The sequence below is a fragment of the Tetrao urogallus genome, assembly GCF_951394365.1.
Source record: "Tetrao urogallus genome assembly, chromosome: 8".
Classification (NCBI taxonomy): Eukaryota; Metazoa; Chordata; class Aves; order Galliformes; family Phasianidae; genus Tetrao; species Tetrao urogallus.
The window spans coordinates 19,399,097-19,520,992 of record NC_136821.1 but is presented as its reverse complement, the minus strand read 5'-3'; the positions used below and the strand labels follow the sequence as shown (position 1 = coordinate 19,520,992).

Genomic DNA, 121,896 nt, shown 5'->3' with positions numbered 1-121,896 from the left:
GTTTTTTAGATGGTCTGGGAAATATGAAGGTTAAAATTAAGATACTTTTTAAGGAGTGCCTGTCAAAGATTATGAGGTTATCTTATAACTCAAAAATACTTTTTTTAAGTGTGCATAAGCATGTATGTCTTCTGGGTAGGCATTTTAACAGAACGATTTCCTAGTCGTGCTATGAAACAACATAGATGTTCTTTATTCTTTTTTAAATGCACGTAACTGTGTGAGCAGGACTTATTTCAAATCAGTCTCATAGCTTTCTTGATTATTATTAAGATAAGAGATTTACAGAAGCACTTTGGGTTTTGTATAAAAACTGCTTGGCCGAACAGAAACTAATGCTTCTGAATAAGAAATTGTGCTGTGAAGTCCGGAATTAAAGATGTCGGTTATCCTTCCACTGTGTGTCTCTTAGTTGACTGACTGCCACTTTTAAAAAGACGCAATTTCAAACTGAGGCTTTTCTTATGACTGATAACATTCATCACGTTTTCCTCCTGTGTGACTTGTGCAGGATTCTCCAATGGCTTGTAAGGAGCAATCTCTTACCTTTCCCTTGGCTGATTTTACCAGGTCTCTCTTCCTCCTCTGCCTGTTTTTACAAAACTCGTTAGAACATAATTATTGCTGGAAAGTCTTAGGCAGTGTCAAATCTGGTTGAACCAGTTGGCCAGTTTTCAAAAGAGTACTCGCAGAGTAGGAGATACTCAGAAACATGCAGGCAGTGTGACAGCGTGTGCTTTGTTGCTTTGGAAATTGGTGAAATAGACAATAATCATGAACTTTATTTGCTGAATTCCTGTAAATTCAATTAAACAATGTCATCAGCACTCCAGTTATCAAGCCAAAAAATGCACTGAGGGATTTTTCTGTTCAAAAAGCATTCAGTGGGATGGCTTTTATTAAGACCCCCTGCTTCCTTGTCACGCTAACATCTGCTTACTATGCTTGAGAAACCTGGTATGTTCTCAAACCAGTGTTCACAGAATTCTACAATGGCATCTTTCTTCACATCCCTGCTGCTTTTTTTTTCTTCTTTTTCATGAGTTTGCCAGTGTGGCAAGTGGCTGTGAGGGTTTGGATGCCTCAGGAATGGAGCTTGTAAGGTGAGGGAAATCACAAAATCACAAGCATTTTCTAGTCAGGCTTTTTATTTTATTTTATATTTTATTTTATTTTATTTTATTTTATTTTATTTTATTTTATTTTATTTTATTTTAGCAGCTTAAGGGAGTAGGAGGCTCTGTAGACTTGGAACTCAAGAGATTCTTCCAGTGAAGAATCTCCAATGTGCTTTGGAGCTGTGATGTAAAGTAATGTTAGCTTGCAGAAATCATTGGTAACATGCTGGCATGCCAGTAGCTCTCAATGCAGGTTTCAGTGCTGTTGCATCAACCTTCACTTACCGTTTGTGGTTCTGTGGCCAGAATATTAGTCAGGGTATTAATTCACAGGATTTCTGAGAAACAACACACTGGGTGGGCTGTAGGAGGAACTGGTTACTAACTGGATTTACCATTCTGCAGACAACCCTGTCCCTAAAGGGCCCAGCTCTTAGTCAGCAAGTGGCAAATGAAGTACTGATTTATGAAAATTAATACATTAGATAGGCATGATGTATATTATCAAACAGAATTGCCCCTCCCTGGAGCTTTGCACAACAGACATGTTTGGGAATTAGAGAGGTCAGCCCTGCTGTGAGGCAGAAGTGACAACCGTGAAAGCTGAGGACTTGAGTGTTGAGTACTGGCACTTAGTTCCTAGTGTCAGTACTCAGAAATCATAATAGCTTTCTAACTAAAGTTTGCTTGCAACAAAGTATTTTTTTAATGCACTTGCAAATTTTAAAAATAAAACTCTTATTAGGGCCTGTACTAATGGCCCGCTTTTTTCTTTCTTTCAGACCTATAAAATATGCCATTCTACAGTATGCTTACTGAAGAAAGGCTTTTTCTTTATAATTTGGCTCAAGTGACAGCTGAAAACAAAGGAATGGGAGAATGGGGAAGGCTCAGTGGTGACAATAGCAGGAGAAACCAAGAGTAAACCATCCAGTTTACAGCATTGCTGTTCACCATTTCAGCTCCATTTCAACTTGAAGAAGAAGAAGCAAAACACAGAACAGCCAGTAACTTACCCAACCACTGGGGCTGCAGTTTTAGAAATGAAATGCTGAACATATATGTCATCATACACAATAGCAAAGACAAACGCAGTGATGTTTCAGGCTTTCTCTGTGGTGCTGTTGGCACGCAGCAGAGTAATTACCAAGTTATCCAGCATGATTTGAATGGAACTGAGTGAAACTTAATTAGCTCCTGTCTTTCAAGCATTTCTTCATCCACAACACTTGTAATCTTTGGGGTCCTGCTGTGCAACTGTAATGTTCTACAGAAAAAGCAAGCTGCTAGGGGAATCCCATTCCAAAATCTGGTCTAGTTTACCATCACATATTGTAATTCTTGTACTAGTGGTGGTCTGTGAGTGAATGCTGAAACAAACCTTACCTCAGTGCAGTTTGGGCAACCGAGTTTACGGAATCTTCTTTTTCGTGGAAACCATTTCCTTTTTGTCTGTTTTCGTGGGTTTCATGAGTTCATATACCACAATACATTCCTTTTCCCCAAGATTTTGAGCAGCCGAGGTCCTTCCAGAATACACTCCACTGCCAAAATGCTCAGTGCAAACCACTTGCTTATTCACCGTTGTTTTACCTCCACAGTCTGAATCTCTGGGATGCTCTTCCTGGATTTCACTGCAGTTTTAGCTATGGTGAAATCCCAAGCTACTTCACCTTCCCAGATTTCTTGCTCAAATTCCAGATGTACTTATCTTGAATTCCTCTAATCTTGTTAGTCATTGTTTCTGTAAATAGTTCTGTTATTTCCTTCATATCAATTCACCTAGAGTACAGTTCAGTCTTTCCTCACTAGAAACCAGTCCATCCTGATAATGTTGTCCCTTCTAGTCAGCATAGTTAGCCTAAATAACTTGCATATCTTATCCTAGGTAGAATAAGACTTTTTTTTTTTTTTTTTTTTTTTTCCTTATAAAGATATCTTTGGTGCACTTACATTTATGTTTATGCTCTGTAATCCCACCTTCCTGAAGCACAGGGGAATCCAAAACAGGAGAGTATGTTCCTGCTGCAGCCTCATTTAGGCACCTTGTGCAAAGGCCTTTTACTTTCCTCGGCACAGGTTGGAGCTGAGCTCTATTATTATGTTGTTCCTGAGCTCTGCCTTTGTTTTCCTTTGAACTGCCTCCTACGTGCTGGCAGGCTCCTGAAACAGTGCACAGAATGGTCTTTGCCCAGTGTTCAAACTGCAGAACAACCCTGTATTTACTTTGTTTTGTACAAGGAGGTTTTCTTTGTGTTCTCTTACAGCACTGTGCATTGGAAATGGTGCAGAAGCCTTGCAGCTTCAGCCCAGCCTGGGAGCCCCAGGAAGAACAGTCTCAGGAGATGTGGGAGGAAGGTCACTGCTACTTTGTTCTAGGTAAGAACTACATATTCTCAACATGTGAAACATTTGTCACTCTTGGATTGAAACTACTTATTGTAAAACGTTACTTAAAGCAGTGCTTCAGGGTGTACCTTAGGCTGCTAGAGGCAGGTCTTGGTGAACACTGCTGTCCCAACTTGAAAACACGGAAGAAAGTCTCAAGAATTTCATAGCCCCTTTGTTTCAGAAAAATGAAGTGCTAGAAAAAGCCAGTGTGGATGTCTGTAAGAATGTCTGAATTTCACCGCTGGTCTGGTAACTGCAAGATGAAATGCACTTTGGCTCTTCTCAAGTTTTTGTTCCTCTGGAAACTCAGTTATTTGAATTTGGAATGAAAAACCATCACATTTTGGACGTTCCCACAGGGCAAAAATACAGAATCTGCCTGCAGTTCTTTTTAATACTTTTTAATACAGGCATTCTGTTGGTTTCTTTGGGCGCTCTCTTGATCTTTGTGCGATTTGTACATACTACGTGGAAGCAGCTTCTGGCCAGTAACCCGATCCGCGCACCTCGCGGGATGGCTCACAGCCCGTGCCGCAATTTGGACCAACGCAGTTGTGCACGCGCAGTCCCGCTGGCAAGGCGCTCCACGGCTCCCGGCGGCCCCGCAGAGCCGTGCCCGACACGCCGCTGCCCGCCGGGCTCTCGCTTGGTACCGGCGGGGAGAATTTCCGCCCGGCGCCACGTGCTCGTCAGGGGGTTTTCTGCTAAAACGGCGTGGATTTGAAAAAAGAGGGAGAAAAGTCTGCGGATGCGGCGTTCCCTTTACTTCCGGCTATCCGCGCCGGGACGCCCTCAGCCGGGAGCGGCATCAACACCGCGGCCGCCGCGCCGGGCTTCGAAAATCCCGCGCGGCCCTTCCCCGGGGGCGGCCCGGACGGCGCCTCGGCCGCGTTCTTCGGTGAGGGTGCGGCGGGCCAGGCCCGGGCCGCTCCCCGCCGCCACTCGCCTCGACGCCTTCGCGGGCCCCGGGCCGCCCCGCCCCGCGCTAACGGCCGCCGGTCCCGCCGACATGGTATCACCCGCAACTCGCGCGGCGTGGTAGATCCCGGGCTGCCCTCGGCCCCCCCAGCCCCTCTCTTCCCTCGCGCCGAGAGGAACGAGGGCGCGCCCGCCGCTCCCTCTCTTTGTGTGCGAGCGGAGCGAGGCGGCGCGCGGGCGGGCCCGAGCCGAGCCGAGGAGGGCGTTGAGCGGCGTGAGAGGCGGCGCGGGGCGGGCGGGCGGTTTGGAGCGGGGCCGCGGGGGCGGGAGGAAGGCGGCGTGGGGAGCGCGGGGCGGCGGGTAACGATGGCGCGGTGCGCGCGGCCGCCGGGCGGCCGGGAGCGCTGAGGGGAAGGAGCCGGCTGGACCCCCGCCCCCAGGTAGGCCGGCTCGGAAAGTTTGGGGCGAGGTGCCGGGGCGGCCCCCGAGGTGCGGAGGCGCTGGGGAGCCCCGACTCGCCGCCGAAACTCGCGGCTCCCTCGCTTCCGGGCGGCCCGCGGGCACCCGGGTCCCTCCGCCTCGCCTCGGCCCGGCCTCCTCGGGCGGCAGGAAGGGCCGGCGGCCTCACCCCTCCTCCCCGCGCTGCGGCCCCGCTGCCCTGGCAGCCGGCGCCGGGCGGAGGGATGCCGGGCGGGGGACGGCCGCTGCCCCGCGGAGCCCTCGGGGCTAATGCCCGGGCGGCCGCCGCCAGCCGTAGCCGCGCGTCCCGGCGGACACAATGGGCTTTATCTGGGCTCGCGCCGCTCTCCCTCCCGGGAACGCGAGTTCGGGATTCGTGTCGCACGCTAGCGAGGTCCCGAGTTAATTAAAACTCTACGTCCCCTTGCAGATGGCCTTCTGGATACTGTGATCCGCAGCGGAGATAACATCCGATGTGGCCGTACAGGCGCTGTGATTTCTTTCTCTCCGTGTATGCATCGGCGCAGCCCGTCTGAATGTGAGCGTGGAGGCCGGCTGAGGGGAAAAAGGCAGCTCTTCTGCAGGATCCGCTCTGCGTGGCGTCAGAGGGTGGCAGCTTGGTGCCTGTGAATTTTCCTTTCCGCTCCTCAGGAGCTGAGGTAGCTGCTCTCTGACGATGATGAAAACTGAGGGCAAAGGGGAAAGGACTTTAAGAAGTGCTTCTCCACACCGAAATGCCTACAAATCTGACTTCCACGCTATCAAATGCTCTTTTGATGGAGTGAACAGTCCCGAAAACGTTTCCAACAAAACGGGCTTGCAGCAGAAGCTGAGCACCTCTTCTAATGGAGGGGGAAATGACCCGCACAGTCGAGGTAGAGCTGCCACTTATGGCAATAGAGTTCACAAGATCAAAAGTATGTTTCTGCAAATGGGAGGCTCCGCTTCCACACCCTCTTGTGAAAGTAGTCCACCTGCTGAGACCAAATTAATCAGTCGGGCCACAGCAGCAGAACATGGGCCTTCTCCAGGTAGCACATCTTTCCTCATTATCCAAAAGAACAATCTTCTTAATACAAATACTGGCCCCAGCAGCAGTCCTGTGGATTCGTCGTCTGTGACTTCTACTGCTGATAAGATCATACGTAGCAACGATGAGGCAGACTTGGACAAAGTTGCCCTGGCAGAAAAGTTTTCGGAGACCAGGAAGCTGTTCGAGAGAAATATAAAACAACGAAGTTCTGTGGACAGATATTCTCCCAGCAAATGTGAAAGAAGTGAAGATAAGAGGAGACATGGTTCAGCTTCTGATTGTAGCAGTGTGGTAGACCACTTCAATTTTAATACAGATGTGAGTCCTTCAGTCGCACTGGATAAGGTTGAAAATCATGGTAGTGAGCTGAAGCAGCAGCATCCCAATAATGGTTCCAAAACCTCCATCTTGAATGCTGGGCCCATTTCTAGGAGGCTGGAAAGCTTTCTAGGTGACAGTGATACTGAAGATTCCAAAGAAATTTCCAAAAGTGATGACCTGAATCAGGGCCCTTTGAAAAGCCACTGCAGTTCGGATTCATCTACTACTGCTGAAAGTCCAGAGAAGATTGCCTCCACCAAAGTGCCTGTGATAGACAGAGGTGGGCAGAGTGAAGTATTTGAAAAAGACAAGAGAGAGAAAGCCGTGCTGGAGAGAAGCCTACAGGATATGAGCAGTATATCCTGTCAGGAGGCAAAGTGGAGAACAGAGACTATTCTTTCCCAGGTTTCCCCTGTTGAGGAGACTTGTGTGGAGCTGTCTGTGCAAGATGAAACCTCAGGGCATGGAAAAGAGGGTTTGGATAAAGGTCATGTTGTTAATGAGGATCAACCACTCAAATATCAAATGCAAGAAGGGAAAAGGAGCATCTATTCCTTGGATTTAGTGGAAGAGTTTACAGAAAGAAACGGAACCAATCAGGAAGAAGTGAGAGATGGGATGTCTGTTAAAGATGGTCCAGTTCAGGACGTTCTACAGCAAGAGGGGGATAGTGGAGAAGAGGAGCAAGTAGAAAAGCAGAGAGATGGCTTCTGTGCTTTTGGAATAGAAAATGCAGCTTTTGATGATTATAGGGATACAGAGAGCCAGGACCTTGAAGGCAACGAAATTTTGGAGGAAGAGGAGGAATATATGTATGACAGTGAGTACGAGGAGTTTCCTGGACTTTCTGAAGAGGAAGATCCTGTGCCAGACCGAAAAGTCAAGTTCTCTACAGCTCCTATTAAGGTATGTACATTTGAATTTTCTTTGTAGGTTTGTTTCGTTTTTCTGTTTCGCAATTCAAAATACCCAGGAAATGTATTTTGGAAGTGTTTTGTGTTTCATTTTGTTTTCAAACCTGTAAAAGCCCTTTCAGTAGTGTTAACTACATGGCTTTAACTCTGAACTGCTTGGTTTTCTGAAAAAGAGAGAAGTGGAAGTTGTCACAAGTGATTTCTAAATCACAGCAGCTTCATGAGGTAGCATAGCAAAGCACATGAGATTTCACTTGCTTAATACCTTTAGGAACACTAACTTTTAGAAAGAAGTTCAGACACATGGCCCTTAGTGCTTGATTTCATTTGTTTAAAATTGTGGTGTTGCACTGGAAAGGACTGTTTCAGTTTTACTTTTTGTACAGATTTTTTTAAAATAATCTTCAGATACAATTTCAAATATTGTTTGACTTTGGTGTGGGAAAATATCAAATTACTTGTTCCCATTATTTAAGATTATAGACTTTTTTGCAGTATTACCCGTTATAGAATATTTATTAAAATACAGGTAATGTCTATAATATTTATATTGGCAGGGTGAATGTTCTCTAGGAGTATTAGTGTGATGAACATGTTTGAGTCACTAAGCTGTGGAAGACAGAGTTAATAATATAATGACTTAATAATGAGAAGCACTACGAGTTAGAGTGCTAACAAATTGAGAAGATAGTAGGTTTTTTTTGAGAAGAAGTAGGTTTCTGTTCTTCAGTCACCAAAAACACCCACAGAATGAATGAAGTCATTCTGTAGTGCAAATCCTGTGTACCTGTAGTCCTGTTGCTGACTGTGGTTATTCTCATCCCACCTGAAATTTGAGAGGACTGGCAGATGAGGAACAAGATGGAGTGGGAAACTGTCCAGGCTTTCTCAACTGTATTTTTTCATTCATGTAATAGTAGAAGAAAAAACATCATCTTCAATAAAGCAGTTTTTATGCTTTCTCTGTGCTGTTGAGAATGATGTAAAAACTCCAACTCCTGTACTTCTTGCAGCATGAAGCTCCCAGTTTGATAAAGATAGACCAGTGCTGTCCCGGAAGATGTTTGTGTATGGCAAAATCCACATTTTGTTACTTGTGGTTTCTTATAGTCCTTCTATAGGCAGGATGGCTTTATATGGCTTTCTTGTGGCTGATGCTGTCTCAGCAGAGACCTGGAGCTCTGAAGGGAGGGGGCAGTGCTGCTTCTGGAAGCTGCATAAGGAATGGGGTGAAGGCTGCTGGAAAGCCAGAGGGCACCAATCCATTCTCTGTGTGTTTCTGTGCATCAGTGTCTGAGAGGAGTGCAGCAAGTCATCTGCTAGAAGTGCTCTTTGGTTTGCTGGTGCATGCTGTCCTGCTGTAGGCTGGGTCTGTTGTTGCTGAAGTCCTAGAAGCAGTGATTGCAACAGGCTTTTCCTGCATTCTCTGTTACGTCAGTGTCAGGTTTAGTTCAAAGCATTAATAGGAATCTCTGCCAGCTGTGATGGGAGCTCTCTTGTAGACAAATCTCAAGTTTTGGTAACCAGTGCCCTTTGACTGTAGCTGCTTCTCTGAAAGCCTCCAGAGCCAGCCTCTGCCAGGTTATCAATTGCACAGACAAAAGATGGATTTAGTAGCAACTGTTAGTGTTTTTGTGTTAAGATAACATGGTTATTGACATGATGCCCGACTTCAGGATTGACAGAATAAATGGTACTTAATAGCAGTATGAGCAGTGACATTTCTCTTCAGATCTCTTTTCATACAATAGGTTTCTTGTTTGGCTTTATGGATAGATTTTAGTGCATCTCAAGTCGAAAGAGAAAAATCCCAAGTGGTAAAAAAAAAAAAAAAAAAAAAAAAGATGATTTCTGGCCCCCAGCCACAGCTCCGAGCAGTGCCATAGTGAGAACTGTATCCAGCTAACTTCCTTCGGCTTTATTTAGACAAGTAAGCATGACTGAAATGTGAGTGCTGTTCCAGCCATCCGCGGCTCTAGAAGAGAAGGCTGTGTTTCTCCCCTTCCTAGACCCTCCTGCATGGGGCCAGGCTGGAGTTGGCTTTTTGGCTGTTTTCCTTCTGTGCTGTGGTCTGGCCCATCCTGCTGCTCTTCCCAGTGTAGCTATGTAGCAGCTATAAAGCAGCCAGCTCTGTGTTTTACAGCTGCTGTGCAGCAGGCGTTTGAGGAGGAAAATTCAAAACATTCAGAAGATGTTTGGGGAAGAAAAAGTGTTTTAAAATGTTTGAGTCTCTGCAATGATGGATTTGTGACCATTGCATGTGATAGTCTCAACACAAACGTGGGATATGGTGTAGGTAATGGAGAGAGCTCGAGTAATATCTGTGTTGAGAAGTTTCTTCTCAGCTGTGAAGGGCTTTTGAGTATAAGAAAGAGACGGGGGCTCCCAAGGGATGTGGATTGAAGCTAATACTGTTAGCCCTGTGTCTGACCCGTGTTGGAGCTCTGCAATTGTTGACAGCTGTAGTGGGGCTTAAGAACACGTAATTTTGAACTGATAATTTCAGGAACGATGAAACACTTATATAAATACTATGTTATTTGAAGTCGCTCTGTGCCTGTGAAAATGAGTGGAGAAGAGACTTTTAAAATAAAAGCTTCAGTTCTGTAGAAGCTGATGATAAATGTGGGGGAAGGTTTCTTACTTGCCATAGGTGACATGAGTGCTGCTGTGTGATCTCTGCAGCCCTTAAGGAGCACTGTGGCTCGGTGGTTTGTTTTTCCTGCAGTTGTGATGAGAGTGATGCTGTGCAGTTACTAGCAGAACTACACTGCCAGATTGGGTTCATGTTGTGGGACATGCGCTATTTTTAGCCCCTTGTTGCCACATCTGAAGCCAATAAGGAATGTAAAGTACACTCAGCTGTCCAAGATATCCACAAGCATATTGTATTTGTCCTAAAGTTTTCTGAATAAACCGCACAAGTGATCAGCAATACGAACAGTGCAAATAACGTCAGGTAACTGTGCTGTTATCCCTTTATACTTCAGTATGCTTTTGTAATGTAGAGATTAAACTCGCTCTCAATTACATGATCACCTTGAAAGGCTTTAATTAACACAGATGTAATGACAGAGTGCAGTTTGACGTTTGTAATCCTGAAACTTTCCGTTGGTAAAACAAACATTCGTTTCCAAATTGGCTTCTTCAGCTGTCTTTAGCTCTGACTGTATCAAACTTTGTCCTCAAAACCTTGAATAGCACTGTGACTAAGTTCTGTAATGATTTATGATCCTTAGAAGTTCTGTAGCTCTGATAACCCAAAAAGATTATCCAGATACTATTCACTTCTGTAGGTCTGTTTGATTTGCAGCGTTAACCAGTTTAAGTTGCATGGTGGTGTTTGTCCCCAGCTCTGTGAATAATACTTTACTTCAAGATTAAGTGAAGAACATGGCTTAAAGTAAATTAAAAACAAAACCGACCTTCATAAAGGCTTTTATATTTTGCTACGGTTGAGCAAAACATTATTTTTTTTTTCTTGCATGAAGAAATTAAAAGCAGTCTCGTACTTTGTGTGTGGGTCTAACCAGCCAAGTATCAGCTGCTCTTGAGGGAATCTGCAAATCCTTCATAATATTGCCATTTGTCTCACACATCAAAATAGAGCTGTTCTGTGTTTAGCTGGGATACAAACAGCAGTCTTGTTCAGCCTGGCACACTGTCTGATCTCTTTACTACAGAACTGCTTATTGTGGAAGTTAATGAAGCAGTAAATGAAGATAGGCTTCAGCTAGATTTAATGTGTAACAGCCCATCTATAAATGCTACCATTTTTAGGAGATGTACAATTTTTCTACATCAGTTTGTGCTCTCCCAATCATTGTTTTAACAAAATGTTGTGTAGTGCTTCAATGTCATACATCCCTTGATTTTTGAACTGCACCTTCTATGCTTCTGGATTTTATACGTAGAAAAGAATGCAAAATCCATTAACTGGTGGAAAATGCCCAGACCCTGGATAGTCTTCAGTTGTCGTTGTAATTAGAGAATAATTGATGATTGCATGAATGGTCGACTGTTTGTCAGCCACTGAAGCACTTCAGTAAGATGCTTGTGTGGCATTAAGAGATTGGTATATTACATGGAAGTAGATTGATTTAGGAAAATAGAAATTGAACTTGAGAGTAGACGAACAGAATTGTCTGGCATGTGGGAAGTCAGCTACTTTTTCTTGGCAGTGGCAGTGTATTCCCATCAGGGATTTGTTAAATATCTTTTTAATGATGAAACAATGTAAAGATTTTAAGCGTTTTGAAGCTCTGTTTATTGCTTGCATCAATGTTCCAGACTTATATCTGAACGGTCTTGTCTTACAACTTTACTTTGTATTTTTATCTCAAACCTACTGTACTCTCCACAGTAACGTTCAGTCAATTTCCACAAAAAATACTCCTGGCTTTGAGCATGGTTTGGTTGTGTTTTACTTGCATCTGGAAGTGCCGCATTTTCTTCTGACAGACTTAGCAGTATAAGAGGTTAAAAAACCAAAAGCATGGATGTGAACTGGGGGAAGAAATTACCTGTGAAAATGTGGTGGTTTTTTTTCATTCTTTGTTTTGTTTTTGTTGGGTTTTGGGGGGTGGGTTTTGTTTATTTTTTGAAAGGTAAGTTTTAAACTTTTATTGAAATTTCAGTCATCTTGGAAGTCAGAAAATATTTCTGAAGCATAAATCCATTCAATTCTGCATATAGATTCATCTGGTTTAAAAAAATTCTACATCCAGTATTATGCATTTGTGGTCCTTATTGAGACCTTTTGTTTCTATGACATTTCAGCTTTCTGTAAAGAAGTATGCCTTTCTTTGGCACTTTTTTTTTTTTTTTTTTTTTTTTTTTTTAATATCAGAAGTGTTCTTCTATTTAGATTTCAGGAAATACTTGATATGGGTGTTTTACAATGGTGGATTTGGCATTTCAGGAGTCTTTGGGAAAGAGGCTGGTGCCGAGGTATGGGACTGTACGTAAAAATCCAAATCTGAGCAGAAAAAGGAAACAAATTCTTTTTCTATCGTGCCTCATTGCTGAAGCAGCCTGTCTCTTTCTATTTATATCTCAGTGTATTTTTGACCAAATTATTCTCTGAATGCAGTTAAATGGCATGCTAGCTCTCCAGTTGGATATAGCAGACAAATAAGAGGATGTGAGGTTATGAGTGTCATCACCAGTCCGTCCTCACTGTTTTTTTTCAATCCTTTCACCTTTTAACTTTCTAGCAGTTTCACCTGGATTTGACGGAAGAGAGAGAGAGAGATCTTTAAAAGTATTTTTTAATTATTGCCTGATCTTGAGAAAATTGGCACCTCCAAAGATCGTTGCAGATGTCCTCAATGGTGGCAGGGCTGCAGCTTTATTTGCCGTTCTTTGTGGGTTTGGTAGCTAGCAGTGCAGTGCATGCTGTGTCTTGCTGGGAGAGCAGCGATGTGGAAGAGAAGGGAGGGACAGCTAAGGTGGAGTCACTTGTGGGTTTCACTGGAGATGTAGTCCGGCCAAACATGAGGCGGTGACACAGGAGGATGCAGGAATCGCAGGGGAGGTAAGGTGATTATGCAGAGTGTGGGCAGATAGGCAGACTTGTAGGAGACAAGTTCATTAGCTCAACAGTTAAGCTGCTGAAAGATTCAGCATCTTTGTGATGAGTGCTGCTATTAGCAGCTGAGACTACTTAACCTAGACTGATGTGAAGGCACAAGCAGGCAATAGCTGAAACTTGTTCATAATTTACTTTTTGAGAAATGGAAAAAAATAAACCTGTACCTTTTGTATCATTCTAAATAGAACAGAAATTTATTTGATGTTTCAAGTATCTTTGGAAGAGAGACCAGTGCTAGGTGTGGAATGGGACAGTGGGAACATAAGATTGGAGGAAGAGAGGGAGACGAAACAGTTTGGTAGATGTATGTCAATCGAGTCATGAGGGAACTCATTAAGCTTGTCACAGTTCAGAAATTCTCAGTGTTTGTGGGTCTTAATCATCTGAGCAGGAACTGAATACTATGTGACCAATGGCAGAACAATAATTATTAGGTTAGTTTTTGTACTTAGGCTTGATAGCAGAGGGCAAAGTAGTTGTGGTTAAATTTTTGCTTAGTAGACTTGCTTTCAGATACATTTTAATTGATGTTCTGCTTTCAGCATCATTAGAATTCATTTTAAGAGTAGGAAAATTACATTACTGTAGTTTTGGTTATCTCAGATAAGTTGATTCAGGTGTTTCTTCTGCTGTAAGGTTTCATAAATAAGAGTTCTTTTACTGTGAGTATCTTGGGTTTATTTGTGAATTTGAGACACTTGCAGAATTGAATTTCAAGTTGGAATGACAAAATGTTTTGTCACTTCAGTGAATATTTTTTGTGTGTTTGATATGGGCTGGGATGTCTACTCTCTAGCCAACAATAGATGAAACAGCTTACTTCAGGTTTGGTGGTTGATTCTCCTTCTCCTTCATTAAAAGATTGGGAATTGCTGGAAAGATTGGCTGGGAAATACAATCTGTAATGGCCATATTCTTCTTTAAGCAGAGAATTTCTGGATTTACTTCTCCAAAATGTGGTTGGAAAAGCATTCCTTGGCTTTGAGGAACATCAGCTGAAGGGCTAAGTTACTTAATTTGATAAACTGGAAGTATGTTCCATGCTTGTATTTTGTTCCATGTGTTTTATTTAGGAACAGGCTGAATTGAGTAGTTGACCATTTTCTAACATGCAACTGTGAAGCATACGACCTCGGGAGAACTGAGGTGGAGGTGCTGTGGGGCAGACGTGCCAGCCTGGGCATTCAGTGGGGCTGAGGGGACAGCACAGGCAGGGGATGTAAATGCTAACCAGGTTGGATGATGCTGGCTGAATATGCTGGCTGGGAAATGATGTTTGGATCTGGAGCAAGGCTGCCCTTACACCTTTATGCAAACTAACTTGGTGGTGGTGATGGCTTGGTGTGTTTGCTTTGTTAAATTAGCTTAGCAGAGCTACGGGATCAAGCAGGTAAGCGCACAACCCTCCTGTTTGGCAACAGGAAATGCTACATTGAACGGAATGATTTGCAGTGTCAGCCCATATAACAGTTACCAACTGTTCTGAATCAAACCTGAATTTGGTGTGTTATTTGTTTATCAATAAAACCAGAAAACAGACCAAGTGTCTCTGTTTTCTGATTCATAGCATCCGATAGCATGAAGTGATTTGAAACAGATAGTCACTCATCACTGAAATAACGGCCAAAAAGAGGTAACCTTCTAGCATTTAGAAACAGAGGGAATAACGTAGTGGTAATGTGATGTCTACTCCAAACGGAGAGGGAGATTGTAAGAGTAAACTGCTAAGTGTAGGTATACTTCGGCCTGCTTCAGTGCTACTGTTTCAAATGATTATTCATGCTTGCCTGGGTACTTCAGGTCTTGCCAGGCGTCTTGCAAAGGCCATCCATTGAAAAAGCTGAAACTGTTCATCATTAGGCAATTTTCCTGAAAACATAACTTGAATTTTGATTGTGTGGCTTTATTGAGTGTCAATAAACTTGAATGGTCAATGTAAGAATCGTATTTCAGAGGACATATGAACCAACTGCTTGGCAAGGTTTCAAGGTGCAGGTGTCAGTAACACTGCAGTGCCTCTCTCCCAACTCATTAAGTGTTACTTTAACTGCTTTTGTAGGTTGTGCTTCCCCACAAATATTACTGCATTAGAATTTAAAAGTGATGTTGAAATTGCTTCCATTCTGATGAGTTGGGAACCCTTTGAGGCAGTTGTTGATTTTTACTGTTTAATTGTGTTTGTAACATTGTGCTTTTGATTGTGCAGAAACAAATCTTTCTACTAGAAATGAATATAGGTGTGGAGCTCTGTTCTGTGACTTGACAGCAGAGATCTGTGCAAGCAAATCTTCCTCATGAGTTTTCCTTCTTAAAGAAATACCATCCTGCTAAAATGTGTGTAGTTTATGAGGAGGACTTCATAAGCACTTCTAAGACTTTGAATTGTGAGATTATTGTTGTTTTTCTGTGATAATACTGTTTCCTGTGACAGCGTTATGATGGAGATTTTCAGTTTTGTATAGTAGCAGTAACTGAATGTAGCATCTTTTAGCCAGAGATTAACTGAGTTTTGCATTCCAGAAGTGATTCATTTTCCTGGTGTAATAAATGCAATTTGTTCTGTAAAAAAAAAAAAAAAAAAAAAAATTATTTGTTCTTCAAGGACTAAGTATATATTTGAAAATTTCCAGGTATGTGTCTTTGCAGTTTAATTAAAATAGTCCTTAAAAATTCAGCATTTTCTGAGAACTTATTTGGATTCAAATTATTTTTATTCATTCTGAAGAAAAGAGGACTTGAGTGTAAAAGAAATTATTTCTTTCAGATCAGCTTTCTTTCCGCTGTTCATTAGCTTTACTGGGTCCAGAAGGTACCAATGGTAGATTAACTAGTTAATCTTCTGGAGATGTAACAAGATAAAAGACTTTCAAATTCACTTGGTTTTCTATGCTGTTGAGACAATAACTTGTGTTTGCTTAAGCACCTCTGTTAGAAATGAGTTGAGCACACGATCAGTTGGCCATGCTAGAGCTGGGAGGTTGGCCAGTATAACCTCCAGAGGTCCCTTCCAACCCTTTCTGTCAACCTCAAGAAATAGAAGTTCATGCAGTCTGCAGGTAGCTGTCAGTAAGTACGTGCTGGTGTGGCTGCCAGCCAGAACTGGGTAACATCATCAAAGCAGCCTGGGGCAGTGTGTGTTACAAACAACCAGCTTACCAACCTGTGATTATCGTTATAACCTGTAATGTTGTAAAATGTACATCAGAATTGTTTGATTAACTTCTGTTAAAATCTTGATTGAGTTTTACGTAATTCCTGTCTTTTGTTCTTTAGTAATAATGTTTAATACCAGCTTGGGCAGATAGTTTCATGTCAGAGTCCTCAGTGCTGCTCATTCTTTTTGAAGATGAACTTGTTCTTGGGAATTGCCATGCTATTTGAGGGTATGTTGGAAGTTAAATATTTATACAGCCCAGCAGCACTAAGGAAGGTAAACACATGCTATCTACACTTTGTTAGATACTTGTTTTCAGTAGTGTTTTGGAGTGTTTTTTTAATAATGGTTAGCTTATTAATAGCCCAGAGTACATTTGACACGATTATCATCATCCTGGCTTTTAAAAGAAAAAAAATATTTAAAAGAAATACTGTTGTGGGGTTTTTTTTGTCTTGTTATTTTCTTTCTCACTCATAATCTTTTTGTCTCCAGCTTGCAGTGCCTTTAAAATAGTAAGATTAGAATTTCTTTTGTTCCTAATGTGTTTGATTCAGTGACTAAATCCTGCCAGACACAGTGCAGGGGTGAACTGTGTTTAGCTTTCTCATCAATCTTCTACACTCTGTAACTTGTAATTTATGTTACTTATTATCTACATTTTAACTGTGTTTAGTACTGCTTCTGCTGCTTGGCAGAAAACTCACCATACAGTTCTGTGCTTTTTACATTAATGTCAACAACTTAACCATTTGGTCTGCTAAAAGGTAAATCCCATTTATGATTCCTCACGTACACAGTAAGAACGTGTGCCTTTTGCCTTTGGCTATGGGTTTTTTTAGTGTGCTCTTGCTTTTCTTCTTGTTACTGCCACATTTGTCTTCCAGTTGTATGTCACTGGTATTGCTATTCTTCTATTTGTAAATTCATGTTTTCCCTCAAAATGATTTCTCTGAATACAGTTCTCATTACTTTTACAAACAGCTCTGTCTTCTCTTAATTGGGATTATGATTTTTAGAATGTTATTTAAGTGGTCATGCATAGTTCCCATCTGTCATTTTAAGAGACAAGTATGATTTTCTCTCTTAATAGATCAGTCACAATTGATTTCAGATAGGTTTTTCCTCAAGGAGCTGTTGTGGGGAAGTGTTAGTAGTCTTCATCTGCATTTGCATGTTTGTGCCATTATTATACTATGTATAACAATGGCAAATTTAACTGAAACCTACTTTTAAATTCTGTAATCAATTCCCATCAGGTGATGAGTTCTTACAGTGCATCAGCTTTGAATCAACTTGGGCAAATTCCATGAGACACTCAAGTACAAAGCTATTACTTTTGAGTTGGAAAAATATTTCATAATTTTTAAATCTTCCAGATGGGCAGCCCAAAGCATGAACGTATGTCATTCAGTCTTTGGTGGCGGTGTAACTTTATTCCCCCTGAATCTCCAGCACCTGGTGGCTGTTGCTGCAGGCAGTGGTCTTCCCTTTGCTGGTGACTGCATGCACCATCGTGTGCTGTGTGTGTGAGAGAATAATTAATAAAAAAAAAGATGGTCAGTGTCTCCCAAATAATTACTGTCATCTTCCTTTTTGCTTTTACTATTCATTTTTCATTGATTACTGTGGAATCTCTCTTACTACTACTACTTTGGAGACATTGATTTTTATTTATGTATTTGTTGGGGGGGAGAGGGGGGGGGGAGTAGGGGAGAAGGGATTGGTAAAGGAACCAAAGTAGACAGGTCTTGCTCCAAAGGAAAACTGCTCCATTAAATCCAAATGCTTCTACTGTTTACTGATCTGGGCAGCTAGGGGTAAACTAATTCAAAGAAGTCTATCAACTTCTTTCTGTCACTGGTAAAATAAAGCTTCTTGGATGGCTTTCTTTGTCTATATTGCATTTTTTCTGTAAAGATTATAGAATAGGGAGACCCTCAGTGCAACCATTGTCTATCTGTTGCCAGTTGTTGCCCTCTAGTGTCTGGAGGAGTTTGTTGGTTTATTTACCTGTATACAAGATTTAGGAAGACTCATTTCCCTCTTTAAGAGAACTTTCCAAGAAATGAGACTTCTGAGAATGAGTTTCTTCTGCTGTCTACCAAGTGGATCTACTCTTGCTTGCTGAACTGCTCCATTAAATCCATGGTCATGTTTTGTGGCACACAGCAATTTGTGAACACTTCTCCAGCTGTAGTCTGGAGGTGCATCAGAAAGGATGCCTGTGTTATTTCTGAGTTATTATCAGTCACTTTTTGGTAATCTGTTTCTCTGTGTCTGAATATGCTGCCATGCAGAGCTAACACTGTATACTAGTGGATATAAATTCACTGGCAAAATGTTAGTACTATCTAATTACAGTTAATCCTGTCATGTTTACATGATTTCAGGTACCTATCGAGTGTGAAAATGCCGAAGTTGCAAAACATTAGTAGGCCAGTGTAAATGAACTTTGTGTCAGCACTACACGTTCACGATTAGGGAGATTGCAGCTGCAGTCTGTAACTGGTTTTGTCTCGCAGGGATGTTTATCAGTGAATATCGCAGGGATATCAGTGCCTGCAAAAAACTTGAGCGGAAAAACCTTGTTTTTCCCACAGCTGAAGAGGGGGAATATGATTTACCTCTAACTTATGGTTTTGTATATGATTAATGAACATGCTGATAAGTGAAATTGAGCATGTTGCATGTCGCTCCTTCTTTCCTTGATTTGTCTTAATACTCATTATTCATTTTGTTGTTTATTTATCTTTTAACAATTCAGAAATTCAGCTGGAGTGACTACTAAAAATAGTAATGTATGTAACAAGGCATTTCCTTTTCTTGAGAATCTACATGATTCCCTGCAAAATCAGAAGTCTACATCTGGTGGAGGCTCTGTAATTGGCAGATGGTTTGGGGGAAGGGAGAAACAAAGGATTCGGGGGAATGTAGTCCTAAAAAAATTAACTCTGTAGCAAAAAGAGATTATGATTTCCTTGACTTCTTTTATATAGTTGTTGTATTTAGAAAGCAAAAAGTGCTTAAGTGATTGTTTTGAATCTTCTGTAATGTTATTTTTATGTAACTGGAAACAATATTGCAGCAGTATTCATTAAATTGATAATTGTTTAGAAAATGGGATCTCTAGAAATACCACTTTAATTTCCCTACTGATTTTTCTTTCAATTACATCGTGTTTGGAAGGGGCTGAGAAAGTACTAAGCTATTTTTTTTGTCACCTTTCTTAGGTTTTCAGTACTTACTCAAATGAAGATTATGATAGACGTAACGAAGAAGTTGACCCTGTGGCAGCCTCAGCTGAATATGAACTTGAGAAAAGGGTGGAGAAAATGGAAGTATTTCCTGTGGAAATTGAAAAAGGTGTGAATCAGACCTTGAATATTAGAGATACTATGAGAAGAAAAGATAACGCAATTGTAAACTGCATTTTCGCTGCAATTGGTTCTTGAATTTTTGAATGTAGGCTGCAGCTTTTACGCATAGCTATTCTGTTGAATGTAATGACTTTTAATTGAACAGTCCTTCATTAAGGACAAACTGTCATACCTAATTGAAGTTAGGAAGGATACATTAATGAGCAGCTGGTCTGAATGAATATTATGAATATGTGCAATTCACAAACTTTGAACTCAAATTCTCTTTCAGGTTCCATGAAACTTTGAATCTAATAGGAAGTCATAACTACAAAACAGAAAACCTTTCAGAAGTATCTTGGAAAAAAAAAAAAATCTAATGCATTACATATTTATGCATTAAATATTTATGTATAAAACATATTTTTATCTTTTGCATGGAATGACTTGAAACACTTCAAAGCCCCTCAGAACTGCTTAGTGTTGCATCATCTATTATGCAGCTAATATTAAATATTTTAATCCCTTAGGTGACAGCGGTCTGGGCATCAGTATTATTGGAATGGGAGTCGGTGCTGATCAGGGGCTGGAAAAACTGGGCATTTTTGTAAAAACAATAACAGATGGTGGAGCTGCTCAGAGAGATGGACGGTGAGTTTTCCACTGCATTGATTACGGTTTTTTGCACATTTCAGACTGATCCCAGCCATTTTCATCTGATATGCCAAATACTGTGAATAAAGCTACAAAAGCTGACTTCAAGTGAAGAAATATTGTATTGCTGGTTTGTGTTAAATTTTAAAAAAATGCAGTTATTTTGCTTAATATAGGACATTTTTCAAAAGGAGCTTAGGTTTTCTTGCAGGATGTCTGAGAAAATTTTAGAAAATGTCCACGTGTAGAAGTGATACAAAATCAAGCTGGCGATCCTGAATCCATTCAGTGTGTGAATAGTATAAAAATATCAAAGCAAACACTATATATAATTTTTAATTGCTAATCAGCATAGTCACTGAGGATCAGGAGATTAGTTTTAAGCAATGGAATGCTTGGTACTCAAAGTCTAGCTACTAGGGAGTTTTAAGTGATATTTATCATGTCAGTAATCTATCTAGTCAAATGTTTTTGTTGAACTGATATCTAAAGCATTTATTTTTGCAGAATTCAAGTAAATGATCAGATTGTGGAAGTCGATGGCATAAGTCTAGTGGGAGTTACTCAGTTCTTTGCAGCCACTGTACTCAAAAATACCAAAGGCACAGTGAGGTATGTGTTGTTTTCTATCAGGTAATACCTTCTGTTTTTCATTAATGGAGAATACAAAACTATAGCTTGAGAATTTTACAGAAAAGTTGCTGAGGGCAATAATATGGCAAACTAACTACTTAAATATCTCTTAAGTTTTTGCTGCAAAGTAATTTGTTTTTCTTTTGTAGGTTTCTGATTGGCAGAGAGAAGCCAGGGACTCAGAGTGAAGTAGCCCGCCTCATTAGTGAGACTTTAGAGCAGGAGAGATGTCTGTATGAGCAGCACTATGTTCATGATGATACAGAGCAGGTAAAACATCATACACACACACGTTTAAAGCATTCGATTACTTCTGCAAATGGGTTGAATGTTTTTTGAATCAAATGGAAGCAAAAAAGCAAAAAAAAAAAAAAAAAAAAAAAAAAAAAAAAAAAAAAAAAAAAAAAAAAAAACAAACAGACAAGCTGATTAAAAGAGAAAATACAAAATTAATACACAAGCTTTATTAACGTATGCAGTTATGACTACTTGCTATATTCACCAATAATCCAAAAGATATTTTTAAACATGAGCTGTGAATCTTGTTGTCTGTGGCTTACTTAACTCTCTTCTGAGGAATTTTGATGGAAATATTTGCAAATCTCCTTTAAAAGTTATCACAGATAGAAGAAACTAAAAAGGATTAGTAACTAGTTAAGAAGTTTTGCAGTTCTTTGCATTAATCACAGAACTGTAGGAGTTGAAAGGAACCTCTGGAGATCATCAAGTCCAACCTCCTGCTAAAGCTGGTTTGCTACAGCAGGTCACACAGGTAGGGATCCAGATGGATCTTGTATATCTCCAGAGAAGGAGACTCCACAACTTCTCTGGGCAGCCTGCTCCAGTGCTCCATCACTCTAACAGTAAAGAAGTTCTTCCTTGTGTTAGTGTGGAACTTCCTGTGTTCTGGTTTCTGCCCGTCACCCCTTGTTTGGTGGGAAGCCTAGGTGCTGTGTGCTTATTGGACTGAACAGACCCAGGTTTCTCAGCCTTTCCCCATGTGGAAGTTGCTCTCAGGCTCTCTGTCACCCTCCTCTGACTTTTCCTTCTTCCTAGAAAATCCTTGTCTTTGTGTTATAAACTCTGTATGTTATCAGATGTCATGTTTTTCTAAACTTTTTTTTTCCAGGATGATGAGTATGATGATGATGATGATACATATGAATCACATTTACATGAAAAATCTGTGGAAGTTTTTGATCTTCCTGAAAACGAAGATATCAGTTTACCACTGGATATGGATTCAGCACAATCTCTTCTTAAATTTAAAGAGGTATAGTAGTAGCAGTTTGTTGTTTTTTTTTTTTTACTATTCTTTGTGATGTACCAGGGAAAATCTGAATATTCTCTGATTTTTCATGTCCCCATCGTTGTGGTTTTGAGTTTATTTTCCCAGTGGCAGCAGTAAATTTCTCTTACAAATGTCCCTTTAAACATAGACTTCCCACATCCTGAGGGTTGCTGAAGTTGATGAGGTCTGTGTACATAGAAGTAGCTGATTCTGGAGATAGGTCTGATTTTGGTTTAGAGGGTTTTTCCAAGTTGTTTCCTCTGGGGTTTTTTTTTTTTTTTTTTTTTGTTACATTTTGGTGAGAAGGGGAAAGGTTGGAAATAAAGAACTTACTTAGGAACAAGTAGGAGGTTCCGTTATGTGATTCCCTACTTGACATAATTGGAAAATTGGGATCCTTTTTCCCAATGGGTTTATTAAAGAGCTTATTGGCCTTATTCAGGCCTGTGGATTATATTCTGGGATTTAAGTCGTACAGTGTTTGGCACGGAGGGGCCTGTGGGTTTTTTGGTAGCTTTAAGTACTTGTGACTTTCATTCAAGAGAAGAAAAATACACTGCAAAGAAGCTGTCTGGTCCCAGCTTGGCACTCTCAGAAGCTATTTGTACATACTTATTTTTATGAAAGATCAATATTTGCAGAGCTTCTCAAGTTTGTTTTCTGGGTAATCCTGATGTTGAGAAAGTGATCAATAGTTTGAAAATTCAAATAGAGAGCATTTACATCTTCTCTGTGAGAGGCACAGATGCTATGTATGGCATGTTTAAAAGTGTCATATTTATTTGGGGTTCTATTGAATTCCCAGCTAGAATCATTACCACGCTGTTATTAACATAATTTCAGTTATGGATTTTAATTTATGGATACATCTATTTTAATATTCAGTATATTATGCCTTACTAAAAAGTAAAAAGGTCCCCCAGGTTAATAGATGGAGAGTTAAATATAAGAAATAACTGACAATTGTCAGAAAAAACCTTTGCACTCATATGCATGCTGTTTCCTTGTCACGTTAAAAGTAATTTTTACATTTGGTTCAGATGTAGCCTTTATCCATCTCTAACTGTTCTATGAAGATTTCTGTTCTGAAGTACAAAGCTTACTTTCAAATCAAACCTTGTGTGTTTATTTGTCAGTGCTGATAAGTTAAAAAAAAAAATACTGTTACATTTTTACTTGATTCTATGTACAAGTTGTTGTCATAACTGCATTATTGCCTTCTCATTTTCCTAGAACATTGAAATGTTGTCTTAACCTCCTCACTTATCCAAATGTTAAAAACTCAACATTTTTTCTATACCATAGGTGATGATGTAGTTTAACTTCTTTTTTTTAAGTTCACGTTTACTTCTTCTGTAGTTGACAAATAAGCTGACTTAATGTGAGGGAGATTAGACAAACATTAAAACTTGCATTTCGAGTATCATTTCCTGTGTGCTCCTGCAAGTTTGTATTTGTTTGTTTCAGCTGCAGTTAAAACATGCAGTAACAGTAGCTGAAGTGAATCAACTGAAGGAGAAGGTAAGTTTTCAAAGAATTGTGACTGAGTTGTTTTTTTGTTTGTTTTTTAATTACTGTTTCTAACAGCAAATTTTACCAGGAAAAAGCTGAATGCGAGGGACAGCAATCTGTTTTAGGCCTCAGGCTGTGTTACTGTGTTAAGCAAGACAGGTATTTCTGAAGACCTATCCTCAAATAGGGGCTGGGAAAAGTGCCATTTTAAAATGAATGCTTCAGTATTACTGCTTACCATCAAACTGAATTTAGCTGGCACTCTGTGAAGCAAGATTGCAGCCAAGTGAGAGAATATTTTCAATGCAGGCAACCTGTTTTTTGAGTATGGATTTGGCGTTTGTAGATAGTGGTTAGTGCCTGACTTTCTGTTGCCAGAAAGTTGTTTCTGTTACCTTCTTTGCCGTCTTAACCTCTCCCACATTTCTGACCACCTTTGAGGAAAGAGATTTTTCCAGTAGGTTTTTTGTTGTTGTTTTTTTTTTTTCCAGTGAGGATTGGATAACTTCTGAGTTATCTGAGAAAAGGTTTCTTGTTTTTTTTGCCACTTTTTCCATTGATGCAGATCTGTGCATGGTCTTTTTCTAGAAATATTTGCTGTAGGTGAGCAGCTGCTTTTATTCCATTATCCTTCAGTGTTTTCTTGACAAGGAATGTGTGCTTTAGGATGAGTCACACTATGCCATTGGAGGAGGGTGGCAGGAGACATGGCAAAGATAAAGCTTCAGATTACAATAATTTGAATAACAATATCTACTGGAGTTTTTCCTGCACTTTGCAAAATTTTATAGCTCTCGGTGTGGAAAGTCACAGCAGCTGAAACTTTGTGTTCTTACGATAGTTTTGATTTAACTTTCTGATGGTATTCCTTCTTGCAGTATTCCTGATGTTTAGCCCACTGGTTTGCTAAAAAACTGTTAAAAATGTTGGTATTAGTATAACTCTTTTGCCTCATTTTTTTAAAAATTCAGTAAATGTTTCATCCTTCCAACATCTCTGTTCCATCAGGAGGTGATCTTACCTGATTTCACAAGCAGCAGTTTCCCTAGTGCAAATAGTATCTCCAAGATAGGTGGCCAGGCCCAGAGAACTTCACGTTGATTAATATTCATTTCCATAACATGACTGCTGTTAAGCTGAAGGAGGCTTATTTCTTTCCTTTGTTAAGGGATTGCTTAATTTTCTTGTTAGTTATCAATCCAGGGATATATAATACTTTGTTAAGATGACCTTGTCTTATTAAAGTGTCAGGGAAGATCTACTGTTCTCATTAGCTATATTAAACAAGCTGTTGGTAACAAAGTAGTAGCATGGAGAGCTGGTCTTTATACTATTTCAAATACACACAAGAACATTCACTGCCAAAATGCATTTTGGAAGGGAAATTGTAACTCCCACCATTGAGAATGCCATAATGATTGCTACCAAGAGTAAGAAATCGGTGATATTTAGTACTGAATGCTATAAAAAAGTAATTGGATAGCTAATTGTTTAAGGAGTTTGTTAGGTAAGATACCTCCTTCAATACCATTTATAGGTATGTAATCTAAGGCAAATCGAAAATTTAGCAGTAAGTAAATGCTGGATTGCAACTATTTCAAAATAGGTTGTCCAGGGATGGAGATGGCGAGTTATTTAACAACAATAGTAAAGATTTTACTAATTTTAACTCTTTTAAAAGGAAGCAATACTAATGAGAAAGTAGTAAAAGACACCTGAGAGTTGAGTTCTAGAACTTACTTGGATTAGCAAGGTTTGGGAGAGTTGATATGATTTCTTTAAAAGTTCTGTGTCTTGTTTTGATGTTATTGATAAGTCGTTATTAATTGTTCTCTACTAAACACGTACTGTTTGTTTCATCTTTTAGTTTAGATTATTTTATTAATTCTCAATCTTTTCAGTTAGAAGTTGTTGAAGCAGAAAAAAGTGAATGGAAATTAAATAAAGCCCAACTTCAGCAAAACTTAGAGGAAAGCAAGGAGAAAATTAAGAAGTTGGAGACCTACTGGTTAGAAGCACAGAGTTTGTGCAAAACAGTAAATGAGCATCTTAAAGAAACTCAAGAACAATGTGATGCCCTTGAAAAGAAATACAACAAGGCCAAGAAACTGCTCAAGGATTACCAACAAAAGTAAGTAGGTCTCTCTTCCTTTCTCGCATATTTTGTACATATTTTGTACATACTTTGTACTTTACAGAGGAAAAACTAACAAAAATATGTAAAGATGTGATTTGCTTAACACACTTTTTGTCATTTGGCAGAGGGCTATACATGCTCGATTCTTCCATATCTTCAGTCAACTTCTGAAAAGGTTTTTCAAAAGTTTTGCTGCTGCTTTTGAGTCTACCTTGCATGAAAAAGTAGCTTTTATTTATTCTATTTATTCTATTTATTTATTTATTCTATTTCCTTTTGGCAATCATTATTTCTTTTTAGTATAACCTATCATTGCGATTTCTTTAGGAGAAACCAAATAGAAAATTAAAATGTTATTTACTTCTCTGTAAGAAAATCTACCATAGCTTTTGGAAGGAAAATGCTGCATGTGTGTATGTTTGTGGAAGTAAAATCCAATTATTAAAGTTCTGCATATATTTGATGTGCAACTTGATTGCCAGTTTTTAAGGTCAAGTATTTTTCAGCCCAGAGTGAATTAGTGTCGTAAGTGACTTATTCTATGATAAAGTAAATATTATATACGCAAATATATGCACCACTTTGTGACACTATGAAATAAATGAATCTATGACACAGTACAGATTGATTTTTTTCAATGTACTTACTAACAGGAAGATTTTTAATAAATGCAACTGGGCATATTTATTTTCTGTATTTTTCTACATTTCTACATACTATTGTTTCATATGTATGTATGTTCCTTTTCACCAGGGAAATAGAGTTTCTGAAAAAAGAGGAGGATCATTTAAGGGTACTTGAAGAGAGAGACCAGAAATATGCAGAACAGCTGAAAGTGTATCAGGAAAAGGTAACACATTGTTAGATTTAAAAACAAACATCTGCATTCTAGAGGATTTGTCTCACTTCTACACTTCAATTCTTACAGATTTCAGAGCTTGAAAACAAACTAATAGTTTATGAGAAGATGCCATATATGTTTGGAAGTGGGAGTTTATTGGAAGACAGTTGTCAAAATCCAAACCAGCATAATGAGCAGTCAAAGATGAGAGAAGAGAGTGAAAAAGAAACAGAATCAGTACAGGAAAGAGTAAATTCTTCAGAGATGTTGATTTCTGGTAAGTGTTAGATCTTTGATTTGCACTTAACAGAAGTTAGGGAGCATTAATATGTATGGTGATTTCTTTATTAACAGAACCATAATCTTGTTGGATAAAGAGGTCTTCCAACATTTTCAGAATTTCTTAAATGACTATGGAGAGAGGAGGGAAGATGACTATATTTACTTTTTCTCATGTTATCTAGTAGTGAAATCAATAATATTAGCAAGGCTAAAATGTTGACATATTTCAGTTTAAGTCCAGTTCTGCTGGTTGTGGAAAGTTTTTATATAAGCCATAGTTCATGATTTAAGTTTTGTAGTGATTGTATTCCCAGAACTTTATCAAATATCAGACAGTGTTTCAAATGAGACGTATATTTTAACAAGATTTGGTTGGTGCTTATGTACTTTTTAAAGGGTCTTTATCTCAAAGGAAAGTATATTTGGGGCATAAATTCTCATCAGTTTGAGAATAAAATTAAGTATTCGAGATACAAATACAATTATTACAATCCTGACTGATTTTATTTGAAGAAAAAAATTGAAGAAATCTGGTTGAAATTCAAATTAGTCAGTTATTTTTAATCACAATGATAAAATATTACAACATTATAAAAATTGTGTTGTCATATATTAATAAATCAGGATTATTCCATCTGCTGATTAGCTTCTGAATATTTTTCTGAAGTGTGGGTTGGAGAACTTGCATGCTAATACTCTTTTAAAGAAGTACGTATTTGTTACAGATTTTGATGCTTTTGTTGGGGATACTCCCAGATTAGACACCAGTGCCCACAAAGCAAAAGCTCAGCTTGCTTTGAAAGTAAAACGCCAGCCACCTTCTCGATCAAAGCTGAAAGAAACTCTTGGGGCTGGACAACAGACTGCGAATCTACAGGTACCGCTATGAGTAGAAAACTAGGCCTTCAAAAGCGTTCAAAAATTCAGTTTTACTTGTATTCGCAATTTGAAGTGACGTCGAAGCTTCATTCAGACTGTGTCAAAGCATGAGATTTTTATGCTGCGTGTCAAGTGGAAAGGCCTTATTCAGGTTCACATATGTGATCTGTGGCAAGTTTGTTGTAGCACAGTTAATTTGAAGTTAGCAAAGAGGTATTCAAGTTTACTATATGCCATTTTTACTGAAAGATTCTGACATAGTACCAGAGTGGTATGTTGTGGAACATGCTTATCTATGCTGCAATCCCTTCATCTGAAACAAGTTATCAATAATTAGAAATATTCTTCAAAAACTAAACTTTTTCTGAAATATTTTATTCCTTATGTAATCACTTACGTCTGTAACAAAATGTAGCAGTAAAATGTTCTAATGCAATTTGTGGCCCTATCTAACTTCTGTCCTTCTGTCTGGTCTTAAATTCCCAGTGGTGCATCTAACAATACCTAACTCTGTTTCCGTTTCTGCTTGTACAATGGCTACCTATTCTTAGCATGGTTTTTCATTCATAATAATTGTATGAATCTGGGACTTCTCTTAGTAGCTTCCCTTGGTGGTGTGCCCTTTTTGTGTGTCCCCTTCACTTTCAGCCTTCTCTTTTTTCAAACATCTTGGTTGAATTTAAACTTGGGAACTTTGGTTTTGCAATTTCATGAACTCTTTATTTGATTTTATTGACTTTGTGTTTTCACAAAAATATGTAGCAGCATTCTCATTCTATTTGAGAAAGCTGAAAGTTAGAAGTTATAAATTTTGTTCAAGGATGTAATTTGGTGTTATGAAATAGCACTGTAATACTGATAGCTCTTAAGGTCTCTATCTGTATTTTTACTTCTACTCATTCATCTGCTAGCAGTACAGAAAACCAGTAAAGTTTGCCCGTAGTGTGATTCTATTCTAGTTTTCTTTGATGTAAGATAATCATATGGTCTGTATTTATGTTCTCCCTGAAGATGGCCCTTTTCCATGACAAGCCTGTCATCTTGGCTAGTATCATGATTAAGTACTTATCCACATATTGATGTCATTACCAGTGAAATTCTAATTGAAGTAGATTCTGGGCATCAACTGTCTCCTTTAATGGAGCAAATGAAAGAGAAGAGGGGGGAAAAAAACCATAAACAATTTTGTTCATGAACTTACAGAATCTTGCAGAGATTTTAACGTGAGAATAAGCACATGAGTGCAGGATGTAAGGGGGAAAACAGTTGTAGATACAAAGGTACACAGCTGGTATATGAGAGTACCTGTCGCAGAGGGAGAATTACTTGGTTTGAAAGGGTTTTAAAACTGATTTGGAATATGCAATATATAATAGAATCTTTCTAAATTGTCTAGATAAAGATGATTTGAATGTGCAAAAGCTTATGGGAGCCTATAAAACCAGCTTTCTGTCATTTAGATGATATCTGCAACTCATCAAGCTAAAATTGTAACTGGAATTTTCTGAACTGAGCAAGTTTGTGCATAACATAGGATATCCTTAAATCATGGCAAAAAGTTAAATGAAAAAGTGAAAAATCAACTGATTCTATATCACGTTTATAAAGTGACTTTTGAATTTCTTGAAGGATGAGGATTCAGAAGATGTTGTTCTCAGCGGAGAAGTTTCTACTCTATGTCTAACGAAGATCTCAGAAATAAGTGAAAAATTAACTCTGCCTCATTTGGATGACATAGAGCAAAAGAGTGAAAAGCCTGAAAAAACACAAAGTACCGAAAGTCCTTTAGAGTCAAGTCCTTCTGCTTCCACACACTCTTCTCCAGTACACAAACCAAACAGTGAAAACAGCACAACCACCACCCATTCACCTACTCCTGAAGAGATGGCTCCAAATTCTCCTCAAGGGTATACCAAGAATGTTAAGCAAAGAGAAGTAAAAGGGAAAGGAAAAGAGGCCAAGGGTAAGACCTAAGACTTTATTATTATTTTAATACTTTGGAATCGCTATCGTTTTAGATATAAATTATTATTGAGCAATAAACTACTTAGTAAGAAAAGAAACTGACTACTAATTACTTGTTCTAAACCCATTTCTTAACTCTTCAGGAAAGTCTAAAGTTAGCAAGAATGTATGCAAGACCATTTTATTCTGTTTTATTTGAGTTTCCATTAGATGTACTGAAGTGAACATAGTTCTTTAAATGGATCAAAAGAGGAGGAAGTACTAACGACAGTCATTATACTGGAGAGATTGCCATTCTTAGTACTCAGAACCTGATGATTAGTAAGAACAAAACAAATAAAAAACACAGCAATTTGCAAGCTTTTAAGCACTTAAAGGAAGTTAAAACTGAACATTTGTCCACATAAAGTCATGTTTAAGCCCTCCAGTGTGGACATCAAGATAGTAACTTTCTCTTGTCAGCTCTACCTGAGATGAATTTGTTTACTGTTGCTGCATTTAATATATAGCCAGTCAGTTCCTCTTCCTTGAGAAGAGTGTCTGTTGATTACAAACAGCAGCTTTGGAAGCAGAGCCAATTCTTGGCCTTTGCCAAGACACTACTGAAGTAACGTAGTATGTATTTTAAAAGTTGCTTTTGAGAATAGAGCTGCCAAATCACTTGTATATCCATTAAATATGCTGGGATCGGGCTCCCTTAAATGTCTTAAAAATTTAAAACTCATAAGATGTTTTGAGATCTGAATGGATGTCAGCCAGAATTTTCAAGGCATTCTGTTAAGGATTAGAATTTATTTTTTAGTCTGTTTTCATGTACATATTTATCAGAGTAGTATCAAACAGTAATATCAGTGTAGTATTTTTGGTATAAATAGAATGTAAGAAATATTTGAATGTTTAAATTTCCTGCAAATATTAAGCAGATATTAATAAACTCTCCCAGTTTAAATAAATGTCTCTTTTTTCATGGGAGCACTACATTGCTTTTGCTGCTTACGTTCTTTATCTAGGCCTTAATCTTAGAATACTTACTTTAAGCTTCTGTTCTTAAAAGATCTTGTCTAATCAAGGATCTTGACTAATATATGTGGTGTTTTCAGTTTTTTGCTACATGAAATTTTCAAATATTAGGATTGCTCAAACCAAATTCCAAATTTGAACAATCTGTAAACATAAATTTTTATGTATACGGTTACAAGAAAAAGGTCTAATCTTCATCTAGGATGAGCAATAATGATTGCATAGCATATGGCTTTGATATTAAATGAACAAAAGAATGCATTTAACAAAGATTGTAAGCAAAAGTTCCTTTCTAAGCATATTTTGATATGCAAAAAGATGGACAACTTCACATTTTTAAAATCCCATCTAAAAGGCATTTACAGAGTAAATGCTGTTTCAATTAAGTAGTTGATAACAGCTCAAACTACAAACCTAAAAAGTCTAAATACTTGCCTTGACATAAGATAGAGGAGAGCTATGTCACAGACTATGTATAGTCACTAAAGGTCCTAAAATATTTCTGTGGAACACTGGCACCATAAGCAGCATAACGTATGTTTGACTGATTTGCAGTTCTCAGCAAAATTTTAACATCGGCCTTTTTTCCAGATGTGATGCAGATGTTTAAACAACATATAGATCTTGAACATTATGGGGATTGCAGCATTGTTCATCTGTCTTGTTTCTCACTAGGAACAGATTAAAGGGACTATGATCACTATACTCACTGCTAATCATTGTTTGATAGAAATATTTGGCTGTTAACAAAAGCCAAATAACAAATCTAAGCTTCTTGATGCGTCTTTTAGAATCATTGGATTGTAACTGCTGTCTTTACTGTACAGCTCAGACAAAACCTTTCTTTTAATATTCTGAACAAGATACGTCCTGCTTATTTCATATCTCTAGGATATAATTTTTGTTAGAAATTGTCTCTGTCCTAGCTAATGCTTAAAAATCTTAATAATGCTTCTTTCCATGTTTTGGCTAGTGTGCTGGTCAGACATGCTTTCTGTAGCTAGCAGCAGGCATACATTAGCCCAAGTTCCAAATAGCTAGCCTGGACTAACTGCTGACCCAGAATGAGGGAGAAAACTGTAGAAGATAACTGAATGTTGTAAATACTGTTACTCAGGTTTTAGGATCTTATTTATTTAGAAGCGTTTTTCATCATGAATACTTGAAACTTGCAAGTATTTTTAGAACAACGTTTTTATTTTTCACTCCTCTACGGAAAACAGAAGAGAAAAAAAATGAAGACAAAACAGTAGAAACAAATGAAGGAACATCATCAGGGAAGTCCAAAAGGCGATTTCCAGATTTTGGGTAAGATTGATTTGTGTTAGTTTGGAGATCAATGGCTTTCTGTGTTGCTTTTGGGTAGCATCATATTCTCTGAGAAGAAAATGTTGAGAAAATCTTGTAGTACTGGTTCATGCACATTTATATAGCAGTAAAATTATATTCTTTCTCTTTGTTGAGTCACTGAATATTAAGTTTCTTTGGGTATTTTCTGTATTTATCTTGGTTATATGTGATTTTTTGAAAGGAATTTTCAGAATTTGGTCATGGTTCTTAAATATAAATGACAATACTTAATTGCATGCATAATCTACAAAATCATGCTCTGTGTAACAATACAAATGTGGCTTTTTATAACTGTTGAAACTGACTGAAAAAAGTTTTGCACTGTGTAAATGTAAACACTTCATGAAAATTGTGTTTCTCACATCAGTGGATTACGGAAATCTGGGGGCAAGGGCAAGAAACAAGAGAAAGAAAGTGTAAGAGGCTCTCTGGATAGCAGGTATTTGTTCTTTTTGTTTCAGTAATATGTGCTGAATTTTAACTAAGAATTTCTTTGAAATCATTAATGGTTGACCTTAAAGTATATTCAAATGGAGCAGTGGCACAATTCTGTAAAGATTATTATAGGAATATGGAGATGAGCTTCTGATCTCACGACGTAAGAAAAAGTGGAACTAAAAGTTTTAAAATATTTAAAGTAAAAAGGGTAGCATAGAGGAAATAGTAAATCAAGGTTACATTGTTAAAGTGGCTCATAAGACTAGCATGTTACACCGTATCTTAAATACTAAAACTGTATTTTACTTATGAAGGAAAAGAATGTTGTGTGAATTATCAAATATTTGAAACTGTTCAGTTATTTTTGTGAAATATTGAAAAAGATCTTAACCAATAACCCAAATTATTTTGCATGGATATTCAAAGGCAAGTCTCAGTTTTCATTCTTAATAACAACTGTGCTGTGAAACAGGTGCAAGTGAGTGGTGTGTATTTTTGTTCGCTTCTTTCTTGTGGGTTTGCATTTTTGCTTTATTTAAAAACGACTTAACTTATTTCAGAGGTTCTCGAGAACTGTTGGATGATTCTGGCAACAATCTGTCTGCGTCAGACTCGGATTCTCCTGTTCCCACTTGCATGCCTTTCTCGTGGTTTGGAGACAGTCACAAAGAGCCCCAGGTTTCTAGTAGTAGTCTGCACTTTACTCAGAGTGGACAGGACAGTTGTGAACATGGTCAAGACAAGAACAGAAGCAAGGTAAAGATGACTAATTTGTGCTTTGAATATTTAAGTGTTGCATCTTGACAAAGTAAAATGTGTAGTGCTTAGTATGTGGAATCTTGATGGCAGACCTGGATGATATCACCTCTTGTAAACTTGGCTGCAGAAGCTTGAGTCTGTACAAGTATTCCATTTAAGAGAAGTATTTAAAGCTGAGAGAAACATCTATAGAACTCTCTTCCAGAAAATTGCTTCTGAGTATCTGTAATATTCAATAGTTAAAGCAGTTTAACCAAACTTTAACAGTAAGATTACGTGGTTCAGTCTATAACCATAAAAATCCCATCTTTGCTGTTTAAATTATGTGGAAGAAATGGGTGTGAGAAGTAAAAAAGTTTAGTGAAACCTTCAGTAATGTCCCAATTTTGTAGCTTTGTGTACGCATTGGCAGTAGTGGGATTAAAATTACATGAAAGAAATGCCCACAAACAATATGTGTGCTTCTAAATGTTTCATTAAAACTTTTTTCAGTGTAAGACTGTTAGTGATATTCTTAACAAGTTTCCTTTATTCTTATTTCCTTTGGATTTTCAGATTCAAAATTGTAGTATTTTAAGTAACCTCACAAACTAAGTTTGTTTTTAAGTTTCACACTTCTTCCCTCTGTTTTTCTAAAAAATTATTTCACTTTCTTTTCTTCCTAAATGTTATTAGAGAGAAAAACATGCTGGGCTGTACTTTGTGGAGTTTGCTGATGTTTTGCGTAACTGTCAGATAACAAGTTGGCTTTCCATGTCTGCAGATATAAAGTGCACTAAAATCCTATCATGAAGCAGTTTTTAAACTACTGTCTGATTTCTTAGTGTGAATTTACAGTGGCTGTCATATGATTAAGCTGTGCACATACACGGTACATAAGTTTGCAAAAAATGCAAAAAAACAGTGGGTTTAGAACCGCGCATTACTATAAAAACGTAATAAGAGTAGGAACCCTTTAATTCCTTAAGTAGAGCTGTCCTTCACAGAAGACTGTTCAGTGTGTGCATGTGACTTGTGTATTTATACTTTCTTGTGTTATTTGCTTCTATTGAAGCTAAGGCATTTTCATAAATAAGCCAAAGATATCAGAATTGCAAGAACCACGTTGAAGCGAATATCTTAAGAGGCTGAAGCAAAGTTAACAAGATACTTTCTGCGTAGATAAACATTCAGTGGCTTAGCTTTCAAAGAGTCACAGTCTCAGAAGAACCCATTCTTCCCCTCTTAATTCCTCCTTTCTGCTTGATACAAGCAACTATTCAGAGCATAGTAAAAATCCCCCTGCTGCATTTCTACTATAAGCTCTCAAAATGTGCTTAAGCACCCTTTAATGTGTTTCTATATGTACTTTAGTTAACAATCAAAAATGCATAGATCTTACCAAATTAAGTCCTCTCTCTTCCCTTTCACAGTCTTCTGAATTAATACCTTTTCTTTCTCATGTGTTTGCTTTTCCAGACTTTTTATCACTTTAACCTTCCGGCTAGTTTCTTGCCTACTGTTTTATTTTTAGCTTTTGTCTTTTGCTCCAGTATGTAATAGCTGCTCTGCTCTTTTCCTTAGTGCCAGTTGCAAATCAGCAGCTGGAGTCATATAGTAGTCTTTAGCTGTATGTCTGCTTTGTAAAACAGAAAGCTGACCATGTCAAAGAACAGATTATCATGCATTAATTGATCCTAAAATCATGTACAGCCTCTCCAAAGTCAAGCTGTTTTCACTTGGCAACCTTTTGGTTTGTTTGTGTTTTTTTTCCTTAAAGCTTTTAATGTAACAGTAAACGCTGCTTGGAAAGATTTATCTTCGTAGTTTCTAACCTGCCTGTTAAGTTTGTGCTATAAGTAAGAAATCTTTAGTTGGTGGTGAAAGGACTCGAAAACTGAGAAGGAAATGTGTCTGACCACTCAGCAGTGAGTTTTCTTACTAAAACAATGTAGTGGTAGGGACAAAATTACCTTAGTAGAATTTAAGGAAAGAATATTCTTTTTCATGGTGGTAGTATTTTCTGCTCTTATGCCTGTGGTATCACATATAAGCAGATGAAAGCATTTTTAATGAGGAGGTAGAAGTAGAAACTCTTGTCATGTAAGACTCTAAAGCCATTGAGTCTTTGGCATTGTCTCATTTGTGTATTTGTGTTTTAAGATTGATGGTGTAAGGACTGCAGTTATTTAACTGTTTCCTGTTTCTGTGAAATTTACTTCTTGGAATTACTGCTTCTTGGAAAATCTTGTTTTCTTAAAATAATACTAAACTTAGCCTTCAAAGCTTTGAGTCAAATTCTTGTTACCTATGAAAAGTAGGAACACAGGAAACAAAAATCCTGTGATCTGTTTGCAGACAGTTTAGCTTCAGAAAACTTCTAAATTAGAGTTCTTGAAGAAATCCCTTCACGTAATCTGCCCATTGATTTCAGCCTGTTCTCTAAAACACTACAAACATGTATGTAATGTTTGCATTCTTCGCTCTTTCAGATTATCTTCTGTAAACTTGTATGCAGTGTTTTATTTTTGTTGCAATGAAGAATGCTGTGGAGTAAATTATTTATATACCTCTGTACCTTAAACCTTGAGAAGTGTACATATAAAATCTCTTCTATTCAAGTTCTCTTCAGGAATGAAAAGTCTTTGCAACTGGCTCTAAGTCTTTAAGAGGAAATCAAGGCCCAAGCTGGGGCAGGAAAAAGAGAAGAGAGAATGCTTTACAACTGGTGCTGATACACTGAAATACTTTTATTTTGGTTATGTTTTCTTCTTTTTTTTTCTTTTTTTTTTCCCCTCATCTAATTAAATGTTGAGGCTCGATTTTTATCCTGTCCTCTTCAATTTTTATTTTTTTTTTCCATAGTACAACTTTGTTTCTGAATTGTTCACAATTTCTCTGCAAGGAATAAAAAAGAGAGGTTAAAATATGAGCTCCTCAATACACTTCTCTATGAGTTGAAAGTAGCTGAGATTAGATTGATGGACAAAAGATAATCTTGTTTCTGGTAATAATTTTTGCATGTAAAAGACTGAAGAAGCTCCTAACGTTGAGTGAAATTAGATTTTAATTATATAATTAGATTTAAATCACCTTAACTAACTAATATAATTAGTTATTATAATAATCTGTATGGCAGGTTAAACATCTTACTAATCATGTAGAATGTCACACTGTGATGGAGTAGCAGAAAGAGTCAAATTGTGGTTTGTTTTGTTTGTGGTCGTTGTTTGTCTCTGTGAAGAGTGGAAGTGTATATCAATACTTTTGGGAAAATATTGAATTATCACCCCCAAAACTAAGATAGAATAATCTGGAAAATTCAGAGTTCAGGTTAAACTGAAATGGGAACACAAATCTGAAGGTGTTCAATAAAGAAAACTTCGAACAAATTATTTTATAGAAGCATAAATTATGTTTGAAAAATATATTTAAAATCAAATTAATATGGGCTTTCGGATTACTTACACATATATATGGTATGGCATCCTTACAAAGTTTAGATAGTTGAGTAGAGACTTCAGAAATAAAGGTAAACAATTGCTTATGGTTTGTAAGCAGTTTGTAGGCAGATTTTTAAAAGGTAGAAATATGAGACATGCTTCCAACAGATTTATTTTTCACTCGTTAAAGGAAAAATAAGGTAGAAATTAGGATCTGGGTTAGAGATTGCTTTAGTCAAGTTAGAAAATATCCTGCAAAACACGTTTGTTTTCTTTAGAAGGATTTTCTTACCAAGGTAATGTGAAGTGTTCAGGTGTAGCATCTGGCTTTTTCATAGCTTTCAGCCGGAGTCCCAGACTGGCCAGGTGACCTGGGGCCATTTAACAGCTAGTTTGAACCCAGATCCTGCTGCTATTGCCAAGACAGGGAGATCCAGATTTTCAAAGGAGACCAAGAGTAATCACTGAATGTAAACAGTAAATGCTATGAAGATTTTACATTCTTTCAATGCAATACTTCTTAAATTAGTTATATTTAATATAATATATTTAAATTAGTTATATTTAACTTAATTACAACTTAATTACATGCAATGTAATATTCTTTAAATTGGAATTTTATTCCCTTATAAAAATATGATATTTGTTAAAATTTTATTTCAGAAGAATTTGCTCTTTTGAAAGTAATTTTTTCAGATTGCTGAACTGCATAATTATGGTTACAGAGTTGAACCATTTTTTTGTAAACGCATCTTAGTGATTGGAGTTTAGTGATGTTTTTACAACTTCTAGTATTTTAACTACGAAGAAGATTTAACGTAGCTTGTGATACAGTGTATTACTTAAGAAAAAAAAGCTTCTAAAGATATTTCATACCTCTATAGTATGTTTGCATATCAAGGTGATTTTCAAATGACATGATTCTGTGTCTCAAATGTAGCCACCCCAAAACTGAAGCTGTTATAAACAGCAACACAGAACAGGGGAGTCCTATAGATTCTGTCCTTAGGCAAGCTTTGCATTCTGTATCCATGAACTAATTTAAACCTTGATCTGTAAACTGCTGAAAGCTCATTGCTACTCCTCTTCTCATTGCCCATTGGGCCAACACAGCCAGTTTGTTCCATTGCCTATGACAGTAGTTTGGATGTGGGCAAATACAAAATGTAAGTAAGTCTTCATGACCATAAACAATTAGAACTTCAATTTTTATCTCATTGATAGAATAACATCTTCTTAAGCACATCTGTAGTGCTTTCACGTGAATACAAACCCACCACGAGCAGTTCCACTACCTGAATCTTAGATTGCCTCTCCCCAAGAGTGTTGTGCCCACTGACAGGGTAATTGTGTGTATTTGCTTATATACTTCTACATAACTTCAGGTTATGACTGATTCTCCACACAAGGTTCTCTTATCAGAGATATTGCTTGTATTTTGTTGTGGTGGTTTTGAATTCAGAAGTTAAACAAAAAATGATCTGAAGCATGTTCCAGTGAATACTTTTCACGTGTGATCTAAAAATAAGTCACAGTATTTTTTTATTTTTATTTTTTTTTACAAAAATCAAAATTATTAGAATATCATCTGCTATTTCAAGGAGTGAGTTAATAAAACATTATTTCCACTTGTTTGCAGAGTAGAATTGTCATAGATGATACATACCATAGCAAGCCAAGTTGTGAACTTTCAGGGTTAGTGACAGAACCAAATCTGTCAGGTCGTTCACACACTTTAACCTTCTCTTCAAATGAGGTGAGTTTCAAAGTGTGTATCTGTGTCTTGTTGATGTTGTTCATACTACAGCATGTTTAATGGAATCCCCCTTTTTTTTTTTTTTTCTTTTTTTTTTTTTTTTACATGAAACTGGATGACTCTTTCCATATTTTGATGTTGAAGAATGCTGTAAAAAAATCCTAAGCCATTATTGAACATGTACTTGAAGGCCCCATATTGGCTTTTGTGTTTTGATCCCCATTGTATCGCAAAAACTGGAATGAGCCCTGTATGATCAAGTTACAGTTTTTAATTTATAACATAAGACATTTCTGTTCCACTAATTTGAAGTAACTTTCTGGATGAATGAAAACTACAACATTTTTAACTGTACCCTCACCTCAGTGCAGGTTTGTGGAGACCTCTTTTGTGCTGATGAAACCTGAAATCTACTCTTTGATAACAATTTTCATTTATTGTCTCATTCGGTGTTTGACTGATGGACATCTTCATCAATTAAATGCTTTATAGACTAGGAGTTGTTAAATCTGAATGCAGCCAGAAATGAGCTAGAGGTCTAGCCAAACCGATAGTGACTATGTCTGAAAGAAAAAAAATAGCGATTAATAAATGAGTTTGCTACTAGCTATATTAAAGTAGGCTTTGGTGAAAATAATCTGGTAATGTATAGAAGTAAAAACCGTCTTAAAACAATGCTATAAATATGCAGCACTACATTCTGCTCTACAAATCCTGAAATTGTTAAAGGACTAGAGATGGAAACACCTCTTTGAAGTGGAGAAGAGAACAGCACTGAAGAATCAGCCTTTTCTGGGCAGACTCTCTCATACAGTTCGGGAAAGTGACCTGGTGGTGACAGGTCAGCAGTCAGCTAGGCAGAGCAGTGGCACCTCAATTTTGTTGTCCAGTGAACTAGTGGTAACCTCTCTTATTCTTTCACAGATTTTAACTTCTTAAATTGTGTGATGGCATTCATTTTTCCTCAGGTTGTATTTTTTGTCTTGAACGCCTTCAGGGTGTCCATCCATACTTGCCTACTGAATCACTAACGTTTTTATGCAGGAGAGCACGTTGTTCTTTCATGCTTCCACTCTTCATAAGTAGGTCTAGTTCTGCTTTCTGAATTTGAAGTTATTCATGTGTGGTGGCAGCTGCAGCAGTGACTGTTTTGGAAACTCACTGATGTACAAGTAGCTTGGGACAGTACTACCTTTGGAAGGTAAACAGTTTTAGGGGGGAGAGTGTTAGTTAACGACCGATAAGCATTACTCAAAAATCAATATTCTGACTCTTGTTCTGCCACACTTCTCTTATTCCTATTTATACACCTAGAAAAGTTACAATTGTGCTTTTGTGCAGTAGGGAAAAATTTTATTTATACTGTATAAGTTTTCCTTTTCTCCCTCACTTATCTGAGGAGATGATTACGTGTTTTAATGAAGAATGTCTTTTTGCTACGATTTTTTAAATGATGTTAGCTTGTGTCCTTACTAATATGAAATACAGGGTTTGCTAGTATGTTGGAAGTATGGTTGGAATTATTAGCACCGTCTGGAGGACTTCTGTGGTGCAGGCTGCTAGCTGATGCAATCCATGCTGCATGGAGGAGCTGGTGCCGAGAGCTGTTTGGCATTCTGTAGGGGACTGCATTCAGCTGGAGAAAAGAATGAATATGCAGTACTCTGAAAGTACATAACTGAAGCTGAATGGCTAGCATAGCTCTAGTGAAATTAATGAGTTCCAACTGGAATAAAATAGTAAATATAACATGTATAATTTTTAGCCTTTGTAGAAAAAAGCTTTGGCAGTATATTTTTTTGGTTCTTTCTTACTGCTGATAGACCACACAATACTAAGGTAAAGGTCAAGCATGAAGTGTAAAAAATTTTCTATTTGTTGTATGTTATTCATAAATACTCACTAGTATAAGACAAAAGAAGTTACCAATATATATTTTGTACTACAGCTATAGGTTGAGGAGTACTATTATCTAAAATGATTTAAAAAATAAATGGGCATTTTCAAATTCCTGTTGTAATTTCTATCTTCATTTTCTGTGCTAAGCACCCCAATCTTGGTAGCCTGCACAGAAAATACTGTTCTCCAGTTCTCTTGATAGAAGTGCTGCACAGAGCACTTCAAGCAAAGCCTTCTCCAAAGCCTTTTTATTTTGTGAAAATTACTGTTCTTCTGAACATCAGGAGGGCCAATATATCCATATTTGTTATGTCTGTATTAGCATTTTAATTAGGAGTTCCACTTTGAAGCAAATTTCTGGATTGTCCTATTTGTCTTCACCTTGGAAATCGGCACACACTTTGAGTGTTCCCAGTGTGCTCCACCTTCTAGTGGCCACTGAGTCTGTGTGACCAGACTCGAGCTATTCTGAGGTTAAAAAAGAAAAAAATCCTTTGAAATGCTTGTACTATAGAAATTAGGACCTCTGCTAAACTGTTGTGCTCAATAAGTGTATTCCCGTGCATCTGCACTAGCTCCTAATGTAACCCCTCTCCTTTGTTTCATAGGCCAGACAAAGCGAAAGCATTTCTAATTGCATGAAGTCCTCTGAAGTTTTCAGTTGTGCTTGTACATCCATTATGCCATTTTGATCTCTCAGGTCCAGTTTTGACTGTATGTCAGACCATGTGATGGGCCTAAGGCTCACCATCTTTCATGTGATTGCTGGAATTGTTTAGGTTCATGCAGTTAGCTCTGCAAGGGCACTTCCAATTTTGAAGCTGTAGTTAGCCGCTCACCTGAAATGTACAGGGTCACATCTCAAATTCATTCATAGAAAGATGCTTATTTCCATGTTTCACATTTCCAAATGTTGTGTGATGTGTGTTAACCTTCATGTCCAAAGTAGGTTGCTTTGAGATGCTTTTACAAACATCCTTGGTAAGTTATGGAAGCTACCTAATAGAGCAATCTTCACTTCTAAATGCAGCCCATACTCAATAAAAAGCTAGTGAGAGATCTCATTCAAGTGTCACGCTAGAATTCCTGCTGAAGAGATATTAAGCTCTGTTTTATGTGGCTTTTCTTTTGTGATGAAGTGAAAGAGTGCTTCAGGACTAACAGCAGTACCTTTTTCCCCCCTCAGAAGCCAATTTGAAATGGAGGTTGCGAGCTGTTCTGTGAGTTCTGTGTGCTGGAGGCACGTAGTATCAGTGGAATTCTATAGGTTCTTGACAGATGGCCTTCTACTAGGCAGACCCTTTACACTGATGACATGATGGGATCAGATGAAAGAACAAACTGTTTTTGCTCCATAGAAGTGCTCCACATTTAGTAAAACTGTACTTAGAATTGTTGTCAGATTTCTTGACTGCTAGAATTGTATTCTGGATTTCCTCAAAAACAATCAATAATACAGCTGAGTGCTACTTGAGTGATTCTTCTTGATAGGCCAGTATCTAGTATTGGGACTGAGCCACTTTGACTGATAGAACGTGTTGGTTGTTTGCATACACTGAATTTAGCAAATGCTTTGCTATTTGTTGAGAATGGTTTTCATGAAAATGTGATATCTTAGAGAAAACCATTTGTGTTCTCTGTTTCTCACTTACTTTGTGTTGAATGTTGTTGTATTGTCGTTTTGTTTATAACAAACTCCTAGGCAAGCTGACTATAAGCTGTGATCTCAACAGTTTATGTCCCTTTGAAGCTACAGTATGTTTAAAAATATACTTTGTTACCCAGATTCAACTGACAACTAGAATCCAGCATAAGTAAAATACTGCTTACAGTGGCTTTTTTCAATTGACTAGGTGTTAGATGATGAATTCACAACAACAGGGAAGCAGAATCAGTGGCACAGTAGACCTATCTCTGAATGGACCACACAGCAAGTCTGCCACTGGCTAATGGGAATGAACATGGAGCAGTACATTACAGAGTTCACAGCTATGAACATAGATGGACAGCAGTTAATGCAACTCGACAGTGATAAGTTAAAGGTATGTGAATATCTCAGGATAGATTTGTAACTGTAGAATTTTCATTGCTTATTCAGCCGTTCTTGTGACTACAAAATCTGTTTTCCTGTTTTCATGAGTTTTGTTCTAAGGGACAGAGTTTTGGTTTTTAAATACTTTGAGACTATACTTAGATGAGAAATTAATAGTTGATAGTATTTTTTTGATAAATAAGAGCTTGCCTTTTTACAAGGTATGTATTCCTGGTTTGATCTTAAGGAAATAAAAATCAGAAAATATCCCCAAGGAAGAGCTTGATACATGTACAGTCAATCTCAGTATAAGGTCATCAAAACAAGATCCAGCCAAACAAAATGCACAGAATTGCAGGATGCAATTTTAGAAATCTAAATTTCTTTCATATCTGTTCTTCAAATGGGAAAACAAAAACTGCATGTGATGACCTTTAATTGCTTTTAATTTTTTACTTCTGCTGGGGAAAAAAAAAAAAAAAAAAAAAAAAAAGTAAAAATTAAAGCATTGAATTGTTACTTTAAGCCTTTTCTAGTCATTTTGCCTCTGGAAGATGCATGATGTGAGTCCCTTACGATGCTAGAAAATGCTTTAAGCTTTTATTTCTCAGTAGATTATCTGTGTTCTGGACAGGCAAGATGTGCAACTAAAATGCGGTTCATTTGCCTATCTTAGCATAAGGCAAAGTATTGTTAATGATCAGTTATAGTAACCGGCTTTGAGTGTTTCAGGGAGGAAAAAATGTGTCCAACTTTGGTCTCTAAAATGCACCTGTATTTTTAGAATAGACTTTCAACACTAAATGTCCTGTATCTTGTAATCAAATATTTCCTCAGACAGAGAAGAAATACCATTACTGGCCTGTCGAACGAATGTCTGTCTGAGGAGTTTGGGATGGTAATGCTTGTAATTCAGTTTACAATTCATGTTATTAAGAGTTCCAAAAGGGTGTGAGACTGCTACCTGTAACTTGGAATCAGATGCTGCCATCTGCTGATCAAAAATCAAAGTGCACTATTACTGGCCATGCACTTGTCTATGCTTTTTATAATACACCTTAAAATCCTCAGTACTTATAAGTGACCAAGTTTGGCTGCCCTAAAACATAGACAGACAATAGAATACACAAACAAGTAAACAGAACAGAAATCTCTGAATGAAGGATAAGCTAAAGAAAAGCATTGCCAGCATTGCCATGATAGGGAGTGCAATGTTAGCATACCAAACATTTATAGAAATGATTCACTGGTGTTAACAGACACAATTCCAATATTACATCATCAAAACAAGAAATGTCTAGGAAAGGTGGAAATTTGTTGCACTTATTTTCTATTTACCATTAGCCCTCACTGGACCTTTGTTATCATAAAGAAACAAATTACGTGCCAGAAAAGATTTTCAACCACTATTGTGGTTGCCCTTTTTTTTTTTTTTTTTTTTTTTTTTCCCCCCCAAAGTTTTCTTCTCAGGAATGACAGAAAGATTCCAAAGATTCAGGTGTTAAAGAGCTGGCCCATCTTCCTTTTAGGTGAATTGGTTTGGTCTTTGTTTTTAACACTGTTAAAGTCTTCGCCATCTGTAGTGAAGATGTCTTTAGTTACTAAACTGCTTTATTGATTTATTTTAATCTACATGATGCAACCTTAAAAGAAACATGAACTTCCTAGAATGAGCTTTCATTGATTGTTTTTTTTCAAGCAGTTAAAAAACACTGCTGGCTCGACTGAGTTCAGTAGCATTCCTAATTAAAAAAAAAATTAGTGTTTAACAGAAGTTTAAAACTAGTTACTGAATATAAATTTCTGCAGTATATTAAAAAAAAAAAAAAAAAAAAAAAAAAAAAAAAAAAAAACAAAAAACCCACATCCTTAACTGTTCTTGCTTAAATACTGTTGATAGTGCTGTTGGAAAAACTAATAACAAAGTGCTCTTTTTTTTTTTTTTTTTTTTTTTTTTTTTTTTAACCCCTAAAGGCTTTGGGAGTTTCCAGTCAAAATGACCGATCAACAATAAAGAAAAAAATTAAGGATATTAGGAAAACACAAGAAAAACTGGAAAAACAGAAGGAAAAAGTTCAGAAGAAGGAGAGAGAAGTTCGCAAGACTGCCAGAGTGGTAACCACTCTTGAATCCAGCTGCTAATGTGACCCTGCCTTTAATCGTAGTTCACACTAGCGTCATTCTGAGGAAGTTCAGCAGATTTGTATATAATTGTACAATTGAGGGGAGAAGGGAAAGTGCAACAGTTTAATATGGTAGGTTTGTTTTTTTGTTCTTTTGTTTTTTACTTTTTAATTATAGTCCCTCCCCATTACAACCCAATAAAATGAAATATTTTCAGTATTTTCATTTCTAGTTGACTCTGCCTGTACTAATAGTAATTTAACTTCCTGCCTTAAGTAATATTTGTGCTTCTAAGACCTCATATGCCCTCTTAATTGAAGTTTCTACACATTCGTGGAAAGTAGAATACTGTATTTAAAATCATTCCAATATTAGTCAACTAGCATTTAATAGAGTTGAATCTGGTAGAGGGACAATAGAAAAATCCTGCCAACAAATTCAGTTTGTGACAGTCTGTTTATCTGTTGTCACTGAAGATGTATAGAGAAAAGTGTCTAAAAAAAAAAAAAAAGAAAGAAAGAAAACAGTAATGTCACATTAATTTAAGAAAGCATGTATTTCAAATTTATGGAGTATTTTCTTTAAATTCATGTATTTCTGGGATGATTCATTTTCACACTAAGTCCACTGTAGTAGCACGTTGTTTCTGAATTCCATGTGTTGCAATTTACTGAGAAAATAACAAAAAATATTTTCACAAACTACATACACTAATCATATTATTAATTTCTCTGTACACTACCTTTATGATATTGGGACAAGGTTTAAACCTATAAATAAGATCTTTTTTAACCTATTTTTTCCTAAATAATACATAGTTTTATAGATTTATGCTACAAATAAGATCAATTTGCAATACATGTATTTCTCTTTTCTACTTGCTACAAGTTTTTTGCGGACCAAATTTATATATTTGCTAATTTTAAACTTTACTGTTTTTCGAACTTAAAATATCAAGGGAAGAACTGTAGAAAAACTATCACTGAAGCACTGGGTTTCTGCATTGTATTTAAATACGTTCAATTGTAGACTACAGATTATTTCTCTTTAAAGGAGGATTTGATACGCCATATAGTTTAGAACATGAATTGGTGTTTTGTATATTTACTTAGTGTTTTGTAGATACTATAACAGCACTTCTTTAATTAGAATTATTCCAGAAACAAAATATCAATTCCACCATAGAATGGACTAGAACAAAACTTGTACCATTTGTGTATGTGGACCAAGTTCTCCTTTAAATCTATGGACTGTTTTTCATTTTAATTAAATGAATGAGCTTCACTGTTGGTGTTTCACAAGTCTCTATTTTCCTTTTTTTGTATAACTGTCTTGGGAACTCTAGCAAAGGGATGGCGTGGAAATGCTTCTGCACACCATACATTTCCAAAATGAAGTTTAAGAATCTTGGTAATAATTACTTCTAAAGAAAGGCTGTATTTTCAGTTGTGTGCATTAAGAAATCTTGAGAATGTAACTATTTAACTTATTTACTTTGTCTCTTGTAGCTTTGAGTTTGTACTCCGAATTCAGACCTTGAGCCAGGGAGGATCGCTGCCCTACTGATAAAGAGAAGGGAACTAGAAGTACGGAATTATCAAATTCTTAGAATTGCACAACTGAAACTGTGCTTTCTTTACTCCAGTCAAGGATGTCTGTTTCTCAATTAAGTGCTTTCAGCCAGAGCAGGGAATACATCCGTGTGTTATCTCTTTTCTTTTAAGTCTTCTGAGCTCAGGGTTGCACCCAGTGAAGAGCTTGTTTCTCAGGAAGGAGACTAGTGGAAATCATGGCTTGCTTGCATACAGGGCTGTTGCAGCTAACTTGGGGCCATAGCAGAGATGCTAAATTCACCTGGCACCTGAGCATAAGAACAGATTATCGCAGACCACAGATTGCAACATCTGTGAGATCCTGAATAGGAAGTCTGTTTCTACAGAACTTGTTTAGTTATGAACAAAATCACCCAACCAAAAGTGTAATTTTAAAAGTATTTTTAATGAATAAATCAGAAAAATTAACACAAATGAAGATTAATTTTACAGTGCAAGACTGAGTTCATTTTCATACAAAACTATGAATCTCAGCACTCTGATAGCTGAGCTAGTATACTACTTCACTATAAACTGTGCTAATGATGACTGCAGTTACAGCAATGAAAAACATTAAACAAAAATATTACCTTCTGAACTTCTATTTAAATCAAAACTAATAGATCAAAGTCATGAGTAGGGTTAAATGCTGTAAAGCACTACACTGCTACATTTGTGTTTTTACCACGATCACTTGGGGTGTTGGGCAAGGAGAGAGAAGTATAATTACAGGGCAAATCTTTCTAATAATCAGAATTCAATAGGTAGCTAGCTGAGAGCATGAGAGAGCTTTTATTTCAATACCACAATTCAATACCAATGTTTAAACAACCTCATAGTGAAAAAGTGACTTTGTTTTTCTTCAGAAATGTTTCTTCTGATTTCCAGATATTACTAAACTTGCTCAATTTAGTTATTCAAATATTTAAAACAGCAAGAGAGCTAGAAGAATGTTCAGCTTCAAAGCCGTTTTTAAAACTGTTGCTGTAACTTTAAGCTTTAGTTCAGTAAATGTAATAATAGCTGCAAACACTCCCTCTAACTTTCATACAAGGCCCATTTTACAATATGTAGAATTTCTCACATTGATCTTCTGGGGTTGAAGAGAGCAGCTGTAGCTTCCCCTCACTTTAGCCATGCAGACTGAAAGAGATTTTGGTCACGAACTCATGTCTTTGTAAGAAAATAAAACAGGGACTTAAGCGCCCCCAAGCTTGAGTGGAGCAGTTAACTGTACTGTTCTAGTTAGGATTAATTAATCCTCCCTCAGAGTGTTAGTTTAACTACATATGTAGCCATTCTGTAACTTCCTCCTGTTAAAGTGACACATGTTAGCTTGAAAAGAGTATAAAAGCATTTTATTGTTTCGCAGATTGACACTAGGGAGTAGCTGGTGATAATCTTTAGCCTGGCTCAGCAACAGCTAGAACAGCGTGACTGCACGTTCTCATGTACCAGCTATGCCCTTCACTTGTGGTATCTCACCTTGTGCTCTGAACAGTGCCAGTAACCTAGTAAAACTTAGGCTCACACTTTCTGAGAGCGATTATGCATGTCTGCTGCATGACTAAATTGCAAGAGTATATGCAATGAGTTACCTGAGGGAAAAGGCTTAATTCTAAAGGTCTTTAACTGTTTCACTCCTAAAATGCTCAGGAATTATACAAAAATACAACACAGGTGAGTCTGACTTCAACAAAGCTGGAACACTAGCCATTAAGAGAAGCTGAATCCCTTACAGGACTGTGTACCTGAAATGTAATGCTTGGTCAATCCCCAGTGTTCTGACAGTTTGCTTTTGCCTGATGAACATATTCCGTTTAGCTTATTTGCATTACAGCATGACCTCAAGCTACTAGATAAATGAAGCCAGAAGCCCACCACAACTACAAAGGTATTTTCAAAACTTGCTAATTCCACATATTTTAAAATACTCCTGAGAAAGTAGTTTCTATTATCCAAGTATTAGAGGTTCCCTACTAACAATAAATTCTAAAAAATGTTTATTAAAAAATATTTTTAATTTACAGCTGTAACCTGACCTACCCCAGAGTCTGAGATCTCAGTAGGGCTAGAACACTGATACTGTGGTTTGATATTACCTATAGAAATATAAGCAAATGTAAGACAGCAAGCCTTTACTGTACACAAGCAAACACTACTTACTAATTCACAATGATCAAGAAAAGGTAAGTTTATCACACATCAAATATTCACATTACTACCAAAGAAATATTATCGATACCACCTACCTGAGATGCATTATACCAGTGGTAGCAGCTAGAACTGATTTGTTTTTTGTAATTTATTTTATTTATTTTTTATTTATTCCTAAAGACCTATGTGTGGTTTCTAAAGCTGTGAAAAAAATGTTTAGTGTATAGCTAACATTTCCAACTTTGCAAAATTAGGCTTCAGCATACTTAAAATCAAGAAATAGAAAGCTCCATACAGGTGCAAAGGTACAGCAAGAAGCTCCTTAATGTTTATTAAATGAGTGTTTCATTAATCTTCTAACACTGCATAATGGAAAAATACTCTGGCAAGCTTTTTCAATAGTTCCATTAAAAAAAATGATGTAATCGTATGACCTAATACATTTCTCAGTAGATACGAAATAGGTTATATTGGTCTCTATAAAACTTGAAAGTACTGCTCCCTTGATTTAACTACAGAAAGTAGTCATTAATAGAAGGTGGAACAAATTAAGCACAACCTTTGTAAAAAGTATGAACAGCTTGCTACTGTTTTCTTCAATTCCAGGAAAGAAAGGAATAGATTTAAGGTTTGTTATTCCCTTTAGAATGATTTTCACAGATCAAATGTGGCTCAGCATCTTGATATAAACCAGGGTCTTTTAAATTCCCTTCACGTGGCATACATACACCTTAGGAACTGTTGAGCAAAAAGCTATGTACTGCGAAAAGTAGTCATGTCCTTTGGCTCACTGCTTGGCACACACCAGTCATCTGCTTCATGGTTTGCTTTATAATGCTTCCAGGCTGATTTATTATATACAGGGAGTCTTTCCACTGATTCTGTTGATAAGGCCTGTAAACAGATAAGACCATAATAAATTTTTTTTTTAAATGAAAAAATAACAGAACAAAGATTCACTAATAGAATTGACGATAAAATTAAAACAGTAAAGTGAAATTCTATATCATACCTTTATGTAAATAACTGCATCTGTGCCATAACCTTCTAAAGAATACAGTTTCAGGTCTCCTTGGAAGTATTGTGCATACAGGCGTGATATGGGCAAGCCATAACCAAATCCAGCCTGATTCAGGAGAAAAAGTATATTTTTATTAACAGCATCAGTCAGTGGTTGGTTTTGGTGGCTTTTAATTTAAAAGGTAAACAGAGGGTCTAAGAGTAATGTTTAACAGTAAGGAATTCACCCCAGAAAGAGGAAAAAAACACTGTTAACCTGTGAGTATGAGGAGAAAACTGTTTTATTCCTTAGACAGAGCTGCTAGATAACAGTTCTTGTATTTTAGTAGCTTTTTTTCAACAATAAACTGTATTGAGTGCCTTACAGCACTGCTGATCTTACAGTGTTTAAGTCAGTTACGTTTCATCATCAGTCTACAGAAAAAGGTTCAAGAAGAAACTAATGGGAATTTATAGCTTGTGCTACAATTCTGTCAAGCCCTGTCTGTAGCGTAGGATGCAGCCTGAATTTTGAAGCATATAAGTATTTAATCTACTGTATTTGAGAAAGAATTTCTCAAAGGATACTACCCTGGTTTTATGTAAAGACCTGTTACCTAGTGAGCTGCACAGTCGTCTAAGGGCAGAAAACTGTTAAAACTCCCTAACAACAAATGCTACATTTTCAGTGCTAATATCAGAGACAGCAAATTCAGGAAAGCTGTTCAGAGCTTCTTACTGTATTTCTCATGCATCTGTTAAGTTCACATGAGACCATGAGGCTGAAGTAGATTCTTCATCTACCCCATCATATCTGTGTACTGTCACTCTTACTGGGGAATGGTACAACTGAACACATAGCACAGCTGAAACTATGGATTTGATTCAAAACTGATGCTATAGTGTTTTTTTCCCCCCTGTCTTCCAGTGGTCACAAGAAGAATTCAGAGTCCTGCATTTGTATGCAGTATAGTTAATTGTTCTGCTTGATGTAGTTCATCTCTATGTTTGATATAGAAAAACAGAATCTTTACATTTAAATAGTTGTCAGTGATTTAGGATTTCATACAATTTGAAAAAAATATTTGAATTAAGCTGTAACATCCAAATGGTCATACACGTTGTATAAAACCAGTACTTCATGGCTTTGGCTGAATGGTTTCTTTTGTGAATATTACTCACATTCAAAATGACAAGGTATAAAAGATTTGCATACCAAAGGTGTAGCTCGAGATGTCTCAACACGTGGACGTGGTGCTGTTGAATACATATAGTTGAATAGTCTGTCAATTTTCCTCATAGGAACACCTCCACCACGATCACTCATCTGGAACAAGAAGAAACACATAGCATTACGTTCTTCAATGCAGTTTTATAGAAGACAGTATCTCTCAAACAATGATCCAGAGAAAATTCAGGTAAAATATAATACAAAGTTGTCCCTAGAAAATGATGGTCTTCTTAAATTCCCATCTCTCAGCTAGAGCAACGAACAGATGAATTCTTCCCTATCACTCCTTATATAAACCAACTGAATAAAACACCATCATTAAAAATATCCAGAATCTCTTGAAAGTTCTACTTATATTTTGCATTGCTTTTATCTTGTTCATAACTGTTTTGTCTGAAATCAATATTTATGTCTACTAATTTCAACAAGTGACAGGTTCTGTGCATTTTCACCTTCATTATTTGGAACTACTTCCAGTGAAAGACAATATATTACAACTCACTGCTGAAGGAGCAAGTCCAAAGAGTTGTTTTACTAGATGTTAGTTAGACCTATGCCAATGCTTGCTACTGATCTTTGAAATCCAAATCAATGTTGTACATATGAAAAATATATTAGTCTGCAAAACTGTACTTCAGGCAGATTTAATTGTCATGGAATAAACAGTGCTCATTTCCCTTTTCTGAGTTGTTTCACACCTTCAGTAGAGCATTTTGGCTTACAAAATGCTGCCATGACAGCTGCAGAAAGATGCTGCTTTGTTTTCAGTCATGGTCATGTACAAGCTAGGCATGAGCAAAACAATAATCAAAATAACCTTTGAAATAATATTAAAAAGTAAGTACCTTAACAGTTAAATCCTCATTTCCCAAGGTGACATGTACATGAATTGGAGGATAAATGCATCGATCAGCATTATGTTCCATGGTGGCTCTCATTGCATTCTGCAATTTTCAAGTACGAGAACTTAAGGCCTATTCTTATCTCTTAGTTTATTATTTTAAAGCAAACATCAATTTAGGAAAGTAAGTTAATTTTATCACATATTTCAGAATTGGGACAGAAAATATAGTTTTAAAACAGTTTTTTGAATTCTTCTGGTTTATTCAGTATCAAGGTTTATATAATTTATTAGAATTACACAGGCTAGAGTTATTAAAACAATTTAGAATAAACATTTAAATATTTTAATGTTAAATTTTATTTGCAGAAATCTTTATAATGCGGTCTATATGCAACAGGACACAAAGATCCAAGAAAAGTCTAGGATAGAAGTAACTCCTAGAAGAAAGTAATATAGGGCCTGCTATAAAGGTTAGAAGTGTCCCCAAAGTTAGGAATATTGTTCTTACTTGCTTTATTAACTTTATACACTTTAAGACTTTTTTTTTTTTGGTCTACTCAAGATGTCAGAGGTTTTCAGTTGTTAGGCAAAGGAGACAGATAGTCACTTCCTATGCAGTTATTATTTGCCTAAACAGTACAGCTTTTAGGTATTTTCCCGCCATTAAAATGTTGAAAGCTTGCATTTGCAAAAACACACTGCTATCTAGAATTGGTTCAGAAAAATCAAACAAATACAATCTTACTAAACAAACAAATTCTGTAAAAGAATTGTGTAATGTAATTCAACAGACCTTGAAAAGTTCGAAAACCATGTGATAGAGGTGGGAAGGTACATACACCACTTGCATGGGCTGTCCTGGTGATTTAACTGCAGAAAAAAAAGTCTAAATATTTAAATGGAAAACTGGGCAACCTGTATGTAGTAATCCAGCATGTATACTTGTACTGTTAAGACAATTTGCAAGAAAAAGAAAATTTAATAGAATGGCTTGGGTTGGAAGGGACCTTGAAGGTCATCTAGTTTCAACCCCACTGCCATGTGCAGGGACACCTTTCACTAGATGGAACTGCCCAGAGTGCATTGGCTTTTTCATTTACTTGTAGAAGCAATTTAGATTGTTTTTGTAGGTCTGTCTGAACTTGTACTAACTTGAGAGGCACTCCAGGAAGCAGTGTTAGAAAGGGTCTTTAGCATTCAGCAGGACTATGGGAAGGGCAGCAGACCTCTGAGGTCACAGGTATACAGTTGCAAATGTTTTCAAGTCACCACAGGGGATTCAAGTACTTTTTTAATGAGACTTGACTGTATCTGACTGCAAGTATAAGTGTGTGCTATGGAAAAGGAGAAGCCTTCTGCCAGGTTTTTTTTTTTAAGTATGCAGTAGAGGACATAATATCCAAATGTATATTAGATTTCTACATATTAACTACACAGAAAGTGAAAAGACAACATTTTACCAGCTAATGCAGAAGAAGCTATCACTACATTCAGGCAAGCGTCTCACCCCACATTCACTTACTATTCAACTCTTCAAGGACAAGTTCCGGAGAGCTCATGTAATATAAATCACAAAGACTCTTGGCACTTTCATAGCCGTCTGTAAGAAATACACAGAAAGTTACATTTCCCCCTCCGGTTTTTCTTTTCCCCGTTACAGTTTGCAAAGAAGAAAAGCATAATTGAAAACACTGTGCACTGCCAGTGAGATTTTGTATCTTCTCACAAAAATGTTTTCTGGGGGAAAACTGAAAAAAAAAAAAGCTTTAATTTAAATTTTTGTTCCGAGATGTGTATTGGCTCTCAGACTCTGTTCATGCAAGTTTTCAGAAGTCTTACTCTTCTCTGGATTTACCTCTAATAACTCCAACAACATTGCAGCTAGGATCAATGCTTCCAATGTGTTTTGGATGAGCTGGATTAATTTTTCCACCAAACAGTAAAGCTGCCAAAAAAAGACAGTATTTTTTAATATCCAACATAATTTCTGCGATTGTAGTTTACATCTTCATTTTTGCAAATTTAAAGACAATCTGTAATTCTAATCTTCACTGTATTTAAAAGACTCATTAATAAATACTTTTAAGAAGTGTTTAAAAAGTATTAAGCACTTAAAAATAAAAGGAAAATACTGACGTATTACAGGTACTGCGTCCCCCTCCCTTCAACAGCAGCACTTACAGTGTTGATTAAGCAGCATTCTAATTGAAATGCGACTCATGTAGAAGCGGTCTAAAAAATACTGCACGTTTTGTGAGGTCACTGGATCAATGCCAAAGCTCTCCTTGTATTCTATTACTCCTTGAGCCATAGTAGGAATTACATCATTGTGTCGATTGCGTATTTTTATCACGGTATCTGTAAAACTAAAATAAATACATTGTTAGGTGTTCACTTCCAAGTGAATTTAATCCTCTGGCAAACTGAGTATCTGCCCGTGAAAATGAAGACGGCTGTGTACAGAAGTACCATGGGTCTGCCTACTGCAGTGAGAAGGCAGCCCAGTCTTTGTAGCATATAAATAACTCCATGCAACTTGCACACAGTCAATAATGGTGCCACCAGTGGTGATGATTCATACACTTACTGTTTACTTACCATTATTTTATTGATTAATGCCAAAAGAAGAGAAAATTGTGCCAACCATGTTCATGCAAATTATCCCATGCCTGTCAAATGGTAGCTATGGTCAGCCAATAATCATCAAATCCAATCCACGGATGAAAAGTTCCATACAGCACTGACAACGTTGCAAAGAACTGGTAAAAATTTGGTTAAATTTAATGTATTCATAACTTCTTCAGTAAAAAAAAAAAAAAAACAAGAGCAGAATGATATGGCGTAAAAGTGCTTTGTTCCATGTTCCAGTGTTCCATTCTTCCAGGGGGTAAGGGATAATGTTACTGTGATTCTTACCTAGAGACTAAAGATAGCTGAAATTTTTTAAGCCACTTTTTTTCCTGCCAGTCTTTATATATAACATCAGTATTGATATATATGACAGATCCTTACCTGTGAATAGCCCCTGAATCTTCCGAACTTTTGTCTTTAAAATCAAGGATCTCCTGAAGACTTTGGACATACCTTTGAAGGAAAGAAACATGACACAGACCAGTGCTAATATACCTCCTTAGTTCCCTTTGGTTAGCAATATTCTAAGACTGGCTGCATCTAAGTGATTTTATTTGATATATCCGACAGATCTATCACCTGTGAATTTTGTTAGATATTTCTGAATGCATTCATGATGTTTTCTTCCAAAATTTCCAGAGCAATTAGTTCCACAATTTAATTAAAATGCATAAACAATCTTCCTTCCATTTTAAACCCAATGGCTGATTACTTATTTGCAGCCCTAGTTGGTTCCTGTTTCTAGAAAATTTACCCAACTTGTTCATGATTTAAATATTTCTGCCATCTCCAAGCCAAAGAATTTCCCCATGCATAGACACTGTTCCAGCCCTTTGATTATCCCTCCTGGACTTTTCTGTTCAGGACGGAGTGACGAAAACTGCATGTGATTCAGAGGAATAATGGACTAACACAGGGGTGGTTACATTCTCCTCTACCACATTGGTTACTCAGTTCCTAACACTATTTGCCTTCTTGCCCATCAGCTGACATTCAGAAAAATATCCACAGTTGCACCAAAATTTTTGATTGTGAGTAATCATAGAAGTGGAGGAAATTGCTCTCTGCTTTGCATTTGTCCAAGTGGAATTAATTCTCCATTCTGTCAACATAATTTAGCACCACAAGAATTTAAGCTTTCATGTTTCATTCAGAGCCTTCATCTACACTGATATCTCTTGTTATATTCAGTCACCAAATCAACGCTACTCATTCAATGGCAGACTGTTCTCCTAATGTTAAAAGCCTTTTCCACAATGCCATGTGCTATTAGCAGTTGCCAAGCAATCCCTTTGTTTTGCTTCCATCTTGCAAAAATTAATGCTTAAACTCCTTACTTAAAAGCAAACTTTACTTTTCGAAGGACAGCTTTTTAATTTTAATAGCCTTGTATTGATCCTGCTGTGCTCTGGCTTTGGCAGCTTTCTATTGTTTATTTTCTCCGCCCTCACTCTCAGTCTGCAATAACCTGTCTTTTAGACAAGTTTCTATTCTCTTTTGCAAACATTTTGTGTATTTAGATACTGTTGGTTTCTTCAGCTAGCTTCTTCATTTTAGGTAAGCTCTCTATTAAACACTGCTATGGTGGATTTTTGTTATTACTGAATTCTCATACACGACTGTATGAATAGTTAATGATTTTTAATTCCCTTGTCAGTTATCTAATTGCTCCTGCAGGTTTTGTTTTGTTTTGTTTTGTTTTTCCCAAGTCTTCAAATTTAGTTTCTGTCCCATTGGGATATTTACTCATTCTATACAATGTTCATGTTGTGAGCATATTGAGTACTTCTTTTTGTAGAATTTAATGAGTTGCTTCTCCAGCTGTGTATATGAAGAAAGTCACCCTTGAAGGAATTAAGTAACACCTCTTACCAACTCTGTACAAGCTGAACTGAAGGTGTTCTGAGAAGATTGTCTGGAAGCAGGCTTATTTCCTTCATTATGTTTGCTAATCTTACAGGCAGCTCTTGTCGCAGAAACATAAATGAAGTCTTTTCACAGGCATTTTCAGATCCTGGGACCAAAAAAACACGTTTGACAGCACTGGAATAAAGTCAGCATTTATGGTAAAGTGCTACGCAAACCCTTATGTTCTTGCCTAAGAGGCCTCTGGTTAGGTTTTAAAGTTGACTCAGACAGTGAGGTATGCCAATGTTTCTTTCAAGGCAGCAGCACACTTATATTTAAAACTGTTAACTCATAATGAAATCTACCTGTAAAGATAAGGACAATCTTGAATATTTAAGAGTAACTACTGCAAGAGTAACTACTACAACTACTGCTGGCCCATATAATTCAACTTTAAATAAGACTTCTATCTAATTAAATTGCTTGTTTCATGTGTAGCAAACACTGACTAACTACCACTGATGAAATGATACGTCATTCATGAAAAGCAAATCAAACCAGCATGGGAAGCTATTTGCAGGAGCCTGTGTATATATCAATTATATGCAGTTATTAAGTCAAGGCATAAATTCACTTCCACAATGCTTGTTTTACTAGGCCAGAAAGGAGGGGGGAGGCAAAGAGGATAAGAAATGCTAACATTTCAGCAATGCCACATCAATGTTATCTAAGCTTAACTAGGCTATGTACTGCTGTGAAGTACCTACCTCAGTTTTGGTGTTTCACAACGAGGAACTCCTAAGAATTATCTCTTTGGTGTTTTTGCTCAGTTCAGTCCTTCAATATGACAAGGGGAAGAGTTGGGGAAGAAGATTGCGCTTACCAGCACTACACACTGTTTACATACAAGCTCGGCCCAGAAGCCTCATTCTTTTCCCTAGTCAGGTTGCATTTCTGACATGACTGTTACTGGCCTTTCCCTATTCTCAGGTAAAAATTCCATGAACTAGTCAAATTGAAGGTGTAAGAATGAAACCAAAATCTTGAATTTCCCCCACGCACTTGGCAAATGATATTCTGCAAAGTAGCTTTGCCTCTAGAGGTCACATCACAGTCCTGGGTCAAAATTAGAAGACACCTTAAGGTAAACAAGATTTCAGTGAATGGGCAAATGCTTTGTTTCCCCATGCAGTTACAATCTATGCAAAGAACTGATAAGGCTCCTACAGAAAACACTGTGCACCAAACCCAAGATACAACTGACATGTAAGATTAAGACCAAAATTTGCTTACAGAATACTTCATTTACTAGACTGACTGGAACTAAAACGAGAAAAGCAGATTTTGAAAACAACAGTTTTCAAGATTACCTTATGTCAAGGTAGAAATAGCAAGAAAGTGGCCTCCCTTTTGACATGGTAAATACCACACCTTGAAAATAAATAATGATGTTAAGGCAAAAATGATCGTGTTGGTATTCTAGTAGTAAAACAACAGAGGTCAAAAATCACTTCAAATTGCAAGGTTCTTTGCTTAATAGAATAGCAGCAAAGACTACAGTGAGATTCCTGTAAAAATCTGGAATTGTAAACATGGGATACATTTTATTGTAACGTACGAACAATGAATGGACAGATGAAGTAAGAGGATACTTAAAAGAATCTGTTTAAATCCGTCTATGTAGGAAGTCTGGGGTTCTCAGTTATGTTTTACTTACAGAAAGATAAAGATCAGTACAGCTGTTTACTAGTTATAGGTTAACATACAGCTTATGACGCTGTTCTGCTTACAGAAACAGAACCTACTGCAGTATGGCTCAACGCTCAGGACTGATGAAGGCCTTCGCTCAGGACTGATGAAGGCCTTCCAGTATCACTTGCAGACCTTCCTCTGCACAGCCTTGGAAGCAGAGCAGCGCCTACAATACATCCCTTTTCATTGCAAGCACTCCTCAACCCTGGGAACGATATTTGTAGTTTTAGCATGGAGCATCAATCACACTGAGCATCCTGCTGCCAACGTATTCATTTTCAAGGCCAGATTCCCAGCCTGGCTCTTGGCGTTTGCTTTCCGCTCCCTCTCGCACACATTCCCCAGCACGCAGCCCTTGGTGTTTATGCTGGGGACAGACAGGCACGTGACTGCAGAGCAGCCGCAATGGTTCCAGCCGCGCGCTCCGCCAGCGTTGCACGTTTCCAAAGCCCGCGTGCCGCCGGCTTTCAGCAGGCTTCACCGGCGTGCCTTTTCGGTCGCCGCGTTAGCAAGTACCAGCTGTCATCGGTACCAGCTGTCCCCGGCTTCTCCCCAGCGCTGCTGCTTGGCGGAACACCAAACCACCTCTGCGACAGCCGGATCTCGAGTTTCCAGCTGAGTTTCAACCTTGCCTCACTTTTGCCTCTGGGTAAGGAGCCATCTGGGCTCCGTTCTGGTGGAAGGAAACAGAAACCGAAGCCGGTTCTGCCACGAGGCCGGCGTTAAGCAGCGGCACGCGGCGCAGGAGCTGGCCGGGCCCGCCATCCCGTGCCGAGCACCGTCCGCTCCGGGGCCACAGGCGCGAGGCCCGCGGCTCCTCCACGCGCGCGAGGGGCGGCGGTCGGCCGCGCGAGACCGTCTCGAGCCTCGGCCCCTCAGGGACACCTGCGGCGGGACTCACCGAAGTCCAGGAACTGCTTCATGGAGAGCGGCGAGGGGGAGAAGCGCGAGTAGAAGTCCACCTGCTGCGGGATGCTGCCCGGGGAGGCGCAGCGCAGCAGGGCGCGCAGCAGCCTCATGGCTCCTCCCGCGTGGCCCGTTCGGCTCAGCCCGGCCCGACCGCCATTTCCCGCCGCGCCCCCGGCCCCTACCCGCACCGCGGCCTCCTCCGCCGCGCGGCCGGGGGAGGTGCCCGAGGCGGCGCGCGTCCTCCCGGCCCGGCCCCACGCAGCGGCGGCGGGCGGAGGAGAGGGCGGCTCCGAGGAGAGGAGACCCCGCCCGGCGTTACCGAGGCGGCCGCCGACCTCTGTCCTGGCGAGAGGCGACGCTTGCTCTAGGAGAAGCCCGGCTCCGGCAAGGTACGGCGGTGGCGCTCGGGAGGGCGGAGGGGCTGCAGCCGCAGGCGGGGCCGGGGAAGCAGCGAGGGGGGGAGAAGCGGGAAATGGCGGCCGGGCTGAGGGGCCGGGAAGGTCGCGGAGCGGCGTGAGGAAAGCGGGCTCTAGAGGTGCTGTGCTCCGATGGGGCAGAAACGAAGCCGGGATGCCGCGGCGGCGAGGCCCGTGTAGTCGGGCGCGTGTGAGGCAACGAGATGTGTTTGGTAGGCTCGTACTGTACTCAAGTGAAAACCTCGGAACATCGATGAAAAAGGTATTAGGAGTGATCGCGGACGTTCTGACGCGTGTTCTGTGATGGGAGCGTTGAACCTTGCCGTTCAGCACGGCGCTCGGAGCGGTGCTGTGGTGGGTCTGGCCCCGCGCTGCTTGTCTTTTGTATGGATGCTTGTGGTTTTTTCTCATGAAATTAACTGCCAGACGCGGCCTGTTCTCCCCTGTTCTCCCAGTCTTCTTGGCTGTACTGGGAACGGGCGGCCGAAGCCCCGTGCCGGCCCGGCAGTCGCTGTGCTGTTTCTGCCATGTTACCCTGCTCAGCGCGTCGCTGGTCCTGCGAGAGTGCTGAGGATGGCATCGTTAATTATGTGGTGGTGGTGTTTCTTTTCGTTTTGGACGTTGCATTGATTGAAGTGCGGAACGCGTGCTGATTTGCTCCACCTCCAAAGGCAATTTTCTGAGCAGTAACATTAGCAGGAAGGTCAGAGCTGGTTCCGGATCAAACTGATTTGTTTGTGGGCAGACTTGTACTTCTGTCTTTTCCTGAAATGTGGGTGCCTGGCTGTACTTTGACCAGCAGCAGTGGCTAATGGGGCAAGCCAACAACCTTTCTGTCCCTGTACAAACACAGGTTAATAACACTGTGCTGCAGTGCTGCTTGCAGGCTGCTTACAAGAGATCATACGCTTCTCAGTCTTAGAGCAGTTTGAGGATCCTTCTTGGCTTCCATATTACTGTTCTTAAGACTGGTTTATAATGGTCTCAGCTGTGAGCTAGTAGCAGTTTAAAGCAGTACCCACATGCAGTAAGTTGGGTGTTTGTAATTTGTTGCAGCTGCTCAAAATGATTCTGTGCTGGTTTCATCTTTTCCACCTGCGTGCTGGTGTCCAGGTGTCAGCTTTTTCTTGGTCACCTTGAAATTGCTGATTGTGTACCAAACCATGGAAACATGTTTTGTTAAATATCAGAGAATTCCCTGGGTTTGTTCAGCCCAGAGCAGATGTGATGGAATGACATGGAGCTGTCAGAGGGGTCAGGTGGGTGTTAGGAGAAAGTTCTTCACCCCAGTGCAGTGAGCACAGGACAGGTAGCCCAGGCCGGTGGGCACAGCCCTGAGCTGCTGGAATTCAAGGAGCATTTGAACACTGCTGTCAGACCTAGAGTTTGAATCTTGGATGTTCCTGTGTGGAGCCAGGATTTGGGCTCAGTGATCCTTAAGGATTCCTTCCAGCTCAGAATATTCTGTAGTGTCAGTTTTGAGCATGAGTACAATTGCATACCCATACCCACTGCCATAACCCTACCCCACTGGACTGGAAAATCCCACATTTTTAAGACTATAAGCCTGAGAAAAGAGCTCCTGGGAGGCTGTACTGTTCTGTGTTCTTGTGGTCTCTGGCCTATATTTAAAATCCATCACTGAGTTTCTTGCTTTGCAACTCAAATACATCTGCTGTTTGTAGTCAGGTTATCATAATGGAAAGATTGTGTTAAGAGGAGGAAAAAAAAAACCAAAACAATGAGCTTTAAGCCCCTTGTCCTTAGATGTCCTATTTCAAAACTGTCTGTATGTATTCTGTATCATGACACACAGTCAGGAGGAGCCATCACCTCCGTCCAGGTCAGAGAGGCCATGAAGAGAGGTCTCAGGAAACTGCAGAGCTGGAGGTCACTAATCACAGCTGAACAAATGCTGGGTTCTGTACTGCTCCGAGCCATCTCCTTCTGTGGCTCCTCATGCCTATTGCTGCTGCCTGGGCACATTTCCTACAGCAGTGCTGGGCACTGACAGAGCGCTGAGCCCATCCAGCAGCTGGAGTGCTGCCTGCCACAGGTGGGCTAGGAATTCTGTCTTGGCAGCCATCACAGTTCCTGCAGTTGCATAGACCACTGGGGACATGGAGGGGGCACCTTTGCTGCCCTACAGCTCCCCTTAGCCTTGTGTGCCCAGGGCTGAGCAAAGGCCAAGCCCACAGTCTTCCCTGGGCTGCTGTGTGCCCGGGGCTGCTGGCTGGGCTGTCACCCCAGAGGGCAAAGTCATTCGGTGCTGGGGAGAACAAGAGGGGTCACAGTAGTCCCAGTGCACACTACTACTGTACCAAAAATGAAGACACATTTACTGGTGTAGCTTTTTTATTACAATTATGATTTTGTATTGTCCTTCTAAATGGTTTATGGTCCAAACTTGTAAAAAAGTCTTGAAGGAGCAACTGGAGTGAGCCTTCATGCTGATTGTCAACCCTTCTTCCCATGCAAATCACGGTCCTCTGCTTCTATAAAGGAACAGCTGCATTTGGAGCTTCTCTGACTCTACCTGGAGTACCGCAGGGCACTCGGGGCCATCAGTTGGCCTTTTTCTCTTGTCCTGGCACAGCTCAGTGCACACCAGTCCCAGTCCTGCCTTCTTCCTTAGAGCCCACTAGGAGACCTCATGGAGCTCAGGGCTGTCTGTGGGACTCTTCCCATTGTCCCAGTGCAGCAGCTCAGAGGACAACAGTCACAGTCCTGTGCTCTTCCTCAGAGCTCACCTGGAAGCTGCAGGAAGCTCACAGCTGGTATGCCCCCATGGTTTTTCAGCTGGTGCACTTGCTCTGCACGAAGGCTTGTCTTTGTTCTCACATTTTTATCTGTAACCTTCCTTGCTTTTGCTATGCTAGGAACGTTTCATGGAGTTTCTGTTGACTTATTGTGGATTTCATCCCTTACTTTTTTACACAAGTAGAATTAAAAGTGTATAAAAAATAGCAGTAAGGTTGATCTAAAATGTGGAGTGTCATCTGTATGAATTTGTATCAAATTACCGATGGTTCAAGGAGAGCACAGGGATATCTTTGTGTCTCTTTATCCAGTATGCAATTAAATTCGAGTTTGTGAATTTTTGCCACGTCCATGTGAGTCAGGGTCAGAAAGCAGAAATTGGAATTGATGGTGGGTGTCTCCATCGGAAAAACAAAGCATGCACTGCAGTTGCACCCTTGTTTTTGTGGGGAGAGGTGAAGCACTGCTGCTTTCTTCTTGTGAGGATCACAGCTGGCTGTGCATGGGGTGTAGTAATGCAACATGCGCAGTGCGGTGCTTTGTGCTCATTAGAAATAGGCTGGCAGTAAGCAGCTGCTTCATGCTGAGAGGAGGAGGTGGGGCACTGGAGGCTCCCTGCACAGGGCAATGAGGGCTGTGAGGAGTGAGCAGTTGGGAGTAACATGCGTGCGAGAAGCAGCTGGAGCAGGGGTACTCAGGCCGGGGAGAGCAGGATTGGGATCGATCCTGAGAGCATGCAAGTTCCTGCTAAATTGGGCACTATGGAGGCCAAGCCACATAAAAGCACTGACTGGCAACAGGGCCGCTGTATGGAGGAAATCCCCCTTAAATGTAGGAAGACTTCTCCTGTGAGGTTGGTCAGCCACTATCGTGGGTTGCTCATTTAGAGAGGCTGCAGAAGTTTGTCTCTGGAGATGTTTAAGAGCCGCCCTGGGCCTGAGCAACTGCTTTGGTTTGGACCGGGCAGGGTCTCTGCAGGGGATCTCTGGCCTTGTGCTGCTGGTCCAGGCTCCTGACCCCCTCTGCTCCCCAAAGTGCCCCGTGTTTGCGGGCCAGCAGTTTTCTGGCTCTGAACGTTCTGGATTTTTAATTTTTTTAGTTCAGACACACTAGTGCAGGGACAGCACTGCAGCGTGTCAGGTCAGAATCTTCAAAGGCTTTCACCTCAGCTTACATTGTGATGCCTGAGGTGTTTGTTGGAGTGCCCTGCACCTGCTCTTCTCCCACCTATCAGCTGCCCTCCGCAACATGTTGTGCCAGCACGGCCCCGTCCTTTGAAAGAGTCTGATGGAAGCTGTGTCTGCCGTGCTGTGGGTTAACCATAAGTGAAGTGCTGTGGTTCACTAGGATTTCAGTCATGTACCTCAGGCTACACAGTGTGCACAAGTGTTAGGCCTTGTATATGTATATATATTCATATAGATGCATTGCATATACAGATGCAACTATCTGTGTATGAGTACAAATTCTGTACACTTGTGCTACCATACATATGCCACCATCTGTGGTACTCCAGCGTATATAGTCACGGTAGCTAGTATCTGTGTGTGTAACATGAATATATAGAATGCTGGTTCAACTATGATGTTTCCATTTATGTTAAAACACATGTTGTATGTGTACATACAGTACAGGTCATTTAACTGTTCCTCCAAATCTGTTGTTTCTTGTTGTGGACAAATGTTTGTGGATTTAGTTGTGGAAGCAGCCCGCCTGCAGTAATATTGTATCTTTGACGTGATCCAAGAGCAGCAATTTCTAGCTCTAGCTGCAGAGCTAGCTCTGTAACAACAAACATTGTTTTGGGGTGTTGTTTGTTTCTTTTTTTGTTTGGTTGGTTATTTGTTTTTGTCTAGTATGTTCTGACCTTCAGGGCTCCGCTTCAAAATGAAGCTGATTTAGAGTCTGGAGCACAAGACTTGAGAGGGGCAGCCAAGGAACTGAGATTGTCCAGGAGGTGGCTCAGGAAACTTGTCACTCTCTACAGTGACCTCAGAGGAGTTTGTGGTTGGCCTCTTCTAGCTAACAGCAATAGGTCGAGAGGGATTGTCATTGTCTTCAGTTGTGCCAGGGGAATATTAGGAAAAATTTCTTCTCTTGGAAGAGTGGTGAGGTATTGAAACAGGTGGCCCAGACAGGCAGTGGAGTCGCCATCCCTGGAGGTGTTCGAGAAGAGTAGATGTGGCATGTGGGAACGTGGGGTAGTGGGCATGGTGGTGATGGTTGCACTAGATGATCTCAGTAGTATTTTCTAACTTTTTGAATTCTATGATTTCCTTTCAGCAAAGCAGCTTGAAGACCTGATGTCTTAAATTTAGAGATAAGCCACAGGGTTTCTTTTGAGACTTGTCCTGTGTCGTTTTGTTTTTTCTGTCTTTTTTGAATTGAAACTGGATCCTGTGGCCACGTAGTTGTCGGTCAGTAGCAGATTTCATTGCTAGGTACAGAGGCGGGTCAGATCCTTGACTAGTTTTGCTAAGCCCAGCTGCTGGAGTGCTAGGAATTGTGGCAGTTGGCCTGCAGGTGTGAGACTGAGTTATCTGCCCTGTGGCAAGGGGCAGGTCTCTTAGGGGGAATGGCAATATTTACAGCACGAATGTTGATGTTTGCAACGTTCAGTTTGCCTTTCTGATGTACCGGTGAGCCTAGCTGTGACTATCTCATGTAATTATGATAAGAAACCACAATTACCAGAACAATGTTTAATTTTTAAAAATTTATTTCACACTTCTATACAAATATCCACAGGTAATATCTAATAATGGAATGATGTAGCATTGTTAGCTGGTATTAAAAAAAAAAATCGTTTGAAATAGAAGTATACCAGTGATGTGACTTATTGAAAATAATTTTCAGTTTAGCACTGCAAAGACATTCGTGGTCTTGACAGGGGAGGGCCACAACCTGCTTTTAAATCAGAGGCTGGGGGTAGTTGGTTGTCAAGCATCTTAGCACCTCGTTAGCCTGGCTTCTTATGCTGCTGAGCCTTTCAGTGAATAAGCTGTTTTTAAGAAAGCTCAAAATCTGAGTAGCAGCTAAATGCATTTGTCAGGGTTCATAAAATCAGGGTCATGTACTGAGATTACTCAGTGGGAGGAAGAAGAGCCTACTAAATTACTGCCCTTTTTATAAGGATAGCATTGTAGGTGAGCATAGCTTCTAAAAAAGTATCTTAAAAGTTAGTAGCAGAAATCAGCCATCTGACAACTGCCCTCATTTCAGGTTTTCACCTCTGAGAGGAAAAAGTACCAAGAGGTTTTTGCATAGTTTAAGCTGCTAACAACTAACATGCATGCTTCTTGAGCAGAATTTCAGTTTATATGGAATAAACAACTGCAAACTAATCTTCATTCTTAAGGAGTACCAGTGCTTTGGAATAAGGACAAAAGAAAAAGGGTAAACTCTTTATATAGTTTTATCAATGATTAGATTGCTGATGAGCACAGCATTGTGGCTGTTGCCTTAAGAGCTGGGGTATTCAACACAGTTCAGTAGTCTCAAAGTGGATCAGCTCAGATCCTCATAGTTAAGTTAGGCATATACAGCCTCATCAAGTGCTTTGTAACAGCTGTAGTAGTCAACACCCTTTGCCAGACAGGAAGTCCTTAACGAAGCTAGAAAGCTGTTTCCAGAGAACTTCTCACTTCCAGTGAAGTATAAAACTGTATCTTAAAAACCCTACCTATGCTTGGTGTCTGAACTGCTTAATAGCCTGAAGTAATGTACAAAGTCATATTACAAAACCTGGTAGTTCCTATTAGATCAAGTTACAAATATCATGAAAAAAAAATCTCACATACATCACTGGAATAAATATTTACATTTTTAGAAAGCATTGGCACCTTCAGTGATTTATTAAAATGCAATGAAAGCCTCAGGTCTCATCTTCTGAAGTTCATAAGCACAGTGGTTTCAAGGTTCAGGTAAGTCTTTGGCCTAACAGTTAGTCAAAGACAACTGGTAACAAAAATAAATACAAAAATGACTAAAATGTATATATATATACAAAAAGTACATCTAATATTCAAGCCTCTTTTTAAAAAAACTAACAAAAAAACAACCTGTGTATATTTGTTGCGAGCAAGATTCACATAATCTGATTTTAAAAATTGAGCAACATGACCTATTGTGCATACAACTGAAGAGGATGCTTTTTGTAAGCCCTAGCTACTGTGGCAGCAAAGCTTATGACTAAAATAGATTTGCAGGTCTTCAGACGATACTTGAGCTACGTATGTTAAGGCCAGTGTGTTTGTAAGGGAACACGCATCAAGGGAAGGCTGGAGGATTTATGCTGATCTCAATCATGCATTGCTGGCATTCCCAGGAACATTAGGAGCACAGGAAAAAGCCTGCCAGAGTGGGTTTGCATGTTCTGCAAAAGAGAGCCCAAATCAACACAGTGTCTTCTAAACCCTGAGTTAGATTTGAAAGAGGGGAAAAAGAGGCAGAGTGGAAATTAAATAGTGCCAATAAGGACTGACAAAGCAATTTCAACTGTGCAAACAGAAGCCGCAGTATAAGTAGTAATATCTACATACAAACAGTGAAGATGTCCATAGTGTTCGTAGGTCCGCGAACCATTAGTAAGTCCACGAGTTTACCATTAATGAAAGCATTATGCTCTATCTGAACTCTGAGGAGGGAAACCACTTTTTCCTAAGAATAACTTTCATTCTCATTCCATTTTGTGAACCACTGTTTTGTTTCAAGATCTTTGCATTTCCCGTCTTTGATCTCTCGTTCTTCTTTTCGAATTCTTACAGCATGATAGCGGGGGACACTGTCATCGTACCTGGAACGCTGGAAGAACCCACACTGGGGGGAGGAGAAAAAGAAGAGTTCAGACTGAAGTGACTGAAGTTGCTGTGGAAGTACTACAATTACAGAGGCAACACATTCTTCATAAAGGTAAGAAAACTGAATACAAAATACAGACTTAGAACACACCACATGAGTCTTCCTCTAAAGTTGTTGTGTCATATATCGAGAAAACTCCATGCTAAGCAAAGATGTACATACAGTTCAGGAACGCTTACTTCTCCTGAATCAAAGGCAGGTATGTACCTCATTACCTTCCTGTATGTTGATGTGATTTACCATTAAACTTGTAGAAAGATTCCCAGGGCGTTCAAGGAAAGCTTACACTAGGGGTTGTCTTTTCAAAGCACCATCACTACTACACTACCTTAACTAACCATACATGTACAGTACTAGAGCACAAGTCTTGCTTGATTTGCCAGAGTGAAAAACAGATGTAAATTTAAATTTTGTAATATTCTCTGCTGAACACCTCCCTCTATGAAATACAGTAAACCTTGTTTGTGCCCCAAAAGTTTTCTTGTTAATCGAAACCACTATAAAACCTAATATTTTTTTTAACTGCTGAAGACTGAAATGAATATTCAAAATAAAATAAGCTTTGGCCACAATGGTACACTGATGATGGTTGGCAAACATTTGACATGTTGATAGGTTTCTGAAGTCAAGACTGAAAGTACGAGACATTGTGCCAAACTGTGATTACATACTACTAGCAAAATAATAAGAGGTCGGGTTTCATTTTTGACTTGTTTAAAAAAAAAAAAAAAGTTTAAAAATGAAACTTCAATAAAAAAACTTTTATGAGGAAAAACAACAACAAAGCATAGCTGAAAATTTGGTCCATCTCGTAATGAAAATTTCATTACATGCAGTTTCGACAGATTTTAGATAAGAATTCCTTCCCAACCCCTCATCTCAAAGCACCTCTAATTAATATCCGGTACGTGCATGTATTGTCTTGAGTAAAAGTTGAGTAAAGAAAAACGTAAGTTGTCATGCATCCTGGTAGCTTCAGCAGAGAAGTTTCTTCTAGAAAAGTATTTTCCAAACTGAAGGAAAATAGGTGTTTCCACAGCAATTACTTTCTATTTAAGAAAATTCCTTTCATTATTAGCAACTTTATTTTTAAGCATGCAGTAAAAGGTTAATAAAGCAAGTTTATTTTCTAGGTGGTCTTAGCTGTAAATATTAACTCTGCATTGTTACCATCTCTAAAGCTTAAAAAAACCAACTTGTTAAAACATCAGTTAAAAAGGCTAAAAACCACTGCAACAGATCCATATGTTTTCTAGAGAACTAAAAGCTTCTTAGACCAAGGTCAGGACCTGTGTTTATGTACACTAAAAGCTGAAAATCTATTAACAGAGTAAGCAAGTACTGACAGTCTGAAATTCAAAAGTTAATAGAAAATATGCAGCAAAAGCTTCATCGTTAGCCACCACACCCACAGCATGTGCCACCACAGCTAAAAATTAAAAAATATCATCAATTACCAATTACAGAAGTAGATCAATACTACGCATCAGAAGTAAGCCTCTCTTTATCAGATGGCTGAGCATGGATCTCAGCCTTGTGATATGTGGCATCGTAATGATCTTTCTTACTTCTTTTGAAGAAACCACACTACAAGGAAGCAAGGTATTTAGTCAATTTCAGTGGACCAGAAGAAGAGTTAAACCTATTAGAACCGACTAGAACAACCTTTCCATAATCCCTTCACAGGCTGGTTGCCTCACGTTTTAGAAAGTTTTCACAAGAAAAGTCAGCTATTGTTACTAGATTTGAGAACTTCTGGGACTAACTTACTCTGTACAAGAGCAAAATAACCTGGGGTGTAAAGAATGTCATTTTAGAGGCTTAATTTTAAAATTTTAATGCATTGTTTTTTAAGAAAAGCTACTTACACAGCATGTCTGTAGCAGCTAAAGCTGTCTGTGAAGAGCAGAAAAGTTCTATATACGAAAACCAATTTATGCACAGGGTAAATGTTTTGACTTGTTCAACAGGAGCATGTGTCTCATCCCCAGCCTATAATTGCCTATGACGTACAGTGTTTGTCCTTCATAAGATGATTTTTTGTCATCAAAAGAAGTTCAGTGTTTATGAGAGCATTTTCATGTGCAGTAGAAGACTAGTAGTTGTAACCTAACAGCCCATCCAAAATGTTAATGATTATTCATTAGATTTGCAACAGACTGTCCATTTCTTTAAGAAGGAGGAAACCAAAAGTACCCTATGAAAGGTCATCTATAGCATACAGTAAGTACAACCACACCACCTGCCCCAAAGGAAAGTGACAAGATATTCCTCTTCACCCACTCTTTCTAAATGAGTGTCTTTCTCATCAACTTATAGTAACTGCTGAAGCCAGTAAGTAATAAGAATAAAATAACTACCCTATTCTACTTAGAGACACAGTTAGTTGTAAAAATGCCAAAGGTGTTTTAAAAAATACTTGCATTTTTTCTTTTCAAATTCTTAACTTTTCCTTTTAAATACGAATTTACTCCTTCAGGGTTTCTAAGATAAGGAGCCCATCCAAAAGAAACTGAACACACAGGTAATGTGTTATTTTTGCATCTTTTGTTGTTGTAATTTTTTTTCCCGTCTGCTCTTGAGTTTAATAGCATTAGAAATGCCATGAGAAAAAAGCCCTGCTCAAACATCTGTAGAAAGTTCACAAAGTTTTACAGCTAACCGCAGCAGCCCCAGTTATTATCCATCTGTACTGAAGTATCTACAGTCTCTCTGGCCAGCTGTTTTGAGGTCTGGCCAAAGTTTCAGACATTTCCTTTTGAGGATGTAGAAACAGAAATATTTCCTACCAAGGATAGAAATGAGTTTTCTTATATGACCATTTTCATGCCAAATGTTCAAAAATTGAGAAACTGATACAGGTAATGTACATTTTGGGTTGTTTTGTTGTGTTTTGAGTCCCAAATGCAAACCGAAAATACTTAACTGTTTGCTAAATTTGTTAGATGTCTTGTCACCTGTATGCCAGGAAACATGAAATAATCAAATAAGTAAAAACTTACCTTCCATAACAAGAATACTAGGAGTGCAAGCATCAGTACTCCAGCAAAAATAGCCACTGCGATGATCCACCAAGGCACTCCTGTATAAAGGGCTACTGGTTTTGCAGGAAAGACTGTAACACGCACCTAGAGGAAAGAAAACAGGAACAGATTGAAAAAGCGTTTCAAAAGCATCCATGTTTAATATAAAACTGTAATTTATCGTCCTTTTTTTTTTCCTACATTCTTCTCTCCTTACCAAATGTTTTTGAAGAAAAGTTTCTAGGGGTATCGTTTCAATACAGTAGCAAGTTTTGCCAACCAAATTGAATGTGAAAAGGATCACAAATTCAAAATTTGATTTAAAAAATCCAATATATTAGCTCCTTTTGCTTTAGAACAGTTTATCTTTTCTAGTCTTTGAGATAAGCTGGAAACATAACATGATCTGTGGATAGCATTAAGTGCTGAACCTACCTGAGCAGCTTCATTTGTGAGTTTGACATTCTTAGCTGCAGCAGGAACACTGATTGAGGCTCTAACAAGAATGTCCAGGTAGTTCATTTTGGAGTATTCCTGTTCCAAAATAAAATACAGTTATTAGACATACGACAGGAAAGAACTCTAAGCTTTCAGAAACGGCAAGAGGACTTACTTCCAAGAAAGTACTGTTCCACAGTCTGGAACGCAGCAAAATCGATGCCTTGCTGTCAAAACCTTTCAGAGGACATTTTATGTCCACACACCGTGCATTCACCTTGCAGTCCTGCAGTTACAAATTTTTACATGTAAAAGCATCTTCACAATTCTCCACCAGGATTTAAAATTGGACTCTAAACATCGTATTTAGGCACAAGAACCAAAATCTGTTTGTGCCAACAGCAATGGGAAACTATGATGAAGGTGCAATTACTGTTTATTTTAGCATAGATAAAACTAGGAAAGAATTTCTCCTTAGTTCTCGCCTCAGCAGGTAAATAAGAATTAACAAATTCTAAAAGCATCAATGCTGGGATTTAAGATAGAAAGAAATCAAAGCCCTATCATTTTTCACACTGTCAAACTCCAAAAAGCCCTGTTAAGAGTGGAGAGGGAAATGTCCAACAAGACTAATAGATGCAGTATGCTTACCAAAGTCTTATATTTTCTTTCTGAAAACAAAGAAAATGTTTTGCTGTCTGTAATCTGCTTCTCTGCAATCTCACGCTTTCTTCTTGAGTTATGGGATTCCTTTAAAATAAAATGTTTTTGTCACAACTCTGTCTTAATTCTGTCTCTTCATATAGGCACAGAAATAACTTGTTCCTAGATCAGTATGATATTGTTATATATCCCCCTTTTCCTACATTCATTGCTAATGACAGAACATGAAAATTTGAGATTAACCACTAAAAAGCCAACTGCCTACTTTATTTTGACATGGCAATGAGTTTTCAGATGTAAAAAGCTTTTCATGCTGTTTCTGTTTTTGTTCTGTGTATATGGCATTAATGTTACTGTGCTAATAGATTTACAGGTGATATGGTCAATACACACTGGCTTGGTTTTTTTTGAAATATATACTGATTACTCACAGAAAGTTTAGTAATGACCAACGGATAAGAATAGGTTTAAGTACATGCAGTTTTAGTAGCTACAATTACAACTTCTTCCAACTGACCTTGAGATTACGTGAAAAACAGTGAAAATGAGGGCTCAGGGGGCTTAGAAAAGCTTGCTAGGTTGGCATAATGAAACTCCTGTTAGATAAATGTATTTATTTGCAAGAAATACACTACAAGTAAGCGCAAGCTCTTTCTCTTTCAAAAAAGTACAAGGAATTCCCCCTCATACTGGGCCAACAATTACTTTTTATTTTTCCATGTAGGAAAATAAACAGATTTCAGTAACGTTGATGAAATGCATTAAAGCTAAGAACAGTTTCATCCTGTGAGAGCCAAAGGTACCAGTGCAGATATAATCACCAAGACATAGCATGTGTCCTCCAGCTTACCTCATTATCTATTTTACCAAGTCTCTTAACAAGCTTAGCCCCTAACATATTGTTTATGTACTGTGCCTACAACTTTCCTAAGACAAAAAAAATTCCTTCTGGAGGTAAGCTCTTACACTCTGTTATCACGTGCTGTGGTGTTTTAATGGTGAAGCCATTAGTGAACAGAAGAAGATAGGATAACATACCGCAACATGCAAAAAATTGATTTCATTCTGTGGTTGACAGGAAATCTTTTCCAAGCCCTTGGAGTCTATTTTCATCAGATACAGCAGCCATTTACCATTACTAATTTCTTTTGGCCACTGGATGTCCAGGGAAGCTGTACCAAATGTTTTCAGTGGCCTGCCCAAGTTGGTTACCTGTGAAAATAAACTTCCTTTAAGTTGTGCAATCTGTTCCAAAGAGATTTATCACCATTACTGTCTTGGAGTCATGCAGATAACAGGAAATTAGAAAGCCACTAAAAGTCAATGAAAACCCTTAAAAGACAAAATGTATATGAAAGCTAGCACATCTGGAAGGCAACTAAATGGCAAGCTTATAAGATCAGAAATTCATAACATTAAGCTGCTGATGTTTAGAAGTCTGTCTTCATATGAAACACCCACTATTTAGACTTAACAAATCATTTGTCTACACAACTGTGGCAAACTCCAAGTTTACGACAAGCTTTCGACACAGAAAGATAAACAGATCTTGCTCCCGCAGTTTGGGAAAATCCATTTTTAAATCCAGCAACATTTTTGAGAATTAATACACATAAAAAGAGAAACTGTTCTAAATTACTCACTCTGAATTCATACTCTATGAGGTTTCCAATATTATCTTCAGATTTCATAGCACTCTCACCAACGATGTTACCTCCAAAATATACCTGAGAAGGCTTAGCCACTCTGTTCAGGAACAAGGAAACAAATCAGGTTGTAATGAAGTCTGCAGCAGAGGTGTTCTCCCCCCACCCTGCACCCCTGTTCTGCTATCAAACTTACCCAGTGAGTGACAAAAGCAGTTCAAGAACCACTTTAGCACTGGCTGTAATTGCAGTTGAATTTACTTGAGTGCTTGTTCTACAGTGGAAAAGAAACAACACTGCTGATTTTTACAAGTTTAGAAGTTTTTCATTTTACTGTTCAATTGCTTTTATAAATAAAACCACTAATTCAAAATGTTTACGGCCATATGTCAAAATATAATGCACACAAACACACACACGAATAACACTTACGTCTCCAGCTTGAGGTTAATGTCCAAGTCTGTTGTATCAACATTCACTTTAGTTGTACTTAAGATCAGATAAAAGGTTACCTACATCCAGGAAACGTAAACATTTTAAAGAAGATGTTAATGTATGCAATATTATAGTAACTCACCATCAAATTCTAAAGTTAAAAAGACAAATCTAGGCCAAATTTCCAGTTATGACACAGAAAATTTGAAAGACTGCAGTAGGGAATCAAGTTGTATAGCTTGAGTAAAGTAAGTGCAACTCACATTAGAATTTCTCTTGAATGGATTTCCAAGTTCACACTCTGCTTGAGAGCCATTTTGGTTAGCACCACATGTGAGCTGTTTTTCCTGAATAAATAGAACACATTTGTAATTCAGTTTACGCTAAAAACATTTTAAAATTTGAATACCCTTTCTCTTAAAAATACTTACAGGATATCCTCTCATCTCCCTGAATGCAGAATAAGTCAGACTATCTGGAAAAGTTGCAATTAGTTTAGCTTCGTATGCATCTTCTCCATCTTTCTGTGGATTTCTTGCATCAGATGGATTATTCGTCACTGTTATCTCCAGGGCAATATCTTTCTGATCTTTTAAAACGAGCACTGGAATGCCATTTTCACTGCAGAAACAGAATATACAGAGCTGTGCATAAGGGAAACAAATGTGTTTCAAAGTTTGTTTCTTACTATGGTTTGCCCAAACCATTTCTCTCTCTTAGTGAAAAATTACTGAAAAGAACATAAAACACAGGAATGGTCACAGTATTTGTGTGGCACCCTTGGCAAAAGGCTGACTGTTCACAGTCAGTAAACATACTTCCTTCTGTGTTTTCTTTTTCACATCTCCTTTGTAGTACCACTGGCCCTCCAAGGAGGAGGGGTGCAATGGGATGCTGGCTTTGTGTTACAGCATAACAATTTTGCCATTAACTTCTCTTAACTGCTCCTTAGGCTACTGGACAAGAGCATACTGTAACTATACAGTTAATAGTACCACACAGATCTACTGCAAAGCTGGTCACCATTTCTCCAGCAGTTAGAAATCTTCTAAATTTCAGACCAAATCTCCATGGTTGCAGCCGCTTTACATCCACCATTTGATTCTGTACCATCATTCTTCTTCTAAAGCTCAGACCCACTCCCCCATGATTGTCACCTTGACAGATACAACTACACAGGACTCGATTTGCCAGGCCAACACAACAAAGCTGTTCCATCTCCCAGAATAGTCTAAAAAGTTGTTTTATTTTCAGCACTTGTCAATAATTTGAATTTTAGTAGTCGCTGCTAAATCAAGCCTTACATTGGCAAATAAGTAAATCTGTCTTCATTTCCTTCTCTAGTGCAAAACCGGTACTGAAGTTTCAGATTGCTGTGACATTCATTGTCTTCTCCACATCCTTCTTTCAAGAACTCCACCTAAATAAAACCAAAGCACTTTTATTGCATGCCACATGGCATTAGCTTAAAATCTGATTTCTGACATGCAGCGCATAAAGCAGCTACAGGGAGCTCAGTAACTTTCCCAGATATGTCACTGATGCAGAGCTCTAATGCTGATACAGCATCCTATCCATGCGGGAATTAGGTTGCATGGGGTTTTTTTGTTCTTGTTATGTGGGATAAGTCTGCACTGCAAAAGATGAAAGATTCCCATTCTTATTTAAAAGCGTACTTCCCTCCTTGACATGTTGGGAAGGAAAGGGGAATAGAAGCCTAACAGCCGTATGATTTTCTCTTATGTAACAAAAGAAATGCAGGACTAAATTCAGAACATTTTGAAACACATTCATAACAAAGCACAAAACATAAGCCAGTCCAGAGCCACACCACTTATTTCCTTTGGTCACAATTTAGTTTTCTATAGTCTTTAGCATTCAGTGACTTTCACGGTACAGATTTCTAGGAAAATATGATATTAAAGGCTTACCTTTGTTATCTTTGTTTCAGACTCATTTGAATTTAGTATTGGTATAAGGTCCGGAAGCGCTCTCTCTTTTCTGGTGGATGATGAGCCAGACTCCAGGCCAGCAATATTAACACTGACTGCTATAGGAATTGGGCGCAGCTTATCTTTAATTTTTTCCTGATAAAAATTTCAAATGTCATAGTTAGCATATAGTGTAGAGAAGAAAAACAACCTCAAGACTACCTTTTGATACACGTTCTAGAACAAGTAGTAAAGCAACATCTCCTTTGCTGCATTTTGCAGTATTACAACTATTCACTATTTAGAAACATGTAATTTTCTAAAAATATGCATGAACACAACAAATCCCAGCCTTACTGTATCTTTTTTTCTGGCTTCCTGATCTGATTATTTCTCTTAGAGTTAGGAATTACCAGGAATAACAAATGGTAACTCAGGCAAATGAAACCTGCTACAATAAAATAACACGCTAGAACAGTGGCTGCCTTTAGGGGTCAGCATAGTAGCAAAGTGAGAAGACAGTGCAGATCAAGTTTTCCTGTTGTGCCCATTCAAGCCATCTAAAAACCCATGGCTTGAAATCCTTTCCCTAGTTAGTCACACTGTTAAATTCTACCACTAATTCTGTGGTTTCCAATAGCTCTCAATTTTTAGCACTTGTTAACTCTCCATTGTTCTGAATTGTTTCGGCTCTCTTGACCTCCACAGCACACTGCACTGGCTGCAACTTTTATTCACTCTTTGAAAGAAAGGAAGCACCATGTGTGAAGAGAATAGTAAAGTACTACTGTTTTTCTCATTTCTAAGCCTTACATTGCATGTGATTTTTAAGTTGCATGCAAAAATACCACGAGGCTGGAGAAGAGCACGTTTTGTTATAAACGAAATAAAAATTAAACACTCTGCCTTACCTGCAGAACAAGCTTGGCTGTCACGCATTGTTTGGAGTTCTGCCCCATCAGGGTGGTACTTGCAGTGAACTGATCAGACAGATAGTCCTTAAACCGTACCCTAGATGGCAGGCCTAATTGTCTCCTCTCATTTTCTGCTTCAAATGTATAGTTGATCTCTATACGAAGAAATAAAGTAGTTTGCTATAAGGAAGAAACCTTGCCATGGTTACAAAGAAAAACAATTCAAATATGATTTTACAGACATTTTAGAAAAGCTTCACCCAGTGCTAAGTTTCACAAATTCTCAGTTATTTACAGAACCTTCTCCATCTGTTGCTTTACCCCTCTCTAGCTGAGGGGACACGTGTCCAATGGAAACTTCCAAACAAAATCCTCCTTTTGGTCAGTAAATTCCTGTTACTTTATTAGCTTTTAGAGCTGGCTGGAGCCGTTGTAATTGATGCTGTAGAGCCAGTAGAGGGCTGAGATAAGAAACCATAAATGCTCTGACATGAGTCCTTGCTTTCTGTCTTGCCCCAGGTAGTACCTAAGCTAAGTAGTCAGCAGGATTTTGAGGTCAAGGTACATTGTTCATTTGAATACTGAAAGCGGTATTCTCAAGCTTTCTAGCTATGTCTGTTGAGGCAGGGAATACCATGTTTGACAGTTGTGAATTTGGTCCATCTTTTAACCATCTCTGTGCTCACCAAGATAATTTGCCAGTCCTTCGGAGCATGCATGTGAGTGGCTTCCAAATGCTAAAAGCACTTGGGCTGCTGAAGGGACCAACACCTTATTCAAGTACCTCTATGGATTTTACACGTAACTCAAAAACCCAAACACCACAAGAGGAAGAGGACGTTAGGCTTAAAGTTCTTATTTTCTCTCAAAATCCTACAGTTTTCAGAAGTGTATTAACAGCAGCACTGTAACTACTTAAGAGGAAAAAAAAAAACCCGGATAGGTAAGAAACTGATGCTTTACATTTTTAACTACATTTATGATACAGACCCCCAGCCTCCTATTAATACGGAGACTTACTACTTCAGTTGCTGTTTTCCACAAAGCTATACACACAAATACGGGACACTTCTTGTAGAGTAAGTGTCCAATGAGAAGCAATGCTTACTATCCATATAATAAAATGGGCTTTAAAACTACTTTTTAAAGCAAAAACTGGAGAGGCAAACTGGCTGTTGTCTGTATGACAGCCATTTCTCACTCACAGTTATGTCACCTACAGAGTTTCAGTTGAGTCTTTTGCCAACAGAACTTCCTAACACCAGACACTATGTGCTGCTCCAAATACAAACACTGCATAGCTGACTGGCCTTAGTACTAAGTCACATTTTAAACCTGTCGTTACGTTTTAAGTACCATTCTTCCACAATACCACCTTAAGTTTTACGTATACGTATATATATATATATACACATGCACACGCACACACACACAACAAAGATTAAAATTATTTCTCTTTAAAACTTACTTATTCTTGGATTTAAATTACGAGGGTTTGCAGTATACTGAAAACATGCTTTCACATCCATCCTGTAAAAAGTGCAGAGAAATTAAAATTAATAAGACACGGTCCAATGGACTGGAAAGTTTTAATAGTCCACTGAATTACGTTATGAGTCCTATGACTCTGCTTTTCATGCTAGAACAATCATTTGCTGCTTACTAAACTGAATTAGCAGAGCAAGTAAAAAATGTTTAATGAACAATTAGAAATTTTTTTTTCTGGAATTTGCTTTTACATCTCTATTCATGAGAAAGCTGTTCAAGTTAAGATACCTTAACACACCTAATAACACACCTAAACGTTGACAGTCCTAAGTGGCAAAGCGACACTGATTGGCCATCATATCCCCCCCACTCTAACAGCAACCGACTGAACAAATCTAACAGAAATGTCGATACGCCACAACTTCTGACAGAACAACTCAAACATTACCATATTTCACTGGGGTCTTCAGAGTTCTTTTTCTTTAGGTCAAGTTTGTCAGGCTGTACTGTAATGCTTTTTGTAATGCTTATGACAGGTCGAGATCTTTATTTGGGGAAAAAAAAAAAACAAGGAATGAAAAGAAAGGGTAAAATAAGGAAGAGCTTCAGTTAGAATTAATGCAACAGTTTATATGAATCCAGATGTCTCTATGCCTGCACTGATTTACAGCAAAAACACCCCAAGAAACACAGGGTTTGGCTTTCATAATGGCAAGAAACAAAACAATTTAAAGCTAAGCTAAGCAAGTCAGAGTAAGTGGCTACAAGAGTGAGTAGGAAATGCCTAATGAGGGAGCAGGGTACATTAATGCAATGTTATAGTTGTTATTTTATACACACACAGGAAATTCAAAGCGATGGTTCCCATACCAGTGGTAATTCAGCCCTTGTGACCAACTGTAGGTACTAAAGTTCATTCAGATTAATGTCCAAAACAGCTTTAATGTGGAGCCTGGATGGCTAGGGGAAACAATGCTTTTATATCCTGACTCCTCTGCATGCAGACTACAGTCATGATTTAGTCTTGCAACTTTTCCTTTCTTTCCCTTTTTGGATGGGGGATAAGAAAAGGCAGCTGTTTAAACTAGAGTCCAAACAAGCCACCTCACCCTTTTCATCAGACTTTACTGTTCATAAGCATAAAAGTTCAGTTCTCAGTTCTACAAGTTTTTTTTTGTAATGCCATTATAATTAAAGCTTCTTTTGACTAAATAGAGCATTTAATAATCTACTGAGTGTCCATTCCACTAGTTTATTCCCTTCCACAAGCAATATGTGCTGCTTTTGTTATACACTGTTTTGGTGTATTTAAAGGCATTCCAATTACACACACAGATTCCATACACCTTAGAGACAGGATCGTCAAAAGATTGTAGGAAAGGCAATTCTCCCTGAAGGGCAGACTTCTTTTCACCACCAAAATTAGGATAACCAGTTTGGCAGTTCCACCCCTCCCTTATTGAGACCTAATAATCACCACCAAAGCCTCAAACTTCATACAGGATTCACTGCTCTGAGGAAGAGAGAGTCCTCTTCCTGCTCATTACTAGTGAATTCAGCTTAACAGTAACATTAAAAGAAAAACTGGTCTGTAAAAGACCATAAGGTCATCCTGGTACATCCTTAATTAAGGCCTGTGCTAGGGAAATCAAACAGGACCCTGGCTGCAGTGCTTCTTCAGTGCTGTTTCACAGACCCCACCACAGCCTCAGCACTTTTAAGTCTCAGCTGTGGAAGTAAGGTTTTCCTTTATCTTGTTCTATCTTAAATAAAGTAGGATTGCTGTTATATAATAGCAGTAATGCACATCAGCATCCCACAGCAACTGCACACATTCGCCCTCTTAGCCTGCTCTAATCAGAAGGTAGCTTCTCAATAAGGAACAGGGAATGAAGTAACAAATCAATTCATGGATATTTTTTTCTCAGAATTTCCAACTTCCAACAGCAAAAATACACTCCAGGCCAAACATCTATTTCGTTATTTCTAAGCAGTTTGTTTTAAGAAAATTGAAAGTCGTGGTATAATTACAGTCCTGTAACGTAATACCTGAACACAGATACAGAATCTGAAAGGGAACCAACAGCAATATCAGGGTAGGAATTTTTATCCAGGTCCATGTTTCCAGCAATAGAGTAACCAAAGAAATTGGTGCCTGTTTTTTCACCATCAAGAATCTAAAGAGCAAACAGATTGAGGGAATTCAGACACTGAAAAGCTGTGAAAGTGGAATACTTAAGTGAACATCATTACCTTATGGAACAAAAAACAAAACTTCCATCTTCATATAAACAACCCTGAAGTCCTAAGACGATCTCCATTGTATAGAAATTTTGCCCATCCATTCTTTACTTGTAATATTTAGGCAGTTTAGGCACTTGAAACTTAAAAACATACTCTAGAAAATATTCTAACAGTATTCTAGAAAGTATAATTAAGTTCCCTTCTCACCTTGCTAACTGCACATAGTGGTCTTCAAGGAAAAAAAAGGCACAAACAATTGATATGAAAAAAGAAAAGGAGGAAGTCATGGAAGATAAAAATGAAGAAAACAATATCTCCAGAAGAAGAGAAAAAACAATATGTATAGTTATTTCTAAAGCAAAAACTCTTCATTAACGTGAGCATTTTGTCTGAATCGAGGGCAAGGAACCATTTCAGAAATCCCAGAATTTCTCAAAAAGAAAAAACTTATGCATCTACAAATTCTTTCACTTTTCTTTGTATTATTGGTACCAACGGACTGTCCCAGGGAGAAAAATGCACATTAAAAAATAAAGAACACCTAATTCCTTTGGTCAGCATTGCAATCTTTGAAGGTTCCTTTAAATCACTGTGCATATCCACCACCCAGTTACAATAATGGAAAGGCAAAAGATAGAAAGCCCCATCATTCCCTTAATTTTGTGCAAGAGTAATTATATACAGTAGAAGTTATCATTACCTGTGCAGGTTTTGTGTTTATTCCATTCTTGGATCCATGATAAATATATACTTTGCCAAAACCATCATACGGAGCCCCTACTGCAATATCTGTTGAAAATAAGTTGCAGGACATAAATAAATAATTCTTATTCTTTCTGCAGCTTTCAGCTGTGATAAAGACAACTGTTCAAAGTGTGGCACTAGCACAAAAATCACACGCGTTCTCTTGTTAGTTGGTTTTCACTCACCTGGATATCCGTCCTGATTAATGTCCCCAACATTTTCAACTGCAAGACCAAACATCGAGTCAGTGGTCCCATTTAAGCGTACAGGTTTTACTCCTTCCCATTTGCCTCGCTGGTTAATGTAGATGTACACAGCACCACCAATATCTCCACTTCTATCGAAGTACTGTGGGGCTCCAACAACAATGTCTTGCCATCTTAAAGAAGGGAAAAAAACAGTGCTTGTACTGAGGAACTCTGAAAAGAGCTCACAGAGATTGCAGCCTCAAGGTCATCAGTCAACCTGCTGCTGAACAGAGGTGATTAAAAAGTACTTTCAACTAGTCATGCAAAAACAGCTGACAGAGGATCCCCTAAGACTGCAAGCCAATTATATTCTCTGCATCACATACAAGAAACTTCTTGGATCTTCCTTTGGTATCATTTCTTCTTTACTTACACTAATCTTATGAAGTACAACTCATTTCTGTAATTAAAAACATAGATCGTGTTCTGCGTGACTTTCTGAAACGCTCAGCATTTCCTCCAGCAAAACATGTAAGATTGTTCTTGACACTTCAAATGTAAAAGCCAAAGCAGAAATGAGTCAGTCTGTTATCCTGTATAGGCAGCATGAGTTAACCAAGGCCATACCCATCACTGTTGAGATCCACAACAGCCACATCATAACCAAAAGAAGAGGCCAGCCCTTCTCCTTCAAACATGTGCTCCAGAGTAAGCGCCCTCTGATTTTTCTCTTTTTTCAGTAGAACAACTGCCCCGCTATGGTTGGCTCTTGGTGCACCAGACACAAAAGTCATCTCATCTTGGGAGACGATTCCTTTACCAGAGTCCAAGGAGAAACCTTTAACAGAGAAAGAAACAAACAACTTAGTGCTCGTATTGTTAACAAGAAAAGTAAATAACCCTACTATATTAAAGTGGCATATCGGATAGAAGTTTTCTAAAACAGAGTATGATATACTGGCAGTTCCGTGTTTCTCTTTGAACTGGTGAATGCATGTTTATAAGATTACACTCTTTCAATGTATTCCATTTAAGTTATCTCCCCCACAAAATGCACTATTTCATTGCTCAGGTCTCCATTTTTTTTTAAACGTATTGGCTTAGAAAGGACTAAACATTACCACTTGAATATAGCTTGAGTACTGCACCTTCAAGAAAATCATTATAAAACTTCTACGTACAAGTCAATAAACTCTGTTACAAGCATGCAAGATGTACTGTCCATGCTTAACATTTGACATTAAATGATGTAATACAGTAGTTGAGAATCACTTTATCCAGTAGTGGTGAAATTGGCAACTTTAATTTAATGTGGCTCTAGTGGACACGTCTGAATGAATTTAATCTCAAGTATCTTTATAAAAGTTAATAGATTTAAAAGTACATTAAAAACGGAACAAAAACAATATAATGCATATACCGACATAGCCAATAAAGCTCAAAGTGAGATGATGCACACTGCAAGGAAGAAAATAGCAGCCAGCAGATGGTAATCTCCCTTTTCAAATACTTCACCACTACTATTGAAATTCTCAATTACAGCAATTCACAATGAGACAGTTTCAAAAAAATCAGGAAGAGGAGTCCACTTTGTGGGAGAGATGAGAGGGTTTGGAGAAATGCATCACAAATCAGTGCTTCTCTGAAGCCAGCTTATTTTACAAGTTACTCTTCATCTGAATCCCTGCTGTCACATGCTTTTATTTGCAATGTATTTGTAATGAGAATGGAAAGGAGAATATCATGTTAAAGGTCTGAAGATTGCGTGACCAGATGCTGCCACCTCAGGTGGTCACAAACCTAAGTAGCTATTCATCATTACATCCACTGATTTGTCCACCTGTATGCTGGGAGGCAACGTTTTGTACACAAACTGATCTGGATGAGTATCAGATACTGCTGTCAAAAATAGAAGACCTGTAAACATATGAGTGAAAGATTGAAAAGACAAAATAGTTGAGCACAGCAGCCATAACCACATATATTTACTGTCTAAATATAGGGAACAGCTATGCAGGGAATGCCAGCCTTGCCTTCAAGTAGTTTTGATTATGACAAATCAAAGACAGCATTTACAGTTAGATAAATGCAACACTGCATTTATTATGAAATTGCAAAAGTTCAGTTTAGTAGACACACACACAGTAAACTGTTTACAGCGAAAGACACCGCTACAGTGCTACTCTCCCACATGAAAAGGCTATCAGTTTGCCTTTCTGAAATAAGCCCTTGGAATTTTTTACACTCAGGAACCACTGCTCACATTTAGCTCAAGATTATTTCTGCTAATAGACATGCAGCTCTAAGTTGACTCTTTACTCAGCTTGCTTTCATATTAACATCTTTCCCATTTGTTCAACTTCTCATTATTAACACAGAAATTCCAGCTATGAGTTACAAAATTGTATCTGCTGTCAAAGCCAAAAGCACTAGATCAGTGTAGCTCAAAAACCTCTACTAGAGCAGAAATGTTCTTTACACACTGCACAGAGGCATTCTAAAAAATGGAGAGCAACCTACTCTCTTCACCAATTTATCTCACGAGTGTACAGGAATATTCATTACCCTAAGGATGTATTTTTGCTTTTGTGTTTGCACAAAGCTCAAGACTCTCCTCTGGAACACGTGCACACACACACACACACACACACACTTAAAACATAAACATTCCTCATGTTACAGTATTTTTAAAAGCCTGAAAAAGGCCACCGTGGCTTTAAAGTCTTCATTTTTATTTTTTTATTTTTTTAAAAAACACTCAGGCCAGAAAATTACATTCAGGAACTCAAATGCTAGTGAATACCACTTTTTGATACAACATAGCAGTGACCTTGTGACTAAGGATTACAGATCTAAACATGGTACTTACCATTAGACAGTGATTATAATCACTCCCTGACAATGCGTAGGTCTTCATTATCACTCTTAAATATCTTATTCCTTTAGCAGCACTTCCAGGTACCTCAGCAGAGTACCATCTTACACGTAAAAGTGGAGGAAGATGTGCATTATCCCAAACAATTCACATTTCACAGGGTCCTCACGTGAACAGCTTTCTCCTCCCATTCCATATTATTGCATCAGAGCAGATCACAAACGTTTAAGAAGCCTAAAGAGATTTACCATATGTACTTTGTCCTACCTAAATAACTGTTAGCTGGAACAGGAACTAGATTCTTATCTTGGCGGCTCTCATCACCAACTTCGTAAGGCCCATCATCAAAGATACCCAGATCATAAAATGTCTGATTCTTTTGCTCTGCACGAACCACCCCTGAAGAAGTGAAATGATAAAATAAAAGCAAATGAATGATAAGGGAGAAAAATAATAGATAAATGGTTCTCCACTAGTACTACCATGAATGAGACAGTGACTGCTGTTTAAATAGGACAAACACAGACTAGCACACCGGCCTTTCAACAGGCCATGAATTTCTAAGCTCAACCTGTGTGACAGAGCTTCTTGCTATTCCATGAGATGTAATGCAGTGATCTGGAAAACATGAGATGCTAAGAGAATTCTCAACAAAAATATGAGACTGACTTGGTCATGGACCACCCTCATCCCACTGTGCTTAATTTGCTTAAGTCTCTCTTAAAAGGGAGGTAAGTACACACAAACACAACAAAATAAAACAAAAAATACTTTCAACTGTGGCAAACGCTGGGAATATATTTAGAAAATATGTATTTATTGCTTATACTGATAATATTTATTGTTCAATAAAATATGTGCTTCTCTTTTATTGACAAGAACATTTACCATTTTGCCAAGTACATACATGTTTTTCCATGGCATAGAAGAGTACTTATGGCTGGTAGTGAAGAGCACTTCTCTGCAATTAAGGTAAAGCTCTAAACTGAGTAGTTGGTCAGACTGTGTTGACAGGAACAGATATGTGAAAGATTGAACCTTCACACAAGCACTCCTTGTGCCAGAGCTTAACTCAAAGACTTGGTTCATGTAGCAGGCACAGGTGTACAAGGGGAGAAATTTTAATGATTTAAGGATCAGCCTCGTAAAGGAGGGAACTCTACAGCTGCTGGTGTAACTTAGTGCAAGGGGGAAAAAGATTAAGAAAAAAGACAGGGCTAGCCTCTTAGATGCTTCTCAGTATAAACGTATGAAGAAAAATCTTAAGTTTTTCCCCCCAAGTTTTGGATTATTTCCTATACGTGATATAGAGTCCCTGTCTCTTAGTCAAACCATTTGTGAAATTTTACTTGAGTAAATATCTATGCATTTAGATATGAATACAAGTAGCTTTGCTCTGTTCAGTTACCTTCCTGCAGTCCTCCGGTACAGAATTTGGGAAGCACTCCCTTCTACAGAATTCACAAAGAATAAAGAGAATACTGGAGGATATAAAAAATACCTCAGAGCAGCTATCCAATATGCTCAAACTCAGAGGAAAAGATTGGGCAAATAACTTCTAATTAATTTAGTAACTTGTTACAGTGCAAAATGTCAAAGCAAGAACTCAATCCTACCATAAGACTAATAAGGGAAACTGCTGCTGTACATACACGAGAAGTTCCATTCATAAGTAACCCTTTATAAATATTTAAAGATGTGAATATTTAAAGCAGTGAATATTTTTTATAGAGGAGTGAAAATCAGGTAGAATCATGAGAACCCTGTAAGGTTTATTGCCCCTTCCCACCCATCAAAAAGGCAAGTAAGAACCGTGGAATGCAACATTTGCAAAAAATCTAAGAGGAAATGAGAAGGGGGTCGGTCTGGATTTAGCAGGAAGGAAGCTAGGTCATACCTTTCCAATTGTAAGTGCCTGGAGCGCCAAACACAATGTAGTGGTAGTCTCTAGTAAAAGTAGCAGCAACGCCTTGCTGACAGGAGCCAAACTTCTCATGGCCTCTTAAGCGACCGTCACAAAAACTCCATACTCCGTTATCCATATCGTCCTTAATAGTGAGATCCTGGCTCAGCACGTAGCACCTTCCAATGATATCCCGGGTTTCCTGCACTGTGTTTACATACTGCCTTTTCTCATAGCGATGTGCACACGTCTGCAAGATAGAAGACAGTAATTCTTTTTGTATGTTTGTCTGTAAGTTATCAAAGAAGGCTGGTCTCAATAAGCCATACTTCATGCTAGCAAAGTTCTCCTTGTGGACACATTTGGGCACTCTCTGCATTGCAGCATAGAATTTCCTATAAGCATCTACAGACCCAAGTCAGAGCAATCACCTTCCTGATCAGGGAAGGCAGTATAGTTAAATCCCTCTTCGCTTTGGGACTCAGGGGTCTTAGCCCTAAAGCTTTCACTGATACTTAATCCCTCACTTTCAAACACAGAGTGGACAATAACCCTGTCTCTTTTAAAAAAAAAAAAAAAAAAAAAAAAGCAAACAAACAAAAAAAACAAGCTGTGTTTCCCCCCCCAGCTGTAACAGTTAAATAATCAACATGCTTGTATGAGACACAAGGAGCTGGTTCCACTACCATCCACCTTTTCCAAAGTCACCTCTTTCAGAAAAGTGCCACAGGCAGGAGGCTGAAAGCTTTTCCAGTGAGAGCAGGAGAAGAAAGAGTTGTTGTTCCTACCTCTTATGGTGAGCGTTTCATTTATGGGATAACCATCACTGGGATGGAAAAAAGCAGCAGTACTAAGTATAAGCTGTTCTTTAACCTAGCTGTTAGACTTTTCACCTAGGAAGAGAATTCCAATCAAATACAAACGATGATGAGCCACCAGGATAAGTAGTAACCACCAAACTACTGTAAAAAAAGGTGGACCCCTTGACAGCAGTGTTTTTTGCAGATTCAGAGGGAGGGAGGGCAAGACGAGCACAAGCAAGACAAGTTTCTCATCCGACAGAAAAATTCTCTCCCTTGGCTCCTACTAAGGCTGGAACATTAAGCAGATACGTAGCCGATACTCATTTAGGGCACTGCCCTACTCCGAGCCGTGCTACGAAGTACTGTGTGCTGCTCAACTGCACTGTGATCTTCAGGCTGCCTTCGGCCCACCTAGGAAGCACATGAACTGCGTCACAGGCGAGATGGCACTGGCTGGTGAGGAATTAACTCTACAAGACCGGTTCCATCTACTTTTCCTCCTTTGGGTTCCGACTCAGACTGGAGCAGCTAAGTACTGTCCCTATAGCATCAATAACCCAGAATTGTGCCCTGAAGTTGCTTTAGTCTTGTCTTTGAAGAACTGAGCTTAAGCTGCAAGAATATAATTAGTTGGAGGAGCCTCCCTGCACCCCCATTTTATGATATAGCTGGTGTTCTGCAGCACCATGAGAGGTGAATTTGAGAAAGAACTATGAAGCTACAAAAATAACATTATCTGCTAAATCTCAAAAGCTTTTTTCTCTCAGTAGCGTATGAAAGAATAGCCTGCATCATCATTATTAGTACAAGCTCTCACTGCAGCACGCTCTCACTTCCTAAGTCACAGTTGCAACATCCAGAGCTATATGAATACATAGGAGCAATTCAGCTGATGGCCCTCAGTAAAGTTAAGGCTGATCATCCTAGGCAACAGGCTGAAGAAAGAGGGCTCCTTTTTTAAACTTTACCAAACTATTTTTCCTTGTTTCTGTAGTAAGTTTTTTAAAGAAACAATGTATCATGAAAGGAGGAACAAACAACCTGAAAATAAATTGTCTGTTCCATATCCAAGATCCATCCTGTTACCAAGATTACAAATAAGGGCTAACTCAGAGTTAGAAAAATAATTTAAAATGTCTGCAATCTCAAGAATTTTGTTTTGCTAAGCAGACATTCAAGTCCTTAATTCTAAGAAATTACAGTTATACAGCAATGGGAATTACTTTTCAGGAAGCTGCACAGAAACACAGATCATTCAGAACATTTACAAAGATGTTTTGGGTCTACAGCACGCTAGACCTGTAGACTTACCACCACATTTCCTCCTGGCCCCTGACTTTGGACAGTTACACCCATCCATTGGTCTTCTTTGCTCTCCATCTTTGGGTCAGCTGGAGATTCAAATAAAGCAGTTAATTTTTTTTTGTCTCTGTAAGAACTTTACAGTACATGAGATAGTCTACAGATGGCAGTGTCTGCACATCCTATCACATTCCAATGCAAGTAAGTTACGTACAAACCTAGAAAAGCAACTGTGTGATACAGTCAATGGAAAGGACTGCATCAGATCAGAAAAATCAGACAACTACAGAATAAAAGCACTGAGGAACTTACTGTCTTCATCAAACACAACACGTGTGCAGCGCGTGTCTGAAGATGTGATGTCACAGCTGTACAGCCCTCCTGTTCTGTTGGCTTGTTGGGATGGAAAGGCCTTTTCCCGAGGAGCTCCAACCAGCAATCTATAGGGAAACAGAAATAACTTCAAGGGATCTGCAGAGGCAGAATAAGAAAAGAGCAAGGCAGCAGAGTCAGGAAATGCTTTCACCATGTTGTTAGAGGTTTGATGTGCAAACATTTAAGGGGGATTTTCATCAGTCAATACAACTGCTTTCAGACTCTGCATTTGCACCACTCCCGTGCCACCACCCCCCATGAGTATTATCACAAAATAACCACAGACATGTTTATTTGCTAAATGAGAGTTCTCAGTCAAAACACTTTTTTTCTTCGGATATTTTTGAGTCGAACATACGTAAACCACAGCCACCTCAACTTCCTAACTGAAACCAGCATACAGTAACAGCACCACGGTTTGCAGAAGAAATAAGAAACAATGAATTCTGCTGAAGAAAACCAAGATTGAGAAAACTGTGTGTAGATGGGTACAATACAGAGGGTGCAACCTTCCTGTGCTTCCAGACACCAGTCAGTATAAATAAGTAAATAAATCTGAAAGAGATCTGATATTACATTACCAAGAGAGGAGAGTTTAAGGCTTCAGTTATAGAGTTTTTCTGTTGAGACACATTTTTCCACATGCTTTATAACGGCTGTGGAGCAAAGCAAACCACTGTATCTCAGAAATTGTTTTTTTTTCGGTGTTTTTTGTTTGTTTTCTCATTAAAAACATGACTTTTATTTCTATCTAACATACACCAGTCTGATCATTTAAGATCATACACATTATTGTTATTTAGGAAACATTCACTCAATATCACTAAGGTAATGAGACAAAATTGATGTCTCATAGGAAAATAAATTCAGAACAGAAAGTTACACGCGTATTGTGAAAGTCATCTCTTCACCATTTCTACACACAAGAATTTTCCATAATTTGTGCTCACAAAGGTAAGCCCCTGAACAGTCAAACTTCAGGTAAAATATTTGCTTTTGACTGATACACACATAAAAACAGGACAGGCAGCTTGGGTGGGTTTTAGTTTACAGAGCTTTCCATTTCCCCCTATGTACGTCTGGCATCTTTTTCAAAGATTTTTTTTCCAGAAACACAGCTGTTATCACAAGAGTCTTTAATCCAAACAACCGTGCTTTTAGAAAGGCCACTAACAGCTTCATTCTCTAATTGTGACAGCAGTACTCAACTCTCATCTCCGAACTCTTTTGCAAAGCAGCGGCTTCTGAGCTGCTCCTAATGTAGGACTTAGCTACATTTTCCCCTCTGTTCTGTTATCCTCTCGGGAAGAGACAACACAAGGCTTGTTGTTGTTGTTAACACTGGCAATCAGAAATTATAGAAAGTGGGGGCTACGATTTCCTAACTCTCAGAAATTTTTGTTTCTACTTCTTCAAAACTTGGACCAATTGTACCCCGTTATTAAAACACACGCCTACCGATTTTAAGCTAAAATTCTAGTCTCAGAGCAAATACATCAGTCCTGATGCTGTATTGGTTAGAATAAAGTTAATTATTGCTTTATCTTAATTACCTCTTGGAGAGGGTCAAGCAGCCACTGCACCTCGCTGCCATGCCCCTGGCAGAACAGCCTAGCCAACAAAAACTTCATCTCTTCAGTTGTGCTAAGCGCCACTTCAGCCTCAGAAAAGGCATCAAAGCATCTTACTGACTTCCCCAGTGACAGATCAGACCTTTGGGCAACCGTATGTGCAAAGCGTGCTTCACACAGCCACAGAACTCCAAGCAGGGAGAAGGCAGTGGCAACTCCCTCCCTGGGGCCTCAGTGCTCAGTGCAAGCACCCCCCCAGGTCAGATAACAGCAAGAAGGACTGTTCCTAATTAGTCCAACAGACTTGTGAATCCAAAGCAAAACACACCAGAAATAGCTTTTCATTTCAGCAAGCACCAGAGCATATTAAGCAGCAGGGTACAGTTCTGAGGTCCTGTCTGCTCTCATCGGTGACTTGTGAGAACTGCAGCAATGGCTGTAACGTCCCTCCTGGGGAATGAAAATGACAGCGGGAACTAGGAGAAGTTCTGCTCGCAGCCACCTGAACCCCCTTCAGTACTGTCCACAGAACGCCCTGGCTCTTCCAACAGGACAGCTGCAGTTGAGACGAGACAAGTGCATCAGAAACAGAAAATCTCCAAGCTCCTGCAAGTACTCCTCTCATTCTGTGGTGAATTCCTTTCCTCACTCACAGCCTGAAACTTCCTGAGGACAACATACAGTTTTCACAACGTACTTCAAAGAACAGTTGCCAGCAATTCATGGCAGTATCTCAGGAACAGACACCAACTTGAAAGATAAGTCTATAGGAGGGAGAACACCTTTAAAACACCTTTAACATTTTTGGCAGGAAACTCTTGTTCATTGTAGAAAGAGGCTTCCATTGAGTAAGCTACATTGTGATTTAAACAAAAAATACCGTGGTCTGCACCGAGCTCAGACACCGTGTCTTCATTCCTTGAATTCCTGTCTTTCCCACAGTATCTTCCACCCCAAACAAGGCACCAGCCTTTGCCATCTTTTCCTTAAAAGTAACAGCAACACATTACTGGTGACAGTACTGTGCTTTAACAGGCTTGAGTAGAAATCACTGGAAGCGTTTCCTGGGTAACCAACCATTAGCCATTTCCACAAATAGGCAGAATAAAATAGTCAGTGGCGTACGTAATTTCCAATTTTGCAGCCTTCATTGAGCACAAATGTCCAATTTAATGTTGCCTTTCTCAGTAACAACGGTGCCACTGCACACTTGTGTTTTCAGAAGGACTCCATCAGCATGAGGGGGGCAAAGCTGGGAAGCTAAATACTGTACAACTTCTCCCACTCCTGGCTAGACAGAGAGAATCCCCAAATCCCTTCCTCCTGCACTCTGCCTCAGACCATTCCATTCCACTGATGAAGAAATGAAACTAACAGCCACCAACTGATTAAACTTATATTACCAACCCCCCAGTCACAGTACCCACACGCATACCATGTGTCCAGCAGCTCCCGGCAGAGACAGCTGATCTCCATGCGGACATCTGCTCAGAGCTTTGTCCACCTGCACTACCTGGTTCAGAGACCCCACACCACCTCTTCAGCTTCACTCTACTCTCAAAGCAGAAACAGCAGGCATGCAGCCACTCTAGGGGAGCTGAGCGTCACCAGGGGCACCGCTTCTGCCCTCCCTCAACAAACTGTGGTCATGGAGAACTTCCTCATTAGGGGACAAATGTGTCAAGTATCCAAGCTTTAGGACAGGAACATCAAACCATAAGACATCTCAACGTAAGTGATGTTGGTTAATGGGACAGACTGTATTTAATCCCAAGCAATACCACCTCTGCTGTGCAAGGATCTGGCTTCTAGCAATGGAAGGCAGGGACAGGTGTGGTGGTTTCTCACCAACAATCAACTGAACTCCACCAGGCCTCTCTCTCACTCCCCTCTGATGAGTGCGTATGAAAATAATGTGGAAAGAAAAAGAAAAATCACAAATAACTGAGATAAAAATTGAAATAATAAAAGGGAAAAGAAAGAAAAAACAAGCAAAGGCCATATGGAAGCAAAAAGAGAGAAAACAATTATTCTCTAGCTGCCATCATCGAGTGATGTTCAGCCACACCTCGGGAAGTAAAGCCTCAATAAGCTTGGCAGTTGTTTGGAAGAATGAACACATTCTTAACAGGAACTTCCCTTTTCCCAGCTTGTATTGCTGTGACATATAAAGTCCCTTTGGTCACCTTAAAACAGCTGCCCTGGCCACATTGCCTCCCCTCTCCTACCCACTCCCCAGCATGCTGGGTTTGGGGTTTGGAGAGTCTTCATGCTGTGCCAGCACTGCTTATTCCATAGACAAACACTGGGGAGGTACCAAAGCTGTTCCAGCCACAAGTGCAAAGCACAGCACAGTGCAAGCTGCTGTGGGTGAACTCCATCCCAGCCAGAGCCAGCACAAGGACAGGAGCACCACAGACATCTCAGCACAGAGCCCTTCCTACTCAGGCAGTAATGGGAACTGGAGCTCAACCAAGGGAATGGGCTTCTGAAAAAGCAGCTGCTCCCAGAAAAACGCAGCCAGAAATGATGCCAGTGGGGAAATTGTTCACAGTGCTTTTTGCAGATACCCACTGTTTCCAGGCTGCTATGAACAGTTATTTTAAGTGACAGATGATTCTCCTAATCTGCTACTGCACTGCTACATTTTCCTACTACCATCGCAGAGCCATGGCCAAGTACACCATTAATCTCTGTTGCCTGGAGGCCTAGCACTTAAAGGAGTGTGATTTTCATTTTATTAGCTCAGCCTTTTTCAGGAAGCAGATTACGATAGGGGCTGGGGAAAGAAGCCAAAAGCAGCAAAAGGGCCAGAGCAAGCTACAAAGCAAAATGAACTACAAAGCTACCTGTTGTTCTGCAAAGGCCACTAATTATTGACTTTCTGAAAGTCGCATGGAAAAGCAAACACTTTCCAATGCTTTCCACTCACAGCCAAGAGCTCAATTTGTGTGGATTTAAAACGGGTTTTACAGACCTCATTTTCACTGGCAGAAAGCATTTTTCCAAAGTCCCATTTCAAAACACAGCTTTCCATTTTGCCCAGCATTCTCTTGCTGTAAGTAGGAGATACACTGCTTGCGTTTTTGTTTTTTCTTTGAAACAGTCAAACAGCACACGAAAACTGTGTAATTCAGTAGTTTCAATTTCTCTCCTACAAACTGTACATCTCCCCCAGATTTAAAAGAAAGAGCACTGGCTCAGGAATAGACGTTATTTACTAGATTGTGTTATAATTAAACTGTGATAAAATTATTAAAGACACAGCGTTAAAGAGATTTTCAGTCAGATTTTCTCTCACAGTGGCAGTCTTTCTTACTGCATAAAATCCTCTTGCAGTAACGAGAGGTTTAACTCAAAAAGTGACAAACGTGTGCTCAAAGAAAAGCTCAGGAGCCGAGGCCGTGGCACCCTGCTCTCAGCCACCCCGTCGGACTCCACTGGAAATCCATGCCAACCCTGCCACCGTCGCCACTTCACCTGTGGGCAGCCGTGAGGCGCAGAGCTGTGGCATCAGCAGGACCAGCTGGCGATGTGGCTGCAAGCAGTCCCAGCCAAATGCAAGCACAAAAAGAGTTCATTTCCCATCCCAGCTGGCTGCTGCTGATCCAAACACTTTTGCCTTCCCCATGCTGGACATGCTCACTCTACAGGCTCCAGTGACCAACAGGCAAGGAATTGCTGTCTTCTGTAACAAACAATTTCAGAATATAGATTTAAAGGTCATCTTACTTGCAGGGCAATGCATGCCAGCTCCATTTGGACTCATAAAAATGAAGAGAATCCAGGTCCATGTTTCAGACAACGCTGAATTAATCAAAGTACAGAAGCAGCTGCTCAGAGTTCTTTTTCCAAGGAGCACCTTGGCAGAGCAGCACTGCAGCCTTTGCGTGAAGGCAGTGCTTGCTGGACTAACAACCAGAACAAGCACACACTGTTCATGAGCATGCCAAAGCCATTATAAAAAAACCTGCAGGAGTTTTAATACGGTTGAGATGTCATTCCTCTATTTCTTTCACTGGGTGAAGTAAATCATTTTCATGAGACTAAGAAAGAAGCTCAGCACAAAGGACAGACACCTTGTCACCCATACCAGAGGGGCAGCCACCCCTGTACTAACCAGAGCCATCTCCTGCAGCAGCCCAACTGCTCTGAGACACTTGCTGCTCCCCCTCCTCCTGAGCCACCACCTTCTCCTGTTCCCTCTTAACTACAGGGGCAGGACAAGACTACTCTTAACTACAAGGCAGGACAAGACCCTCGCATGGGACACACAGCACAGGCTCCCCGCATGCTGATGACATGCAGCAGCTCATTCACATGAGCCCAGGACAGGAGGCTGCATGGAGCCATCCCCGTTGCCAGAGCTGTGTGTTAGTGTGCAAGCGGCAACGGGGATGGCTCCATGCCGCTTGCACACTAACACACAGCTTTGAAATCACTCCTTCAGTCTTAGAACCATCATAACCCTGTGTTAAACGCGTGCAACAGCATCAATGGCTTTGCAGGGCTTTTCTTCAAGCCAAGAACTTGATCAGAAAAGCAGATATGGCCCGAGGTACATGTACTGACACACAGTCCCAACATTAACCAGAGGCAAAGACTTTCACAGCACTTTGAAGAACACTCCAACAAGGTGATGTGTAGAACCAAGGAAATGCCTCAATAGTCAGAGGGTCTCTTACAGAGCCTTTTCTAGTGGTATTCACAGATATTGAAACAATGATCAAATACACAACAAACTTCTCCCTATACAGATCTGCAGAAGACATTACATTTTACTGTAAATAGGAACATACAAACTCTGAGAATTCCAACAAGCTTGCAAAAGCTGAGAACAAGATTTTCTGTTTGCAGTGTAACTCACACCTGCGCCGTGCCAAGAAACCCCCCTGCATTCTCTGCAGCCTGGCACACCTCCCAGCAGGCACATGCCCCATTTTGCAGCCTCCTCTCAGACATTTTTTTTCATCCCACCACTCCCTATATTCTCACCAGTGCAAAATCTGAAATTATTTCTATCAGGAACCTTTAGCATTCTGCTTTCCTGCAGGCAGCAAGTAGTGCAACAAGTACTTTAGCTGGGACTAGGAGTGGATCTGACCTGGCATCAAAAACACATTCTTCTGGGATGTGCGGCTAAGAAAAAACCCAACTCTTCAGCTACGTTCAGGAGACATCCTATATAGTTCCTAAACATTTCTCTAGTAGAAAAACTAGCTGAATGAAACATTTGCAGGTCTTACACATATTGTTAGTATCTGCTGCAGCAGTAGGCTGTGTATGAAATAAGGAGAACATAGTATTATAGCATCTCAGCCATGAAAACAATGTGCTTCTTACTTAAGACTTGCTTCACACTAAGCAATCGTGTCTGAGCCGTGTTCTGATCTCAGACACACTGCTGGATACAGCCAAGAGCAGCAGATCGAACCGCCATGCGGTTTCAGCAGCACCGGTAGCAGGCTGACCAGTCTTTGTGATTCCCTTACGCACATCATGTGAAAAGAGCTACGAGAACAGAGGGACCCAGATAAATCAATCACACATAGGAGGCACATGCTTGCTACCAGCCAACAGCTGGCTGTCACCTCCAAGCACTTCCAGGACAAATACTCCTTTCCCTCAGACCTTTGACCCACACATGTACTGCTGAGCAAACAATCTCTGGTGTTACAGGCATGAGTTCTTGCCAGAACATTTTCAATCTTGTTCTACTTTATATGTTAGAGAGGTATTTTATAAGGCTACTTATGAGGAGGGTATCAATGCCAGCCAAATGAGGCAGAAGTTAAACGCATTTACCTCCATTTGAAAAATCTCCTTGGCCATCTTCACTAAAAAGGAACTGCTGTCAGAAATTCTGCCATTCCTATGGACACCATCAACGTAAGTTGCTGGTTTCAATGAACAAAATGCTGATGGTTCCTATTTGCTGTTCCTTGCATCTCCAGGATCCCCAAAGATCTCTGAAAGGGAAAAACAAACGTGAAGAACACGGCTGAACAGCAACCTATGAACTCAACAGCTGACAGCGAAATCCATACACACCCTGGAGGGGCCTTAGCCTGTTTTTAAGCTGCAGAGCACGTTCAGACAGGGAGCGTCCCGCAAGTGCCTCCCTGCTATCCATAACCCTAGGCAACTTCTCCCTTCCCAATGCAGACATAACATCCTCGCACACGCTATTACTGCTGCATAAAGGAAATCAATATTAGGAAATGACATATTTTTAGATGCAGTTCTGAATCAGGAAACGAGAAAAACAGCCAATGCTCCAGCAAAGCCAAAGCTGGCCAGTCCATGCTAGCAAACGTTAAAAGAAATAAAAAAAAAAAAAATCACAATTTAGAACCAGTACTTCCTACCTTCTACTGTCATTTCAAAGCCATAAAAATCCCATCTCGCTTCACAGAGGAATACACCTGCACTGCTCTTAAAACTAAAACAAGGTAGCTACAGTTCTCTTTTTTTCCAAGCAGTAGTTCCAGAATTCACAAAATAGTCCTAAAACACATCATGCTCTCTACCTTAGAGCCAAGGGAAGTCCATCTCACCAAGGATACATTTGATGCTAATATCAAAAAGGGAGCTTTACTAACTGTGGATCAGTCCACTTCTTTTTAAAATACTGAATGATTCACTCAAAAATGGAAGAGAAACTCTCTTCCCTACATTCAAGTTTGCTTCTCTAGGTTATATTCTCCTGACATTACTTTCAAAGCAGCAACTTGCTTTAACATAATCAACAATATTAATAAATGAATTAATCACTGCTTCCAGACCATCCTGTATATCAGTTCCTTCAAGCTTTCCTTTTACAGTAACCTACCCTGTTTTATACCAAGATGAGGTGCTGATTTTCTAGTGAACATTTCGTAGTACAAATCACGCATTCAATAACATGGATTTTTGCTTGCTTTAAATAGCTGTTTGCCTGAGAGCCTCATCTCAATTGCATCCTTTCTGCAGAGCATGTCCCCAAGACATGTCATTCTTACAGTTATGGCTGGACTGAGCCAACCATCCTCGGCAAGCTCTGACAGAATCAAACGCTGATTTTGAAAAGAAACTCTTCAAAACAAGTAAGGTATCTTCTACGAAAATGTAGGAGCTTGCATTCCTTACAAAGCTGACAGTTGCTCTGGTACATGGGGAGAAGGTTTGGGGTAGAGTTTAACACAAGAGAATAAGAATGGCCCACTCTGACTACTGACAATTTGCTGCTGCAATATGCCAGGCAACCCAAGAAACCAACATGGGAAGTGTTCTCTTTTACTGTGGAGATAATCCAGACAGCAACAAACTGACTGGTGAAACCACTCTTCTCTGCTTGTTATCCTTCAAGAAAAAACATTTATGAGAAGCCAAGCTACCTGTCTCATTCTGCACAAGTTTATCTTTGTTATTTGCAAATTAATATCAGCAGCATTAGTAACCTGTACCACACAGAAAACAGCACTTGTTTCAGCTAGCACCATAACAGAGATTTTCTCCTCCTATTTTTCCAGTTAAAGAAGAAGAAACAATAACTAACACTTTAATTAAATCGATATTTTTGATGAAAGAGCCAATATAACTGCAGCATCTTTATTGAAGGGCAGTCAACAGTAAAGAGTCTCCTAGGAAGCTTAGATATTAAAAACTGTTAAATTTAAATACTTTATTTGATAGTTCCGCTACAAAGACCTACATAAGTTTTGTACTGTTACAGACCAGCTCCACCAAATAGCCCAGATGCAGACTGACATGGTTGGCCAATACTTCCAAAGAGGTACCAACACAGAGTATTCATTACCTCCTGCCAAGATGCAACACTTGTGGAGCGCAACAAAAAAGGCGTGAATTAGGACTACAGATGTGAATTAGTTCTAACAGCAGACAGTGCAGTGTATGCAGCCTCACACCTGGGTGAAGGTAGCCCTGATGGAAGGGCCTTACGGCTCATCCTTAAAGCATATGCCACGTAAGGAGTCCTCCTCACCATCAAGGTGGTAGTACAAGAGTGAAACTGCTGCAGAGCTTGTCGCACGCCTTCTGACAGCGATTCTGGTGGGGCTGTCTCTCTGCCTGGCACTACTGGTACACCCCATATCCACTCTGTAGGCTTGGGAAATTTGGAAAATGAAAGCAGAAACCAAAGGAAACCACGCTCCCAAATAAAAATGCTAAGTTGTAAGATTCCAGTTAACAGATAGTTTGACTACACAGGGCTCCTCTCCCTGCTGAGAAAAGACCTGGGAAGCATGTCCCAACCCTGGTGCTTGGAAACACAGCAGCACACAAATGCAAGCCTTGTGTCATGCACGTTGCATTCTTCAATCTTGAATGGCACATTCTTTCTCCCTGCATCTTGGCCATAACACTCTCCTTTGTCTCCCACCCTTCTGTGGCAGGTGGGGTTACGTTTTAGGTCTGAAGAACACCATGAACCTTCCTGTGCTGCTCAGCCAGTAGGAGCAGGCCAGCAGCTGGCCTCAAGCAGCTGTCTGCCAGCTGAAGGTCTCAGGGTGCCCGCCGTAGGAGGCAGGCTTGCACCAGGCAGGATGGCCAGACAGCCCACCCCTGGCTGCAGCCTTGGTCTTGAGGAGGGGCTGCAGAAAAACACAGCCCAGCTCCCTCCTGCCTCAGGTTTCTGGCACAAGTACTCATTGCAGCCCACCTGACACCACTTCTGAACAGGAGTGAATGTCAAAGAGGAGTATAAAAATGACTTCTCATCCTAAACCTCTCCCAGTATTTTAACAATATGACATACTGTTGTTCCATTCCTGACAATATTTCCTGGATGGTTTCACTGAAGGCTGTCAGTCAGACATGCACACACAGGTATGTCTTCTTTGCCCACTTGTGTGCTTCCATCAGCTGGATTGAGAAGCACAGCCGGCACAGCAGTGGGGTATCCCAGCTGGGAGCCACCCAGCACTCCCCTGCCCAGCTCCAGGACCAACTTCAGCAGCACTCCCTCAGCCTCTCTGCCCAAAAACAAAACAACTTGTCAAGGCAATGCAATTCCTTTGCCCCTAACTCCCATGTTGTGCAGCTCATCAGTTTCCATTCTGTTTAGTGAAGTGAAAAACCCTCTCCTCCTTCCTGTGACCAAGGTCTGCCCTCGTCTTGTGCTGCTTTGTTCCCATTACACTACGCTGACCCTGTTGGTTTCAGAGGATGCAAATTTAGCTTTCTGATCCTGTTCCTCTTGTTCCTGAGATGTGTCAGGTACCTCAGCAGACTACAGCAGCAACAGAGCTCTCTGGGCCAGCATATACTGTGTCTGTCAGGACTGATTTATAACATGGTATTATTTAATAAGAACTACCTGGTATATATTCAATCCTTTGAGAAAGAATAAATACAACAGACTTGGACCAGAAGAACTTAAAGCAATTTCGGGTAATTTAGCCATTACTTCTATTTTAATGTTCTTGCAAGGGCTTAGCAGGGCTGCATTTAACACAAAACACTCTTCTCTTTCCAAATGCACAGTCTAAGGAGAGAGTTGTGCCTCCTCAAATACCATTCACATTTATGGAGACATGCAAAAACAAGAAAGCATAAGCCAAAGCACTTCTAAGCCTGCATAACCTCTATCCCACGCATTTTAATGCCCAAGCCAAAGAGATGATACCTCTTACATTACAAACTGATACACTGATCAGGCTCAGCACAGGCACAAACCTCAAGCTAGGAGCCACATCAGGTACGTGCACCTAGCAGTAAGAGCATAACAACATAAGGGCCTCTCATTGAAGCCGACAAGGTAGGCAGTTCCTCAAAGCTGCAGTCTGAACTGAACCACTTAGCATCAGTACAGATCAAAGCTCTGTGCTACAGTTCTCACTCACGGAAGGCTTCTGCTAGCGCAGCAATGAATTACCATTTTACTAATGCTTAATAGCATCACAAGTGTACGATTCTTGAGCACCTCCAGGTGATCATAAAAAAAAGAAAAAGAAAAAAAAAAGGTTACTCTTCCCCAAGAGCTATGCGACCTCTTGACAAACAACTTCCAGGGGTGGGAGGACTGAGGCTGAGGCCTGCTGTCCCCACACAGGAGGCTCAACTCTGTGCTATCAGCACCAGGAATGCCCAGCACCACTGTGGTGAGGCCGAGCCTGCAGTGCACACAGCCAACAGCAAAGGATGTGCTGCAGCGTGTCCTCCTGGCACAGCCTTTGCAAAACTGCCCAAAGCAGAACCCAGGTGCCCAAACCCTGAACACATGTCCCTCACCCACCCCGTGCTGGCACAGCTCCACCTCCACCTGCAGCACACCCTGGTGACAACAGGAAGCCAACAAACAAACACAAACATGCTACGACCAGAAACCAGGAGCTGCAGACACAGCTCGCAACAAGCTCACTTTTGCTGTTCAGAAATGTGTTTTGCCACTGCAACAAAGAACTCCCCTGGCCAGGCCAATATGCTCCCTAGGCAGCTGTGCTGGGCAGGCAGGGGCTGGCCTGGAGCTCCTGAGCTAAAAAGACTGTCAGAAGTCTTATTTCTGTTATTTATAAAACCAAGCTTATAGTGAATTTAAACCAAACTGAAATACATCTGGTTTAAGGCAAAAAAAAAAAAGCAGCAAGTCCATGCACCTAAAGCACTGCTCTTTTCCTACGCTGACACAGCAGGTAAACCAGTGCAGCTTTCTGGTGTGCCCCAGGTCAATGCTAACTTCACCCTCCTTCCCTCAGCAGCATTTGGCAGAACTGAGCACATAGTTCTTCTCTGGTCCCGTGTGGAATACAAAAAATGAATTGAAGATAATGACCTCTTCTTTTTCACCTGCAGGAATGGGAGTCAGATATTGACAACTATGCAACAGTCTCCAATATTTGTAAACCTGAACACAAAACCTATCAGCTGTATTTCTGCCAGAGATAACATAGACTAACTCAAACGTAGCACAGGAGAAGGACAAACTTTCTGCTGTTTTATTCCACCTACAGCAGCCTCCTCTAGTGGGGCTTGGAGCTGGATAGTCTTTACGGCCTCTTCCAACCCAGACCATTCTGTGATTCTATGACTCAATTCCACTTTCTTGCCCCTTATGTAACGTAAGCAGCAAAATTATCTCCTTGTTTCTTTTAGGCATTGTATAAGTACAATATATCTCTTTTAAAATCTTGCCCTTACTACTGCAGGGGAACTTTAAATTCTCCCTCCTCCTTCCCAACTTCACTTGATCCTGACTTTTCCCACAGGACATCCATCTTGATGACATGAAACGGTTTTACTATCACAAAGTAATGGAGCATGTTGAATAGGTTATCCAAGAACAGCTTTCACAGACAAAAACAGGAACACATCCAAACAAAAATCCTCAGGATTTTTGACAGCAAGGACATGGTAAGAAAACAAGGACACTTGATAGCAAGCCAATTTTTTTTTTTTTGCATTGATAGAAGCTCTAAAAGATGAGCATTGTTAAGGTCTTTAAATCCTGAAAATGCAAACACACACTGCTATGAATTCAGCCCACCTGAACTTTGAATTATTTAGTAACAGCTCTGCAAGCAGAAATTTATAGTTTCCAATGCAGATGATCACAGTCCAGCCTTCCTCTGTTGCTAGAGCAGTGAGCACAGGCCCTCTGACAACGCAGAAATACTGGCTAAATGCCACTGAGGATGCACTACAGCAGCAGTACAGCAATGTCAGCAGCCTGCTGACCAAAGGCAACTCTGTTTTATATTGATAGAATGGCTCACAGCAGAGATATGCAGTATCAGCAGAACCTGTCACAAAAATTCCAGTAAGCAATCTTTTAGGCTTTACAGTTCCGAATGGGCAGCACAGACTTGGCACAAAACACCTACCCACGGCTTTTCTTCTGAAGAGGAGATCCTGAATGTTGCCATAGTCTCATCCTTTTTTTTGCCTTAAGCAATAAGAAGCCTACATAAATTCAGCTTCATTTCTGTGTTAAAAGTAATACCAGAATTGACTGCCAATTATAAGCAAATGTAGATGTTCTTAGGACTTGTGTTCTAATTCAAGAGATCAGTTTAAACCATTCTGAAAAGGACCATCTCACATGTTGTGTGCACATGTATATCTCATCATATAAAGTATCAGTGTGTATACATACGCTATATATAAAACTATGAGCAAACTAGTACTAAGCAGCTAATAACATTTCTAATAACAGCAAACAGCATGAAGTAGCTAACATACCACCTACATACAGCTACAGACCCCTGCATTCTCCATCGCAAACTAACGAAACTTTAACTCCAATAGCTATGCAGCCCCAAGTCACGGCTGCTGTACCTCCACCACCTCTCAGAAGCACAGCTCCCATACCTTTGTCACACTGACAGACGAAGAGCAGACCAACCTCACGCAGGGCAGGCAGCCCACCTCCCTGAGAACTCCATTAAGGTTTTCTGCTCCTGATTCATCGTGCTAGACAATGGACCAGAGCTGCACACAGAAATCCAGGCAGGCAGCCCTCAGTCCATCTAACAGTAACAGTAATGCTTCCCTAACGCATATTAAGACTGCATTCAGCTCTTTCACACCCACAAGCCTTTAGCAGTCTACTTTCAGTTATTGTGAATAGTTTTTCTCCTCTTCATCTCTCAAACTTCTCTCACTTGAAAATACTCACATAGAATAACAGAAAGTTGTTACCAGCCCCCAGCCTTCTATAAAGTACCCTTTACAAATAAATTTGATGCATTTCTTGAACAGTCACCTACCTGTGCCATTAGGAGTTAAGTAATTACCAATTAGCAAACACAGCATTAGTATCTAACATTGACAAACAAAGTAGTTGCCATTCAAAGGTAATATGTAAGCTGCAATCTTCCGTAACTAGGAAAAAAGTGACCAAAGGCAAACACCATGTTTAAAAGCAGGTTACTTCAGCTGTACCTTCACGTGTCACACTTAAAGACATTTCCCACTCCCCTTCTTACCAAGGCATTTCATAATGCTTAACATGGAAATTATCTAGCCGAGGCAGAAGAGAAAGCAAATCATTTAAGAATCACTTAAAGTGAGCTGAGAGGAAAAACCAAGGATCTGTAGCTTGTTTTACAGACTAAAACATCTCTTCCACAGAACTCAAATATTTCACCATTTCTCATTTGTTTTCTCAAGGACTTAATGATCTTGCATACAACAGTTTTAACTGCATTATAACATCATAAAGCTGTGTGGAGTGGCAGGGGTTGGTGGAGGATTTTGGGGTAAAGGTTCTCTTTGAGATAAGAATCCAAGCATCAAGTTCCACTGGTGACATAGGGTTTGTGTATTTTGGTAACAACTGACTAACCATAACTGAGTTTTAAAGGTAGCACCTAACGAGGAAGATAGGATGAAACAATTACTTCTATCTGTCACAAGAGAGAACTTGATATAAAAGCGCTTCTGCAGCAGAGCTAGGACAAACCAACACAGCTGGGAATGGAGGCACTGCACCCTGCAGACCAACACGAAGCTCCTGCTGCTGTGAGTGATGAGCAGCATGCAGGGACCAGACATGTCTCCCAGTACCAGACCTCAATGCAATCTCCATTCCTTCACCTCTCACTTTCACTAGTTACCTGGACAGCAGACAATCTGCTCCACCTACAAACAGCCAAACTATCTACAAACTGACATCCACTGAACGTGCCAGAATGAGTTGTTTAATATTGATGTTGCTCATTTTTATCTGAGCATTTACAAAGATATAGCCTAACCTGGTAGCCTTTGCTCCACTGCAATTCCACCAATTCCAGGCATAACGAAGTGAGCTTAGCATACCTTAGCCTCTGTGAAAGACAATTACATTTCAGCACATCAGCAGACAAAAACGTTGCTCAAAACAACCATTATATGCCCATCCTACACAAATGAACCAAACATGGGTTTTCCAAGCAGCTTTCTTGGGTAGCAACCCAATTCTTTATGCTAAAACTCATGCAAAGATTTTAGAAACCAACCAAAACATCACATGCTCAGAACCACGCCTCACCACAAAACAGTTTCTCTATGGAGGTTTTGTCTCTACCAAGACCCCTGCTATTCAAGAAGGCCGAGATTCAGCACGCCGTGCCAACCCCAGCAGCATCTGACTCTGCCCATCTCAGACTGCCTGCACACAAAGCACAACTTTCATGCTCATCATCCCTGAGGCATTCCAGTCAAACACTGCAGACTAGCTCCAACACTGTGACTTCTGTTAATTAGCCTTCTGTCTCCATATGTTCTGACACACTCATTCTATCAGCATTTGATAACACAATGGCAAACTAACAAGCTTCAGACACCACATTCATAGCAGAACTAAACGAGATCAGCGCACGCGTAATACTGGCAAGAATTAAGATAAGGGCCTCTGGGAAGTAACTCGCAGAGCTGTGTTTCAGTCTTGATTTACGTTTGGGTCCCTGAGTATCAGTCAGAAGGCGGAAACTGTCATTCATGCTTCTTTACACATTATAAATCCTATTAAATCACACAAAACACAAGTCTGAACGATGCCAGTCCAAATAGCTTTTAACTAAGTTTACCAGCTAACTTTATTGTGGATATGATTACTGCCCAGAGTCATTTTCCCGCACTCTCTATCCAGACCGCAGATTCACCTTCCCTTACATTAAAGCTAAATGTTCAGAGACATTTGCTTCATAACAGTGCCTTACAGGAGATACACTCTGCACAGCAAGTACTGGCGGGGCAAGTGACTGCTCAGGTGTAGCCATTGAGAAATGCTGGGGCACGGAGCCCCAGCCAGCCCTCCTCAGGACGCATAGAGGACTTTCCTTCGCTCTCACGACGCAGGGAAGGCACCTCCTCTCCCCCTCCCACATCCCGCCAACCGTCCCAGTATTCCCTATGCCACCCCGCGCACGACCGCCCAGCAGCACGGGCGGGACGAGACCCTTCGAGCGCCCGGACACGCCCGCGGAGCGCCGGCTCGGGGAGCACGGCCGCGGGATCCCACCGCCCGGCGGCGCCGCCTGCCGCGGACGGCCGCCGGCAGCTCAGGCGCGGAAGCCTCCCGCCCAGGGCCGCCGCTCGTTCGCCCCCGTTCCGCTCCCGCGAGTCCCGGCGGCAGGCGCCTCGCCGCCTCCGAGCGCCCCGCGGCAGGTGCCGCCCTCCCCGCCGCCCCCCGCTGGCAGGTGATAGCCCGGACGCGCCGCGCCGCCAAGGGCGGCCCCGGCGGCGGAAGGAGGGCCCGGGACGGGGCCCGGCGGCACTTACAGCCGTTTCTCCTGCGGCTGCAGCTGCCGGTGCATGGCCAGCGAGAAACCGAAGAGGCTGCCCGGCTCCCCGCGCCGGCCGATCACGTTCTCCGCGTCCAGGTTGAAGGCGCCGACCAGCCCCGGCAGCAGGAGCAGGTAGAGGAGGAGCGCGGCCGCCATCTGCTCCGGCCGGCACGAGAACCTGCCGCCCAGCGCCGCCGCTCCCTCCGCGCCCGTCGCACCGGGCTGTGCCGCTCCCCGCCCCGCCCTCCTCCCCGCGGGCGGCCCGGCCCCCCGAGCGGCGCTCGCGCCTCGCGCCGCTGCAGCGGGGGCGGCGCAAAATGTCGGTCGGGTGCGGGGCGCCGCCCTGCAGGAAGCACGGCTCGCCGCGCCCCGGCCCCGCGCTTTGAACGCAGAAAAGCCTGCCGGCGGGTGGGCACTCGCGGAACCCGAGCACGGTGCGGGAGCGGCGGCGGCCCGGGGAAGGCTCGGCGCCGTGCCTCCACGGCGGCCGCGTGCGTCGCACCTTGCCGGAACGCGCCGCGCTCGTGCGCTCCCCTGTCACGTACGTTAGGGAGGTCCGCGCTCCTTGGAAATTCGTCATACAGCGCACTCGTTCCTTCACAGCATTTCTTATCCTTAAACCAGATTTCTTATCCGTACACTTCGTTTGAAAACAATATTTTCCCTCCTGCTCTCACCCCTAACTGAAAAGTGGAGCTGTGAGCATACCTTAGCACAGCCCTGCACACAGGAGTCGGTCTGTAACCCAGGCGCGGCTCAGGGCCGTGCCTTAGGGGAGCCATCAAAGGACTTTAACACCTGACAAATGCCAACAGCAGCACAATGCTCGTTTTCCAGCGGTATCTGAAACAGGAACAGAAGTACTTCTCTTCACACAAAAGGTTCCAGAAAAGAGGGATAAAGCAAAAAGAAGAAAAGAGCAATTGTGCTCTCACAGGTTGGTATTCCAAATAATTTCGGCTGGAACAACGCTGCGCTCCCTCGGAGTTAATCCATCTACTTTCTGCAGAGTAATTACTGTAGTGTAACTCCGTGTATAAACAAGTCTTTGGCTCAGGACCAAAATAAACTTGATCAAAAGAGCAGAAAACACACCAGAAATGTGCATCTAACATGCAAACAAAACATGCTGTTCAGTCAGATAGTTACTGCTAACAGGAACCGTCCCTCCAGGCTCCTGGTGCCTCACTCACAGCCTTAATCCCATGTCCCATCGCCGTTCAGACACAGCTGTGGCAGAAGCACTGGTCCAGGTTTAGCTGCAGGCACACAGAAGGAAGGTCTCTGACTAATTACTACAAAGCAGGCTTACTGCAATCCGTGCATTTCACAGACATTAGCAAAGATCTGAAAACAAGTCTTTTTAAATGCTGTTGATGTCTGTACCGAGATCTGAGCAGCATGCCCTTCAGGACCACTTAAGTGTGTATCCTCTTGACACTTGTGCAGTAGCTATAGTTACTCGTTCAGTAATACTCGTGCTGTTAGGAGTCACAAAGCGCTGCCATCCCGTGCACCACCACACACCACGTGAACAATTCTGGCAGGAGCTCCCTCTCCCCACCAGCACTGCCTGGGCACGTTGCTCTGCTTCGTTACCTACAGACTTCGCTGAGGGAAAACAGTTCTACTCTCCAGAGGCAGCATATGGTTACACTAAAGACTGTCTCAAACAACCACGGCAGGAACAAGAACGGACTGCACAAACAGTTTGGATGGTCTCTTGTCATTCTGTACTATTATAACGTGTTACATGTGAGGAAAGGGTAATGAAAGTCTGAAACAAAAAAAGCCCATTTCCTTCTTTCACTCTTCCTCCAAAAACCCCACACACTGTGGGTTATCAATAACTCTCACATACCTCAGCAATTCCTCTTCTGCACCACCTACAGGTAAGGGGGCACCAAGGCTAGCTACAGCAGTGAGTTAAGCAGCTCCTCTGCTATGCATAACTTGGCAGCTCTAAGAAAGGTGGTGGCCAGATCAAAGCAGAGTTTCTTTTTAATCACAAATACTTTGCCATAGCCTAGTTCAAGCTGGCTGCCTATTACTGGCATGCTGGTACTCAGTCAGAAGCATTCACCTGCTGTGTCCATGTATTGAGCAAGCCTTTGTGCCAGCAATAATTTCCTCCTGCATACAACTGCACAATTAATTACAAAGGATTAAAAAGAAATAAATAAAAATCTGGAAAATAGAGCTGAGATGGAAAAGCTACAGCTTGGCAAGATGTTTTAGGCTTTCCCTAGGGGGAGGGCAAGGAACAATGCTTTGCATTTCTGAACTTCTATCATTTATATTAGCAAAACTTACCATGCACAGCAGAACATAGAACTTGTGGTGCTCAGCTGTGCAGCCTTAACGCAGCACACTGGATGGTCCCGAAAAGCCAAGATAGGCAAACAACCCCTTCACATTTCATCATTAAACACTTACACCTTTCACACTGCAAGTTGTTTCAGTTCCAAAGCTGAAACTAGCTGTAAGAGCTATTAGCCTGCACCAACCTTCTGGATGGCTCCTGCTGAACGCAGTGCACACAGCGCAGAACCACTCCATCCTCCACATTGTTACCGAAAGGACGCATCCCAACATCTACAGCAAGCAGTTGAATGTTTACGCAGCCAAGCTGCTGGGTTATTCACACTAGTGTATCCTCACAGCCACTACAGGTCTGTGTCAAAGAGGAGGTTATAGAATGAGCAAACAGCAGTGCAGGAGATAAACTGCTCAGTGTAATAGAAACAAAAAGTTACAGCAGTCAAGAAACCAGAGAGTTTGAGTAGTTACATTGACACACTCCTTGTTATGAATCATAAGAATCAGTCTTGAATATCATTTGTAACTAAATGAAGATTGTCTCAATCTCTTTTATCACCTTTTCAGAAAGATTCTTAAAAAGCTCTTAAAAAAAAAAAAAATCAGGTAACTTCAGTTCCTGATTAAGGTGTTAGTTTTTACAACTTATTTTTTTCTGTTCAGAGCCTGAAACTGACAATTCTGCCATTGCATACGTTTGCAAAAGTAAGAACTTTGCCTATGCAGATAAATTGTTTAGAATTAGATATGTTTCACACTTATTAAGTCATTAAGTCAGACTTTCAGCATTTACTGTCATACTTTTAACATTATACTTATAGGCAATATACCAATACATTTTAGCTGAAAGAAAAAATTTCTGTCCAGATTCAGAAGTTTGGCTGACACTGCAACCCATGTTACACAGCAGGTCTTTAAGCTTTTTAGAAGAGAATAGTTTTTCACCCACCCCAGCTGTCAGGTGCATTCCTTCGGCAGTTTCAGAATGACCAGCCCAGGCTGTTTGGAGTGTAAACATCTCTGTAAGCATTCCAGGAGGAACCTTCAGCACGTAACTAGGCAGAGATCAGAGAATGCTGGTGACAGGTGTCACCTAGACACCATAGTTTGGATTGCTAGGGAAGGAATTAAAGATGTTTCTTCAAAATTACTGGTAACTGAGGCACAAAACTACAGTCATTGTGACATATTCCTGTATTCTAATTTGCTGGTCACATACTGGGGGTATCTTATCTAGCACTGGAAGGTAGCCTAAGCTTAGACCTTTCTATACAGAGCATAGACCCCTTTGAGGAGGAAAGGGGAAGATTTAGAAACATAGAATTCATAGGACCTTCCTGGAAACTGTCCCCAGGAACTAGAGAAGAAAGTTTAGTCCTCATGGGACATGTTTTAACTCCATTAAGAAACAACCAAAAAAAAAAAAAGTCCACTACTTCGGGCAAACCATGTGTTCTTCTAGCTCACACAGACTGACTAAAGAGCTCACAGCCATCCCCCATAGCACAGCTCCCCACAGCCTTGGCAGCACTTACCTCCAAGAGCTGCAATGGGCTGCACACACAGGGCCCAGTCCTGTGCGATGTCTGCAAAACACCGGACCAGGAATTGTCACAGGAGGAATCTGCTCCACATCTCTACCTCTCCTGCTGTACTAATGCAGCGGTGCTGGGATCCCCGGCCACAAACTGGTGGAAGCAGCTCCTGGCTGCAGACCACACTTATATACACCTGCTGCCATCCATGGTTCTGGATTAGACCCAGCTGAGAAGGCAGCCACCTGAGGGGCCAGGCACAGGCAGTTCGCACACAGGTTTCCATGATTGATAAGAACCATGGAAAATAATAAATTTGTAAAATGCTCAATCACATCGGTTAGGGATAATAAGAAATCTTTGCTCCCTAACAAAAATTGGAGTTTTTTGATATCCACCAGCTCTAACAGTTCTGCAGTTGTGGTTATACAGCCACCTTCTTCACATGCCAAGCCAACTGCCCACCACTGATTCAGTAGGAGCTGTTCCAGACACGTCCCAACACAGCTCCCAGAGCCCTGGAGGCAAAGTCAGCAAAGGCTGCTTCTCTGGTCAAGGCAGGAGCCAGCAGCCTCTACTTTCCTTACTAAAAGTAATCTCACTTCATTTTAAATAAAATCGAACAAATATATTCACTTTCCTCTTTAGATTAACTTTCTGAAGAACAAACTGGACACGCTAGAGCTAAGCACCATCATCTAGTAATACTTTCTTTTGTGGTCTTTGTTTTTGTTTTGTGTTTTTACTTTCTTTGGATCACCACTGTAAAATACTTCTCTGAGCAGTTTCTAGTTTGTATTAGTCTTAGTCTTCTAAATCAATACATAACAAATTCCATCTTTGATTACCTTAAGTCTCACTTGTAACACCCTAATACGAATTTTAGTCACACAAAGGCTGAAGAGAAAGCCCAAAAATGAAGTCTGTGAATCTCGTCAGGATTTGGGCTACTGACTGAATGACAATCGAGCTGTTCTGTCTCCCTGCTTTACTTGGGTGCGAGAAGCACTTGTGTGAGCCCTGAACATGCTGTAGTTCTCCTGAGCTTCCTGCTGAGCAAAGCGCCCTTCTGCTTCCAGAGCTTCACATTATTAAACAGAAACAAAGGATTCTTTAACCTAAGTGCCAATCTACCTGCCGTGTATTTTTTATTACATGCAAAAACTATCAGATACTTTCACATTCTTCCTCATTTAGTCCAACAAATTAAGAAATTAGGAAAAAAAATAATCAAGGAAATCTGTTGCCAAGAGTTTTTTTAAAATGCCAGTTCTTTATCCAACTACTAAATGCATGCATCCAAAGAAAGAACTGAGAATTGTCAGCATACACAGCAATGTCCAACTAACATCACTGTTTAATAATTAAACAGAAGCTGTTAAGCTTAAGAAAAAAGTAGTTTTATTCCAAAATGAGTGCTCACATGGAGTTAATCAGGACCAACTTCATGTTTGAATAAGCACTACAGATGTACTCATCCAAAAAAAAAAAAAAAAAGAAGTTCCTCAGTAATTCTCAACTTATTCAGAGAAAGAACTGAGTGCATGACACAGCCATGACCAGGCAGGCTGAGCAAGCAAATTGCAAGTCTGATCAGTTTTGTGAAGGGTCTGATGGGAGCTGCTGTGTTGGTTTCCCTAGTGTCGGGTGAATTGTTTGTTTGCTGCAAACAACTAAAATCGGGGCCAAGGAGGAAGGGCAGGTCATTAAGTATGTCAGCGCAAAAGCATTGAAAAGGTTTCAAACACATGGTGTTCAGTAAACTTTTGCATACTTCATTTTCTCACTATTTTTTCTCCCTATTCTTCTAAATTATGGCACAAACACAATTCCAAATTCCTATACAGTAACTCCTGTGATGCTTGTTTTCAGACCATCATTTTCTTGGTCAATATCTCCAGACTAATTTTTCCACATGAAATTTTCGAGTTCTAAAAATCAGTTTTTGAACTTTCCAACGGCAATCTCACTTAAACAAACCCAGGTTTATATGGTAAGAGGAACCATTCTAAGATGTAAATGTGTAGTAACTACACATTTTCCTACCCTGCAATTAACTGTCCCTGTGCAGGGCAGTGGGAGTTCTCTGCCTGTTTGTTTACACGCTTCTAACGGCAGCAGTCTCAAAGAAAACAAAGCATAGAAATGCAGCATAGCTCATTCCATGCATGAGTGCTCACAAACGGCTGAGGAATGGAAGATGCTACAGAGGGAGGTTCTCCCCATTTTCACTAGGGCTGTTCCTGGGACTTCTCACATAACACAGATAGCTTTATTTGTGGGCATGAGATTTTGGTACATACCACAAAAACATACATTTTTCAGCATAAAATCATATTGATTTCTTTGAATTTCTGGCCACATTCAGTTAAGTACATGCATCAGTTGCTATTGCCAAACTCTTTCTAAAATCTAACAGCATCTCCAAAGTCACGGTCCACTTTTAGGTAATTCTACAACCTAACTGGCAGTTAGATCAAGGCATGATTATTTGACACTTGACTGCAAATAGATATACACTGACCCATTTTACTGTGGATTTGTTCTTCACATTAACCAAGTAAAATGCAATTATTCAGCGGTAATTATGTGCTTTTTGTGCCGAACAAAAAAGGACCATCTCAAAGCACTTTCATTCCACCGCCATGAGGTATAGCAGTATTATAATGTCCATTTCACAATCTACTTAATGACAAGAGAGTGACGCAGTATCATAGAGGAAAGCTGCAGCAGAACCCCAAACCAGACCCCATTTCTGGATTCTCCTTTCCCTGCCTCATGTTGGAATAAATCTGAAAACCAACAAGTTCTATTTTGCACAGCTATCTGGTACCTGAGCTGAGGCACCAGAACATATGCACACTCGACTGGCATTACCCAACATTATATTGTAAGCAACCACTATAATGCCCCCTCAAGATATTCCATCTCCTCATCTTCAGGAAGCCTTGCAGTGCCTTATGGATTTATTGCTGTACTTATCAATGAGTAAGAGTTTGGAACAGAAGGATTTATTTTTTTTTCAACACCACTTTGTTTTCACATTATATTTGAAGGGCCCAGCAGTTTGCTCTGTTCCACTGCAAACTGCAGTTTTCAGGCCCTTCACTGTCAGCCCTGCAGCTGACTGACCACTGTTGGAAGTAGTAACTGATCTGTCTGTATTTGGGTAACTACAACCACCAGATCCACCAGGTGTGCAGCTGCTAGAAAAAAAAAGTGCAGATGCACATCCTGCAGACAATAAATAGCAATCAGCATATGCTACAAGTACTTGCTGACAAGCTGCACATGGCAGGGCAATCACCATGCAGTGGGATCAGGCTATGGTACAAGCAAGCTTGTGCCTGTCAGCACTGACTGCAAGCCCTCGGCTCCTGTGTTCCCAAGGCTGTGTGCCAAGTCTATTTTTCAGCCTCAGGATGCCAACATGACAGCTGCTCTGGGAGGAAAGAACCAGGGTACCAACCATAGGTGGAAAAGTTTGTATCATTCAACAATCTGCTTGATGTCAGAAAAGAAGCTATTGCTGGAGATGGTCAGTTCACAGGCCTGTATAACCAGTCATCTGCACGCAGAACCAGGTATGGATAAGAACAGAAATTAATATTTAAGTCAGTTAAGAAATGCAGATGTGTAGGTATATTGGCTGTACACGGAAGCCAAAACATTGTGAAAACATATGAAGATAAAAATACCCTGCTGTAGATATGAAAAGCTGACATACATTTGAAATTAGTGCCACTACACTACATGGTCTTCCTTCCTTATGAGGTCGCCTCATTGCTTAGCAGCAGTTCTGCAACTCCTCCATGAGTAGAAGGTGCATTTCATTTCCTATTTCATTTCCACTGTAAGAGAAGACATTCGTGCTTTACTTCAATTTCAGTGGTATCTTTTTATTTATGATATGGAATGCTGTGTATTCATGTTTCAGCACATGCGTTCCATTTTGTAATTACTGTTGCACGCAAATGATCTTCAAGTGATCTGCTACCTTTAACTACCAGGTCCCGCTCCCTGTCTCCATGTAGCCTGTTGCTATTTGAAGTACAAAGCAGAAAAAGTGGCATGCCACAGTCCACTGGGAGAGTTATTTTAACATACACTAGATTTATAAAGTATTTGAACTCTTTCATCTTTTGTGGATAACATCACACAAAGCACTGAAATAACTATTCCACTGGCCAAAGGTGCTTTTGCACAAGGAGCACAGAAACATACAGGCAACTGCATGTTGCTGGTATGCCCCAGACAGCATGAGAGCAAGACAGCTGCCACAAGCCTCTGCCCCATTTCCTGACCTATTACTATACCCAAAGCTTCCTCATCCTTTCTGGAACATCTCAATTCCTGCACACTGTGTACACCTGAGCATCCCATAGACCCACACTGAAGTGCTTGCAGCGGAGCACTTGCAAGAGACATATTTTCAAACACTGCAAAAGCCAGAAGTCTAAACATTGTGACTCATAGCTCCTGAGCTCCAAAATGCAGCCAGACTGGGCTATGCCAGTGGTGTTATGGGATTGCTGCTGGAGAGCTGTTTGCAATAATATTATAATGCTGTAACAACAGTGAGGTAATGGAGCAGAAACTCTTGAAGACTGAAAACATTATTCTGTCAGATCAACATAAGCTAAGAGGTATATCAGCAGGACACAAACAGAGGGAATATATTCAACAGGAATAAACACCTCTAGTAAGACACCACTGTAGAACAGCCATAAGACACTTTCAAAAGAGATTTCAGTTCTTCTTAATAGTTTTTAATAGAAATAGTAAAATAAATGTTTTCCATGACATTTTGCTATCAAGCCTCTGTTATTCTGGTGTCATAAAACATCAGACTTTCCATTCTCAGCACTAAGAGTGTTTTTGCCCTGCTTAGCTTGAGGTTATCAACTAGCCAAATCTGCTTTTGTTCTTCTCATTATTATTAGTTAGTCAACAGCAGCTTTTAGTATCTTGCGAGACAAGTCTCAACAAAGGTGCAGTGTGATTTTCCCTGTGATTAGTAGATCAAGACTGGAATACATGCCCACACACATCCTCCACAATAAATTTGAGAGAGAGGGAGAGGTGGAGAGAGGAGAAAGAGGGAACAGTGAGGAGAGAAGGAGAAAGAGAGATTTTTTTATTTTATTTATTTTACAACCTTTGTTGCACCATCCTCTCATTATCTCTCCTTCTCTCTTATAACATACTGCCCAGTATATTATAAGATCACAAGTGAATGAATATTCCCTAGTGGTCTTATTCATGATTTTAAAAGTTTTGTCATGTGCCTTCTCAATCATGTTTTCACACAGAACAGTTCTTGTCAAATCAGTTTCTCAAATAGAGATCACTGTATGTCCCCAAACACTTGTGGTGTTTTCTGTGCTTCAATTATTTCACTCTATTTCTTTCTGAGACAGAACCATCAGAACACCACACGCTTTCCAAGATGCAGCATAGAAGAGATTTATAGCAGTAATCATGCGCTCTGTTTAGTATGGTATTCCATTCACAATTCCTCATTTTCTAATTCCCTTTGTGACTGCTGCTGAATACTGACATGACAACAAGCTCACCATAGCAAGGCTAAGATCTTGACTCATCTTTGAACCTACAGGCTTATTGTCTGCTTGAAATGATTCCAAGCAGTACAATGGCCCTTAGCAAGCACTGTATTTTTCATGTGTTCCCCAACACTGATCTAATTGCTAACCCTATCCTGTTGTGACCTTGAAGCCAGCTTAATTTCTGTAATTCACCTGATCAACCTATTTCAAACCATTCCCAGACTTGAGCACTTTTATACCTCTGGTACCATGATAACACAAGTGACAGTTAAAACTCCGCTTCAGGGAGCTCAGCAATTTCATACACGCACTCCTTCCATTCTCTCAAGAAGAGTAAATCCAGCTAATATTGTACAAACTTACAATGCTCTGGGCAAACAGGATGAACATAGGCACAAGAATCCACACTTTCATGCTCATAATTATGCACTTATGCACTGTTGGAACACGAACAATTGCCAAGCCAGAGCCTAAGAGCTGCAAGTTGCTATCCCTTCCTGAGCCTTAGTCTTATCAAGTTGTGACCTCAGAAAGAGACACATTATGAACCCAGAAGTCACGTCTGCCCTTCAGAAGGTTGCTAATATCTTCTCCCCAGCAACATCATGCCCCAAATTACCAGCCAGGCCGTATGCCTCCTTAGTATAAATAATGCCAAATGCACCTTATTTTTTGAAGCAGGGTGCTGATGGCAACTGCCTTGCTCTTACAATTCGTCTGACACCATCAAAATTCTTTGAAAGCAGGAACCTTTATCCCATTAATTTCCTTGGGCCCCTGTTCATTTTCCAGCAATGACATCACCATGAAGCAACACCAGTTTTTGAATTCTCAATATTATTTTATTGTTCAGTTTTATTGCTACTGACTTCTCATCTGCTATTTCATGAGCATTTGGACTATTGCTGTGCACTTGCTTCTTCCTTATTCAAAAAGCACCTCAAGAAAAGCAGCTGTAAGATATTTTAAGAAAAAGATATATGAATCTTACATGTTTAGAAAGCTGCACAACTACAGTAAGCCAACACCTAAGTGCTGCCCTTGTCTCTACATGCCTTCATTAGAGACACATAACCTCAGGTGTTATTTATATGAATGCACATTCACAGCTATAAAATTCTCTGCAGTTCCCTATTATCCCTATTATCATACTTAGGAACTACATACACGGCTACAGATGCTCCTGGTTGAGCATTAACCTTCCAATAGTCACCACAATAACCTTCCACTGTCACCACAAAAGAGGGTTCTCATGCAGGCTTGTTAACCTCTATACGAACAAGTAGAGCTCTACACCTGTGCTGTGTTTAAGACTAGACGAATATTTCATTGCACAAAAAGGCATTTAGCCATTCACATTTCAGTCCATTGTTATCTAGGCAACACTGTCTTACTAACTGCTGATCTACTAATCACAGGATGAGCTAGGACAGAATATAAGGGTACTTTGTATTTATCAGAAGGAGGTTAATTTGGAAAGAATTATACCAACAGTGACAGCACTGTTTTTGAACCAGCAGGTAGATTTCTCTTCCCTTCTTTCCCTTCCCTTCCTCTTCCTCCTGTATAAAGCAGGAACTTACATGACTCTTGTTATATAACTTTACTCCTTGACTATTTTCTACTCATCCACGTTATTTAGCTGTAATAATGAGAGAACAGTTGGGAAGAAAAGCACATTTACACAACTGCACAAAAGCAATTTAGCAGGAATCTAAGCCCTGTTCCTGAAGATGCACTTTGTTAACATGAGTGCTTCCAATAATATTAAAGGAAGTAATCATTGGAATATAATTAGGCATATGAATGAATATGTGGAAAACAGAGGGCCTATTCAGCTGCTAAATATAGGAATTTACTCACTTTGTAATTTAAAACATGATCAGGATGCAGAACCTTCAACGAGGCCCATGGATGCCTGACAATTGACTTTAGACAACATATTCCAAAATGTACTTTGCAGAGAAATAATTAGATATGTTGAATAACATGGATCTCAACTCATGCTCGGTGTCCAATGCATCTTCTTAGCAGAATATATAACAATGCAGAAAACATACAGTTGTGCCTCACCTTTAGAGAGAAGCATCTGAAGTTAGATTAAGATTTCCCTCACAGGACTGAGAGTCAAAAACTGACCCTTTGACCAAAGCCTTCTAGTCCCTTTAGTTTGCTTCCCAAAGGCATATTTTCTCCTTGGAATCCATCATGCAGCATTAATCTTATACCGTTGCTTAACTAATCCTAACAACTTCTTAAAAACACAAACATACTGATATAGTAAAAATGTGAATTCAAACTGATTTTAGCTTGTAGAGATCAAGCATGACCCCCTTAATTTAGGAATAACAATAATAAAAATTTAGCTAATGCTAAGAGATGACAGTATTTTAGACATACTGGAACAACTCCTATCTATACTTGTATATTTCTGTGACAAAAAGCAGGAGACATTTGCCTGCTCAAGTCTTTCCAGCCCAGTGCAAGATTGCACTGGGAAGCCAGACCTTAGAAGAAAGACCAAGAGCAGTGAACCATAATCCCAGATACTATGTAATACCCTTCCTCAGCATGGTGATGACCTAGACACCAAAAAAGAAATTGCTGCCAGTCTCCACCTAACTCCTGCAGTGCCAATTCACGTTCTCTGCAGCACCACACCATAACATGCATTAAACCAAGTCCACTTCAACTAAGAGCTGCAGCAGGCAGAAGCTTCTGGTTTGCATGCCTGGTGATGCTGGTGGCACCTTAGGAACTTCCCACCTCTGCAGAGGACACTACAATACACTGAAAAAGACTTTTCTTCCCCCCAGATAACATGCCCCATCGTGATCCGCAGAAAGAATTTACTCAAAAGAACAAGCTTCAAGACAAGCAGCAATAGCCTTTTTTCCTGATGTATTTGACATACTAGAGCTTTGCTTATGGGCATGTTGAAATGCACAGACAGTTTCGTACCTACAGTCTTACTTTTCATGGGAGGACAAGTGTTTTTCTGCATATTGCCCTGATTTACTTCTCACTGCTTTGGTAACTTAGCTTTTGAGGTGGTAGTTGCAGATACTTTGCAAGTTTTACCATCTTTATTTACTGCCTAATATTGCTTTCAATTTCTACTTAACCTTAGGCAATTTTATATAAAGGAATGAGACTGAAACCATAGTTTCAGAACAATACATGTGGCTTTAGTTCTACAATATTTCTATTCTACTATGTTAGCTATTAGGCACTTTCATAAGCTTCGAATTTCACATGCATTGCAGAAATAACCTCATGATTTGTCTGATTTCTGAGCCCTATCATGTGATCCATTAAAAGAATTAACAGAAAGAAAGATTTGTTTCATCATTATGAGCCCACCCCATCTGACTTAGAGAACATTGGCAAGTTTTGAATGAAAATATGTGGAGAATGTGCAGTAGTCTTGTGAAGGATATGGCATTTCAGTGATCTAATTTAAAAACCTCACTAAATGAAACCAAGAGAACAGCACCCCTGAAGATTTAACTGAAGCGCAATGTGAAAAGGAGAGCTCTATAGTTTACCAAGAAAAGAAACCCATTATGGCACAATTTTCAACCCACTTTCCCTGTAATTCCCTGTTTGAATGAGAAGTTGCTATGCTACAGTACCATTTGAGAACATATCTATTCTGTGCTAGAAAATCAAAGAAAAGTAAACTGAAATTATTCAGTAGAATTTGTCACAGCCTTCAGCATGCAAGGAGATACTCACGATCACAAACCCATTGAAAGTGACAAAAAAATTTGGCTAGAAGTGTCCAACAAAGATCATCTCCAGCAAAGTGGGACTGTGCCATTCTTAAGGCAGCACACAGGGACTTTGTTTCTAGCAATCTCAAACAGCAGCATGAAAAGGCTTTTAAAAATTGTCCTTGCACATATTGTAAAAGCTTGCAATACTTGTTTCTATTTCATTCTGCATTTTAGACCTAGAAGTATCAGAGTAGCAGTCCCAGATTTCTTGGTCACCACCGAAGGGTTTCTCAGAAATCCATAGATATTTGCTGGGTCAACAAATTGCTTAAGTTACACATCTTTTTTCACCCTCCAGAAAGTATTTTTAATGCACCGTAGTTGATCTCAGTTCTGTTTATCCTTAAACTTATTTAAGACTCTGAAAATTGAAGACAAGGTAAACAAAATACACCAATCCCCACCAGCCCATGTAAAACACACAGACAGCCTCAGATCTGTGCATAAATATGCTTGAAAAAGGAACACTCCTCAGGCATAGCTAAGAAAACCCATGAAATAAACTGAAGCGGGACAGATAAAGAACAACATCGTGGCACTAACTGGCACTTTGGAGAACGCAGAAGATAACATGCAGCCACTCCTTTCCCATGCTCCTCCAGTCAGAGCGGGCTTACAGCCATCACTCCTACTCTCAGTCAGTAGGAGGTTCCCACACCGCTCTTTTTCACAGCAAATTGAGAAAACAGCAGGGCTGCCAGGTGTTTTCACCTCACTTACACCAAGCCATGCCCTGTCTCTCATGAGAAGCCTCCTTCACGTCCTGCACAAACACTCCTTACAAAAGGGGACCTCCAGCTCTTGTTTTTCCTTCTTTCACTCAGTTTTTTCCCCTCACCTATGCCTCTGGGGGCGACGGAGTCAGGCCAGGGACCCTCCTGCAGCCACTCAAGAACTTGCCATAGACAGGCCAGACCTAGGGAGCTCAGTAGGGACTGCTCTGCATGGCTGCAGGTACAGAAGCCCCCAAGTAGCACCCACATTTTCCTCTCCGCCCTCACCTTGGCACTGTTAGCACATACCAACAGCATGTTGCTGGCCTCACCCAGCCTATGCCTTTGATTCAGACACCCAGTATGTGCCTCTTCCTCCAAACAGAATAGCACACAGGAAAACCAGAATATCAATATTCTGCTCTTGCCCCGGCATGAGATGTGAGGGGGGCGCCTCCAGGTCTGCCAGAACTGCAGCTGTTCACTGCAAACCTTGTAAGGCACAGAGGACAGGATAGGAGCAGGAGGACAGGAACCAGTCCAGAGAGCAACTTCACAGCCAGCAAAGTCATCGTGGGAGCGGGGGCTATAGGAAAGGAGAACAGTTCAGACCAGACCAGACCCGACCCAGCAGCCTGGAGGCCTAAGAAATCAAGCTCAATTAAGACAGGCTGTTTCTCAGTTCCCACCTTCCCACTGCTGGGGGCCCTGCCTGTGGGTAAGGAGCAAGGGCTGTCTTCATACAGAAACAGCTGCTCCTGACCCCCCAGCTACAGCAGCCGGGCAGCAGGAAGGAACCCGCTGCTGCTGTCGAGATCCCACAGCTGCTGCGCTGACAGGTGGGAAAGGCACGCAGGGCTGTGCAGCACCAGCTGGCCATTAATTAATGCATACAGGAGTGAAACCCAATGCCTCTGCTTGGGCTGCTCTGAAAGCCCAAACAGGAGGCTGTATCTGGCTGCCCACCCAGCCCCCAGTGGCAGCATAGGAGCTCTCAATCTAGGCGTACAGTTCCTATTGGTTTAACAACTAGATCATACAGCCACAGCAAGGTGCAGAGTTAGGCAGTCTGAGGATTTAATGGGGTGAATTTGGTTGCTGCTCAAGCATTCGCGTAACTCAAAAAGGGAGTTATCGAGTAGTACCAGACACACTAAAACACCTCTTTTTTTGCACCTGTCTGCCAAACCAACTGAACAAATATGGCTTTATAGCCAATATCGGCTGACCATTTTCTGTTCCAGGAAGAGTACCTGGCCTGCTGACTTACAAAGCACAGGACAGCAGGCTTCCTGTCTGAGTTTACCCACACCACCTCTGAGGTCAGCAGGGGTTTGCATAGACACAGCAGTTCAGCTGCAAGAACCTGCATAGTAGAGACGCCCTAAACATGCAGCTAATGTATGGGACCTTGTAAACCAAAGGACTGTATCTTTCGGTACAAGAGAAACTCTTTAAAACTATTAGAAAGAAAACACCGACCCTTTGTAATTGTTTCACTGCTTAGAGAGTTTGGAGTTGCCTTGTTTCCTTTCAAGTGCCCAAAAACTGTAGATGGGAAGCAGTTGTTTCCTGCATACCAAAACGCTTCGTCATTCACTCCAGATAACTGCCTGAAACAGTTGTCAACATTTGTTTTTCCCTCCTCCCCAAATAAAGATGCAAAAAAGTCAGCATTCTCCATCCTTTCATCCACCTTTGATGCTGATGAATTCACTTTTGGCAGCCAGCACTCCCCTGCTCTGCAGAAAGGGACATGTCTTGAATCTAAAATCATGTTCTGGCCATAAAGTCACTCTCTCCTCCTTCCATGGCATTAGCAGGATATTTATGGGCTCTTCCACAAGCTGAATAGCCTCTGAGGAGTGCCTTAGTCTACAAGGACAGAAATACCACTGGCAGGAAACATATGTTGCAGGAATGATGTGGTGGGATGTCCAACATGACATCCAGAGGCAGTGAGCCAGAAGCATTTGAAAGAAGCTGAGCCACTTCTCTGGTCTCTCTTCTCAGAAACCACCAGATCTCCAAGAGCAGAGTCTTAGCAGACACAACCTGCTTTTTGTAGAAATCAAGAATACAATGGAAATGTCTGCCAAAGTTTTCCTAACCTCCCAAGGGTATCTCACACACAACCTACCCCCACAGCAACCTTACCACATCTTTATTACTTTGTCCTCACTACTAGACTTAACAGCTAATTCCAGCTCTGTTTGTCCATCCACACAACTCTGCACCATGAGCAAAGCAGATACAGGCCTTGGAGCAGCAGAGAAAGTTCTGAGGAAAATGTAGCAGAAATTGAATCAAAGCAGAAAAACTAAAGCAGCTTCAGCACCTACTGATACCACAATACACCACAAAGCCCCTAGTCATTGCTTTTCCACAGGCCTAAGACCTTTTCAAGTACTCTGCTTCTTATTCCTCTGCTCTCTCTACAGCCTCATATATGCAACACTCATCGAGTTGCACCCATCTCTCATACTAAGAATTTTATTTATTTATAGTAAAATTTTAAAATACTGGAGCTGCAGCATCTGAAATCACACAGCCACTTGGCCATACAAGCATAGAGAAAAAACCTTGGCAGAATTTAGATTCCAGCACATAGCTTTGCTAGCACAGAAAGTATAACGTGTATAAAGTGATATTTTCCAACAGCTACTGGGAAATACTGGCAGGCATTCTGGGACAAGGATGAAGACAGCCGCATTTCTTGTGTGGCCACAGGCAGCACCATGATGGCTGCACCATGATGGGTGCTCGGGCGACTTCAGCACACTGATAGTGACCAGCCAGAAACATGGATGCTTACATGTGAATGAACATTCAATTACTCACCCTATGGCAAGCAGCAGTAAAAGCAAAGTCCGTAGCCATGCAGGCCTTTCATTGCCTGCACAATGCACATTGCCTTGCAATGTACAACTTCCATTTCATAATGCACCATTAAACCCCCATCAAATAGTGACAGCTTTGTCCCAGGGGCTGGGGCTGAGCCTCGTCTCATTTCAGAGCCCACCGGGATCCAGCTCAGCTGCTCCTCAGGCCCCTTACCTACTGGCCTGAGGGCATCAGTGACTGCCCCACACGCAAGACCCAGAGCAGTGACATTGTGACAAAGCACTCCTGTCCCACTCCCTGTACATAGATCCTGCTGACCTGGTGGACCAGACACAGGGATTGCAGCTCTGCAACCTCAGAATTAAATAAATCCTCTTTAAGACCTGAAGTGTTTTATGGTTATTTAAAAGCTAGGCCCTAGGTTGTGTTATTGAGTCACAGATGTGACAAGTGTAGCTGTGCAATAGAACAAAACTATTCCCAGTACTCCTTCCACAACCAGTAAAGTTATATTTGAAAAATCACTTCTAGGAGACTCACGGTTAAACATACCATCAGCAATAACTCCATTTCCTTTTAGAGATAGGTTCTTAGGACAAAAGGTATTTTCAAGGATCCTTAAGTGTCTAAACAGGCAGATAAACTCTTCAGAGATTTTCTTGGGCAGGGGAACAGGGAAAGCACTCAATTGCACTCTAGCAAGCTGAGCATAAAATCGAAGCTAGAGGCTCAAACACACAGGCACTTTGTGAAACCTACTATGTACCTGTTCACATCTTCAGAATCTGTATATAATGACGATACATTACCTCTACAGCATTACTACATACGTATGTGGCCTAGATTTTTAAAAGCAAGAACAAAAAAAAAAAAAAAAAAAAAAAAAAAAGAGGTTTTCCCCTTCATCCCTTCCCCCCCCAGTCCCCCCACCAGCTTGAAGCAAGATCTGTTTTCTTAGAGATTAGACAGTACTTTGGAACTTGCGTTACTAAAGGGAAACAAACAAACAACAACAAGGACCACCTTTAGCCATGAAGTTAATTCTGAACTTCTCAAGTTTTGTTGTGCTACTGACTCGAACCTTCTCCACATAAGCAATGTCATATGTGAAATGTCAATGTGAAAAAGAAACAAGTA

General features: G+C 40.1%; 3 protein-coding genes across 5 annotated transcripts; 1 reads left to right on the top strand and 2 right to left on the bottom strand.

Annotated features, from left to right (window-relative positions):
• Positions 1-5,562: 5,562 nt before the first annotated feature.
• LOC306949283 (neurabin-2-like) lies at positions 5,563-44,272 on the top strand (the record flags this gene model as incomplete). The annotated part of the gene is made up of 18 exons (XM_079539137.1): positions 5,563-7,146; positions 19,135-19,267; positions 19,791-19,911; positions 20,422-20,526; positions 20,697-20,817; positions 21,677-21,820; positions 23,306-23,359; positions 25,252-25,481; positions 26,241-26,337; positions 26,416-26,605; positions 27,336-27,487; positions 29,119-29,452; positions 31,698-31,782; positions 32,192-32,263; positions 32,823-33,018; positions 38,083-38,199; positions 41,952-42,140; positions 44,105-44,272. 18 exons carry the CDS (start codon positions 5,563-5,565, stop codon positions 44,270-44,272), a joined length of 4,092 nt encoding a protein of 1,363 aa, XP_079395263.1.
• A 4,484-nt stretch (positions 44,273-48,756) lies between these two features.
• On the bottom strand, positions 48,757-58,327 carry PDK1 (pyruvate dehydrogenase kinase 1; the record flags this gene model as incomplete). The annotated part of the gene is made up of 11 exons (XM_079539390.1): positions 48,757-48,897; positions 49,016-49,129; positions 50,219-50,329; positions 51,079-51,177; positions 51,871-51,947; positions 52,600-52,677; positions 52,933-53,022; positions 53,259-53,443; positions 54,090-54,161; positions 55,581-55,722; positions 58,210-58,327. The coding sequence occupies 11 exons, from the start codon at positions 58,325-58,327 to the stop codon at positions 48,757-48,759; spliced, it is 1,227 nt and encodes a 408-aa protein (XP_079395516.1).
• Positions 58,328-66,052: 7,725 nt separating this feature from the next.
• Positions 66,053-104,181, bottom strand: ITGA6 (integrin subunit alpha 6; the record flags this gene model as incomplete). 3 transcript variants are annotated; one of them, XM_079539392.1, is made up of 26 exons in its annotated part: positions 66,053-66,211; positions 69,256-69,381; positions 69,712-69,810; positions 69,890-70,000; positions 70,366-70,464; positions 71,416-71,589; positions 72,021-72,123; positions 72,220-72,297; positions 72,456-72,535; positions 72,722-72,805; positions 72,890-73,079; positions 73,763-73,878; positions 74,390-74,545; positions 75,301-75,458; positions 76,772-76,833; positions 77,240-77,335; positions 78,841-78,968; positions 79,736-79,824; positions 79,965-80,158; positions 80,595-80,805; positions 81,768-81,884; positions 83,110-83,241; positions 84,740-84,995; positions 86,860-86,939; positions 87,163-87,290; positions 103,998-104,137. In XM_079539392.1, 26 exons carry the CDS (start codon positions 104,030-104,032, stop codon positions 66,053-66,055), a joined length of 3,261 nt encoding a protein of 1,086 aa, XP_079395518.1. The 3 variants fall into 3 exon arrangements, with proteins under 3 accessions (XP_079395518.1, XP_079395519.1, XP_079395517.1); XM_079539393.1 differs by lacking the exon at positions 81,768-81,884 and having other exon boundaries at positions 103,998-104,181; XM_079539391.1 differs by lacking the exons at positions 66,053-66,211; positions 81,768-81,884 and adding an exon at positions 67,733-67,840 and having other exon boundaries at positions 103,998-104,158.
• Positions 104,182-121,896: the final 17,715 nt, after the last annotated feature.